Source organism: Sitophilus oryzae, unplaced genomic scaffold (assembly GCF_002938485.1).
Source record: "Sitophilus oryzae breed Bouriz unplaced genomic scaffold, Soryzae_2.0 scaffold_738_pilon_pilon, whole genome shotgun sequence".
In the NCBI taxonomy this organism is placed as follows: Eukaryota; Metazoa; Arthropoda; class Insecta; order Coleoptera; family Curculionidae; genus Sitophilus; species Sitophilus oryzae.
In genome coordinates, this window is record NW_022147349.1 from 1,937,824 (window position 1) to 2,082,002 (window position 144,179).

The following is a 144,179-nucleotide window of genomic DNA, read 5'->3' on the forward strand; positions in this document are numbered from 1 at the left end:
ATCCATCTCGACAGTTCTTTCTTTTTGCATCGTGTATTATTCAGTTCTTTGATTTAGTGAAATTCGAGGTGAATTCGGTCGTTTGTCGATATTGAATGGGCTTAAAAATGACTGAAACTAACAAAACTGGTTGAGTTTGACTTAGTTTTCTCTTATACTCATAGTTCTAGCCTTGTTTTAGCAGAAATTCTATCCTAACCTCAACTAATGTCGAAAAACGACGAACGACTCAGGGTCTCACATTGAAAAATTTGTGACAAAGTTATAGGTGAAAATTTGTTAAAAAGCGCTTGTTCTTTATCCCTAAACCCATTTTCGTGTTTGATCTATTCAAACAGAAATCCTATTTTTGTGTTTAAATTGTGAGTTTCTGGAATGTGTGGTGTTAGAAATTATACCTGTATCCTGTGTGCTGACTTTGATGTAAACAGTTGCTGCTAGACATAAACTGCTAGACTCCCTCCATAAAGGGTAGTATAATCTGGTATAATACCATACGATCGAAAAAACGGCGTCAGAGGTGGCTTGGAAATGAAGATTGCTGTTATTTTGTATATAAAATTATATGGGGAATGTCATGGATCGTATAATTTTCAAGCCAATTGAACGCCGTTTTTTTTTTCGATGGTACAGTATAAATTGAAACTCTTAACTCATACAAATAAACTTCTAAATTTTGACGTAAAATTCATTTACATAATATGTAGGTATATTTTAGAGCTGTTAATAAAAATATCCAATGAATAACGTCAAAATGTGGCTAAATAAAACTAAATCGCGAACGTTTTTACTATAAACTAAGGATGAAGTAAGTATTGTCAAATAACAGTCCTCATATAATGTCCTAAAAATATTCTATAATGCTTCCAACATCATCCTTGTATTATCCTAGAAATATCCCAAATAATCGTAAATAAAAGGCTTGCCTAGGGATGTCTTGAAGATGACTTTTTTTGTCCCATCTGGATATCCCATAAATATCCTCCTCTGGTTTTTGGATATCCCTAAGATATTTACTATATCCTTGGTGGATATCCTCAAGATATCTATAGGATTGTGTTGTGTTATATGGGTAGTAATTAAAACGCTAATTGGTAATACAAAAAAAATAATATTAACATTTAAAAAAAGGTACTTAAATTGAATTCTGGTTGTCTTGATTTGAGGGTAATTATATTGATTTAAGTCATTTTACTGACTTAACTTGCAGATCATCATGATATAAGTCAAAAATATAGACTTAAGTCATAAAAACGACTTAAATAACGTTAACGTTATATTGATTTAAGTCTTTACAAAAATTACTTGCGACTTGAAATAAAATTACTTATAAGTCAAAGGCAAATCATTTGAACTTTATGTTGAATTTGACTTAAGACTTAAATCATTTTGATTTTAAAAATGACTTAAGACTTTTTAAAACTGACTTATTGCAGTTCTGGTCCCTTATAGCACAGAATATCTATAGGTTCCTTTTGGAGATTAGTTTGGCATATGTGATCTAACTTTTTGCGTTTTTTGAACTTATAGCAAAATGTGGATAAAAATGATCTCTTTGCATATAGAATGATATAAACGGCCTTTGTATTCTTCTAAACTCATTTTAATATTTCACATGTAATAAAATTATATTTGGTAATTAGTAGGTGATTAGTGTAATAAATTTTACTATTCGTTTAGTATTTTAATCTTGGTTCGTTGTGCTCAACTAGATTCAAATAGAAAAATAAAATAAAACACAATGACTAAAGAATACAAGGTCCAATAGCACCCGTGACCAAATTGTTACCATTTGTCTGCAAACAGTGAATTTATAATTCTGTTTTATTATTTCACAAATATTTTTTTTTCGAACGGTTACAAAAGTTAATTTAGTACTTACTGTTCCGGTTATTATACTTATTTAGTTGTGAATAAGTTTTATTTATATTTCTGATAATTTTTTCGCCTACGCCTATGGTGGACGCTACTTCTTTAGGTGATATAAGGGTGATATCATGCCAACTAACTATAAAAAAACGTATTAAAACGTTCACAAAAGGTACAAAACTAGTAAGTAAGGAAGTTGCATATAGTTTGTATAACAAGCCAGGGAAGATTTCAAATAGATGACATCCAAAAATGACAGAAAACACAATTTGTCTGTGAATTAAAATGACACGCAATTTTCACTGTCATGGATCCTGGGGTTGGACAGATTTTATATTATAATTATCAAAATCATTGAATGAAGGTAAAGGAGACTATAGCGTACATTTGTCGCAAATGGCTCAGCGGCTGATGCCGGCTTATTATACCGTGCTGGCAACTCTTACTTTTAGGTCGATATTTACATGTGTGGAAGTAAATCGCATAGGGATCTTATTAAGTGGGAGTGAGAGAAATGCGACGGTGTGCTGTTGCGGCGTTGCCACATTTCTCCGGTACGCCTTTCCCTATCAAGTAAAGTAAAATCACGATCGCAAACCACTTATTTTTAAAAGACTTTCGAATAGATAACTAGATAAAATCATTGGATATGTTTCTGAACATCTAAAATGGAATTATAAGGATATCGTTAGGGTGTCTATAACGATGTTTTTTTTTTATAACGAGGAAACGTGTCAGTAATCGCGATAATTTAAAAACACTTTTTACACATAACACGCGATAACTCAACGCAAACTTTTTTTTATTTTGAAGTTTTCGGATCTTTTACAAGATATACATACGTATTAATATTGTTGCGGACCGGTGTGGACTCGACCTAACCTAACTATATGGCCCGCCCTCGGATGACCTTAACATCGCATTAAAGCCCAAGTAGCATTTTCACGACTTGCGACCACATGTTTACTAAACACAACGTTGGATTAGTTACAAAAAATAGTTAGCTCCCTACCTTGGGTATTAAAATAAATTTAAACGTTTTTATAACGTTGTGCCGACGTTGGACTAGTACTACAGCAAAGTAGAAGCTTCTGCGACGTCGAATAAACGTTGTCTTGTAACCTTTTTTGCTTAAGTGATCTTTAGGTGATTCGAACAACGTAGTTACAACGTTGGACAATATAGAGTTTTCCGACGTCAGGTTCAGGACCTATTCCAACGTTATGCAAACGTCGTCTGTTTTACTAATTCCAACGTTGTTTAGATTTCCTTATTCTTACGTTGGTAGGACGTCGAGTCACTACTTTTTTGCAACTGTATTGAACCATAACCTTAAATCTTAAATTTTCACTTCATTGTTCTGTTCAGTCAGACAGTTCAGTGCTGTTTTTGTTTTTATAAAAAAAAAACTTAATTAAAATGGGACATAAGAAAGGTACATATAAAACTAAATTTAAATATAAATTTAAATTTATTTTTAAATATACATCGACATATATTACCGATAGTTTATCCACTCCCTCGTTTATTTAGATTATAGAGGGCGGCACAAGCTAGACTCTAGGATGACTATTAGCACAGACTAACCTAAACAGATGCGACAAACAATGCAAATGTGAAAATTACATTTTGGCGAATGCGCCAGGCAAATTTTTCCGTTAGATTTGTCATATAGGCGAATTTTACAGCGGACCAGCAAAGTAACCTCCATTCGTTTACTAAGAAGCCACGCCTCCTTTGTGTAGAAAATAGAGAGGGAATTTTGTAGTTCGGAATCAAATAGAGATGATTTTAATTTCATTAGTTTTTTTTCAATTTTTGATACATTCACAATCTATACCTACTAATATATATAAAATTCTTAACCACTCAACGTAAGAAGCTCAATTTTGGCATACAGGTTGATTCTAGGGTGTAGAGGTTCGATAAGAAGACATTTTTCGAAATTCCAGTTCCAAGGGGGTGAAACCATCCCTCAAATATTACAATATTTTTTATTTAAAAAACGGTCAAGTTTCCGAAAAAACGCTTAAACACGTATATTTTATTTTGTTTTTTTTACATAATTTAAGATTTTTTAAAAATGTATACAGAGTGATTCGAAAAATCTGGTCATTGATTAATCACGATCCTGCTTAAAGCGCTTGACGTAAAAAGCTGATTTTTGGAAAACGGATTGACTTTAGGGTGTAGAGGTTCGATAAGAAGGATTTTCGAAACTCGAATTCTAAAGGGTGAAACCACCCCTCAAATATTAGAATATTTTTTATTTAAAAACCGATAAGTTTTTCGGAAAAACTCTTAAAAACGTATATTTTGTTTTGTTATTTTACATATTTTAAGATTTTTTAAAAATTTATACAGGGTGTTTCATAAGATATGACCACTGAGTAATCACGATTCTGCTTAAACTGCTTGACGTTTAAAGCTGATTTTTGGTACACGGATTTACTGTGGGGTGCAGAGATTCGATAAGGAGGGGTTTCTCGATTCCAAGAGGGTGAAAATGCCCCTCAAATATTACAATATTTGATATTTAAAAAACGGTTAGTCTTTCGAGAAAACGCTTGGACACGCATAATTTATTTTGTTTTTTACATATTTTGATTTTTTTTAAAAAATCATACAGGGTGTTCCAAAAAGTTGGGTAATTGATTAACTACGATTCTGCTTAAACTGCTTGACGTAAAAAAATTATTTTTGGCAAACAGATTTTTCGAAAGTCAAATTCCAACGAGATGAAACTACCTGTCAAATATTACCAAGTTATATAATAATATCGCCATATTGTTTTTTTCTGAGGCTCAGGACATAAATGTGAGAACATTTTATCCAGTTTGTATGTTAATGGAAATTCTTGCTTTGCTTTATCATCACCATTACAAATGATTAATTCGACGCAAACGAAGTCGCGGGTACACGCTAGTAATTAATAATAACTAAAAGATATTAATACATTTTAAAAAAGGTTTTTTACTATTAGGTATTTTTATGTATTTCTTATTTTATATTATATAATTTCTAACTATATAATTATTAGAAAGTGACTCCGCTGCCGGCGCCGGTTCCCTTAATGGTTGCCGGCTCCGGTTCCATTGACGGCTGAAAGAATGGCGGAAAGTAACGCCTAGCTATAGCCAATTTTGCAAGAGCAGCTGTGGCTCCGTTACTGAGACTGAGGCCATGACTTCGTGAACGAGAGGTCCGTGGTTCAAATCTCACGCCAAACTAGAATTCTTTTATTTTTTTACTGCTGTTTTTATTTTTAAAAAAAGCTGTAATATTTAATAGCAATCAAAATACGGATTGCGTTGGTTTCACTCTTTTTGGTGAGGTTAGATTGATTATTTGGTGGAGTTAGTTGCGTTGGTTAAGTTGGTTATTTGGTGTTGATTGCATTGGATAGGTTAGCTATTTGGTGGGGTTGGTTTGGTTTTTATTAATTTACATTTGTTTAGCGTTGGTTAGTCTCTGACGTTAACATTTTTATTTTCGGAGCCGGCATCTATGCTCCCGAATTGTGGAAGCCGGCGCCGGCAGCGGAGTTACTTCCTATACATATACTTCCGATTACAGGGTGGTCTGGGTCACAATTTCTTTCTTCTTAGTCTAAATACATTTGCAATATAAGAGATAAAAATTTGTTGACACACCCGACCTCCGTTTTCCGTTTATTATAGGCGCTCTGTGCTCTCAGCTCCATTGGAACGAACTATAATTATTATAATTATCCCCTAAATTTCATCTCCCAAAAAAGGGAAAAAGTCGGTACAAACATTCCGTAAAAATTGGTTGTGGGAGTTTAATATTTTGACAAAGGTAAATTCATCCCCTAAAGAGGTGAAATTAGTGGTGGAAATTTATATAAAAATTTGTAAAAATCTCGTCCGAAGAATATACAATAATTTTGTTATTAATAATTTCAAAAGGTTTCTTAAGTAACGCAATGACTATATGAGAGGCGACTATGAAAATTCATCCCCGAAGAGGGTAAAATTAGGGCTGAACAATTATAAAGCAAAACATAAAATAAAAACCTGTTCATTCAAAACATTACACAATAAAGGTTTCTCTAGGGATTCAATAAAAAATCCGTCCCTTAAAATAAGGGAAAAATGATTGTAAATATTCGTTAATATTTGGTATAGAAGTATGATATTTCGGTGTGGCATACTTACGAAGCGTTTTCTCGAAACTCATTTCCTAAAGGGGTAAAATTAAGGGCAAAATTTTATGAAAATTCGTTACTACTATGTGGTTTAGAAGTACATAATATTTATGAATTAAAATTTGGCCAAATATGCTTAAGTATAATTGGGAAGCAATAGTATAGAGTAGAAGAAACGATTTTTGAAAATTCCTCATCTCGGGGTTGATATAGGGGTGAAAGTTGGCATGAAAATTTATTACTACCTGGCATAGAAGTATAATATTTTTACAAATTTTATGTAGTTAATAAGTCGATTATTTGATCGAACTGTATGTCTATTTAAATTCGCTTTTTTCGTATTAGAAAATCTAGGTATTTTCGGAAAAAAACACCCACAGTTTTTGATATAATTTAGGCCTAGAAAATCTAAAAAATGTATCTTCTTCAGTTTTTAGTGAAATGTTTTCTCATCCATTGAAAGCACATTTTTTTAAAAGTATTTTAAATAAAATCACAACAAGAAACTTAAACTGAATAGCTGAATTAACTAAAACAATACTAAGAACACCGTGAACTAACTAAATGTAAACCAACAAAACCCAACAGAAAACTAAAATCGGAAACAGCTAATAATAATGATGTATATATATGTAATATCCATGTGAAACAACAGAAGAAACTGACTTAAAAATCCTCTGAAAACCTTCAATAGTATAGGAGTTGGCAAACATTGAGGTGAACGATATTTATCAAAATTTTCACCTACATGGTCTAATTATACATGGTATAGACAAATTAAAATCGACCGTCTCCCGTTTCAAAGTGGCAGCTTTAACTAGGGGGATGCAGTTAAAAAAGGGTGGTTTTAAGATTTGGTGAACAATATTGATCAAAACTCATATTCACTCACCTAAAGAAACAACTTAAGAATGTGCCGAAATCACGTGAGCAGACGATTTATTTGACAGCTTAACCCTGGCAGACGCCTGTCAAAGTGGCATATTTTACGGTAAAGTGAACGACAATTATTACACATTAATTTTGGTGGATGTATTCCCCTATTAGTAGGTTAACTGAAAACCATATGGCAGACGAAATATTTGACAGCGTTCCTGTGGCAGAGGCTGTCAAAGTGACAAGCTCACTCTTAGTAAACAATATTTATAATCGTTTAAATTGGTAAAATAACATAAAGTACAAGGGTATTTTTTAAATTAGAAGAAAGCAGACGACCTATGTGACAGCTTAACTTTGGCAGACGCTTGTCAAAGTGACATATTTTACGATAAAGTGAACGAAAAGTTTTACACATTAATTTTGGTGTGTGTATTCCCTTATTAGTACGTTAACTAAAAACCATATGGCAGACGAAATATTTGACAGCGTTTCTGTGGCAGACGCTGTCAAAGTGACAAGTTCACTTTTGTTGATAAAAAATTAAAACTACTCAAACTGGTGAACTAAATATTAAACAACTTTGGTAAATGACATTTAAACATTTTTATTGAAAAACTGGTTAGGTTTGGTGTAAAATAAAAGTAAAAGTAAAATAAATAATTATTCTTTAACTAACATAAAACAGGATTTTTAAACCTTAATAAAATCAGTCTCTCGTTTGTATTCATTAACAAAACCTAAGAATATTTCAACAAACCTAAAACTATTATTAAAAAAATATATAAAAAGAATATATTCTATAAATACGAATCTAGTTCCCCAAGTATTGTAAAAAAGCACATTTCTTAAAACTATAAAATACTTAGGATTTTAAAATATCACAAAATCAGTCTCCCATTTTTATTATTTTACAAATAAGTAACCTAAATAAAAGAGAGAACTTCAACAAATCAACAATCCAGCATCATTCTAAAAAAACATTCCTTAAAACTATAAAACAGGACTTTAAAATATTGCAAGTCAGCCTCCCATTTTTATTCTTTCGCAAATAACCTTTCGTAACCTAAATAAGAGGGAGGGAACTTTAACAAATCTTAACGTATTTATCTAAACAAAAAAATATATCCCCTATAAATGAATCTAGTTCAAACATCGTTTCCAAAAAAATATTTCTTAAAACCTTAAAGCAGGATATGTAGTTATATCGAAGACTAATAAGTTCCCAAAAACTTGTTGCAAAATTTCAAAATACAAAATATGTCGTTATTTATACCTTTAAGAAATCACCCATAGATAAATGAAACAAGTTTAGATTGGAAAGTGCCCATAAGGACAATGTAAACACTGTTTGGCGCTATTCTTGCAACGGTCGCGACCCAAAACTTTTGAAAATTTCGGAGCGGTTCGGCTTTTTCCGGAATTATATCGCCCAAATATTGCTTATTCAAATTTATTATTATTTTCGTTTAATTTTATAAATAAAAGACAGTGTATTGCATACAAGAAACTTTATTTTATATAAGGACGCATGTATGAAATACCTATGAAACATTGGAAACCGACGTTATGCCACGATCCAGGATGGTTTTTGCAGTTCACAGTTCACAGCACAGCTTTTAAGTTTTTAATGCCACTTTTCACAATTATCACCGGTTGGAGTAAATAAAACTTGAATTAAACTCACAAGATAGTAATTATTACTTTGAAAATGGACGCTATAAACACTTTTCGGAATTTCTTTAATGAGAGCGGTTTAGATTTTGAAAGATTATTATGAATTTTGAAAATTCTGACTTTGACAAGAGAAAATTATTTCTGTTTTTGTTTGCCGTTGTTCTTAGCGACCGCTATAGCAGCGCCAGATCGCGTATAACGGTCGCGACCCAAAATAATTTCGCGACCTAAAATTTTTAAGGGCTTTCCAATCTAAACTTGTTGCATTTATCTATGAAATCACCCTCCTCGTCACTTGATTCAATCAAAATTGCGTCGGCGTCCCCGTCGTCGTCACTTTCGTTAGTTAAATCAGATTTATGTAAAATATCACCAAGTTGAACGGGCGTTTGATGCCCTTCAAACCACAATATATCGCATTTATTTTCCTTCAATATCCAACCATTATTTAGTCGATCGTAAAATTTTGTAGTAGCTTTGGTTGCATTCGTCCAAATTGCAGCAATTTGGTTGGTCCTTCGAATTTTTTGCAATAAAACTGATTTGCAGGGGGGAAAGTTTTGAGCATTAAAATGTTACTTTAATAAAACTAGATTTTTTTCTGATATGCATCCATAAGTTTTAATAAAATATTCCATTCTGGCCTTATCTATATCCTTTAAATTTGGTTTTCAGTATAATTTGCAAACATAGCCAGAGTATCTAGTGTTTCTTGAGGGATGTCTTTAAATGGCTTTAACTCCAATGACGCAAAAGCAGCTTGAGTTTGATTGCTATATATTTTTTAATATTGCAAAAGGTTTCTTTTTTCCTTTGTCATAAAATGAGGCTTCGTAATCACAACCACTAAATGCATGGAATGCTGGTAGTGCTTGGCTAAGAGTTGATCCTAAAGAGCCCTGTATCTTTGTAAGATTCATATATCTTAACGAATTATTCGAAATTTGACCAGTTTCCATCCAAACAAGCTTATTTTCTTTTTTAAATTGGTCAACATGCGCTAATGCAATAACTGCAATATCTGTATATATCTGAAGTTCGTATAACTATATTTTTGCAAACAGTTTTTGTTATATGAAACAACATTTTAGTATTGGCCTCTTCATGCTCACAATAGTATTCTTGTGCTATTTCCTTAATAACATGTTCGTTTTTCTGATAAAATTTATAGCAATGATGATTATCAATTGTTACATATATAAGGATAATATGTAACTATATTATATAGATTTATCATTAATTATAGGGTAATAACAGTTATTTTTTCCCACTCTTCAACAAGATATGTCACAAGCGCTCCTTTGAAGTTATCCTGCCTAAAAGATGCTAAGAAATTAGAAGGCCGTTTTTGGTTAGGTCCATTGATAACAAAGTTTTCTTCTCGAAAAACTGAGGTAGCTCTTCGGTCCCGTTCCGAGAAGGTGTTACGATTTTATCAAAAACCTCGTCAAAAACTAAATGCAGCTCATTTCCTTGTAAAGCACACAATTTAGCTAAAATAAATCTAGCTAGAGCCTGAAATGTTGTACCTGAAATGTTGTAAGAGGTTCCTTGAGGAGATGTAAAAAAAAGAATCCGTCAACAATAATTGAACCAATCAAAGGCGGATCTTCGGGATTCGTATCAAAGCTTTCTATAATGTGTAATAGATTTGCTTTATTTGTCTGGCGTCAAACGGTAACTAAGAACCAGCTCAAGATCGATTTTATTATCAATTGAAAACAATAACATCCTGCTAAATAAGTCTCTTTCCAGTTTTAATTCACAAATGGAATTTTTTTACGAAGCGTATATTTTACCCCTTCGTTTGCGAAGGTTTTGATTTGAATTTTTTTGATCGGCTTCTCAAATCTCGTGATGTCGATGGCACATTCTTCTATAAATTTACAGCGAGAATTATTTCCATTTTCTAAAATATTTTACAAAAACTCTTCAGTCTTTATGTCAGCAGCTTTTCCGGTTGCAATGTTAAAGATATGGTCGCTATCAAATTTTTAAAACAACCATTCATAAATTCTCTCTTAAAGTTGGGATATTTATTTTCGAATTTCAGAAGATTGTCGTGAAACTTTATTGTCCACCTAGAATAATAAGGCTGATTAAATACAAAGAAAATAGATGATATTTTAAATAAAATCGATCTATATGGCTCAAAATCAGAAGTCCTAATGCTCCTGGAAAAGTCAAAAAAATTCTGTTTGAGATGCATATAGGTATACCAAAATTGCGCTGCTTTTCCATATTTACCATTTAATGTTTCTCCACAGTATTTATTGTATTGTTCTAAAAGATATTCCAGTTGTGGTGAGAAATCTTCACGGTTATTTATTGTTTTCTGAATGTCGTCAAGTTGATCAATAATTTCATCAGATATAATATTGTCTCTAAATCATGGTTGGATACTGAATGAAAATAAATTCGATAATTGTGGTTTGAAGGGCATCAAACGCCCGTTCAACTTGGTGATATTTTACATAAATCTGATTTAACTAACGAAAGTGACGACGACGGGGACGCCGACGCAATTTTGATTGAATCAAGTGACGAGGAGGGTGATTTCTTAAAGGTATAAATAACGACATATTTTGTATTTTGAAATTTTGCAACAAGTTTTTGGGAACTTATTAGTCTTTGATATAACTACATATCCTGCTTTAAGGTTTTAAGAAATATTTTTTTGGAAACGATATTTCAACTAGATTCATTTGTAGGGGATATATTTTTTTGTTTAGATAAATACGTTAAGATTTGTTATAGTTCCCTCCCTCTTATTTAGGTTACGAAAGGTTATTTGTGAAAGAATAAAAATGGGAGGCTTACTTGCAATATTTTAAAATCCTGTTTTATAGTTTTAAGAAATGTTTTTTTAGAATGATGCTGGATTGTTGATTTGTTGAAGTTCTCTCTTTTATTTAGGTTACTTATTTGTAAAATAATAAAAATGGGAGACTGATTTTGTGATGTTTTAAAATCCTAAGTATTTTATAGTTTTAAGAAATGTGCTTTTTTACAATACTTGGGGAACTAGATTCGCATTTATAGAATATATTCTTTGTTATATATTTTTTTAATAATAATTTTAGGTTTGTTGAAGTATTCTTAGGTTTTTTTAATGAATACAAACGAGAGACTGATTTTATTAAGGTTTAAAAATCCTGTTTTATGTTAGTTAAAGAATAATTATTTATTTTACTTTTACTTTTATTTTACACCAAACCTAACCAATTTTTCAATAAAAATGTTTAAATGTCATTTACCAAAGTTGTTTAATATTTAGTTCACCAATTTGAGTAGTTTTAATTTTTTATCAACAAAAGTGAACTTGTCACTTTGACAGCGTCTGCCACAGAAACGCTGTCAAATATTTCGTCTGCCATATGGTTTTTAGTTAACGTACTAATAAGGGAATACACCTTTGGAATACACACACCAAAATTAATTTGTAATACTTTTGGTTCACTTTAGCGTAAAATATGTCACTTTGACAAGCGTCTGCCAAAGTTAAGCTGTCACATAGGTCGTCTGCTTTCTTAAATTAAAAAAATACCCTTGTACTTTATGCTATTTTACCAATTTAAACGATTATAAATATTGTTTACTAAGAGTGAGCTTGTCACTTTGACAGCGTCTGCCACAGAAACGCTGTCAAATATTTCGTCTGCCATATGGTTTTCAGTTAACCTACTAATAGGGGAATACATCCACCAAAATTAATGTGTAATAATTGTCGTTCACTTTACCGTAAAATATGCCACTTTGACAGGCGTCTGCCAGGGTTAAGCTGTCAAATAAATCGTCTGCTCACGTGATTTCGGCACATTCTAAAGTTGTTTCTTTAAGTGAGTGAATATGAGTTTTGATCAATATTGTTCACCAAATCTTAAAACCACCCTTTTTTAACTGCATCCCCCTAGTTAAAGCTGCCACTTTGAAACGGCAGACGGTCGATTTTAATTTCTCTATACCATGTATAATTAGACCATGTAGGTGAAAATTTTGATAAATATCGTTCACCTCAATGTTTGCCAGCTCCTATACTACAATATTCCCATCTTAGATTCCCATATCCTTTTTCTAGGACACTGTTGCCAATTCTACTTACCAATTTGTATAAACTATATCGGTATATGCAAACAATATGCCGTGTCTGTATCATAAAAGTACCTATTTGCTATATAAAAGATCAGCTGCTAAATTTTAAATCAATTTAAAATATCAAATAAAATGATAGTAGTGCATAAAACTATTAACAAGCAGGATATAAAAATAATTAAAGATAATTTAAGCTGGCTAATAGTAGATAGACTTTAGATTAATATTTGAAATTAACAGCTGGAAGTATAGCTAAATACAAACGGCAAGCTGACAACAAAGATCCTATTCTTTAAGAATTGTATATTTCTGATATTTTATATCATTTTTAATTTTAAAGAAATCGTAATTTTCTTTATACATATGTATTGATCTTAACCCATTGTTAAAATTTGTAAATTTCTCATACTTTACAAATAAATATTAGCTGATATTTCCTAACATTATGTAATAGTTATTTATTATTATCCAGGAGAAAGCGCTAATACAATTACATATAACATTTAATTCTCACATAAAAAAAGTTCAAGCTGGCAATCTCGCTTTGACTTTATAATCGTGCGGCGGCTACGACGGCCAGACGAGACGGCGCGGTGTATCAAAGGCAAGGTTAAAGGCGAGAAAGAACGAAAGAAATGGAAGCTTAGGGAAGGGGCGAGTGCGGGAACGATTTGAAGTCACCACGGCTCTTTGTTTGGCCGAATATTTTGCCTTCATCGACGGTATCGCCGCCCTGTCGTCGCACTTCCGAACATAGGTCTTTTTGAACACAAAATTTCCCATAAGGTGTCGCATCTGTTTAAGTTAGTTTGTGCTATTAGGCAATCTTGCGAGTAGTATACTACCTGTTAAGGCCGAACTGCGACTTTATTAGTCCAGTATGCGACTACTCGAACTACTCCATCTTAATCTCCAAAACAACAAAGTGAAAGCCGCCATGTTGTTAAATAAGAAAATGTTTCGTTCCTAAAATAGCAATTCCTGCTTTTTGAATACATTAACTTGAAATATTTGACCCTAAAAAACACGCGGAAACAATTTTTTCGACTGCGAATAAATTATTCTCATTTTACTAAAAAAAACTTCAAATTTTTTTTTAAAACTTCTTTAATTTTAAGGCCCATTAGTATTTTTCAAAGTAGAAACAATACATTTATCAATAAAGTTGTTTGCGTTTAACTTTTTTGCCTTGGGTAACGAGTTACAGAGTCGGTTAAAGTGTTTCAATAATTATGATCTTCAAACATCCTCCACATTTAAATACTTTTGTTTTGTTTTCCTTCACTGCCATCTGACATATGTCTCTAACTAAATCATAAAAATAGTATTTTTACTATAATTATCCCGGATAAAACGCGATTTAGACGCCATATTAGTTTTGTATTTCTGTGAATTAGGATTTTAAACAACGTTGCAGTTTGTACTAAATTAGGCTTCTAGCCAACGTCGGTATCCAACGTCGTTTCGACCCAAAAATTATTCTCCAAACTAGTGCAGACTAGGGTTGGCACGAGGTTGTGCCGACGTTGCGTCCCGACGTTTGGTCGCGTGACACAACGTTGTCCCGACGTCCAAATGATGCTTGGGAGAATAGACACCGTAATGATTCATTCGAAGATTCGAGAAGCATCGAGTTCTACTGGAATGGAGTAGTACAGTAGTACATACGAGAACAATTGAAACCTTCTCTATGCACCTAACGATCTATGGACTATTCTAGTAAACATTAACTGTAGGTATAAAAGCCGGCGGCTGTGGCCTAGAGAGGGCAGTTATAAATAGACAAGTACAGTTGACGCGCTAAAACTCAAAATAAATTCTTAGTTATAAATCGTTTGTAAATAGTTCTAAGTCTTTTATCGTTATTGTTTTTATTAATTAGTGTTAAATAAATAGTGTTTAAATAAATTGTGACTTTCTATCCACACGGAACCGACGAAAAACGTAACAATATGTAAGTAGATGTTTAAATAAGAAAAATTCGATATGCTTGTTTTTCCAATTCAAAAATTAAAAAAAAACATCCATTTTCTTTTAGTGTATAGCAATTAACTTTCTTATTTATAAAGATTTTCACATACTGTCTGCCAAGAAAATATAGCAGAAATATTAAGAAAGTTTTAAGAAAGCAGAAATATTAAGAAAAAAAAACTACAATCAATTATTTCTAATGGAGTTCGAGATATCGATTTTTGAATTCAAAGTTCTAATAGCGCGACCACTGCCGAACACTTATTTTTACCAAAAATGCAAGTGTTTCTAACTTGAACTTAAAAATTTACAAGCTATAGAGAAAATTACAACGACGCGACCCGTTAATAAATAAACAAATAAAGTATCACGGGACGTAATTAAACGTGAAGCTGAACGCACGACGTACACCCTTCCCTATAATTTTAAATACTGATTGGGTCGATAAGAGGTCGACCGGTTGCCACATTGCTAACAGACGTGGACCGCGACGAATCTGCGGTCCACGTCTGCAGGGGCGGTTCGTAGCACTGGAAGATGGTGAGGCACATTAGAAGAGAATTTTTATTAGTATTGTTACGTTTTTTTTCGTCGGTTCCGTGTGGATAGAAAGTCACAATTTATTTAAACACAATTTATTTAACACTAATTAACAAAAACAATAATAATTAAAAGACTTAAAGAACTATTTATAACTTATTTACAATTTATCTAATTATTTATCTAACAGAAATTTATTTTGAATTAGCGCGGCGATTGTAACTGTACGCGTCGATCGGTTATTTATCTCTATCTCCTTCAGGTTTCGGGCATCGGCTTATATACGAGAGAAACAGACAGTCCAGACATATCTCGAAAATTCTTAGCGGCGTTCTTCGAACGTCGGTGGGCGTATGAGTCATAGCCGAGTGGCCAAGCCTAAGGCCGAGTTCACACGGTACGGGTCCGCAACAGTATGTATATAGGGTGGCCATTAATACGAGGAAGTTCTATATAAAAAAAAGTACATATCCTAAAAAAATATTTTCTTTAAAATTGCAATCGCATTACCATTTTTCTGTACAGAATTGGGTTCAGCATAAAATTCAGCATACATCACACTATTGATTTATTTGAAGCACTATATACCTATGCGGGATTTCCATGATAATTCATATTTGAAAAATTTCACCTTTTAAAAAGTGGTAAAAACCTGGAGTGAATTTAACTTATTGATATGTTATTGCTTAAGTACGTATAATATAGCTACATACCTCGCTATCGGATAAAAGAAGAAATCCGAGAAAAATTCACATTCACAGGGATTTTTTTACGGCGCGGCCAACATTGCAATATTATAATACTATATCTCAGTTTTTTTTAAATGCAATACACACTGTATATTATTTTTAGTATTTTAGATACCTACAGACCTTTAAAAGCGCACATTTTTGTATTTAAAATATTTCTAAATTTTTAGCAGTTGCGGAAATAGCCTTATGTAATATAATTCGCAGTATTATACCGTATGATCGAAAAAAAAACGGCGTCCAATTGGCTGGGAAATGAAGATCGATGATATTTCCCATATAAATTTACATATAAAATGACAGCGATCTTCATTTCATAGCCAACGCTGACGCCGTTTTTTCTCGATCATACGGTACCTATTACATAGGCCTATTGCAACAGTAAATTTGTATCAAAGCGACCTCAGGATATTTTCTCTTATATTTTACTCTGTATGGTAAAATTTTGTTTTTCTACCTATCCTATAAAAATAAAACAAAACGAAATCTGTAACAGGTCGCTTTACTTTTTGACTATACACAATTTATCTAGAAATGATTCGAAAAACTTTACCTGGGGAAGTCCTCTGATGATGCATGGTCCCTCTAAATCATCATATCAATCAACAATAAGTCACTGCCCACTTTTTAGGTATTTATTTTATATGTACAATAATCAGTAAAAAGAGTAATTAAACATGCAATTCACATTAAAAAACGTAGACAAAACAGTGTAATAACCTGCAGAATTAATTAAAACTCTGATTCAAACTAAGCCAAATTCCCAAATAATGCAATTTTGCATTTTCAGCCTGTCGCCTAAAATCTCTCGGGCTGATCGGGAAGTGATACATATTTTTAAAGAACGGCTTTTAAGGTTCAAATTTACATTTGAGGCCCGCCTCAATACGGTCTTTTTACGCGCTACTACACCATACATTTTATCTCTCTTCAACTAAAGGTTTTGCCTATGCTTTTTCTTTTCATTCTACAGAGTTAAGATTCCAGTGAACGCTGTCGCTCCGTCAGTGCGATATACCACAATACGAGAGGCAAACCTCTGCACATATACCTCTTAAAGAACAAATGAGATGGATATACATCGTCGAGTTTGTCGCATATGGGATAGGAAGCGCGTTTAAAGGAATACCATCGACGTAATTTATTGTAGAATGACGGTTAAAAAATACAATTATTATTAATGCAAATAGGAAAAAAATATATAAAATTGTGATTAAAGATGTATCGATTAATAAGTGTAATTTTTCAAATGTATTGGTGAGGCACTGCCTCATCTGCCTCATAGGACAAGCCGCCCCTGCACGTCTGTTAGCAATGTGCATAGTTTCTCTATTTATTTCACACGTTTGGCAACGTGTTTACTGTTTTCTCTTTGTTCAGTACATTATAAACGCATTATACTCTTCTTACGGAAATCTCGACCTAAAACTAACCTTTGCCTTTAGTATAAAATCCTTCTTCCTTTTTAAAACATATTCTTTTCAGAAATAAAACACATCTATACATCAAATTCTGTAAGTATACTTAAATTACTGTAACTAAATGGAGTAATACTACATTAAATTAAAAATATATTAACTAACTATACATTTGTAATCAAATTGTTTAAATGCTGTTATAAAAAATCCAACCTCGCGCTCTGGCGACACTAAATTAACGTTCTTCTAATATCACAGTTTCTTGAGGACACAGCTTTAACTCTTTGAGTGTTTCGTTCTCGTCTAGGACAGTCAACTAAAAATTTGAATGCAACAAATGAGAAAATTACGATTCGGTACTAAAATGCAAAATAAACTTACATCTCTTCGAGGCCAGCTTGAGATAACTTTGAATTCTTCTTTTGGATATCCTTGTACAACTAAAAAGTCTAGCAAAACCTGTAATAAAAGTTGGACAAGTTTATTATAATTGCAGTAAATACAAGGTGTTTCACGCCCATGGCATGTTAGACGTTTATGGAGAACTGGTGACAGGATTTTTTTGAAAATCTGTATTTTTTCATAAAGGCATCTGCTCCAACTGTCTAAATTATTTTCAGCATTACAGTGTTGCCGCTTCATACTAAAAGTGGTAGCAGTTTTGTTATATGAAATGGAACACCCGGTATATTATTATGTATTTCGAAACTACTTCTATATCTCATCTTATCATACTTCTACATCCATCTGTCTAAATTATTTTCACCATTACAATGTTGCCGTTTCATACTAAAAGTGGTAGCATCTTTGTTATTTTAAATGGAACACCCGGTATATTGTTATGTTTTTCGAAACTACTTCTATATCTCAAAATTGTTCTATTATACTAACCTATACCAATCTCTGATAGTTTTCGAGATAAAAAATAAAACATGTCTAAGACCGTACTCACGAAGCCGAAGCGTATCGAATTCTACTTCTTACGTAAATAGTAGTAAGTCCACGAACGGGCCTTTGGCGGTTGACGCGGAGTTAATATGATTCATACTGTTATTTACATACGAAGGTAGACTGAAGGGAGATTCATTTGAACTTCGAGACGCTTCCGCTTCGAAAGCCAAACGACCCGTGTGCAGACAAAAATTGACAAAAACATGATCTTGAATAAGCAGATAAGCATAGGTTAAATCATAAATTTGGCATATTGAAAACTAAAATTTGGTTTATAGATTAAGAAATGTTGACATATTCGATCTGTTGAAATCAACCATATATTTATTAACTATTATAATAGAAATATTAATTAATATTACTAATGTTAGATAATATATACCGGCTGCGTCTCAAAAGCTCACCCCTATAACTTTTTTATTTTTTCAGATAACAAAACGAGATTTGGTATGTTATTTTCATGACATAAATTAGGATTGATTGACATATTCAATTGTTTTTGGTTACTTGCTGTTTTACCAGAAGTGACTACAACTTTTTATTTTTAAATGACACCCTCGATATTTTTTTACTTTAATCGACAGAAAATGACACTCTGAATAGAATGACATAATATCATATGTCAAATTTTGATATTTTCGCATATGATTTATCTGAAATTGCAACGGCGCCGGCGGTTCATAACGACAATCTGACTCAAAATGCCAAGTGTGTGGTACCAAATTATTCGTAAAAAATGCTTTTTCCAAATATGCTAATGAGCCACCCTTCTTCCATTTGAAAAAATTGAGATCTGATTAAAAATACGATTTGGGCATCTTCTAACTGGCCAGGAGAAGACAAGAAAAACATTAGACGATCAAATTTATTTTTCCAAAGCTCCTTGATTAAAAATTAGCATTTTTCACACATTCAGTCATGGCACTCTAGATTGAAATTTAAAATACAATTAGTTTTTAAGCGAAAATGTCAAAAGTTGACCTATGATATGTCATTCTATTCAGAGTGTCATTTGCTATTGAATAAAGTAAAAATATATCGAGGGTGCCATTTAAAATTCAAAAGTTTAGTCATTTCCGGTGAAAGAGGAAGTGACCAAAAACAATTGAATACGTCAATCAATCCTAATTTATGTCATATTATACTAATATACCAAATTTCGTCTTTTTATCTGAAAAAATAAAAAAGTTATATGGGTGAGCCACTTTTGAGACGCACACGGTATATGAAATCCACTGATTGGATATCAAACAGGGAGGTCAGAAAAATAATTATTAGCTTTTTCGTTTTCCTGTTATTACCGATTCTGAACCGTCCTAGAACTCTGCAGCGCATGCGCAAATGAAATAATGTCTTCATATTTCCTTCTGCGTATACGCATCACAGTTCTAGGACGATTCAGAATCGGTAATAACAGGAAAACGAAAAAAGTTTACATTCCATTGTTTTAGAATCGTTCAAATTATTTGTATTTTAAATTCAAGCCTATGTATATTATTTAAAAAATCAAAACTCAAATGAAATTGCTTTAGAACGATATATCATGTTCCTATACCTAAACCTTCTGGTTTCTTCAGTAAAGCCCTTTAAAAGATAATAATTCTATTATAATTGTTTCGTTTAAAGAGAATCGTTACCATGACAAATATTCAGACTTTATAAGTATCAATTAGAGTTTACCTGCTAAATTTCTAAAATTGTCATGGTAACGAAATTCTGGAAATGAAACTATAATAGAATTATTAATTTTTAAATAGCTCTACTTAAGAAACCGGAAGGTTTAGGTATAGGAACGTGATCTATGGTTGAAAAGCAATTTAATTAGTCTTTTGATTTTTTGAATATTATACATAGGGTTGAATTTAAACTAACAAAGATTTGAGAAACTTTGTAACAAACGGAAATAAATAATATTTTTTGCTCTCTCTGTGTATCCAATCGGTTTATATAGACAGATCGAATATATCGACTTTCGTTAACTTATTACCCAAATTTAAACTTTAAAAATATTTAATTCACGATTTTACCAATGCTTATTCACTATCATGTTTTTGTCAATTTTACACGTTTTATTTTTTATCTTAAAAACTATTAGAGATAGGTATAGGTTAGTGTAATAGAAAACTTTTGAGATACGAAAGTAGAGTTTCCAAAAATGTCTAAGGTGCCATCGCCGTGAATCACCCTATACAGGGTGGATCTTAAAGAAGTGCAAATATTTTCAGGGGTGGTATATTTCGATCCCAGGAACACGTTTATTAAGTTTTTTTGCAAAAAAAAAGATGTTGAAAAAATCGTGCTTTTTGTTTTAAATTTCCCTGTTTATATTTGAAAACTTTTTTAACTGCCTGTTCACAGCAAATTTTTCCACGGTCTAATTTCTTATAATCTCTGATATTACCATGGTTAAGGCCATGGAAAATGGTTACCATGGAAAATGCAAAAATTGCAAATAAAAATTGCTGAAAAAGGGTGGAAAATTCAGAAAAGGTGTGAACAAAATACCCTGTATTATAAAGTGCAGAAATACTAGTTGTGCCATTATGATTAATTTATCTATTTCAGTATGTACATAATAAATAACTGTAGAATAAAACACACCCCTTTAATCGGTTTTAAGTTTAATTATAACTGTATGTATAGCATACATTATTACATCTCTACTTAATACCTGTGTTAACGAACACATAAAACGGCCGTTTTGAGTATAATAAATTGTTTTTGCTCGATTTTACGTTTCTTACCTTGTCAGCACAAGCCAATATCTATCCAATGTTTATTTTTCGAGAGTTCGCGTCGATTAAAATAATGTGGTTGGAATTCAAAATTTCCTACTTCCTACCTATACAATACATCTCCTTGTAGTATTGTGTGTACTCCACACGCAATGTATTATTATTTATATTATTTATTATTTTTATTAAATGGTAATTAGTCAAATAAAAAAATAATGAGTTTAACAAAATTAAAAACGATTTTTATTTTATTTTAAAATTAAAATAGATTTGATATTGTTTTGTTATTCTATCAAGTGATCACTGTCAAGTAAGTGTCAGTTTTGACGTAATATGTTAGGTTAGGTTAGGTTAGATATCTTATTAGAGAAGGACAATCTTATTAGAGATTGATGGTTTCAGTATTATAAAAACTACATTTCAACAGCATGTAACAATATAAAAAATATAAGGTATAAGTATAAACAAACCTGTATCAAGCCACGTTATTTTATTTATACGTTTTCAAACCATAAAGGGTTATTGACAGGAATTTTTAGCCGACCATACCAACAGGTATGGTAGGCTATTAAGATCGGCAAAAAAAAATATTTTTTAATTTAACTCAAAATGAGTTATTTGGGTCATAAATGACCTAAATACAAAATATTTTCATGGTGTCTGTCTGTCCGTCTGTAACACGATAACGCAAAAACCGCTAAACCGATTTTAGCCAAATTTGGCACAAAAATATTGTGGCACCCGAGAATCTGGCCGTTAGTTTTTGGTGGGGGTGGGAGGTTGGTAAGGGGGTATGGGAGACCCTGACGGTTTTAAATTTAAGATTAGGAGTAATATTTGCAACAACGTTTGAAATACATCAAAATCAAAGTTGCAGTTTTTGAGATAAAAAAAATTGGAAATATTCCTTTACTTTGAAACTAAAAGAACTGCCTACCAACTTTTTATTAACATATTTTAATATGGGCGGCTATACGTGCCTCCCGGCGCCAATTTTTTAATATAATAAATTCGGCCCGGCTCGGCCCTACCGCCTATAGCGTCTGTTCGTGAATGTCTTGAAATTGTTGTGTTTACTAGTTTCAAAGTATTTTTAAGTTGATACAATTCATTTTTATTTATAGTTTAAAGAAAAAAATCGCTTTAACGAAGATTGCCTTCCCAAGTTGACAAATCAGTCAAGAGTCAAGTCTCTAAAACAATTAGTCAACAAAAGCAAACTTTTACCCCATATACCGACATAAGAAAGGTACAATAATTTTGAAGAAGGCGATTTCACAAAGATAGATTTTGTTAGTAAATGCGTACCTTTCGTGAGTGTTTAAGGAAATGAGAAAATATTGGGGTTTTCCATGTTCTGAAATGTGTATAGATAAGGCAGGACCTGCACGTTAAGAATATAATAAATAATAACTTAATAGCTTATATCCTATTCAATCAGAGGTAATAAGCTTTTATTTATTGTGTAGGATAACAGTGCTACTGGCGAACACCATTAAACAAGAAACGCGCCTTTACAATAAATTTTTTTTGAAATTTTCAGTCAATATCGGTAGTAGATTAAAATTAGAGAAACAAATTAAAGAAAAAATCCGGTGGCTCTCAAAACTTTCTCAATTTTTTTTTAATTTGAAACTTAAATAACTAGGTTATTTTGGACTAACTTAACAAAAACTATAAAGAGAAAATATGTTTCTTTTATAGAGATCTACCAGCCCTAAAAATATTTGCACTTATTTAAGACTCACCCTGTATAAAAATAAAAAATCGTAAGGAAGTACACATCTAGCGAATTGTAGAATAACAATCTAATTTGAATTAAAATGACATGTAATAACCATCATGATATACCTTATGATCGAATAAAAACAGCGTCAGCGATGGCTATGAAGTGAAGATCGCTGTCATTTTATATGTAAATTTATATGGAAAATGTCATCGATCGTCATTTTCCAGCCAACTGGAAGCCTTTTTTTCGATCATACGGTACATTCACATAGTATGCCGACATTTGATTTTATTCAATTGGAACAGGGGCTTTGATAAGCCAAAATATATTATAATAAATGCTCTCACTTTTAGTGGACTTTCTGCCGAGAACCGCCTTTCTATGTTGAGGCCTTTGGGCAATCTGAACCTGATCTTGGTTTGCTCGCCGAGTCCGGCAGAGGGCTCCGAAGGCAGCCGGGCCTCCACCTCTTTCCTGTACGCCTCCTTTTTCGCCGCCGTTTCCGCCTTCTCGTTCTCGATCTTCTTTCTCGCCTCCTGTTCTTCTTTTTCTTGTCGCTGTTTCGCTTCCTCTTTCGCTCTGGAATTAGAAAACTTCCTTGTACAAAAAATGTATCGATATAATCATGAAATTTTATGAAAAAAAATGATACAGTAGACAGAGCTGCAAGCTCACAGAAAACTTAAGTCTTTTTTTGATTTAAATCACTTTAATGACTGAAGTCATTTGATTTTAAGTCATTTTTCGAAAGCTGACTTAAGAGTCTATTACGCTGTGCTGTTCGGGTCGCTCTCGGGTGTCGGGTAAAGCGGGTGTGTGGCCAAAGGAAATACAGATGCAAAAAAAACGCAACGGAAAAATGTTTGGTCAAATTTTAAGTGTTAATATTTTTGTTATTTTTAGCCCTATTTTCATGAATTTTAAGCAACCTGTACATAATTATATCAACTTTAATTTGTAAACTTTGTTTTTTATAAACTTTAGTATTTGGCATATTATACAAGGTTAATCGAGGAGTTGTTTTTTACCTTAATTTAAAACACCCTGTGCAATAATTTCGTGTGTAAATGTTCTTAAAATATAATTTTACGGCCAGAGCCAAGTCTCCTGAGCATTTTACTTTTTGGATCATGTCAATATATAGCTTGGTTAATTTTTAAGAGCGAAATGAACTTGACACCAACAAGTTGCAATTTTTTCAATTATCATTTCAGTATGACAAGCCGGCTTTGGTGATTATTGTGAACTATATACTACTATGAACTGCCCATCATGTTTGACGTTTGGGACATGTTTGGCAGGAGGGTTAGAGCGGGGCAGGAAAGTGAAATAGCAAAAGCGGTTCCACCGTTTCCACGGAAATTTCAAATAAAATAGTTCCAGCCTCAGGCGCTAGGTGGTAGTGCAATTAATTTTTAGGTTAAGAAGTTACTACTAGTTATTGCTAGATGGCGTTCAATCAGATTTTTTTGTAGTTTCCATAGTTCCCAACAGCCATTGTCATACTATTGTCAAATTCTCAAAAAATATTGTCGTTGTCATAGCGCCAATCATAATATTATCAAAAATGATTAACACAAAACATCCCCCTTTAGAATTTCGTCTGTCAAAAACTCAAAAAATTTCAATTAATGCCTGTATATATTTTTAATATATTTTTTAAATTTACATTTTTTTAATTGAAAAGTAATATATTACATTTAAATGGAATATATTACATAACAATTATGCCAATTACAGGATTAAAAGCTTGTTTTCTAACATTTTTTAAATAAAACGAATTATAAAATTTCAATATATGTATATTTGTCGTAGGTATGGAAAAAGTAAAATATAAAATGGACAAACGCTTACTTACATTGCAATAAAACTTCCACTTTTAGTTTTGCAATCCAAACGCAATATTTCTATTTCACAAATAAAAAGATCCGACAACACTAAAATCACTGAAACTTCCGCGGCTGACAACGAAAACTGAAAAATATAACGGCACTTTTGTTTTGGACCTGCATATCAACATTACGCTGTACTATTATGTGTTTGTTGTTGAAATAATATAAAATGTCCAATTATAACTTGTAAATTTTAATATTTTAACATGATTTTAACTACTTTTGACAATAACTAACTTTTTATCAAGATGACATTTTAGACGGCAACTGACATATATGTCATAATATTTGAATCTTAAATATGTATGTAATATAATTTAAATTACTATAATGCAACTTTATACTAAGAAAACATTTTACATTCACAAAATACAACAAAGTCTAATAATATAGTTTAAAAACAATGAATATTGAATTAAAATTGAAAAAGTTAAGCGCGACACCTTGTGTCAAAATTAGATGATTAAATTTTCGCAATTTTTACACCATTTGATGACCGGTGGCGCCTCTAGTGTTTGTTCGGGTGGTTGGTCTTTTACTCCCGCTTGTGGCCATTAAAGAAAAAGTTCTAAAGGGGGATGTTTTGTGATGATTATCAAAACGTTTTTCAAACTATAATTTATGTGTTTGTTATATGTGTTTTTATTAGACAATTCCTTTTGTTTGTGGCCCTAAAAATATAATGTAAGTCTTTTATTTTTGCCATCATTTAAGTACCTATTTATATTTACTCCATTTACAAAACTTTAGGCGTATTACGTTGGTCTTGTTTTATTATAATAAACGATGTTTAAATATTTGACTTATAAATAAAAACTTTAAATAATAAATAATATTTACACATGTTTATTTTAATTTTATTTAATAATTGTATAAATTATACTGTTAAATCTTATTTCTTACACATCACAACGATACTTGTTATTAGTATTGTTGAATTTGTGTAAAAATAAGATTTAATAATCAAATTTAATTATTTTAGAGTAAAATTCAATAAATACGCTCATTTAAAAAGCCCGCGCTTCGATCAATTTAAAACAAGCCCTACTCAATAGATGGCGCCACTTCTGTAGGACCATTTTTCAGTATGGCAGAATGATGGCAGAGTCCATTCTTTTTCTAGCTAGGTATATTCCTTGGGTTAGAGGTCGCGTAGCGGTACCAGCTTCATTAACTCTTTTTGTTAATTCATTCCACCGATAATTATAAAAAAATATATATTTTTACTTACCTATCCGCTTCTAAACTTTCGCGATAAGCTTGATCCTGTTCCCACTTGACCAATTCTCGTTCAGCCCTTTCTGCTTCCTCTTTTATTTCGACACTCTGATGTTCGCTGAACACTTCCACACATTCGATGAGCGTAGAAAGCAGTTCATTTACTCCAACATTACCTACAAATATAAAAAAATATATATACTGTGGTTATGTCTGAGAACTGTTTTTAACTTTTTAGCTCACTGCAGTTTGGCGAATTGAATACTTATTAAAATAAAAAGAATTTAATAACAATTACTGCAAATTTGGGTTTTATGGTTGTAAATATTATAATCCTGTTTGGTGTTTATATAGGTACTGCTTCACTTCATAGCCATCGCTGACGCCGTTTTTTTCGATCATATTGTATGTATACTGAGTACAAGCACAGATTATACAGATTATAATCTTTGTTTTTTCTTTATTGTTTTTCGTGGTTCCAATTTTCGGAATCGGGCACTAGATAGGTGACTAGTTTGCGCACATGGCACGCCCACTTATGGCCTCTAAAATTGTACACAGCGCCTGACCGGCACAGTTATTAGAGAGATATCGGAAAACCGAATAGCGTCATCCAGTATTTACGCGTACCTTATCATGGTTACGATATGCGCGAGTCAATTTTTAACGCAACACCCGCTAATAACGTTACCGCCTGACGTAATATGCGGATCAATTACACCAAGCGCTCTTTCTAAATAACCTCTGATAACGTTTAAAAATTGCTTAAATGGGCATGTGCGGGTATTTGACAACCGGTGCCGGCCGGCGAGATCTTTTATTTTAGATAAAAAAAAATCGTGGGTGTTCTAATGTTTACAAAAAAACCCATGTTGCACTCCATTATGATTATTGTTAGTTCCCAGTAGTTAATATGCAGATAAAAAAAATCGTGGGTGTTTGGAAAGGCTTGAACTTTTATTTTAGGTTATGTTTGAATTGTTTTGAATTATTGCTTTAGTTTTATTAGGTAATTTGATATTTAAGTAGCTGGGATTAGTTTTAATTAAATAAATATGGTCCAAAATATGGATTCCACCTCTTCCAATACTAAAGAACCTATAAAGAGTGTTAGGTTTACAGCAGATGACGACTTAACCCTTCAAAGAGAATTTGTTGCTTGTTACCCTAAACCCACTGGCAGACGTTGAACAATAAAGCACTGGAAATAAGCACTTTAGCCCTTTAGTTTTAAAATACCTAGTAAACACAACAATTTCAAAGTTTTAAATTCAAAGTTAGGTTAAGTTTAAATAGCGGACGCGACGCGATCAGAATTCTTTCCGATCCGATAACTATAAATGAAGAGAGTTAATACCACCTCACGTAAAGGAAATAACACCTGGCCTTATTAACGTCCATGCACGCTATTCGGTTTAGCGATATCTCTCTATTACGCTGTTTATTGTTACTTTACACGAGTTTATTTTTGCGCACAGGAAATTTGACTCGTTTGCACATCGTCATAAAAAACAATTTTCGTACCACAAATTAGGGACAAGATTTTTATCTGTATACTTATAGGATACCTAATCTGAGGTACAAGGCTATTAAAAGATAAGGTTGTCTCGTAACTTTTGGACCAATAGCGAAGCGGAATATCATCCATGTGACTAAAGTGACTATATTCAGTGGCGACAATAGGTCTGTTCCCAGAAGAATCCCTGACTAGTCAGCACGTTTCTCATTGGTTAAAATGCGTAGAAACCTGATTGTTAGTCAGGTTTCTATGCATTTCAACCAATAAGAACCGCGCTGACTAGTCAGAGATTCTTCTGGGAACAGGGCCAATAGAGGGTATAATTTTTAATTGGTCAGTTTTGTCACGTAACTTTTTCCGCCATGTTGTTGCAAATCTTTTGTTGTTTACGTTGAGTTATTGTGGCAATTTTGGATTTTATGTTGATTTTGATAAGTTTTTAGTGGACTTGAAGACCTTTTTGTCGTAATATAGTGCTTCAGTTAGTGATTTCTGTAAGAAGTTTAGTGTATGAACTTGAAAATATCGTTTAGTGTCTAATTTTTAGTGTTATTATTAGTGGTAAGTCATTTGCTATTTTATAGTAAGGTTAACATGTTACTATTAATATGTAAATATTTTTTTATTCTCTTTTCTAATTTATTCAAAATAAAAACAAGTCTGTATATCTAGTTGCGTGTATATAATTACTTAACATATGTATCTACATACATATATAAAATGCTAATGTTTATCTGTGTCGTCTCTATTGAAGTAACGACTTGCTCTAGAAAGATAGCTAATTGGCTCTTCTAAAAACTGTCGTCCCGGATCATTTAATTAAAAAAAATAAGTATTTTTCCTGATGTCGTGGCGGATGTGCCAGGCTTCAACTAGTTAAAAATATATATTTAAAAATGTCATAATACTCTTGTTTATTTGTTAACAGATTGTTTTGGTCAAAATATGCCTGGTTGTGCTGCAGTTAATTGTAGTAATTCAGCAAAGAAAGGATTCTTAATGAAAAGATTCCCTAGGGACCCTTTGAGAAGAAAGAAATGGCTTCTTCGAACAAAAAGAGACAATTGGATTCCTACGGATTATTCTTATTTATGTGAGGCAATAATATAAGGACAAGTATAATTTCCATTTCTTGTATTTATTTGACCCATGTATTTATTTGACCCATGTATTTATTTGAGATTTGTTTATTCAATACAAAAAAGCAAGAGGTAAACCGTTGACGAATTTCTGTACCCTAATGCCAAAGTAATGCCAAAAAATACGACAGTAATGCCAAATAATTTCGTACTAATATCAATAATACCACGAAAATGCCAAAAATGCCAACATCTTGTACACCAAAATACACCAGCGGTTTACCCCTCGTAAAAAAATATATATTGATTGTGTGGTTATTCTAACAGGTACTAAAGATTTTGGTTTTGAAAATTTTAGGTCCATTTTTTAGGTCCATCTGCAATTCCTACGATTTTCTCATTTTCTAAGCCGCAGAAAAGCAGAAAACCATCAAAGCCAAGGAAATCAATATTACCCGAAGAAAAAAATGTTTTGATTACACGTAAGTGCAAAAAAATTCTCAGTTTTTATTGATAGTATTTTCCTTTGTCTGTTTTACACGTTTCCTACTGTTATACTAGTATCAATCTATATGCAAATGGAAATGAAAACAATAATCAATAAATGAAAAGAACAAAAGGCAGTTGTAAATAATTAATTAAAGTTTTTTCCATTTATAATATACAGGGTGACGCACCTCATTCGCCTCGGTTGATTATACGAAAACGAAAAGATGTAGAAACATAAAGTTTTATGGGTATATGTAGAGAGACAATGTGCATAATTTAAAATTATTTTCAAATGTACAGGGTGTGTCAGAACTAAGATCCATACCAAAGTTATATTTTTTTTCTTATGGGACACCCGGTATTTTATTTCATTTTTTGATTGTTGGGCATAAAATAAGGCATTTATTATAAGGGTTTAATATGTTTAAATGCTTTGGTTTTTGAGATATTTAAAGGTATTTAATTATGCATGCTATAATAAAAAAATGTCAACACCCTGTACATTACTTTTTAAAGTTAATTCTTGTGGTGACTTTGAAACCAGAGAAATAAACTTTACTAAAAAAATGTATTGGTTCCTTAAATGTATACCGGGGTATCAAAAATTGCTGGTCTATTTTAAATATGTATTTTACATAAAAACTTCATTATTTTAAATGCAATACTATGTATTTTTACTTATTAGTTATTTTTACTTGTTCTAGGTGAAAATATCACCAATACTAACAACAGAAAAAAGTCAAACACAACATGTTCAGATAGCTCTTCCATTGCCCCCATTGCTGAAACAACAAAGTTATGTACTGGTGAGTTAAAAGAAAAGCTCATTTTCTATGAAAATTTATTTATGAAAGAAAGAAAAAAAAGTATTAAAATATAATTTGAATTGTATTATTTGTATTGTGTATTTTTTGTTGTTTGTATTTTTTTTGTGATTTTGTTGTTTGTGAGTGCTTTGTCGATGAAGCTGTTTTGGCTTTTTGCACAATAAAGCGTTGTTTGTTTGTTTGTATAGAAGACTATTGACAAATAGTAAAAAGAGGCAAACACTCTTGATTAAAGCAGTAAAACAGCCATGTATGAGTCAGATTTTTAACAAAGATCAGCTTTTGGCTTTAAAGAAAAAAGAAACAAAGAAAACAACAAAATTTATGAAGTGGTCAAATGAAACGGTGACAAAATCACTCAAATTAAAGTTTAGTAGTGGAAACAATGGATATAACGAGCTACTAAAACAAGGAATGCCTTTACCGTCCATTCGTACCTTGCAGAGAAAATTACAAAATCTTAAATTTGATAGTGGTAGCTTAACTGAGGTTTTTGAATTTTTAAAGATTAAAGTTCAAAATTTTGTGCCGCATGAGAAAGAATGCGTATTAGTAATGGATGAGATGGCCATAACACCAGGAAATACATATGATACTTCCCTTAACAAATATTTTGGCGAGGTGACTTTACCAACCATACAGGAACTGCAACACACGTTCTTGTGTTTATGCTAGGGGGAGTATCATCTCGCTGGAAACAAATAGTTACCTACTACTTCACTGCGGATTCTGTCAATGGCACTGTATTTAAAGATATAATCAACAGTATATTTCAACAAGCCGAAGAGCTAAAATTAAACATTCTAAGCATTACATCTGACATGGGTTCCTGTAATCAAACACTTTGGAAAGTATATGGTATAATGGCAGGCAGACGCTCTAGACTTAATTGCAAAACTGTGCACCCCATAAAACCTGGATATATATATGTCTTTGCAGATGTTCCTCACCTGTTTAATAACATAAAATCAATGTTAATGAATAACAAAATTATTATACTTCCCAATGATGTTGTAAAAAAGTATTGTTTACCAAGCAATGGAGTATTGTCAAGTCACATATATGACGTGCTTAAACATCAAGAGCAACACATGTTTAAATTAGCACCAAAGTTGTCAGAGGAGGATTTACTTCCAACACATTTTTCACAGATGAAAGTATCTACTTCTACTAATGTAATCAGTCATAGTGTAAGTAGTGCTTTAAAGTTTCTTGCAGAAGAACTTGACAAACCTCAGTATTTGACAACTGCTTGGTTCCTAGACCAAGTCGAAAAATGGTTTTACCTGATGACATCTCGAAATCCTGCAAGTGCTTTAAGCAAGCACAATATTGAAATTTACAACGACTCAATAAATTTTCTAAAGAACTTTATAGACCTTTTTGAAAAAATACAGGTTGGATACAAGAAGATTTGGAAGCCTTCGCAAACAGGAGTGCTAATTTCCACCACTTCAATGTTGGAGTGCAGGAATTTTTACTAGAAGAAAAAAAATATCATTTTATATTGACTAGTCGGTTTTCTCAAGATTGTCTAGAAAATTTATTCTGTGTACTGAGAAGCAAACAGGTCGTTCCTAATGCGGCTCAGGTTAAAAATAATCTGAAATTAATTTGTGTATCACAATATTTAAAAAACGCAGATAGCAGTAGTTATGATGAAGATGACAGATATTTTATTGGCGGATTTTTAAATACGATAAATACTACAAAACATACGTATGAGCCAGTGGACCTTCCCAAGGATTTTCAAAACACTTTTAATCTGAACAATAGCGAAATAAATTCCTTATATAATATATGCGGATATATACTTAAAAGTATAATTAAAACTTCTAAGAGTTGTGCAAATGTATGAATGCTGCTGGTTCCAAACAGCCAATCTACAAAAAATTTAGCAAATTTAGCTTAATCAAAAGATTCAAAGAAAATGGTCTGTTTTTTTGCAGTGAAATTTTATTTTATTTTTTTGTTGAGATGGAAAGTATTTTTCAAAAATATTTCTCAATTGTCTCTACTCAGAATGTAGATTTAAAAGATTTTTTTCTTAAAAAAATGAGTCATTTAGAGATTGATTTGCCGAACTGCCATAATTTAAAAAATAAAATAATCAGTAGATTTGTGATATTTAGACTTAAAATTAGTTCAAAAAAAAAAAGAAATCAATCGTTAAAAAACATGCCAGTAAATCCATAGCTGGGCAACTTTTATAGTAATTTTTATATATAATACATATATTTTTCGTGTATTTATGTATTAATCTGTTTATTGGAAAAAATAAAATGTGTAGCCTATAAATTGTTGTAAATATTTTGTAAGTGTTTTTTTTATGAACCTGTCCTCTTTTTATCTACTTAAATGGGTGGATAGGAGATGTGGAAACACCCTATACCTTTTTATGTACTTAAGAAACATTTAAAGTAACATTTCAATTCTAGAAAGACAGTTTTTTATGTAAATGTTCCCGAAAGTCCATTTAAAACATTTCTTCCAAGTAACGGTTTAGCAGCAACATGGCGGATGGGAGGAGCTTATTTTCAATTGTTGCCACTGTCTTGTATACAGTCACTGTACATGTGACGTAGACAGAACGTATAAAATCATAGATAAAAAGAATAAAATACAGAATGCAACGGACAAAGAGAGATAAATGGGCAATGTAATAAAGAAAAAAAAATCAAACAACTAAAAACTATGGACGCCATACACCATATACACAGTGAATATCGATTCAGAAATGCACCGTCGGACTGTCGGCAGTTTTTATCCCTTTATCTATGGGCGGTAGCATCCCTGTGACGTAGTAGATGACGTTTCCGATAATGGCGGATCGAGTTATGAGACAACCCTATCTTTTAATAACCTTGTCTTGAGTATATCTTTTAGGGTTGCCAGGCGTCCGAAATTTAAGGGAAAGTTACGGATTTAGATAAGTTGTCTTCTTCGTTTTAGGTCGCCGTCTCCCTTCGAAGGTTGGTGATCCAACTGGCTATGATGGTGCGTGAAACCGCACCTCTGAAAATTTCAATCGATGTTCTTTCGAAGCAACCACCATTTTATTAGCAAATAAATTTCGTTAATTTAATCTGAATTAAAATTATCCACACCAAACCCCACGAAAAACGTGACAATTTTAATGTATAAAATACAAAAGTTTCATCAATAAATGTTTCTACACTTACCGTTGATGACGTTAAATATCTCTGTGGCCGATCTGATCTTCATTATAAGCACCATGGCGGGCAATCTGTCTACCGGAATGTTCCTGAGACTGAGTGGCGCGGTAAGGCCAAGACAATTAGCCAGCGCCGTGTGGAACTTTTGTCTGTTGCTCTCGAAGGTGATATCCCAGCCCCAGAGCACGAAGTTCTTCTCTAGGATCTGCATGATACTCTCGAAACCGAGCAACTGCGTGCAGAACACATTGGTTAACACGCTCGCGTCATGGTGTAGGTAGAGGGCCAAAATTTTACGCTGAAAATGACAGGTGATTTTTTTTATAAATATTATACAGGGTGTCCCAGAAATAAGTGCAAGTATTTTAACTGGTAGTATATTTCAACCCCAGAAACACACCTATGAGGTTTTTTTTCGCGAAAGAAAATTCGAAATTTTTTGAAACATTTTTTGGACTAAATCACAAAATCACATTTGCAATTACAATTCGCAACTGGGAGTTGCGATCGCAGTTCCCACCACTGCGATTTTAGATCGCACCGCGGCATCTCGGCATCGACAAAATCACATTCGCAATTACAATTCGCAACTGAAGTAATATTTGTCTAGCAACTGAACCACAGTTCGTGCCCCGTCGTTCTTATGAAGCGTTGGAAAATATGTTTATATGTAGTATACAGGTTATACAGGGTCCGGCAATAGTGCGTCGGGCATCTGTAGCTCCTAGAATAAAAAACTTGAGAATTTTGTTTAAGTGCAAACCTGAAGTATGTACCAAGATGTATTTCAGGAAAATATTTTAACTTCTATAGGGTGGCTCAAAAAACTGTGAGTGTACCTGGATGATTTTTTTTAAATGAAACACCCTGCATATTATTGCATTTTTGGCTTCCTTTCAGATCACTTTACATAACCCTAAGATATGAATAAATATATTTCGATAGTTTCAGAGATATTAAAAAATAAATCAAAAATATATATTTTTCAGCGCTTCTTAAAAAAATTATTAAAAATACAAGAACCTGTTCTGAAATCAAAACTATATGAGGTATTTACTATAGATGGTCTGTTCTTACTTTGCTATAAATATGGTAATCGTAAATCATATAGGATGTTCAATATTCAACGCCAAACTTTCTAAAATATAAAATAATTTTTCTTGGTTTTTTTAAATGGAACACCCTGTATATTATTTTTTTATTAAATGGAGAGTTTAAAGATGAACATTTTTTGTATTTAGAGTATTTCAAAATGTTTAACTGTTTCGCAGATACACGTAGTATTATTTCATATGGCGCTTTCAATGGTAAAATACGAGAGAAAAATCATTGGGTGGCTTTGATAAAAATTTACTGTGGAAAATGCCATATGAAATATAAAACCGCAAATATCTGCGAAACCGTTAAAAATTTTGAAATACTCTAAATACAAAAAATGTTCATTTTTTAATTCTCCATCTATTAAAAAAATAATATACAGGGTGTTCTATTTAAAAAAACGAAGAAGAATTATTTTATATTTTAGAAAGTTTGGCGTAGAATTTTGAACATCCTGTATAATTTAAGATTTTCATATTTATAGCAAAGTAAGTACAGACCATCTAAAGTTTTGATTTCAGAACAGTTCTTGTATTTCTAATATTTTTTTATAAGAAGGGCTGAAAAATATATATTTTTGATTTATTTTTTAATATCTCTGAAACTATCGAAATGTATTTATTCATATCTTAGGGCTATGTAAAGTGATCTGAAAGGAAGCCAAAAATGCAATAATATACAGGGTGTTCCGTTTAAAAAAAATCATCCAGGTCCACTCACACTTTTTTGAGCCACCCTATAGAATTTAAAATATTTTCCTGAAATACATCCTGGTACATACTTTAGATTTGCACTTAAACAAAATTGTCAAGTTTTTTATTCTAGGGGCTACAGATGCCCGACGCACTATTGCCGGACCCTGTATACAGGTTGTTAATTTGTTTATTACTAGCGGCGAGAGCTTTATGGTTGAAGTATGGCAACCTCGGCCCGCTCGTTGAGAGACGACGCGACGGGACGAGTCGGCAGCTTAGCTTAGTACTCATTTGGAACTGAATGGGTAGGAGCAGTGTTACCATTCGGTTTCCCAATAAACAACCGTCCAGTTAACAATCTGTGTATAATTTATTAGTTAGTTAATTTTTTATAATTATATATTATTTTTTATATAATAATATTTTAATATAGTATTAGATTTATAATGGGTTTATTATATGGATTGAAAATGTTAAAAAATTCTTGTTTTTGGTTATGATTAATAATAGTTGCTCTCAGGTATAATTCAGATTGTTTCGATTTAAGTAAAACGATTGTTGACAGTTAAATAAAGCGATTGTTGAGTTTTTTATAATTTATTTTGTATAAAGTGTATGTATCTATGTTATTTTGTCTATTATAGAGTAGATGAATTACTAGCAACATTTGAATTTAATTAAAAAAATATTCATAAGAACAGTTTTTTAGATTCAAATTATAAAAATTATCTATTTTTATCCTTTATCAACTAGAAGACATACTGTATAATCGAAAAAAAACGGCGTCTAGTTGGCTTGGAAATGAACATCAATGACATTACCTAAATAATTTTACATATAAAATGACAGCGATCATTTCATAGCCATCGCTGACGGCGTTTTTATTCGATCATACGGTAGATTATGGTAAGGAACATCTGTTAACATTGGACACTTTCAGCCATTTTTTTATTTACTATATTTTGTTATATATTTTATATTACCTATCCCCCCTATCCCAGGTTAGTCACAGCGATTTATAAATCACAATCGCAGTTTTGCTCATCTTTAGTATATACCACGAGAGTTTTCCTTATTTTACTTATTTATACTCTATATCCGGAGAGCGAATTCAGCAAAACTAGGCTATGAAAATGAGGGTAAAATGGAATAAAAACGTGTTCTTCTTTTTCAAATTTTTGGGCAAATAAACAAAAATTTGACGTTTATCCCTAGATCATATATATAGAAATACATTTTTAAGATATTTGTATATAAATTATATATGATCTAGAGATTTATCATGTGACGAGCAGATTTTATTCAAATATTAAATTAATTTTTAATAGCATTATGGGTATAATAGTTAATATCTTTTATGTAAATATTTTGTAACAATGAATAATTTTGAGTGTAACATTGATTTTTGATTTGGTGCTGGTTGATTTATGATGTTTTCATAATGTTTTCCGTCAAAAGAAATTAATATTTTTGAATTAGTTTTCAGCGGAGGGCTTTAGTAAACAATTCGAACCTTAGTAACTGTTTTCTTTTTGCCAAAAACGTAGATATTTTTTTATGTTAGAAGTTAGAACTTAATTGGGCATTGGGCATCAAAATAAACATGTGAATATCTTGACTTGATGTTTGTTGTCTACTTTAAGTGGTACTGAATTTATTAAAATAAACGTTGTTTTCTACATCTCTGTTTTATTTTTTCTTTCAATAACGTGAAGAGTTTGGTTTGAATACTGGTCCTATACCAGTGTAATAACAAAGACATCTAAATTTTAGCCGAACACACGCCGACCATTTTATAATCTGATTTGGTCGATTTATGATAGAATTGCAGGAATTATATCACCTTCAAAAAATCAGCTAAGAAGTATTTAAAATATTAAGACAAAACCTTAAAGGGAAAAATAAAAGGCAAAACTGATTTTTAAAAGAATTTAATATATTCGAAAAAAAAAATTTTAACGCCACATGATGTAACACCCTGTATTTTATATAAAATCATTTTAACCATAGATAATTTATAAATAAAAACGAACTATTTATTTATATGGTAAGATTATTGTCTTGTTTATTAACCACTCTTGGTAGAGTGGTTAATAGTTTAACCACTCTACCAAATCACTGATGAAATCAATAATAAAATAAACTATAGAAACAAACACTGTTTAGTATACTAAAAAGTAGGTAAAGATCAGTTATAAAAAAGCATTAGAAATTTATACAGTATCCTTTAAGGCACGCTCACGTTTTTCTACAGAAATAAGTTTTCAATTTCAATTCAACACATTCACTATCACAATAACTACACTCAACTATACCAACTGGTTAAGCTCCGCATTATGAATATTTTTCACCCGGTCCTATTTTCAAAGTGAGGTAATGTAATTTTGATCCTGATTTATAAACAATATTATTTCAATGAAAGTTTTGCTTTTAATTTTCCTGTCATGCTGGTAATTGCTTTGGATTTGTATTAACATTTTCAGGGTTAGAGTTCAGTATAGTTTGATGTTGAAACCCTTTCTAACACAATCTCAGCTTCAGGTTTACATACTATTCATACGCTGTAGATTTGACCTTAAAGAATCACTAAATATAGAAAAACTATGGGGAAAAAGTGTTTATCATAAGCCTTACCTTTGCTTTGATAAGGATATGGCCTGCAACTTTGAGGCTTCCATAATCACTAACAAAATTTTGCTTTAAAATATTTGAACACACGCCTCTTATTTCCTTTTAATTTCTGGAAATTTGTAAGAATTCATGGTGAACACTACTAATAATTTCCGTGTTTCTTATATCTTTGAAAACTTTACTGGGTAGTCTGGGCTAGCATTTAAAATAAATAACAAAACTAAGGGCTTCTATTTTCTATGTTATTCACAAGTTAAATTTTTGGTTTGTACCGATCCCGCATTTCTAGGCTTTCAGGTTCTAATTTTGCAGGATAATTAAATTAAAGTATTTTAAGTTTATATATTCACCAAAAACAAATGGCGTTGACTTTTGTTTACAATTTAAAATACAAATAGCGAGGGGAGGAGCGAGATTTGATAACTTGTCCAATCGGGACCATTCGGTTTACCGTTCGCTTTCGTTCGGGTTTTCGATAACTTGGGCTTTCGAGAGTTTATGGTTCTCCCATGAAAATTACACTGTCATTGAAATAAATATAATTTTCAAATACCTAAACCCTGTATGAAAAAATGTACTACGCTACAGAAATGACTTACATCTTTGGCAGGTTTATTACAAGCCTCTTTGAGGGCATCCTCGAGAGTTCCTTGGAAGAATGGCGGGTGTATTGGACCGTAACGACCGGTAAACCTCTCGTTGAAGGTGATCGTGCCGATCAGCTCGTCCTCCACATTTTCCGGTACTGAAATAGAGGGTTGAAAACGTGTTGAAAATAAAAACATGTATATTTCAGGCGTCTAAAAGCAAAATCCGACAAGTCACACCTTTTTGAAAATTGAGTTCTATATACCATTTTATTCGTTATCCAAAGAGCTATCAAATTTCATAATATTTTCTTGCAAATATCGACATTATCTCTAAGATATTTAGTTTGGAAAATCTGGTTTAAATGCAAAAAGCGACAAGTCCTATCAGGACTTAAATTCAACACCTATATGTACCCCGTCAGCCAATAGTAATGAGTTAGTCATGTGACAATGTGACCTGATTAACTAAGTGAAGAAGTTTTGTTCTGTTGAAAATTTAGATTTTGATGTTTAATCTTACTTAAAAGCTAGGTGTATTATTATTCCATGCTTACTATTGTTTATTTTCAAATAAAATTTCAATAAAATATCACAATCCATTTTATTTTGATTACATTCATCAACGTTTTTAGTCAAAAACCGACATGTCACAGCTCTTTACATGCAAAACCCGTTTTGTCCAAATTAAAATCCCAATTTACAAGAAAACTCCCTGAAGAGATTTTTATGCACGATATTTTCAAGAAATAGAATTATTATTAGATTATTATTATTCTTATTCTCTTAGATTTATTATTCTTTACAATATTCATAATATTTTAAAGCATTTTTTGTGTTTTCTGTAAAATTTATTTCAATGGACTTGTCGGGTTTTGCATTAAGACGCCTGATTTGTGATGAACAACTTATGTTTTAAGTTGTTTCGAACATGTTTTTCCCAACAAAAAAAAGTGTTTTAAATAAATTAAACTTCTAAAAATCGACATTAGTTTATGGCCTTTATTTAAATTTATAACTGGTTATTTTTATTTAATTTACCTACAATAAAGTGAATAAGTAAGTATTTATTATTTTATCAAGAGAAATGAAGCAGTATCTGCTGGCGGAAGGAATGGATATGTTACTAGTGATTTTATTTTGTAAGGACAATTGCTTGTTGGCCTGAAGGGTTTATGCTCAAAGATATCCAAATAGGAATTTTTTGACAAGCGTTCATTTAAAAAACTAATTTTCCTATTTCGCAGAGCTGATACTGTGGTATATGAAAAACCTATTAGGCAGAAACCTGTCGTTGGAAGTGAAGAAAATGAAATTTCCTTAATTGGTTCTTTTATAGAAAATCCAATATCTACAAGTCATCGTAACATAAATAAAAAAAACTATTTTAGTTTTCTTGATAAAATAACAAATGCTTACTTATTAAACTATTGTAGGTAAATTAAGTAAATGTAAACTGTTATAAATTTAAATAAAGTCCATAAACTAATGTCGATGAATAGCTACTAACTGTCACTAGCAAATTGCCATGGCGCCACCAGCCATCTAGACTGCCATTTTATTGAAAAATCGCTTTTTGGAAATAGGAAACCCTGCCTAATATAGTTTTAAAGAGCATTTAAATCTGCTTCGACTTATTTAAAAAAATACATAGTGTTGTATTTGAAATAACGATATTATAAGTTTTTGTGCAAAATAAATATTTAAAATGGACCAGCAATTTTTGATAACCATGGACAAAAAGTAATGTACAGGACGTTCACAAGCTTTTTTATTATAGCATGCAGATTTAATTATCTTTCAATATCTCAAAAACCAAAGCATTTAAACATATGAAACCCTTATAATAAATGCCTTATTTTATGCCCAAGAATCCAAAAATGAAATAAAATACAGTGTGTGTGTGTGTTCCATAAGAAAAAATATAATTTTGGTATGGATCTTAGTTCTGCCAGACGTTTGGTATGGATCTTAGTTCAGGCAGATTGCCCCTCTACATATACCCACAAAAAAAATTGTTTCTACATCTTTCCGTTTTCGCATAATCAACCGAGCCGAATGAGGTGTGCCACTGTACAGGGTGAGTTTTAAATAAGTGCGAAAATTTTAACGGGTAGTATATTTCAACCACAGAAATACGATTATGAGGTTTTTTTGCGATTTTTTTTTGAAAATTTTAAATTTAAAAAAAAATGTTGGAATTTTTTTTTATTTCTAGTTCAAAAACGTAATTTCTTGATAATATAGCAACATAGGTAGTAAGAGTAAATTTACAAGAAAGAAAACCCAGAAAAGATCCAGTGGTTCTCAAAATTTAAGGAAAGTCTATTTTTTTGAAAATTTTCAAAGTAACATAGCTCGGTTATTTTGGATTTATTTATTTGAAAAACGGCAAAGAGAAAATATGTTTCTTTATCGAGATCTAACAACCCTGAAAATATTTGCACTTATTTAAGACTCACCCTGTATATACTATTTATATATACCGTTTTGGTCATCGAAACTGTGCGGTATGGATTTTACCGTGTAAGACAGTGATGTAGACAGCTTAATGGAGAATGAAATGTATTAAAAAGAGATACAAATACATTCCTTCTATGCGGTATTGCCGGATTTTGCATCAAAATTTCAAAGCGCACAAGTAGGCGTTTAGGAAAAATGTTGCATCTATGGTTGGAACTTTATTTTTACTATTAGTTAAAATATATATAAAATTTGGTTTAAATTCTTCTTACATCCCATATGCACGCCTATGTTGTATTTACGATTTACGACCCCTACTTTTCACTTACCCTACTTGAATTTTAACTAATTAAACAAGTTATTGCCGTTTAAAGCTAGTAATTATTTAAAATAAAATTTTAGACAATCTATGTAAGGTAGTATAATTTTTATTATTGCAACACAATAACTGATCAATAAATAAACTTCAGTAAATATTTAGTATTAAAAACTTTGATTCCCTTGCAGAAATGAACCTTTCAAATTTTGACTGTAATTTCACAAAATTGAAAATATTTCAAAAACGGTAAGATTAAAGTGCGGTATACCTTAATCAAATTTACCTTTGTTTTAATCATAGAAACTAAAAATGTAATAATATACAGGGTGTTCCATTTAAAAAAAGACAACTTTGATATTTTTTATTTATTTGGGACATACTGTATCTTGTAAAAATATTTTTAAATTGTAGCTCTAATAGTCCTTCAACGAACCCAAAACTTACAATTTGTAAAAATCTAATTGTTTAGATACAATACTCCGTGTCGTATGTGATGAACAACCCTGTATATCAAAATCATTTCAAGGGCCAGGTGGGAATACCATTATCGATGACGTATTGTTTTAAAGGCAAAAGAAAACAATTTAGATGAGAATCTAAACTTGAACTATAGTATATCCAATATTTGTGACAGTGACACTTGTGCCTTGCGTATATCATTTTAAATGACAGGTAAATTGTATTTTCTGATAATTTTTGGATATTATCTGTCGGAATCGTTGGACAAACTATACCATTGTACAACTAGATTATACAACGAAATGATTACGCACCTATTTCATCAGAAATTTCACCATGAAAACATAATTTTTAGGAAGCTATGAATTGCTAGATAAACTCAAGTTAGGGCACGAAACACGTTTTTTGACGATATGTGGCATGTTACTGCTTTTCGGTGATGCCACCGCCGTGATTTCGTTTCAGGAAAAAGTTTAGATCTGTTGTTCTACATATGACAATATACAAAAAACAAGTATACAATGCAGATAAATTCAAGATGAAAAATAAGATCTATATTAAAAGATTGAAGGAACGATTAACTGTTTATACTGTGCTGCAAACCAGCGAGAAATCAGCTTTCTATGGGAACCTAGTATTTGTCTATAATTTAGATTAATAAATGTTATTTTGACAATTTTCGAGTTGATTTCATTTTCTAAAGAAACAAATTTAAGTAGCTCCAGTAATCCGGACACCTCGATAATCCGGGCGTATGCCGGAACGATATCTGTCCGGACTAGTTATAGTGTACCATATTTAAGATTTTTTTATTTTTTTTTGTAATTTATATTTTTAGGAGCATGTTTAACAATATTATTTTTGAATTGTCTAATAAATGGAGTGCATCTGTTAGTATCTGTTAACAAAAATAAATTGCCTTTACGGCAGTTAATTGAATTCTAATGCAATTTCCTATAACAATAATTTGTCATCTTCAAATACTTCTGCGTCTAGTAAACTTTTTGAGTCAACTCTATTATGATCTAGACTTTTAGCATAATCTACTTACTGAGGGGCTCCTGCTTTTTGGTTGGGTTGTCATTGTCAACGAAATAGTCGTCGTCCACGTTGAAACTCTCTGATGCATCTTCGAATTCGTCATCGTCGCTGTCAATCTGAACGATCTGCGGCATGGACCGTTTCTCGCGCTGAACTTGAGGGTTTTTTCTTACTGTCACCTCGTGTTCTGGATAACTGAAAGAACATTTTTTTAAAGACACTATATTTTAGAGATGGGTTGTTATTTAACTATCTGCTATTTCATAACAGTGATTTAGAAATAACATAACGCCTACCGTTGCTACTTCTAAAAAATAATACATATAATATAACGACACGTCCACCGCTCGTAATATGAAGTCGGCGCTCGGCATCGCCACGAAATTTTTTGTGGCTTGAAGCAGCCCCAAAAAATAACTAGTATGAAAAATCGCAGGTATTTTGACAATTATCCATAACGGGCGGCTGTCGGGATATAGAGAGACTGGGGAAGCAGCAGCGCCGCACGCAGTTGCATCGGTCGATGGTTCATGTTGGTTGCTCGCAAAAGGTTGAAAAACAACGTATGTTATTTTATATACGTAATTTTTTAACCTAGCGAGGATAACGTGCGGCGGTTAAGATAAGTGGAGTCTCGAAATAACAGCTCTTTCCCTTGTATCGGTCGATCAAGGTGTATGGTGGTGTTAAGCTCGAAACAGGTTCAAAAAATAATGTATATAAAATAAGCAGTTATTGGTAATGATAACGTTATATTTGCCGTACAATAGCGAATGATACCTTTTTCCGGGCGGGTTTGATATGGGTTCACAATAACTGGGTCAAGCAACTGACATTTTTTTCTTATAGTTTTATATTATTTTTCTTATAGTTTTATATTATTTTTCTTATAGTTTTATATTATTTTTCTTATAGTTTTATATTATTTTTCTTATAGTTTTATATAGTTTTAAGATTTTATAACGCTCTAATTCTTGGATACTGTATTAAATGCGTTTATTTTAATAATTATTAGAAAAATAATAGATTTATAAATAAAAATTCAATTATTTAATTTTTAATATGTATATTTGCAAAAAAATCAATAAAAGGTATTCTACGTTTTCTAAAACATTTCGACAGTCTGAATTTATTTCAATAGTTGGAAAGTAATTTTATTTTATCAGATTTCTGAGTATTTTTTTGGCATCAATAATGCATGGTAAATAAAAATAATTTTTATTAAGAACTGAATTAAAGAAAATTGTCTTGATTAAGCTTTTATCATTAGAATCGTTCTGAGCAAGTATATTTTATTACTTTGCTTTCTGCAAACTTATTTTTATATATTTATTTATATTATAAAGTTTTTGTTTTGTAAGTTTCAGTAATACTTAAAGTATGTCTACTGGATCTGTGTATATGAAAGGAATGCAGACAAAAAACATTTAAATAAACAGCAATATATTTTATAAATCGCTACCTGAATAGAAGCGGGAGAGCACACGTGGACTTGACGACTACGTCATCGCAAAACACTTCGCCCACTCATTTCATCGACTACTTAAGTTGAGGGTTGGAACCTTTGGTGTTACACAGCAAAATAAAAACACTAAATCACCACAATACACCAAAACACTTTTACTTTTACACTGGACGCGCGTTTCGCTAACCATGTTAGCATCATCAGCAGATGATTATAAACTCTCTAGTTTATAATCATCTCTCTAAGTTTATTTAATCATCTGCTGATGATGCTAACATGGTTAGCGAAACGCGCGTCCAGTGTAAAAGTAAAAGTGTTTTGGTGTATTGTGGTGATTTAGTGTTTTTATTTTGCTATCGACTACTTGCAAATTTGTCGAATTTTTATTGATGGGACGCATCGTCTAATAAACATCTAGTCTAGAGAATATCGTTTCCCCCCTTACGGATGCCCCTTAGCTACAGAACGAATAGATGTACTGTAGTTATTTTTATTAATATTTTTAAATGTGTATGTCCAACTCTTCAAATAATTCAATTTATCAGTAATAACGATATCAAGAAATTGTGAATGGTCATTAGAAATTTAGCGATTAAATGAATTAGAAATAAGAAAAGTATTAAGTTCTTATAAGTACTTAAATAAATGAAGACGGTCCAGAATGTAGAATGTTTAGGAGGAGAGTTAATCACCGCGACCTTACAGATCTATTATGTGTTCCCCTTTCTTCAGTTATAATGATTTATAATGAAAAAGAAAGTCTATAATATAAAGAAAGTTATAAGTTATAATGTAGTAATTAAAAAAAAGAAAGTTATAATGAGTTGTAACTTATAACTCATCCTACAGTTTCAGGGCTTTGACAAAAGCCAGTATCTGAGACGGCTCCACAGAAGCCAGCTCTCCATCTTCAACATCAGCCATACAAAAGTTTATGGCACAAACGGTTGTCGTTTCGACGCACTGAGTGATTAGGTGTTCTGGTGTTTCCCCACAGAACCTGCATACCCTGTTGTTTCTCAGGTTCAATCTACTGAGGTGTTTGTTGAGGAGACAGTGTCCTGTTAGAAACCCCGTGACAATCTGGAGATTGTTCTTACTTAAATCAAGGAAAATCTTTGATTTTTCTCGGTTGAAAGTTCTGTGGAACCTTTTTGAGTGTTGAGGATTCCCATTCAAGGCAATCTATATAAGCTATTTTTTTATATTAATACTGTTGATATTTTTTAATACTTTTTTTCTTAATTATTAATAATATAATAACCATATTCTAAAGATTAAAACAGAGTTTGATTTGTTTATAACTTTTATATTTAAGGACATCATTTTTTATTATTAAGAAAATGTGTATGCTCTTTTAAATATTTAACGTTAAAGTAAAAAAATAACAAAAACTTGTTACTTTAAGCTGTTATATATAAATAACAGTAACAGTTTCAACTGTTATTTTAAAATAACGATTTTGCCCATCACTAGTATCTACCTATTTCTAAAATGTCTTACTTGATTCCTGACAATGCCAGCATTGTATTGTCATCTATATTCGGAGGCCATCCACTCCAAATCTGATGTCTAGCTGGTATGTTTGTTAAGGTATAAACATCTGACTTCACCTGTAGAATAGTTTTAATGCCCTGATATTTTAAGTCATACGTTTTATTTTCGTATTTCACATGAAGAGTATAAGTGCCATTCAGTTTCTCAGTAACAGCATTCCTAAAATATACCATACAAAAAAATTTTACTTAGAATTACTCATATTTTAAAAGAGATTACTACCGTATGATCGAGAAAAAACGGCGTCAGCGTTGGCTATGAAATGAAGATCGCTATCATTTTATATGTAAATTTATATGGGAAATGTCATCGATCGTCATTTCCCAGCCAACTGGACGCCATTTTTTTCGATCATACGGTATATATATGCACTGAAGTTACTTACTCTTCTTCTGGTGTTACACCATCAGATAATGATTTAACAGTTAATACTAGATCATTTTCCTGTGGCAACATCAGTTTAGTGAATGGTGTTTTCTCATAGTTTGGCATTCTAGCCCAACTTGATAATGTCTGTCTGCATGGTGCTACATTCACTTCATTATAGAGTCTTTGTTTTAGATCATCTAAAATTTCATTAATATTAATTCAATTGATTTATATAAATCAAAACAAACTTACTTAAATTTGCACTATCGGGTAGCCTAATTTTTATAACCCTATCACAATATTTAATATTGAAAGTTAACATTTTGGGACCGGTAGATGCAGAACCGGATGCACACTGCTTAGAAGTTGAAGCAGTTGGAAAAAAGCTGTCTTTTGATGAAGATGAAAAGTCTCTTTTTTTAGCTGGAGGAATACTTATGTTATTACCCACATCCATGACACTAGTAGCTTTTTCAATTGGCATAGGTTTGGGCACTACAGTTGGTATATCTTGGTCATTTTCTACTATCATTACATCTGGATCATTTCGAACATGAAACGCTTGCGTATCTGGAGGCATAACTCTACTTACTGCTCTCTGAAAATATTATTTATGTTTGACTTTATATCAACAAAAAAATTATATTTAGGAAACCTACCAATAAATCCCAGTTGGTTTCTTCTAAATGGAATATTGCTTCTTCTACATCCTCAAGTCCCGTGCAAGCCTACAAAAATACGAATAAAAATAAACACAGGAAAATCTACTGTATACACTTGAAACAGAAATACTGTTTGTCATTGTAGCAGCATAGATTTTGATATTGCAAAAATGTGAATAAAAAGTTACCAAAGTGATGATAAAAACCAGTAGTAACTCACTTGAAAATCTGCCAAAATCTCTTCTCTATTTTCCGACATGGTTAATCTTATGTGTGAAACTAAAGTTATAAAAATATAAACTTAACTGTAACCTGCACTAAACCTTTGCAGTAGTCCAATTGTCAAGAAACGACCCATTGAATATAAAGGAAATGCGCGCGTCCTTTGTCATATTTTTTGGTGTTCGAGATTATGCAACTAGTAATATCATCTATATTTAAAACCAGGGACGGTGTGTCTGCGGCAATTACTACGTTCCTGCGGAACACACATGTAAAAAATTGTAACAAAGAATGTTTGTTCATTTGTTTATTTTGTGTAAAAATTTCAATGGAAGCACAAACAATACAAAATACGGTAAAGGTGTGGATCCGGTGGCTGACCTTGAACCCATATTTGCTGCATTTGATCATCGATGCTACGCAAGCGCACATCGTCAATGTTGCCAAATTGCAGTTTATTTTCGAATTATTTTTAGTTAAAAACAAATGTTTACAAAATCTATAATTAATTTTATAATTTCAGATTTATCTTGATATCAAAAATTAAGGTAAGAAGGATAATGAAGATTGTGAAATGAAAGTATTATGAATATATAAAATTGTAATATTAATAACATTTATTTATATATTTACATTAGAATTTAGAATTAAAAATTATCATTTACGGATTTTTTCTTAATGGTTTTAAACTTATTAGAATTATTTTATTTCTTTCAAGTTATTTCATTTCTAGTTATTTACAGGCAACAATAGTTTTGATTATATGTATTGATGTATTGAAGTAGTGCCATGACGAGTCTTATAGAACAATACACGTCAATGGGAGATAGAGGTAACATTTTACCTATAATGTTACTAATATACATAAATACTACATAATTTCTTAAAAATATCAAGTTAGTGGATTAATAGCAATTTTAGACATATATTTTATTGAAGAGTGTGTTGATAAGACTAAAATAAGCTTTATGTTTTATCTTTTTCTCTTTAGAAGGGAGATGGTTTGTGTCGTAGAATACATTACAGTATTTAATATCGTGTACTTTGATATTCTTTTCTTAATTTACTGTAATTTCTTGTTTCCTATAATGCCAAATCTTGACAATATGGTGAAGGTTGAGTTTTGATCTGATATTAGTTTTATACCTGGGTTTATACAAGACCAAATTAAGACTTAGTTTGTGATTAATATTAAGATCTTTCTTATAATATTTGTTATGTCTTAATCTTAATACTATATTATGCTTTGTCTGGAAAATAAATATTGAAATATCTTAATTTTGCATATCCTATTCCATCCTTCCTTATTTATTTCCATCCATGTGATTTTCTTAGCATATATGATTTATAAACTATATTTTTCCTAATGGAAGGATGGAATAGGATATGCAAAATTAAGATATTTTAACATTTATTTTCCAGACAAAGCATAATATAGTATTAAGATTAAGACATAACAAATATTATAAGAAAGATATTTATATAAATCACAAACTAAGTAAGTCTTAATTTGGTCTTGTATAAACACAGGTATAAAACTATCAAGATCAAAACTCTACCTTCACCATATTGTCAAGATTTGGCATTATAGGAAACAAGAAATTACAGTAGATTAAGAAAAGAATATCAAAGTACACGATATTAAATACTGTAATGTATTCTACGACACAAACCATCTCCCTTCTAAAGAGAAAAAGATAAAACATAAAGCTTATTTTAGTCTTATCACCACACTCTTCAATAAAATATATGTCTAAAATTGCTATTAATCCACTAACTTGACATTTTTAAGAAATTTTGATACAAACATTATAATCAAAGTATATTATATTAGTAACATTATTGGTAAAATCACAGTAAAATATCATGGTACAAAGAATACAAGGTATGATATTGCGCAGGTTGGTCGCTACGTCACAGGTGATAACTGGCGCTATTGGTCAGCACTCTCCGCGCGCCAGTTCAAATCGTCAAGATATTGTTATAAACCTGTTTTTTTGTTTATATACCGTCATTGAATTATCGCTAAGCAAGTTACTGTGGAGCAGTGCGTAAGGAGTCGGGCTAGGAAGCGAGAGACCTGAGTTCGAATCTCGGCCGGGACATAACTTTTTATTTATTTTTTAAATACTGTTGTATTCTATAGTTTATTTTTGTAGTATAAAAAAAAGAACTATTTATTCTGTTATTTTTTAATCTCCGGTATTAATATAAATTGATTGTTGGTACAACACCTCATTTAATATAAAATAATATTCTACTTTTTGAAATGTATCGGGCACTAATTGTACCTAAAAGTAATATATTTTTAGTGATATACCATATTGTAAACTATTTAATATTTCAGTCACTTAAAAAGTTAATTTGCATTGAATAATTGCCTACCATTAAAGGAAATTTGAGCTATATAATCCTTGATGGTCATATTCTGGGTATGCAAATACTTCCTCTAAATTTTGGGTTTCGTTCAACCGATTTATTCTCAAAACCTGAAACATCTACATATAAAAAGAAGCACAGGTCACTAATTATAATAGACTTCACCCTTGGAATTACTTCTATCACAATTACAATACATTCATCTGCATTGGCATTTTCTACTTTTCGATGGGAAACTTCAACATCCCAACATTTTTTAAATGATGTAACAATTCCTCTTGTGGTTACTTTTCCATAGATAATCCTCATCTCTGTCCTCATGTGAATTCAGAGGCAATGAACATGAAAATTATTTACCATAAACATCGCAAACTAAAAACCTAATAAACAATTTTATACCAAATATAGATATAAATTTAGTATTCTTACCTATTATTATCGTCCAAATCCATGTTAATAGATAATTATTTTTAAATATATTTTTGGAACTGAAAAATAAACAATTCTTAACCATAACCCATAGATAAATGAAACAAGTTTAGATTGGAAAGTGCCCATAAGGACAATGTAAACACTATTTGGCGCTATTCTTGCGACGGTCGCGACCCAAAACTTTTGAAAATTTCGGAGCGGTTCGGCTTTTTCCGGAATTATATCGCCAAATATTGTTTATTCCAATTTATTATTATTTTCGTTTAATTTTATAAATAAAATACAGTGTGTTGCATACAAGAAACTTTATTTTATATAAGGACATGTATGAAATACCTATGAAACATTGGAAACCGACGTTATGCCACGATCCACGATGGTTTTTGCAGTTCACCGTTCACAGCACAGCTTTTTAAGTTTTTAATGCCACTTTTTCACAATTATCACCGGTTGGAGTAAATAAAACTTGAATTAAACTCACAAGATAGCAATACTTACTTTGAAAATGGATGCTATAAACACTTTTCGGGATTTCTTTAATGAGAGCGGTTTAGATTTTGAAAGATTATTATGATTTTTGAAGATTCTGACTTTGACAAGAGAAAATTATTTCTGTTTTTGTTTGCCGTTGTTCTTAGCGACCGCTATAGCAGCGCCAGATCGCGTATAACGGTCGCGACCCAAAATAATTTCGCGATCCAAAATTTATACTGGCTTTCCAATCTAAACTTGTTGCATTTATCTATGCCATAACCCCAAAAAATGCAGATCTCCTGTCAACTTTCTTTATTTTTTATTTATTCATTATTTTCCTAGTGACGTCACAGGTGGTATGCGCGAACATGGCGCGAACTGAACGAAATTGGAGCCGCTATCGATCATACCTTGTATTCTTTGTATAGTCTATAAAATGTAGAGGTGGGTTGTGAAATCGCAATCCGCTACTTTGTCACAGCTCCACCAACGTCGCAGTATGTGACTGCTCCAGTTCCAAGAAAATCGCAGTGACATTTCGGAGCAGTTTACAAGTTTAGGACATCTGCGCTCGTGAGTAGCAATAGGAGCAATAGCAGGCAATAGTGTAAATTCTGAAAATGCTCCTAGCCCCGTCGCCCGGTCAGACTGTTCCAGTCACAGTCGTCGCAGGTCGCAGTCGACTGGAGCATAGTATATTGAGTATATTCTGTGTACTGGAGCTGTTGGGAGTTTGGGAACGGGAAACGTAGCAGCGTTCGCTTTTTCTTTCATGAATCTAAATAAGATATTTATGTATTATATATTAATCACAAACAGATGTTTTTGACAAAGGTAATTTTTAACTTGTTAGTATGTTTATTTGTTAGTTAATTTTGTATCTGTGTTTTGTTGTATATCCTAAATCTTTTATTTGATCTTATACATTCATATAAGTTTTATTATTTATATCTATTTTTAAGGTCTGATGATGGCTAAATAGCCGAAACCGGTCACTAATAAAGATTTTTTTGACAGTTTCGACTTTGAATTGAATATAACATTAAGTTTTTACCATGGGCCACCACTCTGTGAAAATGAACAGACTCTTTAAGATATTTATAGCAAAGTGCTTGGTACTTAGAAACACTCAAATTCTTCTGAATAGACTAAAAAAATATAGCAACATCTATCAAACTAAGACATCAGTATAGTACCGTACAGCCGCGATTTTAAGAGCTCTAGGGGCCCGTAGTTCGGAAAAGTTCGAATCTTGTTCGCAAGGGCCCGGGAGGCTTGGGGCCCGTCGGTGACTTACCCCGATTGCACAGACGTTAAAATCGCCACTACTGATCGAAATAAAAAACGGCGTCCAGTTGGCTTGGAAATGACAATCGATAACATTCCCCATAAATTTTACATATAAAATGCCAGCAATCTTCATTTCATAGCTATCGCTGACGCCGTTTTTTCGATCATACGATATAAATAAATAAAAACTAGACGATGATGTTGCCTATCATAATCACACCTATAGTCCTGTACTTTTTTAGTAAATGCAACGAACGGTGCCGAACACCGAGTGCGATTTTTCGGAGCAATTAACCTATAAAACTACATTTTTAATTTATAGGTTAATTGCTCCGAAAAATCGCTGCTACTTGTCGCAGTGCTTTTATTGGAGCAGTCGCAGAGCGTAGCAGCTCCACAAAAATCGCAGACTGGCCCACCTCTAATAAAATGAATAACTTTGAATTTTGACCGTTATTTTTTACCAACATGGCAAATATAAAATCCCTCTATCAAAAAAGTTACTGATATTCATTAAATCGAGTGCCTGGACTTTGGCCTGAACGAATCAGATAGGTAACTCTTTTTACTTTCGTGAAATAGAAAAGGAAAATAATAAAACAAGTGACAATTTTTCCTCTTCGCGCAAAAATCAACACGAAATGACATAATTGTCAAAAGTAAAATGTCATTAGCTTTTGACATTTCTAAATATCGACCAATGGCGTCTATAATAGAACAGCCTCGGAGCGAGATTTATGACGTCACGCTAGTTAGATACTACGGATTAATAAATATGTTGTAGAATACATGGAAAACATAATTATTCCTCGTATTTTTGGTTTGTATTTTAAAAATGATATAGTTTACATGAAATATACATAATACACAGTTAATAAATACAATATATATACCTATTTATAGTAATAAATAACTTTGGCAAATAAACTATGAACCATACAAATGCAGCAAATGTTTTACGATATACAAATAATGAATAGATACATAAGATAATGGGTAAAATGTAAAATATACTTTAAATTTGGGGGTTTGAAAATCGATCTAATTTAACAAAAAACATTCAATATCTACTAATAGTGCTGTATTAATTTACATTCACAAAATTTTTATGCATATTTTGCAAGTATCAATGTTCGAAAAATTATATTTGCAAACAATACAATATCATAGAAAAAAAGGCGTCAGCGATGGCTATGAAATAAAAATCGCTGTCATTTTATATGTAAAACTGTTCTAAAATTTTTGATTTTCTTGGGATTTAGGTTCGGGAAAAACGCTGATTAAGTTTTCATTTGGTTTTTCATTTTTTGTTTAAAAAAAACGTTTCGGCTAACATTATAGCCTTCATCAGTGTTGTGTCATATGAAAAAAATAGTGTCGAATATAATCCAAAAATCCTTATAATATAATATAAGGATGCCGAAATTGGACTTAATGGGTTTTTCATGTTAAAGACCGTGAAAAACTGGACATAGTGGTGTGTTTAATCCAATTCAACCAAAAATGTGACTTAGTGGATTTTCGCTGTACGCCTACGATATATATTTATTTATTCTAACTAGCGTGACGTCATAAATCTCGTTCCGAGGCTGTTCTATTAGTGACGGCATTGCGTCAGCATGGCAGCAAGTTGCTAACCTAATAAAATTAACACTAGAAAAGCCCGCGGGAACTGTCAAATTCAAAGTTATTCGTTTCACAGACTATACCATGGTAAAATATTACCTCTATCTTGCCTCTATCTCCCATTGACGTGTATTGTTCTAGAAGACTTCGTCATGGTAGTACTTCAATACATCAATACATATAATCAAAACTATTGTTGCCTGTAAATAACTAGAAATTAAATAACTTGAAAGAAATAAAATAATTCTAATAAGTTTAAAACCATAAAGAAAATATCCGTAAATGATAATTTTTAATTCTAAATTCTAATGTAAATATATAAATAAATGTTATTATTATTACAATTTTATATATTCAATTTTATATATCATTCGTTAATTTTGGATATCAAGATAAATCTGCAATTATAAAATTAATTATAGAATTTGTATTATTATTGATTAACAGTCAAAAAAAAAATTTCAACTGCAAATAATTCGAAAATAAACTGCAACTTGGCAACATCGACGATGTGCGCTTGCGTAGTATCGATGATCAAATGCAGCAAATATGGGCTTCAAGGTCAGCCACCGGATCCACACTTTTACCTAAAACTAGGTATTTTAGATGTAAAAATCTAGTTTTTACAAAGGTCTTTTATTTGCCTTTTCCTGTTTTTTATTACTTTGTGGGACCCTCGGCTGTACCCAGAGAAATAGAAGGGATAGAGAATGAGCGTCAACATGCGCAAAAGGTCTAATCAAGTTGGGCGCCATATTCCAGGTCTTCGTGTCATTTTGTATATAGGTGGTAATCTATAAGTAATCAAATATCAATTTGCTGTTTTCAACCATACGGGGGGCAATTTAAATTTAGTGAAATTCTATCATTTATTATGGTTAGTTAACATTAATATGATTTATTTAATTATCAGTTTCAAAACTGCGTACAATATTGGTATATAATACACTAAATATACGAATATTCGGACAAAAGACGCTACGGACAGATGACCTTTTCGTCGTTAAACACTAGAAATAATATTAAATAAGTACTTACAATATTTCATGTTTACTTGTACTGAATTACGCGTTTCAATTTAAAATTTTTGCAAATTTGGTAAAAATTGTTCTAAACAACTTTTTGTTCAAGTTGTATATTCATAAAAAACATTTGGTTCATAATTATTTTTGATGATTACCTACCTTATATTTTTAATATAAACCTAGAAAAAATATGTTTTTGTTTTATTTTTTTATTCGTCCCTTCAAATTGTGTTACAAAAACTGTTACATAACATGTCCTCTAACAAATATTTTCATAATACATAAACATCATTGATTTTATTAAGGGTATTATTATTAGTATTTATCCTGGTTTTTGTCGACAATAAAAACTCAATCTTGTAATAGAACATCCATTTTATATTTCGTAAAATTATTTTGATACAAATTCAATTTGTCAAAATTCAAGTCATTAATATATTGATAAACAACCCAAATTATTCCTAAATATTTTATTATAAAAAAACTGTTACCGGTAAGTTTGTAAAACACATTATGGTTTGTCGTAATACTAGAAAAAATCATTTATTTTTTGCACAAAAGAAGCTTGTCGATCCTTATTTGTCCATAACAAAATTCTGTATGTACAACATACATATACCTAATTTATTATTAAGAAAATTAGATTATATGATCTCAGAATTTTAAGAAATTTTTTTTTAAGATAAAATAGTTTCTTTTCAAGTTTCAAAAACTGTTACATAACATGTCCTGTAACAAATATTTTCATAATACATAAACATCATTGATTTTATTAAGGGTATTATTATTAGTATTTATCCTGGTTTTTGTCGACAATAAAAACTCAATCTTGTAATAGAACATCAATTTTATATTTCGTAAAATTATTTTGATACAAATTCAATGTGTCAAAATTCAAGTCATTAATATATTGATAAACAACCCAAATTATTCCTAAATATTTTATTATAAAAAAAAACTGTTACCGGTAAGTTTGTAAAACACATTATGGTTTGTCGTAATACTAGAAAAAATCATTTATTTTTTTGCACAAAAAGAAGCTTGTCGATCCTTATTTGTCCATAACAAAATTCTGTATGTACAACATACATATACCTAATTTATTATTAAGAAAATTAGATTATATGATCTCAGAATTTTAAGAAATTTTTTTAAGATAAAATAGTTTCTTCTCAACTGTAATATTGTCAACTTTGGCCTGTATTTTATCTATTTAAAAACATGGGATTGACAATCGCCTTACTAAAATACATACTGGAAGGTACCGATTAAGTTTCATTGCATCAAATACCTTTGCTATAAATCCTGGCTCACAATTTAAGGCCATTGCAAAATGCTTTCGAACTTCATCATAGATTTTACAAGAATAAAAGTGTAATATTGAAACAAAGTAACATTGTAAGCTTCATGACTAATAGTTTCATTTTAACACTCTTTAAATATCATCTCGTTAACAATTATGAATATAATATGATTTTTCTCAGTGATTTGTGGCACAGATACAAATTAATATATGCCCCATAACAGTTTTTAAATAAGAAACTTCTGCCTACAGATTTAATTTTCTTATTGGCATAATACCCTTTCTTCCTATATAAATCTTGCCATTTTTTCAGTCCAATGTTCCTTGTTTTTACAGTTGTAGGAATACTAAAAATGTTGACTATAGAACTTGATACTATGTTTGAAAAAACCTTCATACCTGTAACTGTGCATAACTCTAATTAACTGAATTCTCCTCCTCTTGACACTCTGAACACTGCTGCTGCTAATGTTAGAAATATTTAGCACAAAACTACAACTACCTACAACAAACTTTACAATAAAAATGTTAAATTTTCGCTGTTCGATTAAAATACCCTATCTTATGTTTTCTTTTCCTCCAAATAATCTTCTTGTCAAGTAAGGACCAATCTTATTTGACATATTTCTGGTACACTTGAACTTGTGCTTTCATGGACACTATAAGAGTGCACTGTTTTACAGAAGCACGAACATTGATTCCAAGTACCTATCTTCTTCCTCCACACGTAATAAAAACATCCTCCTTAAATGGCCATATCATACACTTATTTTGACCATTCCCAATTACAATCACGACTTTTACAAATCGCCTTTAGGAAAACTAAAAATAAACAGTTTTGGATCATCTGTAAACACGATTATGTTGTATAAACTTACACATGAAAACTAATCATTTTTCCCGGCGTATTAGCTTTCTTAGAATGACTATGACAATATACAACAAGCCTTTTTGAATTAGTGTTTAGAATAATTGAGATAATAATAAATTTTAACTAGATAACAACACAAACGAAAAAAAAAAACAAAACAAACAGATGTCAATTAAAGAGGGGAAGTGACAGCGAGACCTGGAAGATGTCTGCCATCTTGCCGTCGACAAAAATTTGGATGCGCACTCGTCGAAGCTCATTCTCCCACTTCCATATCTCTGGCTGTACCCCTAGTGTAAGAAATAATTATTCAATGGGTGAGAATAGAATTATTCTATGGCGAGATGTGTCCACGTGACAGAGCAAGTGACAGTGGTGACAGATGACAGATTGCATTATTTGGTTATATTTGTTGATTGTTGACAAATTGTTGATAACTTTATAAAATTAATCTGTAAATAATAACTTTGTTGATTCATTCCATAGAGTCAATCATCCATTAATTTTTGTTTTTATATGTAATGTTTTATAATTCAATTACCCTAACCATATCTCCAAGAATTCTTACTAATTTAGTAAGTTTTATTTATCAAAAACGTATATGTGTTATATCTATTTAATCCTAAAATCATTCTTTTTAGGCCCTCTTCCTCTTGGTTTTGGTTGCCTGGTTTTCTGTAGTTAGTTTAAACAAATATCTTAAATATAATAACAAGAAAAGCTAAGGAAACATGCCATTTACAGCTGACTCGGTAGCAGTTCAGCAGGTACAAGAAAGACTAGAGTCTCTTTACAGCCTTATTCATGACATTGAAAAGAAAAGGGCTCAATGTGAGCAAGGTCTTAATACTTTACAAAGAAATAGCATTGAGGATAAGGGCCCAAATACACAGGTATCTACTTTGACTTTACTTTAATTATGGGATGGATGTTATTTTTTCCTTTGTTTATTTAACAGAAGTCCAGAAGCCTTATTAAGAATGTTATGGCTCAAACTGATGCTGAAAGAGAAGTTATCCAGAAAGCATTACAAAAGATTTATGAGATTCGGAATATTATAAATGAAAGGCGAATTCAGGTAAGTTCCAGGGTTTCTTTACAACTAAATGTTTATATTTTTATAATTTTTTAGGCTCGTACTTCAGCTGCTAAGAAAGAATCTATTCGCAGAGGAACTTGGATGAAAATGCTGTTAAGTTCTGCACAGACACTTCCACTTTTTATTGGAAAAGTAGGGGAAAAAGCCCCACCACTTTGTGGAGCAGTGCCTGCTGAGAGAAATTATATTGCAAAAGTATTTTTTATTTCATTTCATATAATGCACGGAGTATGCATTATTAATATTCTTCTTAGGTGGGCGATACAGTAGTTGCTTTTGCAAAACTAGTAGAGAAAGAGAACTGGATTTTGGCTGAAGTGGTTAGTTACAATCCTAACACAGCCAAGTATGAGGTAGATGATATTTTACGAGAGCAGAACCAAAAAGGGAGGCATACCTTGAGTAAAAGCAGAGTGATCCCACTTCCTCTTATGAGAGCCAATCCAGAAATTAATCCTGAAGCACTTTTTCCTCAAGGCAAATTAGGTATTTTATTTCATAATGTATAGGTACATTTTTTATAAATATGCAGGAAATGTTATTGGAACATTATTAAGTGTTCATTTCCAATGTAAAGCATGATTTAAAATCATTTTTATCTATGTATACCAAGAAATTTCAATTCTAAAATGAGCATCATACCATAATTTCTTGTTTTTGAAATTGGCTATTTTTCATTTATCTATGAGCCAAACTTAATTTTTTTCTCTATAAACCGTTTTTGAAAAGGATTGATAATATTGGAATTTTTTATTTACCATATGTATGTTCAAAAACCTTTGTAGGGGTAGAGGTGAAATCAATACACATGATAAAGGAATAGAGATTGAAAAGTCTGTACATTTTACTGACTCGGTAGCAAAATATTTTATATTATATTTTGATTTTACTTACCTTGTTATGAGCTTTCTAAAAATAGAACATACTAGACTATATATGTAAACTTCTTTTCATAAATAAGGTAAAAAATCATTATTTAACTTTTTAACATAGGCGGCCAGTTTCAATTTGGTAATTCAAAACAATCAAATCATTTATTCAACGTAAAATTTTGGTTATTGGCTATTTCACGCTAGTTTTTGTGTGTAAAATTATTGCTCAATGCATTAAAAATATCAATAATTGAGCGTCTGAATTGCACAACGACCTTAGCGCGTGGCGGCGGGCAGCCCAGTAGGCAAGCGACACAGAGACGCGTTGCTGCGCGCCGATTTAACAAAATAAACAATTTTAAAACTGCCGTCATTTCGTTAATAATTATCGTATAGTGCTGATTTTTGCATAGCAATACACATGAGTCTTTAGCGCTTCCGACAAGCCTAAATAACTGGAACTGGATTATTATTTATATTTTCGCTTTGTTTACATTGCCCGAGCATATTATAACTTTGAGATAAAAATCTCTGTTCTAAAATTTAAAACTGACAGATATGAATACTATAATTTAATTACTTATACATTTAGTTACAACATATTCAAAATTTAGGTCTATCGGTTTATGCTTAGAGATGGGGACATTCCGGGAATCTTATTTTGAGGGAATGTTCCTGGGAACGTTCCCCAAATCGGGATAGTGATGGGAATGGAAAAAAAATTTAATGTTATGAAAAATTGGAAACTTTCCGGGAAGGTTCCCGGAAATATTCCCCAAAACAGAAAAGTGATAAAGTTAACTTTCAAAATCTATTTAATAACAACACAATAATATATAAATAACAAGAGAAGTAACACAAGTCGATAAAAGAAGCAAATTTAGGTTATGTTTATAACCTCAATTTCAGTTCTTCAATTTAGTTTTACGGCCACAGCTCCAGGACTATCCGGCCGGGTGATAGAATATGGATAGAATATCTATCCTTTTTTCTTCTTCAATCTAAGACAAGAGAAGCTCGTAAAAGCGTCCGACTCAAAGTCGTTTCTCTTGAATATTTGTATAGTTTTTCAATTTAACAAAAAAATTCTTATATCAATCCGAAAGCTTCTCCCACGCTGGTAGCGTCCGGCTACATAGGGCCTGGTTACCCCCCTGACAACGTGAAAAAAGGTTGTCTTTAAAAATATTATCAATCTGACCTTCTCTTCTCCCACGCTGGTAGCATCCGGCTACATAGGGCCTGGTTACCCCCGTGACAACGTGAAAAAAGATTTTCTTTAAATGTATTTCACAAAAATATGTATCTGAATGAGACACGAACTCAATTTAACACTTTTGCACCAAAAAATAATAGACTTTTATAAAACGATTGCAATTGTATCTTCAGAATAACAACTTGGACTCCCGAACAATCAGCCATCAGACATCATACGATGCTGCCTCGACGACAGACCGAACGGAAGTCGTTTATAACCTAGTTTCTCTTCTTCTTTTAATTTGTGGCGTGACCTGTTCACAACTTTTCCAATGTTTTGATTACTTTCCCTAAATTTAAGAAAAGTTCCCGAAAAGTGGGGAATGTTCCGAGGAATATTACAACTCGCATCAAAATACAACTTTCCCGAATTTCAGTCACTTTCCCGACCTTAGAGGAACGTTCCCTGAGGCACGTTCCGACCTGAACATCACTATTTATGCTAGCAGTAATAACGAGTATAAATAAAAAAATGGTCAGTATATATAACGCTCGCCGTATTTAGCGCACGTTCAGCTTTAGTTTTAGTTTTAGCGCTGTTTTTACAGAAAATAAATTCTGAACTTTGATCAAATGACAAGAACATTATCATTGCCGACATCTCCTGGTTATAATGTAGTTCTTTTTTCAAAATATTGCATTGTTTTAGCTTAAAAAAAAACTTGAATTATGCGGCTTTTTTTTGCGACAGCTACTGGCGCTGCGTTAATAAAGAGATGCTATGTACGTTAAGAAAGGTCGAAAGCATAGTAGAAATCCGGATAAATGGAAGAATTAAAAAAACGCACAAATACTACTGGTAGTAAACAAGCTGTGGCAAAAATTTTCTGCAACCTAACCTAACCTAACTATAACCAGGAGATATCGGCAATGATAATGTTCTTGTCATTTGATCAAAGGTCAGAATTTATTTTCTGTAAAAAAAAAAACACTAAAACTAAAACCAAAGCTGAACGTGCGCTAAAAACGGCGAGCGTTGTACCTGTGGTTGTACTGACCATTTTTTTATTTATACTCGTTATTACTGCTAGAATAAACCGATAGACCTAAATTTTGAATATGTTGTAACTAAATGTATATGTAATTAAATTATAGTATTCATATTTGTCAGTTTTAAAATTTATAACAGATATTTTTATCCCAAAGTTATAATATGCTCGGGCAATGTAAACAAATCGAAAATATAAAACGTAATCCAGTTATTTAGGCTTGGCGGAAGCGCTAAAAACTCATAAGTATTCCTATGTAAATATCAGCACGATATGATAATTATTAATTATTATTAACGAAATGACGGCAGTTTTAAAATTATTTATTTTGTTAAATCGGCACTCAGCAACGCGTCGCGTCGCTGTCTCGCTTGCCCACTGGGCTGCCCGCGGCCACGCGCTAAGGTCGTTGTGCAAGTAATCCGGACGCTCAATTGTGATTGGTAACATTTTCGGTGCAGTTTATTAAAACACGACGGAAAGCAAAATTATCTGCTTAAATTAAATAAATAAAATAAGGACAGATGAATTTTCGAAAATTTTCAGCCAGTAGGATTGCTGGAAATTGATATAAGGTTATTACGACGATACGCCGCGCCGTTGCGCTTTTTCTAGGATGGTGTGGATGGTGATGCACCCTTAATGAGTTTGTGTTCTCCGTTTTTTTCTAAAGCCTGTAATTTTTTTATATGACACAAAACAAACATATGTTTTTTTAATGGAAACCATAGTTGACCATGACTTCATAAAAAGCGAAATGTTTTAAGCTTTTCAGCGATGCTATAACATATTTTTTTTCGGAAAATTACTGAGTTATAGCCAATTAATAGCTTTCTTGACTAATTTCACTTAGTAGGTATGGTATTCTTATTCTGTTAAGATTAATAACTTATAAAAAGACAGAATATTTTATTAAACGGTTCTTTACAATTTCCATTACACAAACTAAAACTTAAAAAAATAATATCACTACATACATTTTAAGTTATTTTAAAAAATGTTCAAAAAATCCGCCATTGTTTTGAGTACATAAATGCACCTTTTTAAAACTGAATTACCTACTTGCTTTTCTCACAGAACGACCGGTCGACTTTATTAAACTTCCGTACCGCCTCTTCCAGTGCCTCTCTTAATTCATAAGTTCTTTTGTAAAACTTGTTAACCATACCGCATAAAAAAATTAAAATTGATAGGTCAGGTGATCGAGGAGGGCCATGCAATTGGTCCACCTCTTCCTATCCATAAGTTTGCATAATTATGATATAAATAATTTTTAACATTTCTTTCATTATGACATAATGAAAGTCACTCTATTGATGCGCGAGCCTCTAAATTTAACTTTTCTAACATGCATATTTACAATTTTTGTTTATTTTAACTTACAAAATTTGCATGTGACAGTTTGACATTTTTGAGAGCAATGACGATCGAACTTGTTTCTATGGCTACCTAAGTAAATTGTTTAAAAATGATACAAATTGGCTATAACTCGGTAAGTTTTCAAAAAAAATATATTACAGCTATATATCGCTGAAAAGCTTAAAAATGGCGCTTTTTATGAAGTCATGGCCAACTATGGTTTCCATTTAAAAAAAAAACATATGTTTGTGTCATATGTCAAAAATGGCAGGCTTTAGAAAAAAACGGAGAACACAATCTCATTAAGGATGTGATTATCTACAACTTTTCTAAAATAGTCGAAATTTGTTTTTTTTAATATCTAGTAAGCCATGAACTTTTTCAAAAATCTGAAAGGCGCATTTTTATGGCCCTAGAAAACTACAATTCTTTCCATATTTAACCGACTCTCTATCTCCAGTAGTTTCCGAGATACCTATTGAGAACATCGTAGAAAACTCACCCTGTATATGGTTTTGTGGGAATACCCCAAATAATTCGCCTTTAGGTATTTTAGTGCACTACTGTGGTCCACTAACGGTCCACTACAAGCAAGGTTCCATTATAAGCGAGTACATCTTGTCAGTGCCTTAGCTACATCTTCGCTTACAAACGCGGTCGCTGAGGGACCCTTTGAAATTGACTGCTTCGTGATTGTTCAAAGAGATTATAGAGAGTTTGAATGAAATGATTCGTTTATTATATGGCTGAAAGTTGCGGGGGAGCCAGAAATTTCTAGTTACGTTTGTAAAATATTTGGATAAGATGCAGTGGATTTTGTCAGAGCATTTTGCATGTGTTTTTCTGGGACTTCGACGAGTTTCCACTATAAGCGAGATCGTTATAGATGGATTAACTGCATTAATTATAGTAACAAGAGGGAAGGGGGTAAAATCGCAGAATATCGCGGTCATCAGTTACTTGTTTGCTGTATTTAATTTCATCTTTGCATAAAAAGATTTAGGAAGGAGCATATCAAAAAACTTAAGTCGAGCGGGATGTGGACCAAAAATGGCCGACTTAAATTCCGGTTTATCAGTGCCGTACCAATTTTATTCAAAGCCTAAAAATATGATGTAGGATAGACTCAATAATTTGTTGTTTTATTTTACGTTGTTTGTTGTTGTTTTATTTTACGTTGTTGGTAGTTATTAAAATTGTTATAAAAATATATAATTCTAATAAACATAGAACTTTATTAGAACCTTCTACCGAAGCAGGCAATTCAAAGTAACGTATTTAAATTCTTTAACATCTAATCATAGCATCTAATATTTTGCAAGTAGTAAATGAAAGCAAAAATGCAAGAAAAAATATACATACATAGTAGAGATGAGCAAAAAATCACAGACTGCGATTCAATCGCAACGATTTTAAAATCACAATCGCAGATAGCGATTGGCTCTCATAGGAAACTGCGATTACGATTTCTGCTATTTCCGAGTTTTAATTTAGGCAACCAGTATTACTATAGCTGCGATTGTGATTGTGTAAACTGGGACCGTGATTTCTATCTGCGATCTGCGAATTTTTAGGAGTTGCGATTTGCAATATTGTTGCGAATGTAATTTTGTGATCTATTAAAGCATTTTATAGTAAACTGCGATTGATTTTTTTGTCTGATATTATTTATTTTGAGAAGGTATTACTTTTCTAGGGCCACGATCATAATATACCGGGTGTTTCTCAAGAGTGGTTCGCCCCTATAACTTTTTTATTGTCCCTCACAAAAAAACGAGATTTGGTATGTTAATATATGACATAAATTAGGATTCATTGACGCATTCAATTACTTTGGGCACTTCCTGTTTCACCGGAAATTACTACTAATAACTTTTGATTTTTAAATGGCACCCTCGGTATTTTTTTGAACATTTTTCGATAGAAAATGACACTCTGAATAGAATGACATATTATTTGTCAACTTTTAACATTTTCACTTAAAAAAATCGTATTTTAAATGTCAGTCAAGAATATCATGGCTGTGTTAAAAACACTAATTTTTAATCAAGGTGCCTTGGAAAAATAGATTTGATCATCTATTGTTTTTCGTGTCATGTTCTGGTCAGTTAAAAAATGCCCAAATCTTATTTTTAATCATATCACAATTTTTCAAATAGAACGTGTGTGGCTCATTGGCATATTTAGAAAAAAAACATTTTTTTACGAATAATTTGGTTTGGTGAATATTAATATCGCAATCGCAGGTTATAGTCGCTTCGATTTAAAAATCACAACCAAGTTTTAATTGCGATTGGCGATTCGCAGTTTTGCCCATCTCTAATACATAGTAATCTCAAAAGAATTTTCCGATGCACATGATCAACTTGTGTGAGTGACCAGCGATGGCGACAGCGCTGCCAGATTGTGATGGATTTATGAGATTAATCTTAATTTAAAAGTGACAAACAATATATTTATTATAGCATTTTTTAAAGATTTTTACGTTTTATTTTTAATTTAATAACTAATATTTTAGTAAGTAATTGATTTTTTTGTTTTGTAGCTTATTTTACTTATCACATATTGGCAAAAAATAGTCCATTATGAAGATTATTCTAAGCTTTATTATGGGTTATTTATTAATTTATTCATGTACATCTTACAACGCCCTAAGTGGTAATAACAAGTAAGACGGTGACTATTAATGCACAAACTAATAATCACAGAATTTAACAAAAACTAACGTAGAAATAACTTTGAAAGTGGTGTAATGTGGTGTCTGCAGTCAAAATAGTAACCAGGGAAGCTACAAGCTCTCTGCTTCGACTGTTTAAATGCTTTGTCATATTTTCAACACACAATTCCAAGAAATGCAATACTAAAATTCGAAAATTTATTTCTTAAAAGAACTGTTTGTGCTTGAAAGTACAATTTTTAAAAAAGACTATGAAAATAGGTAAAAAACGAGAATTATTCACAAAGATTCAACAACACGATATTATACAAAATAATGACTAACATTCGGATAATTGTCAAATAATAAACGACAACCTTGTTGAAAACGGATGTAATTAATATAGCGATAATAAAATTCGGTTTAAACTAATTTTTGCAGCTTTAATCTAAATAAAATATCTGTTACAATCATTTGCTCTATAAAGTAAAATGAAGAGCTGCTCGGTATATTAGTGTCAATATCGATATGATTGATGACATGCATCGGAAAGTGTTTTGCAATTACAATAATTAGTTAATTCTAAAGCTTCATTCAGAACCTCGCAATTAGAGGAATAAATTAGCGGTTTCAATTAGCGTAGAAGTTTGTTCATTTAATTCAAATATAAGCATTCAGAACGTTAAAATTAGTGGGAGATATTTTCAATTTTAGTAGAAAGAGTTATCAAACTTTTAACTTTTCCACTTTTTCCACTAACTATACTTCAAAATTTGCGATAAATGTAATTTTGGCCTTTGATTACACAGCCACACAAAAAAACTGGTGTATTTTTCGACACTGAGCACGAATCTGCTATCAGAATTACGCCATCACATCTTAATTTTTTTCTATTCTCAAAAACTTGCTGAAAATCCGTAAAAACTCAGGAAAATGTAGTAGGAAAAAATAAAAACAATTTTTTTTATGTGTAACACTAACCTAATGTAAATTTCCAAACCAAATCAAGTTCTTACATTTGTACCAACTCTGTTAACATTTTGCTGATATTTATTTATTCTTTCAGCTCTTAATTAAATCTATTACCTTTTTTAAAAGATACAAATTTTTAAAATAAAACTTTCATAATGATATAAATTGTACAATAAAAAGTATGGAACTGATACGGAACGGAAGCTTACGTATAGCGTCAATATAATAAAAAATACGGAACGGATATTGAATCGATATGGAATGGAAATGGAAGGTATAGTGAGAATCAACCTTTATATTCCTCCTTAATCTTTTTATTCAAAATATTTTATAGAAACATTTTGTTTGCACATATGTATGAATACTATGAATACGCTCGAATTTTATATATCAATTTACTTTTAATTATTTGTTGATAATATAACATATAATTTTTTGTTGTAACACCAAACGGTGTCGGTTTAAATTGCATTTATTTTGTAGTGTTGGCACTGTTTCCTCAGACTACCTGTTTCTATCAAGCGATCGTCAACAAGCCTCCAGCTACTCACACTGATGGATACGAAGTATTATTTGAAGATCCCAGTTATCCAGAGGGCTACAGTCCGCCGTGTACGGTGGCCCAGCGTTACATAGTAGCTTGCAAGCATAAAATGAAGGTCAGCGCTAGTGCGGCGAGCACTTCACAAGCCGGCAGTAGCGACAGCGAATCGTAACAAGACTTATTTTTCGTTGAAATATCGGGAATTCAATTGAAAAACGACGTCAAGGTAGGCGTAGACATAATACCTGGGTAATTATTGAAAAAAACTGGAAATCGTCCGATTTTCACCAAAATTGGTATCCACCCTATTTTGAGGTCGAATATTACGAATCTGAATTTTTTCCTGGCGGTCTCTTACCGTTTTTCAGAAAAACGGAAAATAAGTTCAACATTAAATTTTTCTTTATTTCAGCCCTATAAAGTAATAATTTCACTATATATTTTCATTATATTATAGTTTATCTAAAAACGAATTCATTGAGGATAGAAAAATGTCCAAAATTTTACTGAAAAACACTTTTCTTAACAAAATAACAAAAAAATTGAGACCAGATGGAAGTTTGACATTTCATATATCCTTCTTTCTCTCTCCTATGCAATGAGAGAGACAAATGTTGAAATAGATTTTCATTTTTCTGAAAAACGGTAAGAGACCGCCAGAAAAACAAGTTTAGATTCGTAATCTACGACTTCAAAATACGGTTTATACCAATTTATGTGCAAATCGGACGATTTCCAGTTTTTCCAATAATTACCAAGACTTTAATATTAAATAAATTTTGTAGATCATCAAAATTGACGTCGAAAGCCGAAATTAAATCTTATTTTCTTATAATTTTAATAGCAAATTAGATATACAAAATTACTTTAAATACTCTTTTAAGTTTAAACTTATTTTACTGGTAATTTAGATTTAAAAATTCAACAGTTTACTGTGTGGAATGTCATGTACCGAATATATTTTTGTGTTTAATGTAAAGAAATTGTCTTTTATTTCCATTTGCCATTAGAAAATCTTGTAATTATGAACACCCGGTATTTTATTTCATTTTTGGATTCTTGGACACAAAATAAGGCATTTACTATACGGATTAAATATATGCTTATAAGCTTTATTTTTATTTACCCTAATATAGTTTGAATGAGCATTAGAATCTGCTTTGATTTATTTTAAAAAATATAGGGTGTTGCATTTGAAATAACGAAGTTTTTATGTAAAATAAATATTTAAAATAGATTAGTAATTTTTGGTACCTCTGTATAAATTTAAGGAAGCAATAAAATTTTTCAGTAAAACGTTTAGTTTTTTCAGCAAAGTTTCTTTCTATACCTTTATTTTTTTTAGTTTTTTTACCTTTAAACTCACCACAAGAATTAAGTTTGAAAAGTAATGTACAGGGTGTTGATAATCTATTCTATTGGAGCATGCATACTATATCTTTAGATATCCCAAAAACCAAAGTTTTTACATATTTAACCCTTATAATAAATGCCTTTTTTTGGGCCCAAGAATCCAAAAATTAAATAAAATACCGGGTGTTCCATAAGAAAACATATAACTTTGGTATGGATCTTAGTTCTAAAACGCCCTGTACAATTTATAATTTTAAATTGTGCACATTGCCTCCCCACATATACCCATAAAATATTTTGGTTCTACATCTTTCAGTTTACGTATAATCAACCGAGGCGAATGAGGTGCGCCACCCTGTGTATCGCTGAATGATACAAATTATTTTAAAATGTTTTTGTTTTATCCCCAAAGTACGCAACTTTAAAAAACAATAATACATTTTGAGAAAATAACGGATAAGTTTGTTCCAACATAGCAGAGACCCATTCTTGGTACAGTAACGCTTATGCTCAGTAGAGAAAATGCGTTCCATCACGCTATTAGCTAAACAGCGCCGATATTGTTATTATCTGACAAACGAATCTAAAACAGCGGAAAGAATTCGGGCAAAAAAAGTCGATGTTGTCACGTTTAATTCTAGTAGAGCAAACTTGCTTGATATTACCTATAAATTGAATATATTTTAGTTCATTTCAGCATACATAATTATATATATGTTAATCTGTTGACGTAGTTCTTATTGTAATAATGTATATTTATCTAATTAACTGATTTTGTTCATTCTGCCTATTATAAAAGGTAAAGTATTTCCTTAAGATAACGTCCGCTTAGGGTAAGCTGGCAACGCTGACAAAATTCATCATGGCATCCCGGATTCAACCAGTCTGATTGGTCGAGATTCTCGCACGTCTTGTTGCCATTACCCCCAACTTTATGCCCCTCTCTAGGAATAGTAGAAACAGTCACTACTATTGAAAAATCCAGTGGCTGTGTTATTGTATTGTGTTTTATATCTTTAACTTGATTTGTGTTTATTGTAATTAGTACACACGTTTTAACAAATATTACTATATTTGGTAAATGACTAAACAAAATGCAGGTACATTTAAAGTAAAATAATATTATAAACTTTACTGGAAAATATTATAAAAATTCCTGATATATTTTTATGAAACCCCGCACGCTTGTGGATATTTTATGAATGAAATCGGTCATGATTTTAGAAAATTGCGATCCCCTTGTCGTTGCCCCGTTGTTTCAGATCCGTTTGTCAGACTGTACTATCTTCTTTTTTTTAGTACAATAAAGATGTTTCATTATTATTATCGAGAAAATCCTTTAGCAAACGATAACTTTTGCGTTCCGACCAGGCTTGGTGCATTTCAGTTGATTTCAACAAATTCTGACCGCAGCGCACTCTGCGGCAGAAATCAGAAATTATCAATAAACAGTTCACGCCGCGGTCATGTCGATCGCATAAAAATAATAATGAAATCGGGGTTTTGTCGTAATATTTAAGTATTTTAGATTTTTTCCTAGTGAAGTTATTGAGACTATAAAACACTCAGGTACGAGGTTTGTGTGATGTAACGCTGTTTCGAGTAGTAAAAAATAAGTGAAAAAGAATTCGAACTAGGCGGGCTGTTGTGTTGTGACAATTTCAAATGTTAATAAAATTGCCCAAAAAAATGTTAACGCGTAAAGGATAGCGTAATTAGGGCGTTGTTGGGTGCAATAACATTCAATAACTCAAAATTTTCTCGGATATTCAACTCTCCCGAAACAACATTTTATAGCTTCATAATTTCTTACACCGATTTGATCATTAGTCAATAGCAAAAATGGATTCAAGCAGTTCGACGAAACAAGTGAGTAAACAAAGTGCTCGTTACATAATCAAAAAATTAAATAAATAAACTCTGAGAAGATGAAAAATTTGCAATATTAATGGTATACTTTTTTAATAAACTAGTGATTAAATGTTTTATGAACATCTTCTAAAATTATAATTATGTACCCTTAAAAAATGGCGTTATAGCCGAAATAGCTCCCACTTATGCCCCACTAGCAAAACCGGTGATAAAATTACGCTCGCTACCGTAGTTGAACTCATCTAAAAAATTTTTAACTGGAATAATAAATTATAATGCAAGTTAGATCTGAAGATATCAAAATATTTACCTTTTTGTTTTTTTGTTTAGAATTTCCACAAATTATACTTTCTAACACTTTTAGAATAATTATATACTAATTTTTTCGTTTACTCGCCATTTAAACCCGTGTATTTGTATGTGTTCGTTATTTACGATATTCTCGGGCGGTGGCAACACCGGCGGAGAATGCACCAAGCCTATAGGGAACGGTTATTTCGATACCAGCCTAAAAGCAAGTTAAAAAAAATATATATAAAATATTTTTTATATTTTTGTACTAAATACTAAATATTATGAGTGACGAAGAGCACAATGATTGAGTATGTGGATACAACTGGAGATGATGATTTGAAACATTTGTTAAATAAAGCAAATATGATTTCGGCTTAATTAATTAGAAAATAGATCAATTCAATAATCCTTATAAATACAATACAATACAAAATCGAAATTTATATGAAAAATATATCTAACACATATCTGACCCATATCTAACTATATCTAACCCATGTCAATAATTAAAAATTTGGTTTTGAATTTGATTCTAAAATCAGATCAAAAGCCGTTCCAAGTTCCAACCCCCATTTAATTTTGGTATAGTAACAAAACTGTCCCAAGTCGATACACGTGTACAAATCTGTTGCCGGTGATCATCCAAATTACCGTTCTAGAACGGAACAAATTTCTGTTTTTTCTTCCAACACAGAAATTTGTACCTAATAAATAAAAAAGTAACCTTATAAATATAAAAAGTACCAAAATACAAACATCTTTATCGGAAGTATTTTTATAACTGCCATTAAAGAGCAAGACTTGGATTTAAATAAACAACAACCGACCAATTTAATACTATTTAATATTCCGACAGTTCACTTTCGTACGTATCCTCATCCTCAATCCGTGACCTGACAAATAACTGATTTACAAGAAAAAATAGTATTATTGTTATTATTATTAAAGTAAATTATTATTATGTGATATAAATAGAAAAAAAAAACAAAATCAAATCAAAAGATAGGTAGATATCTTAAAATAAAGTAAATAAAAAAATAGGTGGTACCCTAATAATAATAATACTGAAAAAAACATTTAGTAGGTATATCGGAAGTATTTTTTATACTTTCCCGATAATCTCTGAATTCTATTTAAATAAACAATAAACTATATATAGTTTGTTATACTGATAGATTTGTAGGGATGTCAAAATAGGTCGATATATCAAAATATCGATATATACAGGGTGTCCCAGAAATAAGTGCAAGTATTTTAAGGGGTGGTAGATATCGATAAACGAAACATATTTTCTCTTTATCGTTTTTCAAATAAGTCCAAAATAACGGCACAGTTGAAAGAATATAAATATATCAGTTGGCCCACTCTTCGCCCGTATCAAAATTCTTCCCGCCGCTCCCCGCCTGTCTTGTAGACTTGGGTCAGTCTACATCCGTTGCTCGACGTGTACACAGCGTTCCAAGTTTATTTTAGTTTTGTTTTCGGTCCGACGCATAGGGTGAACCAAAAATAGCGCTTTAGTTGTTTTGTTCGAATTGTGATTAAAATATCTACTAGAAATATTTGTGCAGTGGATGGTTGTGAAAGTAGAATGACAGACAATATATCGTTCTTTAGGTGCCCAAAAGATGAAAGAAGGTATACATATGTTTATATAGTATAGGATATTAAGTATATAATAATTAAAGTATTAGACATATTAAGTATATTATAATTATGGAAACCCAACTATGAATAAATTGTTTTAAAAATATACATATAAATTAAGAAAATATTTTACTCCAAATATGCACAAAATATTTATTTTTAACAATTAGTTTATTATTTTAGTAGATATTTTAGAGTAGTAGTAGATACTTTACTATTATGTTTGGATTTTCCAGTATTTACCGGTTGGCAAAGTGCATATTAAATTATCTTTTAAGATATTTGCATTTTTTTAAATAACATGTTTTGCTTTTTAGATGTTTGTATTTAACTTTAACTACCTATCTGGAAAGTCCAAATTTTATCGTCAGGTAATAAAAATATAATTTTGAGATTTTCATAATAATTATTAATAATAATTCCCCTATTGACAATTCCATATTCCAAAGAATTAGGATAGAAATATCTAATATTTTAATATTAATGTATTCACCATAATATGTATAAGTAGAGTCTGATAAAGAAAATAACTTGAAGGGGTGGAGCCTGGAAAAGTGCCTTAGGATTTATAGGATCCCATATATGAAAAAAATTATTTTTTACTAAAATTTTGAGATCCACTGGATCTTTTCTGGATTTTCTTTCTTGTAAATTTAATTTAATACCTATGTTGCCATATTATCAAGAAATTTTGTTTTTTTAACTAAAAACTAAAAAACATTCCAAAAAATTTTTCGCGAAAAAAACCTCATATAAAGGCGTGTTTCTGGGGTTGAACATACCAGTTAAAATACTTGCACTTATTTCTGGGACACCTTGTATATATTTTTAAAAAATCCTGATGAAAAAGTTATTTTTTCTAAAATTTCACTATGTTGAGGTTGATTCTTACTATACGTTCCGTTTCCACTCCATATCCGTTCCGTATTTTTTATTGTATTGACGCTATACTTAAGTTTCCGTTCCGTATCAGTTCCATACTTTTTATTGTACAATAATTAATATCATTACGAAAATTTTATTTTAAAAATTTGTATCTTTTGAAAAAGGTGATAGATTTAATTAAGAGGTGAAAGAATAAATAAATATCAGCAAAATGTTAACAGAGTTTTAGTCCGTCCGCCAAAGAAATGTATGGCAGGAAAGGATATGGAACGGAAGGGAAACGGAACGGATACTGTGCATTGTCCTATTCATTTACGTGATATAATATTTTATGTAAACGGAAGGGAGCTGATATGGAAGGTATAGGTGAAAATCAACCCTTAAGAGTTCAAATGGAAACTATCCTGTCACTGCCGTTTTACAAGTTAAACAAATTTGACGAAGTAACAAAAAACGCTTAAGAAATCCAGGGAAAGAAATAAAAAACGCCATTCGATTTATTTTACCCACACACCGAATGATATATTGGTGCACTTTATACGGGCTGAGTTTTAAATACTTTGCGCTAGGAACAGGAACAAGCCTATAAAGATTTTTTCGAGAAATAAAATTGAAAAGGTTAAATTTTTTTAAAAAAAAAAAAATTTTTAAAACTTTCGGTTAAAAAATATAATGTCTTGATAATATCCTTGTTTATACAGGGTCCGGCAATAGTGCGTCGGGCATCTGTAACTCCTAGAATAAAAAACTTGAGAATTTTGTTTAAGTGCAAACCTAAAGTATGTACCAGGATGTATTCCAGGAAAATATTCTTCTATAGGGTGGCTCAAGAAATGTGAGTGGACCTGGGTAATTTTTTTAAAATGGAACACCCTGTATATTATTGCATTTTTGGCTTCCTTTCAGATCACTTTACATAACCCTAAGATATGAATAAATATATTTCGATAGTTTCACAGATATTAAAAAGTAAATCAAAAATATATATTTTTTAGCCCTTCTTAAAAAAATTATTAAAAATACAAGAACTGTTCTGAAATCACAAGTATTTTAGGTATTTACTTTAGATGGTCTGAACTTACTTTGCTATAAATATGAAAATCGTAAATTATACAGGATGTTCAAAATTCTACATTAAACTTTCTAAAATATAAAATAATTTTTCTTGGTTTTTTTAAATGGAACACCCTGTATATTATTTTTTCAATAGACGGAGAATTAAAAAATGAATATTTTTTGTATTTAGAGTATTTCAAAATTTTTAACGGTTTCGCAGATATTTGCGGTTTTATATTTCATATGGCATTTTCCACAGTAAATTTTTATCAAAGCCACCTTTTGATTTTTCTCTCGTATTTTATAATGAGAGCGCCATATGAAATAATACTGCGTGTAATTGCGAAACCGTTAAAAATTTTGAAATACTCTATATACAAAAAATGTTCATTTTTTAACTCTCCATCTAATAAAAAAATAATATACAGGGTATTCCATTTAAAAAAACAAAGAAAAAATATTTTATATTTTAGAAAGTTTCGCGTAGAATATTGAACATCCTGTATGATTTACGATTACCATATTTACAGCAAAGTAAGAACAAATCATCTAAAGTGAATACCTAATATAGTTTTGATTTCAGAACAGTGCTTGTATTTTTAATAATTTTTTTAAGAAGGGCTAAAAAATTTATATTTTTGATTTATTTTTTAATATCTCTGAAACTATCGAAATATATTTATTCATATCTCAGGGTTATGTAAAATGATGTGAAAGGAAGCCAAAAATGCAGTAATATACAGGGTGTTCCATTTAAAATAAATCACCCAGGTCCACCCACACTCTTTTGCGCCACCCTATAGAAGTTAAAATATTTTCCAGAAATACATCCTGGTACATACTTTAGGTTTGCACTTAAACAAAATTCTGAAGTTTTTTATTCTAGGAGCTACAGATGCCCGACGCACTATTGCCGGATCCTGTATATTCTTAGTAATATGGAATCATAGGTAGTAGATTAAATTTAGGGAATGAAAACAAAATAAATCTAGAGGTTCTGAAAATTAACAATCTTTTTGTTTTCATTTTCAAATTAAAGTAAAATAACTGTTATTATGGACTTATTTGAAAAACGGTTAGGAGAAAATATGTTTCTTTTATCGAGATCTACCAGCCCTGAAAATATGTGCACTTATTTAAGACTCACCCTCTATAACTAAATAACTTTGTACGCAAACATGAGATATAAAAAAATCATATAAAAATATTTTAAAAAAGTAATCACCTGATTCTTTCTGCGGGTATTCATTTACACCTTGTTTATCGATATTTTTTTACAATGGACATCCCTAGCGATTTGATCCTATTTAATATTCCGACAGTTCCATATTCGTATACATATCCACAACATCCTCAATCCCTGACCTAATAACGAACCAATCTACAAAAAAGCAGCGTTTATTTTCCGCAAATTTCCACCTGGAGGACGCCTTGCGCCGGTAATGCTCAAGTACTACACACTCGCACACACCGGCAGTACCGTGGAGTGGGCATCGACCTGACGCGCACTCCACCTATAAAATGCGGCGCACCACCGGCCCCGACTTTCAGTACGACTTAGCTAGGTCATCCAACGACGTGTTGTGGCAGTAGCAGAACCAAAACACCACGTACGACCTAATTTATCAACCCAAAAACGAACATCCAAAATCGTTTTTTCTCATTGCTCATCGCGACCGAGACTGAAAACACCTGATAAAATCCTAAAAGACGTGATATTTTTTGTGATACTAGTTTAAGTTATTAAGTTACAATTATGCCGGCCCCAGTTCAAGAATTAACCCCAACAGCGGAACAAGAAGACCAACTGGGAGACCTGATACCTCCGGCAAAAGTACTGGATCCTAGAGACTCAATATCTTCCATTGACAGCGACGTTAGTCTCTCCTATGATCGAAAATCAAGCCTCACCGATACTCAGATCACTGAAAACGAAGATGAGGGTGCTCACATGGGTGACCTATCAGACAGCGCCTCCGATACCGGATCTGCAGGTGGAGGAAAAGACTCAGGTTGCGAGGTAACTCCCGAAGTCACCGAACCTCCTTTTACACCTCCCAGTGACGAATTAGCTGATAAAATAGTCCAGCAAGTCGAATTCTATTTTTCTGACGCTAACATCACGAAAGACGCGTTTTTACTGAAGCACGTGAAGAGGAACAAGGAAGGGTACGTTTCTCTTAAGCTTATTTCTAGCTTCAAACGCGTCAAACATCTTACAAAAGACTGGAGAGTTGTAGCTCACGCTTTATCTCGTTCAAAAAAACTGGAAATAAACGATGCTGGTACCAAATTGAGACGACTGGAACCTCTGCCTAAATACGACGAAACCACTCCATCCAGAACCGTTGTGGCTGTTCACATGCCGATCGATAAACCAACCATAGAAAATGTGGCAGAATTATTCAGAAACTGTGGGGAAATAGCACTGATTCGTATTCTTAGGCCTGGGAATCCCATTCCAGCCGATGTGAGGCAGTTTATCAACAAAAATCCTTCTCTGGCTGGTGTGGTTTGTGCCTTGGTGGAGTTTGTTGCTTCGGAATCTGCCAGGAACGCACTTCAACTCCAGACTTCTCTTGGAGAGCCTATGAAGGTTTACGAGCTAAACAACGTACCTCATCCGGAAAGAAAGAAGAAGAACATCAAGAAGATAGCTAATAATAACAATAATAACAACCATAAGGGATTTAGCTCGGAGTCTGACTATATTTCTTCGTGTCAAAGCGGTTCGGAGGCAGAAGACATCAGAAAGTTCGATCCTAGAGGTGAGAATTACTTTTAAAAAATCTTATAACGTTCTCATTAAAAAAAATAATATCTTATCTCTATCGAGTGGTTTTTAAAATTGATAACTTTTTAACTGTATTATGTATTCTAAAGCACGACGACACTAAAATTGTTCGCAAAATTTAGGCGAAGTTTAACTAAAGGAACACAATAATAGCCATCTTGTTTATAATAAACTACACTATTTTGAGAGAGAGAGAGAGAGAGAGGGATATTGGTATTGGTATAGGTAAACCGGGTGTTTCTCAAAAGTGGCTCACCCCTATAACTTTTTTATTTTTTCAGATAAAAAAGCGAAATTGGGTATGTTAGTATATGACATAAATTAGGTTTGATCGACCTATTCAATCGTTTTCTGTCACTTCCTGTTTCACCGGAAATGACTACAACTTTTGGTTTTTAAATGGCGCCCTCGGTATTTCTTTTAGTTGATTCGATAGAAAATGACATTCTGAATAGAATGGCGTATCATATGTCAACTTTTGATATTTTTTTGGACATGGCTATAAATATAACGACAATTTTACTGGATATATCAAGTATGTGGTACCAAATTATTTGTTAAAAAAATCTTTTTCCATATGCTAATGAGCCACCATCGTTCCATTTGATTTTTTTTTAAATCAAAAGTTGTAGTAATTTCCGGTGACACAGGAAGTGGCCGAAAACAATTGAATACGTCAATCTATCCCGATTTATGTACGAAACTAAATCTCGTCCCAAACCTCGTTTATTTATCTGAAAAAATAAATAAGTTACAGGAATGAGCCACTTTTGAGAAACACCCGGTATAGAGATTGGATCAAAATTAAATACCGTATTTTTCTCCATTATTTTAAATGGAATATTTTGTATCCGTCATTAATGAACACAGCTTTTATTAACATACATTTTTAGGTGGGTTTAATTTATTATTTTAATAATAAAAAAATTGATATGGTTAGGTTAGTTTTATGGCAAATTCTCTTAGTAAAAATTATAATATTTTTTGTAAAAAATACATATTTAGTTTGAAAATAAGTACACGAAATCACTATGTATATTAAAAATTTAAATTTTTAATATTTGTGTTCTCATTGTATACATTTTTTCTAAATAAAATTGAAAAAAATATCTAAAACAGGAAACTTGCTATAGAGCTAGTTTGATAGAGTGAATCATCCTGTATATTTTTAGAGGTACTTAACACTGAATAGTTTAAACTCATCCCTAAGACTGTGCTTAAGATATCGATAATTAATTAAAATTATTATTTTCGCAAAATAAAACACATATACTTATTTTTTATACTTATTTATTATACAAAAAAGAAACATATACAGCATTATTCTCAATTCGGATATTTTTATTAGTTAAGATAAATTAATTATTAAACATAATATAAAAAATACCAGATTTAATCACTTTTTCAGTGATTGAATACATATTATTACACATCCCCTTACAGCTACAAGTTATTTTTTGATTGTGAGCTCAATTTCTAGTCCGTTCAACTTTATAACATAAAAAGATTTATACCATAAATATATTATTAATTTTAAATTGTATAACTTTAATGTAGCTTCTAAAAATTTAACTATTTTTAAATTTTTATAATATAATACGATAACTGTATGGGCTGCTAGGAAGTCAAATAGCTATCTAAATTTATTTAAATTAAAACATATTTATTTAGCATTTTTAAACGTTGGTAACCTTACTTACCGCAAGTTTGCAGGGTTATTAATCTCATTATATTTATGAATTAATGTGTATTTGTTCAGAGATAACATATTTGCGTCAGAGACATGATGAATATTTAGGTACTCGAAAACATCATTTTTGATTCAATCCTTTTATTTCAATTTTTTTTCAAGAAAAATAATATTTATAATTTAGTTTTCTTGTTATAATTTAGAATTATGTTCTACCAAACTCTACATTGAATATTGTACCATTTTATTAAAGTAAATGTTAGGAGCTCTAGTATTGATTTGGAATGTTGGGGGGAAGTGAGTTTAAAAATTATATGTAATACACACATTTGATGAGAAGTGTACACTTAATAAACTTACGCACGTATATCTCTATGACTTACTTGTTAACCCGTACGAGGGTAGTTACAGGGATGAATATGTGTGAAGGAAGGAATTTCATTATATATAGTTATTAAATTTTTCAATTACGTATACTGATTTTGTAAGGAAAGTGTAAAGTATGGGTCAAATTGGACGCTTTTAAAGGGAAACCCCTTTTCTATAGAAGATAGACGAAAATTAATATTGGTGTCAGGAGCTCAATTTTTATCAAAAACATGATTTTTACCAACGCATCATGTTTTTGATAAAAATTAATAAACCTAACCTAACCGCACATCGATCTGTTACCGTTTCGGAGTTACGGGGTGTTTTTCAAAAATGTGCATTTTTAACAAATCTCTGTAACTTTTTTGCTATGGAAAATTTTGTATTTATTATATGAAAACATTTCTAAAGCACCTTTTTACGTAGACTTTAATGGTTTAATCAACAGAAAAAATGATTTTTTTATTTGGGATACCCTGTATATTTTAATTAACTGAAAATAACTTAAAATTGCCTTTCCACAAATATAGCACGCTTGATATTTTGTTATAGTCCCCGCCGAAATACAGAATGTTTAAAGGTTCGCCACTTTTAACTAGTAGGCTTTGGACCCTTTATTATCTGCCCCTAATGAAACTCGAAAACATATTTTTCCAGCAAGAATAGGCACCTTCTCAGAACGCTGAAGTTATTAGCAAATTTTTGCAGCCATTTTCGAGAATAATTGAATAGCTAACCAAAATCCCAGCCGTTGGCCGTCGAGGCCGCCGGACTTAGTGCCTATGGATTTTTATGTTTGCGGAAGAATAAAGGTTCTTATTTATTAAATTGCCCGTATAATCTAGACAAGAATTAGAAGTACTTAGCGGTTATGCGAGGGTATCTTTAACCCCCCACTGAGTTTATGAATTCCGCGAGAAATGTTCAAAAACGGTCCTGTCTGTCCATAACAGAAGACGGTCGGTCAACATGTCGAACACCTGTAGGAAAATATCATGTCTTGGTTTGGCTATTAATTTTTATTGTTATTAGATATAGTTTAAACGTGTTGATGTTGTTAAATAAAGTTTAAATTGTTATAAAATTCTGCATCTGTCATTGCAAATATTATTTTCGTTTTAATTGCTGCTCACAGCTAGAATTTTTTTGCATTACAACCGGCGCCGTTCAAAGCCTACTTATTACAAAGTGGGCGAATTTTTAAAAGTATATCTTGAAGAGGAATCGAGCAAAATATCAAGTATGCTATATTTTTGGAAAGGTTATTTTAAATTCTTTTCAATGAATTAAAAATATACAGGGTATTTCGTAGAAAAAAAATAATTTTTTTGTTGTTAATTCTTAAACTATTAATTTAAAAAATTATACTTAAACAATTAAATTCTACGTAAAAAGGTGCTTTGGAAATGTTTTCATAAAAAAAAAACAACATTTTCCCTAGTGTTAAAAATGCACATTTTTGAAAAACACCCCGTAACTCCGAAACGGTTAGGTACGGTTTAATAACGGTAACAGATACCGATGTGCAGTTTTTACCATCATGTTTTTGATAAAAATTGAGCTACAGACACCGATATTAGTTTTCCTCCATCTCCTATAGAAAAGGATGTTTCCCTTTAAAAGCGTTCGATTTGGCCCACCCTGTACAACTTTAAATTTGGGCTTATTAAAAGCGAATTATATGGGGTGAGTAAGTTTCATGAATCGACGAATAAATGTGTCAAAAAAACTCATAATGACCAGTAAGAGAAAAAATTAAGTGATTGGCATGGTAAAGGCGAAATAAAATAATATTAAAGAAAAATGAATGAACGTATTTTAAACTGATACTAGAAATAATATTGTTTCAATTGGAAGATTAGTTAATAAATCAGTAGTAATTTGTTGTTAACAAAGCGTAAAATTATTCAAAACGATTAAAACCTGTTAATAGTTTATTGCAAAGATACTCTTACATATACTTAGTTCTTGCAGTGCGTTCACCTTTCTTATTCAAGTGGAACATTCTAGAGGACATTACTCTTGAAAATAATAATAATTCTCTAAATTAGCGATGTATTATTTGAACTATTTAACCGTATTACTCGAGGTAAATAAGTCGTTCGTGATTGTGAAGAGAAATGTTTCGATATTAATAATTGTACTGGGCTCACTCGACGATGTAACTGATGCTTGGACATCATTAAACAGCTGTTAAAAGAAAGCTATCTTTATAATTAACATTTTAATAACTCTTTAAATTTACGAACCTGCTGAAAAAATTTTAGAGTACTTGTAACGAAAAACATATATAAAGAAAAGAAACATCTGATAAAAATATCTAAAGTTAGTATTGTTTCCTTATCTAAAGAAGACCAACCGCGTCTTCAATGACATGACTGCTTTCTGATGACCTTTTGTTTACGATTTTCGGTTTTGATTATTTTAATTAAATTTTATTTTATTTAATTTTGATAATTATTATTAACTTTGATATTTTTATTTATTATTATTCTAACTCTACGGGGTGCATCTCAAAAGTAGGCTCACCCCTGTAACTTTTTTATTTTTTCATATAAAAAATTGGACTGTGGTATGTTAGTATATGACATACAGGGTGGTCCGAACTGTATTTCGGAAACTTGGGCAGCATATTCTGCAGATAAAAATAAGTAAAAAAGTTCGTATAAATGTATGTCCTAAAATGCTTAGTTTCGGAGATACAGGGTGTAGAAGTTTCATTTTTATTTCGATTTTTTCCAAATAATTTATGAAGTAACGTCAATGTTTCGATGAAAATTGGTGTTTGGAAGTTTTGTGACACGAGAAATTTGATTTTGATGTCATAATGACTCCTATTTGTAGGGGGCGTGGCCTACATGTGTTTTAACTGTTTTGAAGAGTAATAACTTTTCGTCCGTACCTGTATAAAACTACTGAATGAAAAAATATACATTTCCATGACTTTCTACGTAAAATATATCTCTTGGTAAAAATCGCTACGAGCAACCGTTCTCAAGATATTTAGAATGGAAATAGTCAATACATGTCATTATTGACAAAAATAAGCACGTGTTGAGTATAGCTATTTGACTGAAATAATAAATTTTTATTTTTTAAATTAATCATAATTTTTTCTGCGAAAAAATGATGATTAATTTAAAAAATAAAAATTTATTGATGAACTTTTGGCACAAAAAGATTTCAAATTTATGATTTCAGTTTAATAACTATTTAGTCAACATGTTTAATTATGTCAGTGATGACAGGCATTGATAATTTCGATTCCAAATATCTCTAGAACCATTACTCTTGGCGATGTAAAAAAAATCGAAAATGTATATTTTTTTACTCAGTAGTTTTATATAGGTATGGATGAAAAGTTATTACGCTTCAAACCAGTTAAAAAATATGTAGGTGGCGCCCTCTACAAGTAAGAGTCATATGGACAAGAAAATCGAATTTCTCATGTCAAATAACTACCAGACACCAATTTTCATCCAAATATTGACGTTACTTCATAAATTATTTGGAAAAAATCGAAATAAAAATGAAACTTCTACACCCTGTATCTCCGAAACTAAGCATTTTAGGACATACATTTATACGAACATTTTTACTTATTTTTATCTGCAGAATATGCTGCCGAAGTTTCCGGAATACAGTTTGGACCACCCTGTATATTAGGATTGATTGACGTATTCTATTATTTTCATTGACTTCCTGTTTCACCGAAAATGACGACACATTTTGATTTTTAAATGGCACCCTCGGTATATTACTACCTTATTCGATAGAACTCTGAATAGAATGACATATCATATGTCAACTTTGATATTTTCGAATATAGTTTATTTGAAATTGCCACATGCTATTCATAACGACAATTTGACTCGAAATATGAAGTGTGTGGTACCAATTTATTCGTAAAAAAATGTTTTTTCGAAATATGCCAATGAGTCACTGTCGCGTCATTCCATTTGAAAAAAATAAGATATGATTAGGGTAAGAACAGACGCGGCGGCTTTTCGTCGACGCGACGCGGCGCTGAACACTGAGGCGGATGGTAAGTCTAGCGGGACAAAACATCAGTAGCGATGTTTGAGATTTAAATAAAAACTAAGAACGTGGCAAATGGTCTGATATATAGTAACCATAGAGTTAAATTCATTTATTTATTAACAACTGAATTTATTAATAAATAAATAAATACAAGATTGTTGTCTAGAATGACCATCCAACGCACTGTGTTCCGCGAGTTGTGCCGCCTGCGTAGGCTCTTCAATGAGATTTCAATGGTACAAAACACACGGACACGGACGGAGCGGCGCGGCGGCGGCCGCCGAGCGTATACACGCGGCTAGGAACAAAGTGCCGACGCCGCCGCAGCTTATAGCCGCCTCGTGTGTCCTCACCCTTAAAAAAATGATTTGAGCATATTTTAACCGGCCATAACAAGACACTAAAACATTAGATGATCAAATCTATTTTCCAAGGCTCCTTGATTAAAAAATAGTGTTTTTAACACAGCCGTGGCACTCTAGATTGAAATTTAAAATACAATTTTGTTTTAAGCGAAAATGTCAAAAGTTGTCTATATTCTATATGTCTTTCTATTTAGAGTGTCATTTTCTAGTGAATAAAGTAAAAAAATACAGGGGGTGCTATTTAAAAATCAAAAGTTGTAGTCGTTTCCGGTGAAACAGGAAGCAGCCAAAAAGAATTGAATACGTCAATTAATCCTAATTTATGTCATATACTATGATACCAGATCTTGTTTTTGTATCTGAAAAAAAAATAAAAAAGTTATAGGGGTGAGCCACTTTTGATACGCACTATAATAATACTACCATTTTTTTTTCGGGACACTGTGTTAAGCGCAGTCTAGACGCAACGACTTAAGCTCCGCGCGCACTGCATCGGATCGGGCCGGCGAGAAACGGCGAAGGCGATGACTCGACTATCGTAGATAGGTAGAGGTAGGAATCTGGCCTCTACAGGCCGAAATGTTTTAGTGGACGCCGGCGCCGTCTATATGTACGATGGTCGCAGTCGCTTTTGCTGGTCGGTCCGATCCGATGCAGTTGCCGCGGAGCCTTATCGTACGATTTGCAGATAAAACGTATAAACCAAGTTATGTTGTTATTCCAACGACTTTTTGTTCTGTCATATCATGGGGGAAATGTGGTTAGTTTTTGCAATTTGTTTAAATAATGATAAAGGCAAGCTAAACGTCTTAACTAGAGATAATGTTCAAGACGGTCCAGAACACGGTTACTAAAATGGTCAAAATGTTAACTATGTCTTCCGAGTTTGCGCAGTAAAATTTGTTTAAACTTGCTGTCCACACATAACGTTGTATCTACAAGGTTTTTTCGAAGCAAGCAAATCGTACGATAAGGCTTCGCCTCTACCGCGCTTAACAAGGTGTTTACTGGCAAAGATTGATTAAACGTCTGGCCTTTTCTTTAGTTGCGGCCAGTCTGTACTTAGCGCCACGTGGGTTACATTGTATATGTACCGTACGATCGAAAAACAACTTCAGATTTAATTTAAAAACGACGATCGATGACAGGTAAAATTATATGATGAATTTTATCGATCGTCATTTTCACAAGCTAACTATGACTCTGTTTTTTTTATTTAAGGTACAATGTAACAGAAATAACATTGCGAGCTCTTGTTTTACCTTTACGACGAAAATTATTAGCTAATAAATGTAACTACGGTACAGATAAAATACTCAAACAAGGCTCATCAGTACCATTCAATCGTAGGTCTGGAACTATGCGGTACTGCAAAAGCAATTAGAAAAATCGGTATAAAACAATGTAGGTGGTCGGGGTGGTTTATAAATATTTATACTCTTATTAAAAAAAAAAAATTAAAACATTAATAATATCAAAGTAAAACCCCTGAAGGCGGGTAAGGGGACAAATAACTCACAATCTTTAAGATGTTTATTTAAATTTAAATGCTTCCAAAAAAGCAGGGGGGCGACATGTTTGTCGGGTCTTAAACAATTCCCATCATCAGGCCCAGAAAGACAAACGTCAACCTAGGAAGTACCACCACTCGGAAGAAATGAACTTAATTAAACTTCCTAGGTTGACGTTTGTCTTTCTGGGCCTGATAATGGGAATTGTTTAAGTCCCGACAAACATGTCGCCCCCCTGCTTTTTTTGAAGAATTTAAATTAAAAAAAACATCTTAAGATTGTGAGTTATTTATCCCCTTACCCGCCTTCAGAGGTTTTACTTTGATAATATGTACTCACACTGGGTTAGAGAACGTTTATCATTAATAATAATTTTAATAAAAAAATTAAAAATCTTTGGCAGGTGTAACACTTCATAGTAGAACACTTGCCAAAATTTATGCCAGGCCTAATAAGTAAATACCGGAAAACTCTATAAACTATAATCCGACCTACTAACAGGGCATCGCGCATTGCTAGCCCAATGTGCGTTTAAACCTAATGTTATTTACAGAACACTTTTGCAAATTCTCAATATAAGAAACTCTCAATAGAAAGATAGAACACCGCAGAAAAGTATAAAACAGGACATACTCTATGTCAGTGGGATAGCCTGGCAAATGTGCGATCCTATTTGATAAGTCATCAAGCAATGAACTATATGGAAGGTTTTGTTTTCAAATTATCAAGCTTTTTGAAAATAATACGACTCGAGAATATAATATAAAGATAATAAAAGAACTATAACCGATCTGTAAAGCAGCGAATAGGCTAATAGTGCAGTGGAATATGCTAATAGCCACTTATACAATCAATCTGAAACTTTTGGTATATTAATAATAATTACTTCATTAGTATTTTAGTACTTTGTTTTATCCCTCTTGCTATATAGAAATTACTATATAGACATTTTGTAGATTAACAGTGAGCAGTACTTGTTTGCCTGTTCGAGTATATTTTAGCGTTTAACCCCCTCCCCTAAAAATTATTAGACTGAAAAATTTCTTAGACCGACTGTTTTTTTATAAATGTTATTTTATTTCAGGAAAAATGCGTAGAGGATCCTCAGCTCATTTCCCATCGCGATTCATTGAACCGGCCGCCTGGCTTCAAAGACGCCTCTCAGCTTCTTCCACCGAAGCGAACTTTCTCTACATGCCCCGCAGGTTATCCTACAGTTCCAGAGATTCCAGTGATTCTAGCTTGTTTTTGCCGCGCAGGATGAGCGCTTGTAGCGCCTCTAGCGGTGACAGTTTCAACAGACGAATGTCATCTGTCAGCCAAACCTCCGAATCGTCGGGCGCCAATAGAAGCAGGAGCAATAGCGCTGCTTTCCAGAACTTTGAGAACGTTGTTAGGATGCCCAAAGGGCCAGATGGTAGCAGGGGGTTCAGGCAGAGACCTTCCTTACCGACCGTGGTGCAGTAGATGAATGGTTAGGTTTTTGTTGATTTTTATTTATGTTTCTGGTTTATTTATTATCATTATGTTCGCCTTCCGAGCCTTAAAGTTACTTTTTGCCATAACTCAAAATAGCAAAAAATAGTAGAAAGATACGCTTTTCTAATAACTGAATTTGCTGAAATAACATCATCTGGCATTAAGCACTAACAGTAAAGTGTCAAAAAGCTGAGCCTTTCAAATACCGTCATTATTTTCAAATAAAGTAAAGTCAGTTTTGGATTGGCATCAATACATCATATGCATTATATTTCGATACGTGCAATGCATCGTATCGATATTATCGATACGAAATATTAAGCATCGAACATGAAACTATCGATATTCTCGATCCTATTTTGCGAAATTTCGTGCATTCCTAAGGGACGCTTTTATAAGTTTTAATCGCTAAAAACTCAGAGATAATAAACTCTTCAGTAATAAAATTCAGTTATAGATTAGTATATTATAATAGATAGACAAGTACCATTTGAATTCCTAAAATTTATTCGGAATTAAAAAAATACTCTATTAAAAATACTACTAATTAGAAAATTTGGTATTAAAAAAATGGTACGTCAAGCTCTTAACAATTGTTATTTTTAAAAACCTGTGTCACATTTTAAATAAAATTAGGAACACAGAATAACTTGCTATGAATCATCGACTGCTTATCTGACAAGTACAACCTCTTTTTAATTCGCTACCGATTTTGATAGTACCTTGAACGCAAACTTGCTTGATTTATTCATCTGGATCTTTCATTGAAAATTAACATTTCTGTTTTTTTTTCGGACTGTAACACTTACAAGCCAAGACCACGCGAAGAGAAAGTTCCATTTAAACCATAAAATCGACATTATAGATGTAATTAAAAACCTGTCTGATTCTATCACTAAACTAAGTTATAACAAAGTTTTCAGAATGTCTAATTAAATTAGAATAATAAATTTCATGATATTCAACAAACACTTTTGAGATCGCGTTAATTTGGAACGTTGGTATGTACTTACATTATAATATAATTTTGCGTAAAATTTTTTTACCTTATTGGCCGATGTGTATACTTGATTTTAAAATTTTTGATCATACTGTATATTTTTTATAACAATAGAAATATGCAATATTCAAACTTATATTCATACATGTTCATCTAATTAACACAGTTTTTTAAATAACTATAAGCTTTATGAACATTTCGTTTATTTAATGGTTTTGTTCGTACAGCTTTCTTTACTGACAAGCGATGAAATTACTGAAAAAGCCTTAGTAACGCTACTTTGCACTTTCACTATTAGACAATTTACATAATTATTTTTTACAGATAGTGAAGTAAAGCGTATAGGCCTACCAAAATATATTAAACTTAAAAATGGAACAATGAAATCATTCAATTTAAAATATCCTCTAATAGTAATAATATTTTTTATCTATTTTGAAATATATTTATAATACAGGGGTGGTCCGAACTATATTCCGGAAACTTCGGCAGCATATTCTGCAGATAAAAATAAGTATAAAAGTTTGTATAAATATATGCCTTAAAATGTTTTTTTTTATCAAGAGACTTTTTTTGCGTAAAAAATGTTTATCGTTAGTTTTATACAGGTCCGGACGAAAAGTTATTACTCATCAAACCGGTTAAAAAATATGTAGGTGGCGCCCTCTATAATTAGGAGACATATTTACATCAAAATCAGATTTCTCATATCAAAAAACTCCTAGACACCAATTTTTATCCAAATATTGACATTACTTACATTACTTTATTACTAATTATTTCGAAAAAAATCGAAATAAAATGAAACTTCTACACCCTGTATCTCCGAAACTAAGCATTTTAGGACATTCATTTATACGAGCTTTTTTACTTATTTTTTTTCTGCAGAATGTGTTACAGTTATTAATACAGAACATAACTACAATATGCGTTTTTGCAAGTGCCGCTAAGTTTTAACCGCACCAGAACCAACTATATGGTTCATTTGCCGGTAAAAACGGGCTCTTTTCAGAAAATTCTGCCAAAAGAAGACTATTACTTCGTAGAAGTGGGTATAGGTAATCAGATCAGACTGATCTGATGAAAACGAAACGATTTAGGAATACTCCGTTCTATTTGGACAGATCTGCGAGAAATAATAAATAACGGTTTTTCAGTTTTATCATTCATTTGCGAATAATGGAAGCTCGGATTTACTGGGAAATATACTAGATACTCATGTTTACAGATATATTTAAATTATTTTTCTTGTTCTTCAAAAACTTATTTAAATTTGTTGCACTGTAATTGGGTAAATCTTCCATAATTTCCTGGATCAAGGTGTCATTGAAATGGTGTAAAAAATCGGGGGGTTATAATACTCCTAAAAATAGTAAAAAAAGTTCCTATAAGTATAGGGCGGAAAATGCATATTAAGGGAGTTAGGGGCACTGAAAGGGTGAATTTAAAAAACGGTTGTTTTGAAATTGTAGCTTGCTTAAAAAACGAGAAAAAATTTCGAAAAAAATTCTCTGCCATAAATTTTGACCGTAAATCAAATGGTGATACTGAAAAATTATTTGGAAAAGCGGAAAGGGTAGTTTTTGCAAGGGTAGGGGGTTGTTTTGTGAATAACTTTTTTGAGGTTATTTTTTTTGCAACGTGGGTTCATTTTTTGAAAACTACATACTTTTTCCTACAAAAAAGGCACTCGTTTTGCACATCGCTCAGAGTGATGGTTTTCGAGAAAATTGAAGGCAGAGAGTTTGCTCTGATGGGTTGCTAACTCAACATAAACTTATGGAAGTTATGGCGGTTCAAAAGTAACCAAGTAGTTATTAAATAATTAATTGGAAAATCAAAATTTCATGATTTTTAAAACATCTTATTGCTTTAAAAACGAAATAATTTTTGCAACCCACGTTGCAAAAAGAATAACCTCAAAGAAGTTATTCACGAAACAACCCCCTACCCTTGCAAAAACTACCCTTTCCGCTTTTTCAAATAATTTTTCAGTATCATCATTTGATTTAGGGTAAAAATTTATGGCAGAGTATATTTTTTCGAAATTTTTTCTCGTTTTTTAAGCCTACAAATTCAAAACAACCGTTTTTTAAATTCACCCTTTCAGTGATTTTTTTTTTAAATTCACCCCTTCTTCTCCCCAAACCAAACTCCCTTAATATGCATTTTCCGCCTTATACTTATAGGAACTTTTTTTACTATTTTTAGGAGTACTATCACCCCCTTTTTTACACCATTTCAATGACACCCTGTATACTGGGATGAATCGAGTTGCTTTTTACGTGAAGTCAACCATAAATCGGGTTTTCTTATAAACCCTTTACTTTTATCTGTGACTGTAATTACATAAATGTCGCGATCTCGCAAATTGCTGAAATAGAGCACTTTTTTTAACAAATAATTTTTTCCCAAACCTTATATAAGTTTGAGAAACACTGCTCTAGTGTATATTTCGATAAAAAAGCAGTATTTCTTACGTATATCCTGCCGTCGTTTTGAATATGCTGTATCTTTTTTATATATTTTTAATTTAAGAATCAAACGTATACGACAATAATATTGCATATACCGAGTACTGGAACACCCGGTATTATAGTAAACTAAGTAATTTCTACTGCTTTTAGCTCATTGGTAATCGTTACGGGTACGATTCCGTTACCGTTGGTCTAGATTTTGCCGTAAGCCACTCGGATTTGACTTTCTCCCAAGTTCAAGAATACCACCAGCCAGTTTAAAACGTTATAATAATAAAATAAAACCGTGGAATTTTCTCTTCCAATAACATAGGTTTCTTTAATTTTTAATTTTTGCTAATTTTACTGGCAAATTACATTATTTCACTAAAACACTAAAAATCTATACTTATCTGTCAGTGTTAACCTGAGAATATAATATAGGCTGTGGAAACTGGCCTTAAGATTTTTTTTATTTTTGAAGAGCCGCAATAAGTTATTTCTAAATACAAAATGTATTGTAGTTATCATAAACATTCATAGTTTTGTTAATTTTCCAAAAGTTTTTGGATTAACTTGTCATTTTTTTACTTTCTTTTAAAATTTTCCCCCGAATTTATGTTCAAGGATATAACTAATAATACAAAAATAATACATATTACTTTAATAATAATTATTACATATTATACAAATATATCTACTTTTCATTTTAACAACAACTTTTATTCTATATAGTCTGTATCCAACTGCCTTACTATCTTAAAAATGGTTGTATTCTTTCAAGATGACTTCATTTTGAAATAGAGGTTTTTAAAAATAGTCAAGTTTAAAAAGCATCAAGTATAATTTTAAGTTCTACATTAACCGAAATAAGTATCGATTAATTTATTTGGAAGAATTTATTTTGTAATGTAATTATTCAATGATAAATAATATTGAATAGGTACATCGTGGAGATTGGAATATATAAGCCAGTTTGCGTCTTGGGTACTGCTAGGAACTTTCTATTAAACCGTTTGGCATTGTTGCCTCCGAAAGAAAGTACATAAATCGAGCGTTAAATAAAAAAAATAGTTGTTACTATCACGTGTGCTATCACCTTTTCTTTGCTATATTATAGCGTGGTGCACTATTTTATAAAGTTACCCTAAAATTATTTTAAGAAATTTACGTGACCAAATCAATTTTTTTTGCGTGAAGCTCTGATTTTTATACGGTTTTTCTCGTGTTACTAATTTTACATTAAAATTACTTCATACTTTCTTAAATAATGCTGTTTTGTTTTAAAAACAGGTATACTTCATCTTGTTTACTATATTTAATTATTATTAAGCACGTAGAATTAAGTAAATATACCACTTAATTTTATTTTTAAAAATTTAAACTTTGCTCGTGATAAAATTTGTTTTCGACAAATTTATTATCTGATAAAATTCGATGTTTGTATAAGTTTTAAGTAGTTATCCCTGCCTTAAAATTCTTAGTTGGGATTTTTCTTTAAAATGTATATAGTTGTATTTATTTTAATTATTTATTTTTTCTTTAGAAATATAGTTGTTTTGATGAAAATATTTTGTTTTATTTCGCTCATTTTTTATCCTTTCTATTAATTTATGAGATATTTGTAATTTGTATCAAATTCCCTTTATAATGATACTATACGATCGAAAAAAAAACGGCGTCAAAGACGACTGGAGAATGACAATCGATGATGATACTGGCGAGGTCAAGATCTTGATGGCATACTTGGCCCGTACTCTTCTTTATTTTTTTTTAATGACGCTTACTGCCAGTTGGCCTTAAGAAAGTTGTATTTTATTCTTATATTGAGTAAAAAGGATTTTTTAATGGTGTAGTTTAATTCGAAAAAAATATTTTTTTGTAAATAGATTTGTGTGTCTTTAAACTTTCTATCTATTTTTAATCTTCTATAATTAGTGGTATTTTTAAGTCTTATTCCAATTTTTATGCCAATTTTTAGTAGATGACGTCTACTTGCTAAAATTATCATCGATTCCCCACCCATCTGTGACACCGTTTTTTTTCAATCATACGTTATATTAATAGTTAAAGTTTGTTTTGAATAATGCTCCAAAATCATTATGTTTCTAACCAGTTCAGTATGAATATTTGGCAATAATACTTACTTGAAAAATATGTTAAAATAATTCATTATAATTCAAAATTTTTATTATAATTCAAAAATTTTGTTATAATAATTCAAACATTTTATTATAATTCAAAAACTTTATAAATCAAAAATTTTATTATTCAATTGTTAATTTGTTTGATATTACAAATACGAGCAGGAACAGTTTTAAGGAAATTTAACAAATATTTTGAATATTATCTTCAAGCACTTTGTTTTTCCCTTTTAATATAAATATGTAAAATTGTTTTTCAGGTACCTACTTGACGATATTTTGCAACTTAAGTGTTTTTTAAACGTATAGAATAAGGAAAAATATAACTTAAAAATAAGCTAATATTAAATAATATTTAGACCATACTTATACTTATTTAAAGATTTCCATCTATCTGTAAAAATACTTTAGTTTCGATGCTAGGATTGCCAGATTGTTATAGCGTTGATTGAAGTTGATGGAAGAAAATCAACGGTTATGCTGAGTTGATGCTCACTTCGACAGTTCTGCACCATCTCTCAGCAATTCGCAGTCCTCTTGTTCACACAGGGTGCTTTCACGTTTCTCCCGAGCGATCATGGCTATGTCATCTGCATACTCTATGCTGTGTATTCCTGCTAGAGTTAATTCGTTTAGTAGTTCATCCACTACCAAGCTCCACAATAGGGTGAAGGTTACTTCACATTGTACTGTTCCTTGCGTTGTTTGAACAACTACAGTTTTGGTACCCATCTCAACCTCCGCTATCCGTGCTGAGAGCATTTCCCAAAACCAGCGAATTATCATTCCATTTACCCCTCTTGTTTTAGAGATCGCTTGACCTCCTTGTGAGATATATTATCAAACGCCCCCGCAATGTCAAAAAAGGCACAAATCGCTGTTTCTTTGCTATCCAGGCTTGCCTGTATTAGCCCGTTCAATTTGTACAGAGCAGTTTCTGTGGATCTGCCCGCTCTGTATGCATGCTGACTTTCATGCAGTGGTTTAATCTTTAGATGATTTTATCCAATATGTTTGTCCATTACTTTCTCTGTCGCTTTTAGTATGAACAATGTGAGACTAATAGGCCTAAATGATTTAGGGTTATTAGCCCAGTCAGTTTTGCCTATTTTGCGTATGATATATCTGCTTCTTGTTATGTTTAATAGATGGTGAGTAGTTATTTCCTGACCCTTCTTTAGAAGGGCAGGGAAAATCCCATCTGCTCCTGCTGCTTTATAAGACTGAAAGGTGTCAATAGCCCAATTCAGTTTTTGTTCTGTTATTAATAGCTTGGCCATCTTCCCTGCAAGGATTGTGGGGTTCGGTCGGGGCTAGTTGATTATTATTAGATATGCTACATGGAAAGTGTGTATGGAGTAGGAGGTCAGCCTGTCCATCTACTAAAGTATATAGGCGGTATCCAAGAAACCCCATTTATAGCGAAATAAGTCCCATAACTCCACCAACAAGCTGATTTCATTGCGATTGCTCCTCTAAATTATTTTTTATATTATTTATTTTGGTGTAGTGCATATTGTTAAGATTCACACCTTCGTTGTTATATGAAAAGTGACCTGAACAACATAAACTTAATACAAACCACAAAAAATAAAAATGCTGAACGGGTAAATGACATTAGTATGAAACTAAGCCGTTTTCTAAGCAGATAGAGAGATATCTATCGAGCCGATATGCTCTGGCAGTATAGGTTCGCTTCCATAAATTTTCTAGGCTCACTGTAGTTAGAACTGTGGGAGAACTTTCACATTACAGCTTTTTGATCTTATATAAAAAATGTGATATAAACATAATATTGACTTATTCTGATATTATCACACGTATTTTCTATATTCCATGTAAAAACACTTGTACAATGTACTTCAAAACACTAGCATGTGTTCTCGTATGACATAATTCTAAAAAATATATGAAGTATTTTTACCAACACTTGAAAAATTTCTATTAGATCATTGCTAAATATTGATTAGGCATTTAATTGGAAACAAAATACGAAGATTTTTTCAAAATGTTAATCCAAAATAAGATTTCTAGTTTATACATGTGGACAATAATTAATTATTCCGATACCTATACCGGGTGCGTCTCAAAAGTGGCTCACCCCTATAACTTTTTATTTTTTCAGATAAAAAAGCGAAATTTGGTACGATAGTATATGATATAAATTAGTATTGATTGACGTATTCAATTGTTTTCGGTCACTACCTGTTTCAACGGAAATGACTACAATTTTTAATTTTTAAATGGCACCCTCGGTATTTTTTTACTTGATTTGAATAGAAAATGCAATTCTATTCAGAATGTCATGTTTTTTTTAGATTTTTTTGACATGACTATAAATATAACGACAATTTGACCTGAAATATAATTTTTTTTATTTTTTCAGATAAAAAAACGAGATTTGGTATATTAGTACATATGCGTCATAAATTACTATTGATTGGTGTATTCAATTGTTTTCGGTCACTTCCTGTTTCACCGCAAATGACTACAACTTTTGATTTTTAAATGACACCCTCCGTATTTTTGTACTTTATTTGATAGAAAATGACTCAAAAAGATGAATAGAATGACATATCATAATATGCCAACTTTTGACATTTTTGCATATGGTTTATTTGAAATTGTAACATGCGATTCATAACGACAATTTGACTCGAAATACCAAGTGTGTGGTACCAAATTATTCGTAAAAAATGCTTTTTCCAAATATGCTAATGAGCCACCCTCGTTTTAATTGAAAAATTGAAATATGAGTACAAATGCGATTTGGGCATCTTTTAACCGGCCAGAACAAGACACTAAAAAAATAGTGTTTTTAACATAGCCATGGTACTCTAGATTGAAATTCGATGTTTTTATAAGCGAATATGTAAAAAGTTGGCATATGATATTTAGAGTGTCAATTTCTATCGAATAAAGTAAACAATACCGAGGCGAGGGTGCCATTTAAAAATCAAAACTAACATACCAAATCTCGTTTCTATCTGAAAAAATATAAAAGGTATAGAGAGGGCCACTTTTGAGACCCACCCCGTATACCGGGTGGCCTATTGGTTCGAGGAAATCCAATATCGTCGTTGTTGACGAAGATATTATTTTTTTATATAAATGCAGTTTATACAACAAAATACTTTTACGATACGGTTTATAAAGGTGTATCCTTTATAAACCATGCAACATCTACAATAAGTATAAAACTTTTTTCATATATTTGTATATTGCCCAATATCATCGTTGTTGATGATATTGGGCGACACTGTATGTTTTGTACCTTTCTGTGGTGTAGTTTTTTTTAGTTTTCGTTCTTACATAGATTTTATTAATACGCTTGACTGATATCAACCATTTACAGTATTTTACACAAAAATAGAAAGTATTTTAATCCAATTAAAGCGTGTGAACAAAAAAAAGTTTTTTAAGTCAATTTAAATCACGAGAATTTTCCTCATTTCGACATTTGCTATAGTATATCTATAGATATATAGTATATCTGCGATATACAATAGTATCTATAGTATATCGCAGAGGTGTATATTATGTCTATGAAGACACTAGGGTGTAGTATGTTTTATGTAATGGGGTGGGGGTGAATATTTTCATTTTTAAGATTATTAAGTATCAGAGCTGCAACAAGTCAGTTTTCAAAACACTTAAGTCTTAAGTCATTTCTAAAATCAAAATGATTTAAGTCTTAAGTCAAATTCAACATAAAATAATTAAGGTCGTAAGTCTTTGACTTAAATAATTTTATTTCAAACATGTCATTTCTGACATTTTTGTAAAAACTTAAATCAATATAACGTTATTTAAGTCATTTTCATGACTTAAGTCCATATTTTTGACTTAAATCGTGATGATCTGCAAGTTAAGCCAGTAAAATGTCTTAAATCAATATAATTACACTCAAGTCAAGACAACCAGAATTCAATTTAAGTACCTTTTTTTTAACTTCCCCTAGGAGATGCAAGATCTTGTCGTTGGTGGGGAAGCTCCTGGTCAGGTGCTGAGGGGAATCACCTCTAGCACTTTAGCTTGGTCTAAGAAGCATCTCACTCATTGTCTTGTCTCTGGCTGTAGTGTCGTGGCCAGGGAATTGCACCAAGACATATAAACAGGCACCTTCTACTGCCTGTGGTCAAGTCTCGCGGGTAGAGGGTGTGGGGGGGTCATGGCTTAACCGCCCGGACCAAGAGGAGACAACCTCACCAAAAAACCTAAATCCTACGATGGTGGGATTTAGGGATGCGTGGGTAGATAGAGACTATCCTCTACTGGTCTCAACCTTGAGGCACCAGAGGGCACCCCATTGTATTTACCTCTTATTTCTACATGCGGGGCTCTGTAGAAGTGGACTGACTAACCCTAGCTACTCGTGGGAACACTATGAGATCAAGTAATCATAAAAACACCACCGGTGAAGCTGTGGGGAAACCCCCTAGTAACACTGGGAACATTATGAACGAAAGTTCCAAGGGACCAATCCCAAAAGGAACTACAGGAGAGGCGGCTGACACTTGCGCTTGGCCAGCCTCCACAAGTGGTACACAAGCTACCACCTCTTCTAGTAAGGGTCGGGAGTCCACCTCTAGACCCAACAAGCGACACTAGCTACCATTCCGTCTACCCGGCTTGGGTCAACCAGGCGGGTTAGACGATCCGCTGAGAGTAGGTCTTAGCGGAGCACAAGCACGGAGATACCTCCGACTGCTCCACGAAGAACTTGCTCCGGAGGAAGCAAAAGCCAAAACTCTCCTTGAAAAAGGAACCAAGAAACAACTTGGCGCATCTCCACCAAAGGGGAAGAGAGGGAGCGAAAACCTCCCTTTGCTCCGACAAGGAGAGAAAAAATCCAGGATGGAAAGCCGTCCCACACCGAGAGGCAAGCAGGGACGTATCACTAGCTATGCCGCTATTGCTGGATAAGTGAAAATTGCGGTGCTGCCAAAGGAATATCCGGAGGTTGTACTGACTACCGACCAGCAAACGGCTCTAGAAGAGGCGATACTGGACGAAGTAGTAGCGAGCGGATTGCGACGCAACGATCCACAAAGTGTGGGTCATCGGCGGATTGGTTGGTGGAAACGGCACCTAAGCTTAAAAATTGGCAGGGGCCGGGACTGGTTGCAATGAGGGGAGAAAACATCCCTAAAGGGACAACCATCACGGTCTTTCTGCCAAGAAGCAAGGGGAAAGATACCACCTACCTGCTAGACCTTATCCAGGCTCAGAACGAGAATGTGAGTACATCGAGCTGGCGAGTCCTCGGAATTGACCTCAAATCCGAGGAGGCAATAGAGAAAGAGGGATATAACCCCTATTATAGATTCGGGACGGTACCGGTATCAGGTCCAAGAAAAGAAGAAGCTAAAGAGGGGGAGAAAATGGAGACAAATTCCGGAGACAAGCTCCTCAACTGTGAAGGACACGGATGGCGAAACTCCAACCGTGAAAGGGTGTATATCCTCGGAGGAGGTTGATGACCACTCCTCGGAGGAGGAACATCTGTTGTCAGGGGGGGATGGGAAATACCCTGTCCTCCCTACAACAGGGGGATTCTTACATACCCCAGAAACCTGATGCATGGGATATCTCAAATAAACCTGCACCATGCAAAAGGGTCTTTCGCCACAATCACAAGATTCTTTGAGAAAAACCAACATGTAATGGTACTAGACCAGGAACCCTGGGTGTATCAGGAACAAATTAAACGGTTGTCTGGAAAAAAAAAATCAAGTTTAATATATGATAACAGGCAGGAATTTCCCCGAGCCTGTATTCTTATAAGAAACAACATTAACTACACATGTGTTTTAGAATTTACAACCCGAAATCTTGTTCCAATCATGGTTCAACTTAATATCGAGGATTGTAGCAAAAATATCGTGATTGCCTCTGCATACTTTCCGGGTGATGGGCAGACACCGCCTCCGGAAGTAGAGGAGCTCGCGCGATTCTGCAGCCAACGGCGACTACCTCTGCTATTGGGATGTGACTCCAATACGCACAATGAGGTATGGGGAAGCACTAATACTAACACTAGAGGTGAGTGTTTACTAGAATTCCTCTTAGCATACAATCTTGAAGTTTTCAATATAGGGAACACCCCCACGTTTGTGACAAAACGCGGGCGGAAGTATTAGATTTAACAATCGGGAGTGCTAGTGTAACTAGTTACATGAAAGATTGGAGGGTCTCAACGGAACCTTCCCTATCAGATCACAGAATCATCGAGTTCAAATTAGGAGGAATCATATTCCAAACTGAAATTCGAAGGGGAATCCAAGAAAAACCGATTGGGAACTATACCACACCAATCTCGTAGACAACCTGGACCAAATAGATGCAGGTAGGGCTAGGAACCACCTGTATCTAGAATGGTACGTAAAGGAAGTCAGTGGTGCAATATTGGATGCATATGAATCTAGTTGCCCCACAAGTAAGGGCATACAAAAAAGTAACAAGAAGCCCTGGTGGAACAAAAAGGTGGTCAATCTTAGATCGGAGGTCCGACGACTCTTCAACAGAGCCAAACCCAACGGCGAATGGCAGCTCTACGCCGAGAAATTAACTGAGTATAATAAGGAGATTAGAAGGGCAAAGCGGTCTGACTTCAGATACTTTTGCGAAAACATCACTTCGACTACTTATGCAGCTAGGCTACACAAAGCTATGGCCAAGAGTGGACCCATCCCCAACATGGAACTTAAGAAACCTGACGGAAGCTACACGGAAGGAGATGAAGAGAGGGAGCTAACCTCCTACTTCATACACACTTTCCAGGTAGCATATCTATTGATACGCAAGCTAGTAATAACAGAACAAAAACTGAAATGCGCTCTTGACACCTTTCAGCCTTATAAAACAGCAGGTATAGATGGGATAGCTGCCAACTTCATATATTAAACATTACAAGAAGCAGCTTAGCGATGGGATATATACCAACCATCTGGAGAAAAGCGAAAGTCATCTTCATACCCAAAATAGGCAAAACTGACTGGGCTAACCCCAAATCATTTAGGCCTATTAGTCTAATATCGTTCATATTAAAAACGATGGAGAAAGTAGTGGACAACCATATTAGAGTAAATCATCTACAGGTTAAACCACTGCACGATAGTCAGCATGCATACAGATCCACAGAAACTGCTCTGTATCAGTTAACTGAGCTAATACAGGCAAGCCTGGATAGCAAAGAAACAGCACTTTGTGCCTTCTTGGACATTGCAGTGGCGTTTGACAATATACCTCACAAGGTGGTCAAGCGATCTCTTGAAACAAGAGGGGTGAACAGTACGATAATTCGCTGGTTTTGGAAAATGCTCTCAACACGAACAGCAGAGGCTGAGATAGGTACCAAAACTGTAGTTGTTAAAACAACGCAAGGAACTCCACAAGGTGGAGTGACCTCCCCCCTACTGTGGAGCTTGGTAGTGGATGAACTACTGGAAGAATTAACTCTAGCGGGAATACACTGCATAGGGTACGCAGATGACATAGTCATCATTGCACAGGGGAAACATGAAGGCACCCTGTGTGATATTATCCAAAGAGGATTCCGCATCGCTGAGAGATGGTGCAGGACTGTCGGGCTGAGTATTAACTCAGATAAAACCGCAGTAGTGCCATTCACCAGAAAGCGAAGTTTGAAAAACTTGAAAAGAATCCATCTAGATGGAAAGGAAATACTGCCATCACAGGAAGTGAAATATCTGGGAATAACCCTGGATAGTAAACTTCTCTGGAACAGGCATATTAAGAACATTACCAGCAAAGCCACAAAGGCTCTCATGATATGCAGAAGACTGGCGGGAAATAGGTGGGGCTGCGCCCCTAACATTTTGCGCTGGATGTATACCATGATAGTAAGACCCATGATTACTTATGGAGCAGTTGCTTGGTATACAAAACTAGAGCAACGTACAGCAAGGCAAACCCTGTGCAAAGTACAGAGACTGGCATGTATCTGCATCACAGGTGCCATGAGAACATGTCCAACAGCAGCAATGGAGGTCATTCTAGACCTAACACCACTGCATATTGTCGTCGGTAGTTATGCCAATGCGACAATGATTAGAATGGTCATTGACGGAAACAGTACTGGGAGAATTTTCAGGTCAGGGGCTTGGAACACCCTCAAAAAGAAAATTCCACTTCTCCAACTCCCAGTGGATGACATACCAAGAATTTACAACTTTGAGAAACACCTCACTGTAGTATTGAGTAATAAAAAGGATTGGAAGAAAGAAACGCTTACTCAGCATATAAAAGACCATACCATCACGTGGTATACTGATGCTTCCAAAACCAAAGCAGGGACAGGGATAGGAGTATTTGGGCCGAAAACTGAATACTCCGAACCAATGGGCACCTACCCCAGTATCCTTCAGGCAGAAATTTGCGCTATCGAAAGATGCGTACAATTTATCTTAGATAGGAACTATCGAAAACAGGAAATTGCCATCCTATCCGATAGTCAAGCAGCACTTAACGCGATCAATACTCAGTAACCATCAATTCGAAGTTGGTCAAAGAATGCCTAGAGAAGCTCAACAAATTAGGCAAAGAAAATCCTCAAAAAAAAAGAGAGAGTCCTTAAAGAGTCCTCCTACTCTGGGTGCCTGCTCACCAAGGAATAGAAGGCAATGAAAAAGCAAATGATCTAGCTAGAAGAGGAGCGAACACTCCACTAAATGGACCAGAACCGTTCTGTTTTCCAAACGGGAACCAACTGAAAGCGGAACTGAAGAATCTGGAAGACTCCATCCGTAACTTGGAATGGGTGTCCTCCAACGGTCTAAGACACTCGAAAAAGTTCCTCAGAACTTATGACCGAGAAAAATCAAAGGTTTTCCTTGATTTAAGTAAAAACAATCTTCGGATTGTCACGGGGTTTATAACAGGACACTGTCTCCTCAACGAACACCTCAGTAGGCTGAAACTGAGAAACAACAGCGAATGCAGATTTTGTGGGGAAAATGGGAAAACACCAGAACACCTTATCACTGAGTGGGCCGAGACGACGACCATTCGTGCCATGAACCTTGGTATGTCTGATGTCGAGGATGGAGAGCTGGCCTCTGTGGAGCCGTCTCAGATACTGACTGTTGTTAAAGCCCTGAGACTGTATGATGAGTTATAACTCGTTATAACTCAAGAAAGGGGTACACATAATAAGGTCGCGGTGATTAACTCCCCTCCTAAACATTCTACATTCATTCATTCTACCTTTTTTTAAATGTTAATATTAATTTTCTTGTATTACCAATTAGCGTTTTTCTTCGAAGTATCATAATTTTTATTTATTATAGGTACAGATGAGACTAAAACCACATAAAATAAAACGATTAATTTTATCTACTACAGTTTAGATGTCATCGAATATATGTCTATTAAAGAGGGGTGATGTGTTTTGATCACTATTACTAGAAAAAATAACGTGTTATTTGCTAGTGGTATTGAATGAACATTTTTATTCTGCTGCTTGGTTGCCGAAAAGGAATGCTGCTGTTCAGTGGCGGATACAGGACTTTATTTTAAGGGGGGGGGGCAAATAAAAAGTAATGTAGAATATGCTTTTTAGGGGGCCATTTTTACCCTAAAAGTCTATTATTTAACCAAATTTATAGATTTTAGTGGGGGCCGGGCCCCATGGGCTCCCTTCTCTATCCGCCCCCCTGTTGCTGTTAAAAATATACCTATCATAAAAATATGTAAAAATCTGACTTAAGCCTTTTATAAAAATACTTAAATCTTTTTAATGACTTAAGTCTTTTTTAAGACTTTTAAATGACTTAAGTCATTAAAATGATTTAAATAAAAAAAAGACTTAAGTTTTCTGTGAGGTTGCAGCTCTGTTAAGTATTTATTATTTAATGTCACCGAAGGAGTCGAAAAATGCAACATTTTCAAATGCGCCCTGTATTTCAGAAACCAAGAGACCTAGGGCAAATCGATGTGTAGCATCTTTAGTTTCATAAAAAGTAGCAAGCTTAGTAGCTTGTAGTAGTTTGCTAACAAAATTTCGTGATGCAACATTGAAAAAAAATGCAAAAAACGTAAATAAATACAATTTTTGTGGTTTGGTTTACCCTTGTAGTACCTAACCAACTCCAAAAAATGTGATTTTTTCAGATATACCTAATACTTCTATATGAAATAAAAGTAGACAAAATTTCCTACAAATTCAGTTCTTTATATTTTTTCCTCAGACAATATGATTAGGCTTTAGCACTGGTTCAGGATTATATTAGCGTATTATGAGTTATCGATTCAAAACCGATTTTTTTCTCTGAAGACCGGATGTATACAAATTTCCTAAATTTGCTGTTATAATATTACATTCATAGAGCACTTAAATTTATAATGTTTACAGTCCTCCTGTCCTCCTGCATTAACAATTGCGTTGGCAGATTTTCTTGCATTTGCATGAATGTACAGGGTGGTCGGAATTGGTCTGTTTTAACAGAGAAAACCTATTTCCTGACTAGATAGAGCAAAACCGACATAGTCATGGGCTCGATTTCTGAGACATGTTTAATGGCATAAACTGCCTGTTGATATTTTCACTGCCAAATGAGATACGGGGTCTTTTTAAATTTTTTACCATTTTTGAAAATTGCCCATAACTTTTTTATTTCGCGGAATAATGAAATTCTGTAAAGACGTTCTTAAGGCACTTTTTTAAGCACAATCCAGTGGCGTAGTGAGTTTTTTTCTATGCTTGCTCTTTTTGTCAGAAATAACAATAAATATAATTTTGTAAATAGAAATCATAGTTGGCTATGAACTTAAAAAAATGCTGGCGTTTATCCATTTCAAACGATATAAAGTTATGGGTACCTATTTCTAAGAATGAGAGAAATATTAGGTTTTTCATCTTTGTATCGAAGTGTGTCTTGATTTTGTGTTGACCTAGTTGTCTAATTATTTTTTATCGCAATTTAATATTCTTTATTATTATTTATCTGCATAATTAAAGACTTTTGAAAAAGTAAATTAACATTTTATATTAGTTTTACTACAGTGGCGGATACAGAGGGGGGGCTCATGGGACCCGGGCCCCTCCTAAAATCTGGAAATTGTGTAAAATATTAGGTTTTTGGGTAAAAATGGTACCCTAAAAAGCATATTCTACATTGCTTTTTATTTTGCCCCCCCCCCCTAAAATAAATTTCTGTATCCGCCCCTGTTTAGTTCTGTATCCGCCCCTGAAATCCATACAATAAACAAAGAACAAAGCTAAAAAAAGTATTTTTTGAGTGACGAATATTGTTTTCTAAAAAAACTCATCTAAGATGTTCAAACTGAGCACCTCCTCGTTATAAACATCTTTTGCGCACAGTTACAGCGATTTATTAGGCGAACTGGTGTAATAAGTCCAAAAGCTTGCCTAGTAGGCTTCTGCAATTCTTCTCTAGTCCAATGGTTCTTCTCTTATTACTACAATGACCTCTTCCACACTAGACGAAATGTAAAACCATTTAACGATATGCACCTTCTCTTCGGTCGTATAAATAGCCATTTTTGAAACACTTAACGTACATACCGAAACAGCTAGGCGAAAAGAATGATGCAAAAATAGTTTGGATCTCAGGTGATCTATTTCCTTTCCCCACCCTCTCATCTACATAAAGGTGCGTATTCACTATCCGAACGAACGAATGCTACTATCCAACGAGCGAACGTCCAGTCTTGTTCGCGCGGTTCTATAATTTTCATTCGTTTGCGAACGTCTCTGATATACCGACTGGAAATGGATGATGGAGCGAACCGAATGGCTGATATACCGACTGGAAACGGATGATGGAGCGAACCAATGCGTTCTCCCACCATGCTTATGCTTTACCTTGCCCACACCCGTAAATACCGGCAACACTGTATCGGTCGCACCGGCCCCTCGCCGGCCCCTTTTGATGCTGTTTCTCTGTCTGTCAACCGGTCATTTATATTATTCTCTGTCTTACACGTTAAAATCCTATACACAGTAATCAAATGACCAGGTCGGTATGTTGAACACCTGTAGTATCTCATGTCTTGGTTTGCTATTCATTTTTATTCTTATTAGATATAGTTTAAATATGTTGATGATGTTAAATATAGTTTAAATTATATACGTGTTTAAGCGTTTTTTTTCGGAAACTTGACCGTTTTTTAAATAAAAAATATTGTAATATTTGAGAGGTGGTTTCACCCCCTTGGAACTGGAATTTCGAAAAATCCCTTCATATCGAACCTTTACACCCTAGAATCAACCTGTATGCCAAAATTGAGCTTCTTACGTTGAGTGGTTTGAGCAGGATCGTAATAAATCAGTGAGTCAGTCACTTAAGGATTTTATAATATTAGTATAGATTTTCATTCCCCAGCCGTCTTTGACGCCGTTTTTTTTTCGACCGTATTGTATATACTTCTTCTATCGAGTTATTTTGTTTTTAAAGCTGTTCTCAGCAAGCAAAAACGCTACGAACTTTTTTCGAAACCACTGGGTCACCCCTTGCAAATGCCGACTGAACTTTTAACGCATACACACAGCGGCACAGAGTATTGAAAAATCGGAGCAGACCAAACAAGAGCAAAACAGAACCTTCGATGTTAATTACCGAGTTGCGTACTCGAAAAAGTTCCCTGCTTCGCCAGCTGGAAACCCTTTGGTTCTCCGTTGGAAAATGCAGCCTGTAGTAAAAGGACCTGCTTTCAGGTTTTCTCCCCCCGTTTCTAGTCGTTTGGCTTTTCACGGAAACTTTATTCAAAGGAAAATAAACGGTATAAATTAAAACGGCAGTTGGAAAAAGGGTTTTTAGACGTTTCCGGAGTTTTGTAGTTAGATTTAGGGAAAAAGTGTGAAATTCGGCAATAGCGCTGATTTTCATTCGCAACAACTAAACTTTTGACTGTGTTCTACTTTTATCATTGCGGTGTGAACAATTTGTCTCAAGTTTGTCTTGTCAGAAGTCTCCATTTTTTGTGACAATTTTGTCTTGTTTTTGTCTCAAAATGGTGTTTACTTTTTGTCGCCCTGGTCTGGACCCGACATAAGAAGCATCTCATTGTCTTGTCCCTGGCTGTAGTGTCGCGGCCAGAGAATCACACCAAGTCAGATAGTGATGCCGGACGTGGTTATCCTGTCCGTCATTCCAGGCACCCTCTACTGTCTGGTCATGTCTCACTTGTAGAGGGTGTAGGGGGGTATTGGTTTTACCGCCCGGACCAATAAAAAACAACCTCACCAAAAACCTAAATCCTAAGATGGCGGGACCATGTCAAAGGGATGCGTGGCTAGATAGAAGACTAGCCTTTACTGGTCTCAACCTTGGGGCACCAGGGGGCAGTGTATTTACTCCTTACTTTTACATGCGGGGCTCTATAGAAGTGGACCGATTATCCCGAGCGACTCGTGGGAACACTATGAGATCTACACCGCCGGTGAAGCTGTGGGGAAGCCCCCTAGCGTCACTGGGAACATTACCAATGAAAGTTCCAAGGGACCAAATCCAAAGGAAACTACAAGAGGGGCGGCTGATACTTGCTTGAGATCATCCTCCATAAGTAGCACACAAGCTACCACCTTTTCCAGAACGGGTCGGGAGCCTGCCTCTAGACCCAATAAGCGGCGCAGGCTACCGTTTTGTCTACCCGGCCTGGGTCAACCAGGCTGGCTGGACGATCCTCTGAGAGTAGATCTTAGCGGAGCAGAAGCACGGAGATACCTTCGGCTGCTCTATGAAGGACTTACTTCAGAGGAAGCAAAAGCGAGGGCACACCTCCGAAAGGGAAAAAAGAAACCAAGAAACAACCTGACTCATCTCCATCAAAGGGTAAGAGAGGGAGCGAGAACCTCTCACCTCTTCTCCGGCAGGGAGAGAAAAAAGCCAGAACGGAAAGCCGTCCAACACCGGGAGGCAAACAGGGGCGTATCACCAGCTTTGCCTCTATTGCTGGACAAGTGAAAATGGCGGTGCTGCCAAAGGATTTCCCAGAGGTTGCTCTGACCACCGACCAGCAAACTTCTCTAGAAGAGGCTATACTGGACGAAGTAGTGGCGATCGAATCGCAACACAACGATCTACAAAATGTGGATCAGCTGAGTTTTACGGGGATACACTTTCGTGTGGTCATGATCCTCATAGATTGTGTATCTCAAGAATCGGCGAATTGGTTGGTGGGAAATCGCACCTTAGCTTAAAAAGCCTTATCCAGGGTCAGAACTTCAATGTAAGTACATCGAGTTGGCGAGTCATCAACTCGAGGGAGGAAGGTCATGGTCAAGTCCTTACAATAGGAATTGACCTCAAATCCAAAGAGGCAATAGAGAAAGAGGGACATATCCTATTATAGATACGGGACAACACTGGTATCAGGTCTAAGGAGAGAGTTAAAGAGGTGGAGAAAATGGAGATAGATCCTCCAGCCTACACCTCACGGGTACCTCAGCCGGAGGCAAGCTCCTCGACTGTGAAGGGCACGGAGGGCCAAACTCCAACTGTGGAAGGGTGTGTACCCTCGGAGGAAAAGCATCTGTTGACAGAGGAGGATGGGAAATACCCTGTCCCCTCTACAACAGAGGTATGATGGGTTATAGACTGTGTGATGACTCAAGGAAGGGGGGCACAATAGATCTTTAAGGTCGCAGTGTAGTAAGAGTAACCCCCCTCCCTCTCACTCATTCTACATCCTACTACCACTCGTTTGGATTACTTGTTTGCACATTATATGCGGTTTGGTTGGATAGCCCCTCCTGCACTTGAAAGAACTCTTAGTGATCGTGCAGTGAAGCAGTATTATGTGTTATTTTTATAAGACGGAAATATTTATTGCCTGTACCTCAAAATGGTCCAGTGCAGTCTGATTTCTATATAGCTGTCTACTATATCCGTAGATCCATTAGAAATAAGTTTTTGACTTCTGCAGTATCGTCCTAGTTTGCTTGGGGACATTTAAAGACATCAATGACGGATTCACGTCATTATATTTATGTAAAACTTTATGAAATTTAAATTTCCCCTTTTAATCATTTCCGAAGTTGTGTGTTGTGTCACACTTATTTATTGCGTGAAGGATTAATATAATTTAAGGATTACATATAGTATTAGAACATACGTTATCCAGTTTGAATGTGGTAGACAATGATTCGGTATTAAAACTAAAAGAGTTTCGGACTTCCGTTGTCTTTATTTATTTTGCTTACACAACGTTTCGGTCAGGAGTATCACTGATAAATGTCAAGTGTGCGTCACTGACAAGTGTTAACTGATAGTCAATGATACTTCTGACCGAAACGTTGTGTAAGCAAAATAAATAAAGACAATGGAAGTCCAAAACTCTTTTAGATTTTATATTAGAACATAGTTTTGTCGGCTGTAAGAGAAGGTATCATAGTGTTTGAGATACCTGTCCTTTTTCTGGTTTTAGAAAGAAGGCATTCTTTATACAAGACTACATAGGCAAATCAAAATTACCAAAAGATAAATATCCCCCCTTATTGTTAAGTACTTATTTAATGAGGCCAAGGTGTACTTCTCGCAATAAGGGCATCGGCATTCTCCTCAGTTTGATGTGATACAATTTTTGTCTTTTCTGTAAAATAGTAGGCACTATGGAATCAGTGAATACTATTGCAGCAGATTGCTTTCTTTGCATAATTGTCGATCTTTTATGCCCTTGGTGCTTCCACAATCTTCTCAGAGTAGCCATCAAAAATGATAAGAGAGAAAGAAAATAGGAACTAAGCTCGAACCGCAAAAATGTATTACCTGATTGTTTTACTATGGGAATTCGTTGGAAGTTGGCAAAGTGTGGTTGGATTGTAATATAGTTCTGTTTTATATCTGTACAGAGTTGTTCATTATTGCAAGAAGTGAACTTCATTTAAATTTCATAGTTCATGAATTATCGCCCATTTAAGGTCGATTCTCACTATACCTTCCGTTTCCCTTCCATATCCATTTTATATCCGTTCCGCATTTGGTATGGACGCTATACGTAAGCTTCCGTTCCGTATCAGTTCCATACTTTTTATAGTATAATTTATATGATTACGAAAGTTTTATTTTAAAAATTTGTATCTTTTGAAAAAGGCAATAGATTTAATTAAGAGGTGGAAGAATAAATAAATATCAGCAAAATTTTAACAGAGCTGGTACAAATTAAGAAATTGACAACGCTGTTTCCGATACGCTTCAGTCCGTCCGCCAAAAAAATGTATGGAAGGAAAGGATATATATGTATGAACGGAAGGGAAACGGAACGGATAGTGTGCATTGTCCTATTCATTTACATGATACAATATTTTATGTAAACGGAAGGGAGTTGATATGGAAGGTATAGTGAGAATCAACCTTAATGCGCTCTACACTTTTCTCGTTTAACAACTGACAGTGGATTCTTTCATCTGCAACTATACCTGCACTTGTATTTACACATATACTTTAAATTTAAGATAAATTTGATTTTTTTATTATTGGAAGGTATATATTGTTGAAATCAATGTATATAACATTTAACTAAAAAATAACACATACTAGACTTTAATAATAAATTAAGAGTATTGGCGTACAAAAAGTAGATACCTATTTCCTATTTGCGTGACAACCAAAAGATGCTACTATTCAAAGCATGAGTTTTACAGAGAAAAAACTTAAATAACAAAAATTATATTTACTTTAATTTTGAATAGAAAGATTATTTACGGAAAGTTGGCATTTTTAAAGTTATAAACAAAAAACTGCAAAAAATCCAAATTTTTCTACTTTTTTGTATTTTTCTTTCCATGTTCAGTCACAAATTTTTGTTAGCAAACATCAGATTCGAATTCAGCACCCCAAAAAACATAATAAACTGTAGAAATCAGAACTACCCCAAAACTTTGCCCCCAAAAGCTTTTTTGAGTACAAGGTGACCAGACTATAGGACTTTTTTGATGATATGAATCCGTCACAGAGGTATATACATTTTTCTGTACAATTAAAGTTTGTCTATATAAATTATGATGATATGAGAATTGTATCTATGTATATTTATATTTATTTTTAGACTTTCAGAATTTCTTTCAAAATTATGATAATAGGACACTTACTACAAGCATGTTCTGCGTTCTTATGATCATTACTTATTAAATTATTTAAATTGCTGTTTCCTATTATACCTTGTTATAATTACTTTACTTAATTATATTTATTACTAGGAAAGCGTTTTAGACCATACCTCTTGATTTTTCTCTGCCCGATTCATTGAACGTTTCGAATGCTAATGCCATAAAATTGTCAATCTTATATCTATTAAGTTGCGATGACGTCAGAAAGTATATAAAATATACAAGAGTAGTTGTAGAATTATAGAGATAATAGAAATATTAAGTATACTAAAAAATATAATGTATATTTTTACACTTGTATGACAGAAATCAGGAGAGTTTTTGAAATTCAATATCGTTATAGAGTTGGATTTAATATTAACTTCAACATAAACAAGCAATTTATGTTTTTATAAATAAAAACCATAGTTAGTCTTCATAAAAGTCTTCATAAAAAGCGTAATTTTTAAAGCTTTCCAGCGATATAAATTATTACTATGTTTTAGGCTATAACTTATAGCCAATTTTTACCTTTTTTTACTTATTTCCTTATTTGAATATAAATAATTTTTAACATTTCTTTCATTATGAGGGGGAGCGTCATAATGAAAGTCATGTTGAAACCACTCTACTGATGCGCGAGTCTCCAAATTTAAATTTTATAACATGTCCTGAAAGCCGTTCTCTATAAAAAGCGTAAGTAACGTTTACCGGTCAACGTGTCCTCGAAAATGTATGGTCCAAGAAGAGTTGAACCAATAATCCCACACACTTTTTTTTATTTGAAAAATTCATATTTGCAGTTTAGATGTGTTTCGATAAAATATTTTTGTTTGTATGTGACAGTTTGACATATCTGAGAGCAACGACGATTGATCTTCTTTCCATTGTTAACTAAGTGAAATTATTTGAAAAAGATAAGAATTGGCTATAACTCAGTAATTTTTCGAAAAAAACAACATTAAGCCTAGAAAATTGCGATTTTGATGAAGTCATGGCCAAGATCGGTGCTGGCCACAATTTATTTGAACAAACCGAATTGTAATCAATGAATCAATTCTCAAGATTATTTGAACGAGCGAGCCGTAGAAACGAACGAGTCGCATTGTGATCCGATTCAATTCTTACGACTCTTTTACGACTCGTTCGATCAAATTTTAGGGATCGGTGCTGGCCATGATTCAATTGAACGATCCGAATTGTAATCAATGAATGAATTCTGAAGATTCTTTGAACGGGCGAGCCGTAGAAACGAACGAGTTGCATTGTGATCGGATTCAATTCTTACGACTCGTTCGTCCAAATTTTATGGATCGGTGCTGGCCACGATTCAATTGAATGAACCGAATTGTAATCAATGAATCAATTCTCAAGATTATTTGAACGAACGAGCCGTAGAAACGAACGACTCGCATTGTGATCGGATTCAATTCTTACGACTTGTTCGGTCAAATTTTAGTGGTCGGTGCTGGCCACGATTCAATTGAACAAACCGAATTGTAATCAATGAATCAATTCTGAAGATTCTTTGAACGGGCGAGCCGTAGAAACGAACGAGTCGCATTGTGATCGGATTCAATTCTTACGACTCTTTCGTTCAAATTTTATGGATCGGTGCTGGCCATGATTCAATTGAGCGAACCGAATTGTAATCAATTAAATTCTGAAGGTTCTTTGAACCGGCGAGCCGTAGAAACGAACGGGTAGAATTATGATCGGATTCAATTTTTACGACTCTTTCGTTCAAATTTTATGGATCGGTGCTGGCCATGATTCAATTGAGCGAACCGAATTGTAATCAATTAAATTCTGAAGATTCTTTGAACCGGCGAGCCGTAGAAACGAACGGGTAGAATTATGATCGGATTCAATTTTTACGACTCTTTTACGACTCGTTTGTTCAAATTTTATGGATCGGTGCTGGCCATGATTCAATTGAACGAACCGAATTGTTATCAATGAAATTCTGAACATTCTTTGAGCGGACGAGCCGTAGAAACGAACGAGTCGCACTGTGATCCGATTCAATTTTTACGACTCTTTTTCACGACTCGTTCGTTCAAATTTTAAGAATAGGCGCTGACCACGATTCAGTTGAACGAACCGAATTGTAGTCAATGAATCAATTCTAAACATTCTTTGAACAAGCGAACCGTAGAAACGAACGAGTCGCATTGTGATCGGATTCAATTCTTACGACTTTTTTTACCACTTGTTCGGTCAAATTTTAGGGATCGGTGCTGGCCACGATTCAATTGAACAAACCGAATTGTAATCAAGGAACCAATTCTGAAGATTCTTTGAATGGGCGAGCCGTAGAAACAAACGAGTCGTATTGTGATCGGATTCAATTCTTACGACTCTTTTGTTCAAATTTTATGGATCGGTGCTGGTCATGATTCAATTGAGCGAACCGAATTGTAATCAATTAAATTCTGAAGATTCTTTGAACGGGCGAGCCGTAGAAACGAACGGGTAGAATTATGATCGGATTCAATTTTACGACTCTTTTACGACTCGTTCGTTCAAATTTTATGGATCGGTGCTGGCCATTATTCAATTGAACGAACCGAATTGTAATCAATGAAATTCTGAAGATTCTTTGAACGGACGAGCCGTAGAAACGAACGAGTCGCATTGTGATCGGATTCAAATTTTATAAGACTCGTAAGATTCTTTGAACGAGCGGGCCGTAGAAACGAACCAGTCGCATTGTGATCCGATTTAATTCTTACGACTCTTTTTCACGACTCGTTCGTTCAAATTTTAGGAATCGACGCTGGCCACGATTCAATTGAACGAACCGAATTGTAATCAATGAATCAATTCTCAACATTCTTTGAACGAGCCAGCCGTAGAAACGAATGAGTCGCATTGTGATCCGACTCTTTTACGACTCGTTCGTTCAAATTTTAGGGATCGGTGCTGGCCATGATTCAATTGAAGGATCAGAATTGTAATGAATGAATGAATTTTGAAGATTCTTTGAATGAACGAGCCGTAGAAACGAACGAGTCGCATTGTGATCGGATTCAGTTCTTAAGACTCTTTTTTACGACTCGTTCGTTCAAATTTTATTGATCCATGCTGGCCACGATTCAATTGAACGAACCGAATTGTAATCAATGAATCAATTCTCAACATTCTTTGAACGAGCCAGCCGTAGAAACGAATGAGTCGCATTGTGATCCGATTCAATTCTTACGACTCTTTTACGACTCGTTCGTTCAAATTTTAGGGATCGGTGCTGGCCATGATTCAATTGAAGGATCAGAATTGTAATGAATGAATGAATTTTGAAGATTCTTTGAATGAACGAGCCGTAGAAACGAACGAGTCGCATTGTGATCGGATTCAATTCTTAGGGCTCTTTCTTACGACTCGTTCGTTCAAATTTTATTGATCCATGCTGGCCACGATTCAATTGAACGAACCGAATTTTAATCAATGAATCAATTCTGAAGATTCTTTGAACGAACGAGCCGTAGAAACGAACGAGTCGCATTGTGATCGGATTCAGTTCTTAAGACTCTTTTTTACGACTCGTTCGTTCAAATTTTATTGATCCATGCTGGCCACGATTCAATTGAACGAATCAATTCTCAATATTCTCTTAACGAACGAGCCGTAGGAACGAACGAGTCGCATTGTGATCGGATTCAATTCTCAGGGCTCTTTTTTACGACTTGTTCGTTCAAATTGTATGGATCCATGCTAGCCACGATTCAGTTGAACGAACCGAATTGTAATCAATGAATCAGTTCTGAAGATTCTTTGAACGAACGAGCCGTAGAAACGAACGAGTCGCATTGTGATCCGATTCAATTCTTACGACTCGTTTGACTAAATTTTATGGATTGATTCATGCTGGCCACGATTCAATTGAACGAACCGTATTCTAAGCGGTGAACAGAATCTCACGATTCATTTTTAATATTCGTTTAATCTTTGCCCACCTCTACTATCATATCGTTATAACCAGAGGTTATAACTATTTGTTTGAAGTCTTTACAGTTCCCTCGTAATATCGAACATTTGTTATTTATAGAATTAGTATTGTAACAGAAGTTTTAAATATAGAAATATTAAATAAATATCGGTGTATAGTCACTAGAGTCCTTATCTGCGGATCGGGGTCAGGTAGAACGTTAAATTAATTAATTTATGACTAATTGTGTTTTACCATGGCGATTACTAGCGCGCGCTTGTGTGTGTGTACTTAAGCCATACTTTTCTGCCTTCGTACAATCTATAAATTAATAAAATAATGATTTATCGTGTTTACAACAAGGAAAATTTGTAGAAATCGCTTAAACGTTTTGCGATATTGGCAAACTGATTGACGGAACTTGTCGATTTCAACGTATCTAGGTACATATAACGTACATATTTGAAATAAATAGAATAGGAAAACAAAATGATTTATTTAACCTAATGTTTACTTTTTTACAGGTATTTATTCAACATTGAATTTAAGCACCTTTTATTTAATTTTTTCCTTTTAAGTTGTTCGTTTCAATTTAGATATTTTTTTAAAGTCTTGTTTATAAAAATGGATCACCCTATAAGTAAAGATAAAAATCAATGAATGTACATCCAATTTGTTATTAATTCCCATTTTTCATGGTTCAAAATATAACGTTCCTATTTCATCATATCGCAATAAACTAAATTCATTTTATTTCGCTGACATTTCACACCTTACGATGATTCATTCAGCAGAATTTTGGCAATAACAGACGAACCTATCCTTCGTGACCCAATTACCTTTTTTTATTAATATTATTATTTTTGTCTTGAAGAACCATCCTCCTCAAACCATTCTTTAATTGTTTTTCGTAATTTTTCTTCGAATAATTTCAGAATAACAAACACATTTTATGACAAAGGTTTAAAGGCGTGACGATGCTTAAACTTTATTTAATTTATGCTGTGACAAGCGAAGGTAACGAAATTTGAAATAAAACAGACGTGGTAAAGATGTATTTTTTGATAAAAATCAGAATTTAGTAGCAGAGAAATAAGAGGCGAGAAAAGTTTTAAAATATTAAGGTGCGTCCAGACCTGAGGAGACGAGAGCGAGACGAGTGCGAGACATTCCAAATATGCTAAGTAAGGATGGGTCTACAACCCACGGAGCCTCGTTGCTATCCGTCCCCTGTCGGTTTTGCGATGGCCGATCAACGAAAGCTCACGCCATAGTCTGGACGTGTTTTTGGTAGGCCCTAGCTCGACTGCGAGATATTAGCTCTAATACATGAATTTCGACTATTTAAAATTGAATAATCTCAAATTTTTAAATAGTACACCGTATATATTATCATTTTGTCTGATAGAATTTACAAATTTTGCGTCACTGATAATTTTTACCGTACTGAAATCAACATTTCTTTACAAAAATTGAATTACTATAAAATCTATTAATTTTAGATAATATTATATGCAAAAAAAGTTACCGAATTGTACAGGGTGGTCGAAATTGGTTTGTTTTATCAGAGAAAACCTATTTCCTGACTAGATAAAGCAAAACCGACATAGATGTCATGGGCTCGATTTCTGAGACACGTTTAGTGGCACAAACCGCCTGTTGATATTTTCACTGCCAACTGAGATACGGAGTCTTTTTGAATTTTTTACCATTTTGAAAATTGCCCATAACTTTTTTATTTTGCGGAATAATAAAATTGTGTAAAAACGTTCTTAAGGCACTTTTTTAAGCACAATCCAGTGGCGTAGTCCTTTTTTTTCTATGCTTGCTTTTTTTGTCAGAAATAATAAAAAATCTATATTTTTAAATGGAAATCATAGTTGGCTATGAACTTAATAAAATGCTGGAGTTTAACCCTTTCCAACGATATAAAGTTATAGGTATCTATTTCTAAGAATGAGAGAAATATTAGTTTTTTTTTATCTTTGTATCGAAGTTGGCCTTGATGTTGTGTTGACCTAGTTGCCTAATTATTTTTTATCACAATTTAGTATTCTATATTATTATTTATCTGCATAATTAAAGACTTTTGAAAAGGTAAACTAACATTCTATATTAGTATTTGTAATTACAATTGAAATCGATAAAATAAACAAAGAACAAAACTAAAAAAACGTATTTTTGAATGACAAATATAGTTTTCTAAAAAATCATGTTCAAACTGAGCACCTCCTTGTTGAATACACAATAAACATCTTTTGCGCACAGAGTTACAGCGAGTTATTAGTCGAACTGGTGTAATAAGTCCAAAAGCTTGCTTAGTAGCCTTCTGCAATTCCCCTTCCCTTGTCCCAATAGTTCTTCCCTTATATATAAGCTCTTTTAATTTTCCCCATAAAAAAGTTGAAAGAAATTAAATCACAGGATCTAGTAGCAGTGGCGTAGCTAGGTAACCGAGGGCCATGGGACAAATTAAAAAATGGGGCCCCATTGCTATGTTAAACTGGTTTTATCAAATAAAAATATGAAATATACAAATACTTAAAAAATGCTAAGCTACTTAAGCTTTTTTTGTGCACTGCAGGGCAGGTAATAAAAATATTAAACAGTAACAACATAAATTACAATTTATACTTGGTGTAGGTTTGGCTAATAAAACGAAATAGAGAAGATTCAAGGGCTTATTATATAAAGGTCGGGCCTACCAACAATTATATTTACAATTTTTTCCTAGCTTTAGTTTTCGCAAAAGTATCAATGACTTCGTTTAAATCCAGGCTTGATGCGGTTTTGTTTTCAATTGCTATTAGCGATAAATGTCAAGTTTGGCCCATATTATTTCTTAAATAATTTTTTATTATTTTTAATTTACTAAATTACATTTCAGCTGCTGCAGAAGTGACAGGAATTGTAAAGAATAATAACATTGCTTCCGTTAGGTCGCATTCTAGCACTCCATATTTCCTTACAATAACGAAACGCACATATCACTATCCGTCAAATTGACAACACTGCCAACCTACAGAAAGAATTTAGGGGAATTCCCTAGGCATAACTTTTGAATTTCTCTCAACTGAGTTGTCATGATTAAAGTGGGGTTGCAACCTGTCATATTTATTTTGAAAATGGGAGAAATTTCCAAAAGTTCAGTTCGATCGAGATTTCTGGTAAGGATTCGAGGGCCCCCTAAACTTGAGGGCCCCGGGGCACTGCCCCGCCTAGCCCCTAGGTAGCTAGGCCACTGTCTACCCAAGTAGCATTTGGACGTTATCTAACGTCAGGTATACGTCGCGTTCAATAAACCCGACGTCGGGTACCAACGTCGGTTCGACCGCCTGACGACCCTTATTGGCACCTAAATGGGGAATACAGATTCGGGTCGCCTCGACGTCGGTATCTGACCTAATAGGGAATGTAGTTCTATCAATTACCAACGTCATATTACGTTGGATTTTAGTCACTTAAAATTCGTTGCTAAGCACTTACGTTACGTTTGGTTTCATATTCGCTACCAAGAATACATAAAAACCTAACCAAACTACCTAATTACAAATGGATTCATAATCACTCCTCGAATATAACTATAATTGTCTATCTAATTTCATATTATAATAATTCTGAATCATTAATCCAGACATCAGTTTTGTCAACGGAAGTCACTTTTTTGATATATCTGATTAAAATACTCCGGAAAACAACGAGCGCCTTCAAAATTAGGTAGATTTATGAAATAAAAATATCTATAAAAAGTTACTCGCAAAATATTTTTTTAATTTTCTAGCTGGTTTAATCATAAAACTGTACTGTGGTTCCCCCCAAACTCAACCTTATCAATATTATTCTACTAGAAATCGAAATGTGAATATAAATTTTAAAAACAAAAAACGATTTTAAAATGGCTGACAATCGGATACGTGTTAAGAATGGCGGATGTCTGTGTCCGACTTAATATGAACTACCAATATACCAATTCCGACCGGGTCTCCAACATTAGTCGTCTCACACGACCGAAGTCATCAAACCGGACGACCGGCAATCGTATTATGACGTATATAATTCCAACGTATGCCACGTAACCTCACTTTGCGTATCAGTGATTTGTGGATTTGTGCAACTATATTTTAGTTTTTGTTTTCTCCTTAAAAAAATGGGCAGCCACTTTTTTAAGCCTAACCTTACATGTGGGAGGAGGATGGGGTCTGCTGGTTTCCTAAGCTAAAAAATGAAATTAAGATGCACCAGTGTAATGCAGCATCTCTTCCGGGTAAAAATCATTTATGAGTGGAGGCAAGACATCACTACTACTATTATTATTTTGCAAAAGCCTCGACCTCTTTCTGTAAAATATAGATGAATGTCTAAATGCCTTTTTAGTGTTTTTTTAGGCATAAGTTTGTTTACAAAAACTTTTTATTAGGTTATGTTCATGATGTTCATTAGGTCGCAAATGCTACTTAATGGGTTGTATTTACGGACGTAAATAGAGATACGTAAATTAGGTTATAAATATGAACATAAAATACAACAAAATATAATTGGACGTTATTTTAGGGATTATCAGTGAGACGTATCCTATTCGGACAACGGGTAGACGTCGGGCTAGTTCAAGTATATGTACGTCGTGCAAACCAACGTGGGAACGACGTTGGGACATTAATAAAAATGGTACGTTGTTATTTTGTACGTCGACAGATCGTTGGATTTACCGACTCGGATCCAACGACGTCGCTTTTAATAAGAAAGCGACGTCACAGGTCGTATCACCAACACCCGACCTAAATTTGCACAAGTCTGACGTCGCTTCAGGTCAGATTTAGTTCGAAGTCAGATAGATGCTACTTGGGTAGTAGGCCAAGATCTGGGGCCCCTTTTTCATGTGCAGATAAATAATAATATAGAATATTAAATTGTGATATTAGGCTACTAGTTCAACACAAAATCAAGGCCCGTTACAAAGATAAAAACGCATAATATTTCTCTCATTCTTAGAAATAAATACCCAAAACTTTATAACTTTAGAAAGGGTTTAACGCCAGCATTTTTTTAAGTCCACAGCCAACTATGATTTCCATTTAAAAAAACATATTTTTTATTATTTCTGACACAAAGAGCAAGTATAGAAAAATATGACTACGCCACTGGATTTTGCTTAAAAAATGCCTTAAGAATCTTTTTACAGAATTTTATTATTTTGCAGTAATACAAAAGTTATGGTCAATTTCCAAATGGTAAAAAATTCAAAAAAGTATCCCGTATCTCAGTTGGCAGTGAAAATATCAACAGGCGGTTTATGCCATTAAACCTGTCTCAGAAATCGAGCCCATAACATCTATGTGGGTTTTGCTCTATCTAGTCAGGAAATAGGGGTTTTCTGTTAAAACAGACAAAATTCGACTACCCTGTACGTAGAATTTAATAATAAAACAAAAATAGTGTATTCCTATTAAAAAAATGTATGTTATATCCCTGAAGTATCCTGTATACACTACAGTAATTTTACAATGTGCTTCTTAATCTTCCCTATAACTTTTCTATTTAACATTTTGTTCTAAAAAACATACTAAGTTTTTAACGTTTATTTTGTAAAAGACGTCGCGTCGTGTCTCGAAACAAATGAAGGACTAAAAGGGAAAACAACCAAAAGAGGAAAAATCGACGATGAATAAAATACGACGAACCAAATACTATGTTAAAGATATACATTTATTACTCTATCCGTTATTGTGTCCTATATCCGTCCATTTATTACTCTAATTTAATGTGTTTCTCTATGAACCAACTCGAATGTTAGAATGTTTATCAGAGCAATAAATAATAGGAAGAAAGTAGTCTCCTCTAAGAAACTAAAGAGTTCTCGAAGTAGTTACTTTAAGACATTTTAGAATTTAGAATAAGTGGGAGGGGGGTTAATCTCTGCGACTTTAGAGATCTATTGTGTCCCCCTTTCTTGAGTTATAACTCATCATACAGTCCCACGACTTCCGACCCAGGCCGGGTAGACGAAACGGTAGCTTGTGTCGCCTGTTGGGTTTAAAGGTAGGAGGTAGGCTCCCGACCCTTGGAGGAGGTGGTAACTTGTATGCCACTTGCGGAGGATGGTCTCACGCAAGTGTCAGCCACCTCTCCTGTAGTTCTCTTTGGGTTTGGCCCCTTGGAACTTTCATTGTTACTGTTCCCAGTGTTGCTAGGGGGTTTCCCCACAGCTTCACCGGTGATGTTTTTATTACTATTATTACCAGATCTCATAGTGTTCCCATGAGTCGCTAGGGACAGTCGGTTCACTTCTACAGAGCCCCGCATGTAGAAGTAAGGGGTAAAATACAATGGGGTGCCCCCCGGTGCCCCAAGGTTGAGGCTGTCCGTAGCCCCGCCCGGTATCGTTATATGTCTTGGTGCAATTCCCTGGCCACGACACTACAGTCAGGGACAAGACGATGAGTGCGATTCTTCTTAGACCAAGCCAAGTGCTAGGGGGGATACCCCCAGCACGTGACCAGGAGCTTCCCCACCTACGACAAGGTCTTGCATCTCCTAGGGGAAGTTAAGACATTTTAATTTTAAAGAGTTTTTCTTTATTCTTTTTGTTTCTTGCTTTTGTATTTTTTGGTGGTTAGGCAAATATGTTTAAGTAAAAAGCTTCTGATAAGTTGGTTTCCGTGTAGTCAAACCAACGGCCAAACCAAATGTCTCATTGTTGGAATTACATGTACATTTTCTTGGCAGTCGCCAGTATATATTCTTTATCTATGGCAGTCGCTGACAGTCATTCGCATCAGTCGACTATAATTATATGACATAGGCAGTCTTCTTCGCAGTCAATAGCCCCCATACATCAGAAGACACGTCCTGCGGACTCTCGTATTTTGGGCGGCGGACTTGGCCTGCCGATTAGATCTTTGCCCGATTAATATTCTCGTTTGGGAAAAAAATCAACGTTTTATAACAATTGTTATACCGGGTGTTGCATCGTCGAGCGGGACATAGGAAATCCCATGTAAATTTTAATGGGGTCAATTATTGGCTTCCCTAATTATTTTAGAGAATAATCCTATTTAGGTTTATTGAAGAGCACTAAAACCCACATTCAAAAGAATAACTTTAGATATTTTTGATTAGCCCGTTTACGAGTTATCGCCGATTTCTTTTTAAATATTTCTCCTTTCTTATGGCCCTGTATTTACTTATGAGCACCAGTCAAGGTAAAAGATAACTGTCAAATGAAGTTGTCATTTCAGAAATTTATCTATTTAGTGCTTTATTATTATTATTAAAAACTCATACCTACATCGAAAATATTAGCCATGAATTACACTACCGAAGAAAAAGTATTGATGATTAAATGGTATTATCAAGGAAATAGTTATCAAAAGGTGTCGGACATGTTTGCTGCTCTGTATCCGAATAGACCGATACCTGGAAAATCTACAATCGCAAGGAATATCCAGAGATTTGAGACCAAAGGTACCCTAATAAATAACTGCAGATGTGAAGCAAGGCAGGAACAAAGAGAAGATGCAAGAAATGATACCGACTTGGAAGTTTTATTGTGCGTGGAAGAGAACGATGGAAAGATCAGCACAAGGAAACTTGAGGATGAAATAGGAATAGATCACACTACAGCGTTTCGAATTTTGAAACGACATAAATACTATTCCTTCAAATATGAAAAGCACCAAGAGCTACGAGATGGGGACGAAATACGGCGGCAGGCGTTTTCTTTTGATATGATGGAAAGAGCAACACGGATAGGGAATTTTTAAAAAACATATGTTTCACTGACGAATGCACGTTTACTTTAAATAATGAACCCAATGTTCAAAATTATCGATATTGGAACAAAGAAAACCAACACAGGTTTGTCGAAACAAGGACGCAATATCCACAGAAAGTAAATGTTTGGGCAGGGATATTCGGACACAATATTATCGGGCCATTATTTCTTACGCGAAATTTCAATGCAGAATATTATTTGGAACTACTCGAAAATCATATTTTACCTGCTTTACATGATGCCGCTAGGGAAAATCAGGAAGTTTGGTACCAAATGGATGGCTGCCCGGCACATAGTAGCCTGGCTGTTCGGGAATATTTAGTAGACAATAGTTTTAACGGAAAAGTTATTGGCCTAAATCATACAGTAAATTGGCCAGCAAGGTCTCCTGATATTTCGCCAAATGATTTCTTTCTCTAGGGCCATTTAAAAAACAGGATATATACAAGGATAAAAAATACCCAAATCTAGACGAGTTAAAAAATGCTATTTCTACCGAATGCAATAGAATTTCAGTTTACCAACTAGCGAATGCAAGAAGATAATTTTATGATCGCCTGGGTTATTGTCTAGCAGTCGATGGAGGAATATTTGAATATCTTAAATCCTAAAGTTTTAACAATTTAATAGTACCTAAATTAATAAGTAATTGAATATTGTAATAATACTATAATTAACCTTGTAATTGATTACTTTATTTTACTTTAATTCATATTAATTTGTATTTATTAATACATCTTTAAGATTTCCGATGTAGGAATGAGTTTTCAATGATAATAAAGCACTAAATAGGTAAATTTCTGAAATGACAAATTCATTTGACAGTTATCTTTTACCTTGACTGGTGCTCATAAGTAAATACAGGGCCATAAGAAAGGAGAAATATTTAAAAAAAAATCGGCGATAACTCGTAAACGAGCTAATCAAAAATATCTAAAGTTATTCTTTGGAATGTAAATTTTAGTGCTCTTCAATAAACCTAAATAGAATTATTCTCTAAAATAATTAGGGAAGCCAATAATTGACCCCATTAAAATTTACATGGGATTTCCTATGTCCCGTCCGACGATGCAACACCCAGTATAGATATTTATCGAAATAAAAACAGCCACTTAGAAAGAAAGAGCGTCAAGTTTACCAACTTTATCCTTATTCGTCCTTTTAGACAAGTTTAATCCCACAGATCAAACCCGCGGAATTGGCCTGTGACAGGTCTACCGCAGATTTGGTCTAGCCCACAAATGCAAAGATTTTATCTGCAGGCAAACTCCGCAGGCTATCTGTTGTATGGGAGGTGTGCCCGGAGGTGCCGGCTCCCCTAGGTACTGCTGGGCACCCCCTCAGTGAAATCTTGAATTTTGACTGAACTATGATTCTTGGTTAAATATTAATTTTTATTTGTTTGTGATGTAGTAAAAATTGTTTTTCATGTTTATTTAGTATTATTTTTCTGTGTGTTAGTTTTTATTTTTTTACAAAGTTTGTAGGTATTTAAGTAATCCACGGGAACACGGATTGATATAACCTTGATATAACCAAGTCAAATTTATTGATAGAAAAATTTATGTAAACGTTTTATTCAAAAAATTATTTATTTTTAATGATATTATATTATATTTAATGACATTTTTTAAAATACAATATCCCTAGGCCCCCCTAGGTTCAACCCTAATGAATTGCTAGTTACGCTAATGTATGGGAAGCTATTGGTTTGGTAGTCGCTTGGCAGTACCTGCATGTACATTTCAGTGGCGGCTCGTCAGGGTAGGCAAGGTAGGCGGCGCCTTCCCTAAGATTTAGGCAGAATTTAAGCGATTTATTACATTACATTATTTATTATTAATGTTGCCAATACATAAAAATACTGTTAATACACGGAAGTGTGCTTTAATAATCAATATTATTTTAATATTTGTGGTCTTGTATATTCACATATTCACTACCGCTAGCGTACGCTGACCGTTGACTGTGCCGCTGCGTTAGAAAACAAAATAATTTTGACCGTTGGAGTGCCTTTGTTCGGCGATTTCTACATCGTCTACTATCAGAGTCGATGCACGACGTACGGCAGTCTTCTGTGTCTGTCTAACTCATCGTGCGGTAGCGACGCGACGTACGTCGGAGTTGTATCGTATTAAGGCGGAGCTTAGGCGAAATCTCCGGTCGCCTTCGCATGAAGTCGTGGAGGCTCGGTAGGCTGAGAACTTAAGGGGATATTCCCGATATTTCATAAGGAGATATATCACATTTCGTTAAGGGGATATTTCATATTATTCATTATACGTAGCATTTAAAACTTTTATATGAAAATTCAAAAAAAAAAAACGTTTAAAACAAATTGGAAACATTTCTGTCCGAGATTATTAAAAATGAGATAACCGGTTGTATTTCCTAACACGCCACAGAAATAAAAGAATCCGAAATAAAAAAAGCGCGTTATTTTATTCGATGCAAGAAGACGATACAACAGATATTACAGAAAAGTCTCTGTGCTATTTCATTTCGATATGTTAATAAAGGCGGCTAAGTCAAATATCTTTGCGAATTTTATTTTTATGAAATATTAGATAACATTGATGTTATACATTTAGAAATAAGGTTTGCAGATAAGTACTCGTATGTCAATTATTTTTATGTATCTCTTGCGGATCCGAAATTTAAAGAATCCTATAAAAATTTTCCAACGCATTTAACAAACTTCTTATATTGATACATTCTAACTACTTCCAACGCATTTAATAGTGATTTAACAAACAAAAAATATTATTGACCAACATAAATTAATGAATAAATTGCAGGTACATATTAATAATAGATATAATAATTTCGATTATAAATTAATTTAAGGAGAATAATCCTGGAAATATATTTCCAGAGGCTTTCAAATTGTTTGTTTTGTTTGTTACTACACGATTTACAAGTACTTGGGTTGAGAGACATTTTTCATGTTTGAAATGCATTAAAATTTATAGTAGAGATTCCATGAAAAATAAACGTTTATCGCCACTTGTCTTACTTTCAATCTAAAAAGATCTGTTCACAGCTCTTCAACAATCTGATGATTTTACTGATATAATAATAAATAACATTCTTTTATTAAGAGACCGACTCATCAATTTAATATATAAAACATAACTATTCTTTCTCTCAATAGTACCAATTTTTAAGTTTGCGTAAATAAATAAAAATAAAATGAAATTATATGATGTACTCCATAGTGACTCCATACTAATAGATAAAATAGATTAATAAAAACTATACTTGTACATTATTGGTCTGTTCTCAGAAGAATCCCTGAATAGTCAGCACGTTTCTCATTGGTTAAAATGCGTAGAAACCTGATTGTTAGTCTGGTTTCTACACATTTCAACCAATAAGAAACGCGCTGACTAGTCAGGGATTCTTCTGGGAACAGGGCCTATGTCAATCATTATGTCATTACGTTGAATGCTGTTATTTTTGCTTTAGTTTTGTCCTAAATATTTTTGAGCTATGTTTTTAACCCAGAGATAACATATATTTACAAACTGGGCTAGGGTATTATGTAAATTAGGGGGGGGGGGGCAAATAAAATTTTGTCGCCTACCCAGTCACACGGGTCACGAGCCGCCACTGGTACATTTTTTACCCAAGTCAGACACCCCTCGGCTCTCGGGTCAAACTGTATGACATTTTATAAAAAAAAATATTTCTTTTGGATTTCTGTTTCAGTCGCGAAATGCACAGGCTTTTTTCAAGAAATAAAAAATAAAACCTTCACAAAAGTATAGACGTTTGCTGCCAATTAATAACCTACAATTATCTCTCTAAAGTACTTTTCTAGTAAAACCTATTAAGTATAAAACTAATAATAACAATAAAATATAATCTCTTCGTTAATGTAAACGCAAATTGTCACACGGTGCAAGGCTAACAAGAAGAAAAATAAATCAACAGAAATGCTTGACATAAACTGAGGGAGCAATGTATAAAAATGGTTGACAATTTTTTGACGTCATCGATCTGTCACATCAAGGATCGACATAATTAAAATGTCAGTCACGCAATACGAGGAAACTGCAAAGCTATTAGAAAATTTTTCCCGTGTTATTTCGAATAAAATTTAATTGGTGCAAAGTGAGTGCTAATAGGGAAATAATAATTGGCATTTAATATTGTTTACATTTCGTCTAATAAGGTATATGTCTAATAAGGTACGATTATAAGATTATTTAACCTTTTAATCTTGATAGATTATTTAACAATTTAAAAAAATAAAACTTATTTATAAAGCTCAAGCTTATTTCGAATACAAGCGGAAGATTCGTGTCAGCTCTATAACTATAGACTGTCGAGAGGATACACATGACAGTTGTGTCCTTGTAATTCGCAAATAAATTTTAGTTTCTGTCAGTTTTTGGATGTCGTCTGTCGAAATCTTCCTTGGCTCGTTGGATAGACTATAACAATTATAATAGGATAGTGTGGTTCTCATAAACAAATGTCTCGGTATTGTCTTTAGCAGCATTTTTTTAAGTTTTTGTTTGCTCTATAATCGTTAATCCCGATTATACTTTTCTAAATTTCCATACTGTTTTAGAGATAAATATTAAAAATAAGAAAATATAGTTGTTTTTTGTCATTCTATGGTAATAAAGGGTAATATCATTTGTAGGTTTTTTTCTTTGATGTTTTGATAGATGGTTATTATTAATTTTTTAATTAATATCATATTTATTGTTGTTTTTATATGTTAAAGAAAACAAGATTTATTTAGTTTAATGCTGCGGAAAAGGTGATTGTAAATTTTGTGCTTCTGTAACATTTTAAAATAGAAAAATAATGACGTCCATCAAAATAAATAGTAACAATCTATCAAAGAATGAAAACGATATGAAATTTCCATAGAAACGCGTTTTAATTTCTAGGACTTAAATTATTTAGGAAGAAATTGAATTATACAGGGTCTTAAATAAGTGATCAAGTGAGAGTGTAAATAATGTCAAATATTCTCAAATATTTTCATGACTAGTATATCTCGATAAAAGAAACATATTTCCTCTTTACCATTTTTCAAATAAGTCCAAAATAACATACTTCGAAAATTTAAAAAAACTACCGGGTGCGTCTCAAAAGTGGCTCCCTATAACTTTTTTATTTTTTTAGTTAAAAAAACGAAATTTGATATGTTAGTATATGACATAAATTAGGATTGATTGACGTATTCAATTGTTTTCGGTCGCTTCCGGTTTCACCGGAAATTACTACAACTTTTGATTTTGAAATTTCTGGTATTTTTTTTTCTTTATTCGATAGAAAATGACACTCTGAATAGAATGACATATCGTATGTCAACTTTTGACATTTTCGCATATGGTTTATTTGAAATTATAACTTGCGGTTCGTAACGAAAATTTGACTCGAAATGCCAAGTGTGTGGTATCAAATTATTCGTAAAAAAATGATTTTTTCAAATATGCTAATGAGCCATTTGAAAAAATTGAGATTTGATTAAAAATACGATTTGAGCATTTTCTAACTGACCAGGACAAGATACTAAAAACATTAGACGGTCAAGTCTATTTTTCCAAGGCTCCTTGATGAAGAATTAGTGTTTTTAACATAGCCATGGCACTCTAGATTGAATTTTAAAATACAATTTTTTATTAAGCGAGAATGTCAAAAGTTGACATATGATATGTCATTCTATTCAGAATGTAATTTTCTATCGAATAAAGGAAAAAAATACCGAGGGTGCGATTTAAAAATCAAAAGTTGTAGTCATTTCCGGTGAAATAGGGAGTGACCAAAAACAATTGAATACGCCAATCAATCCTAATTTACGTCATATACTAACATACCAAATCTCGATTTTTTATCTGAAAAAATAAAAAAGTTATAGGGGGTGAGCCACTTTTGAGACGCATCCGGTATATTATTTTTGCTGTTCTGTATACTTACCGAGATATTTTACTTTGAATATTTTCTTTTCTGGGTTTTCTTTCTTGTAAATTTAATCTACTATAGTACCTACGTCTGCTGGATCTGTGTCTATGAAAGGAATACGGACAAAAAACATTTAAATAAGCAGCAATATATTTTATACGTTGACTTGACGAGTACGTCACCGCAAATCGTTCCGCCCACTCATTTTATTGGCTACTTGCAAAATTGTCGAATTTTTATTGATGGGACGCGTCGTCTAATTTTTTACGAAAAACATCCAGAGAATTTCGTTTCCCCTCTCACGGATACCCCGTAGCTACAGAACAGACAGACGTACTGTACCTATGTTGCTATATTATGAAGATATCTATTATGTTTTTTTAACTAGAAATTAAAAGAAATTACAAAAACTTCTACAAAAAACTCCAAATTTATTAAAAAATCGCGAATAACACCTCATAGATGTTGTTTCTGGGGTCGAAATATATTACCTCTACCTTCTTCTCTAAACCGGTATGGAAATATGTAAACGCGTAAACGATTAACCATTTTAGATCAAGCAAAAACTTTTATGAAGAATTATTTTTTTTTGAAAGCTAATAATAAAAAATTCACAGATTTTGCAACATGCGCAACCATCATAGGCGTATTGAAAATACCAGACACAAAAGTCGGCGGTGGTCAGCAATCACCTGTTTTTTACATTTTATATTAACTTATGACGTCATTTGGAAGAGCTCAATAGAAATATAAAAGAACTAAAGCTTGTTTGGAAAGCAATTTGACATTCGTGACGTCAGCACTCTGGCAGTCTAACGTATCGCTAATTGTCATTCGCAAATATATTCCAGATAGGTATAGTGAACAAATGAACCGTTCGCAACGTTAAATAATTTTGATATTTGACTTTTATCGTGATGGCTTTTATAAAAGTGAAGAATTTAGTAAGAAAAATATTAATGATGGAGATGAACGTGTACGGATTCATGAATGGTCACGATAACGGTCACTACACTATAGAAATGTGAGATATGTGTGTATACATATATATATATATATATATATATATATATATATATATATATATATATATATATATATATATATATATATATATATATATATATATATTATAGGAACTATATTTTAATTTGCCGCCGAAGTTTCCGAATACAGTTCGGACCACCCTATATATATATATATATATATATATATATATATATATATATATATAGAGTATATATAGAAAGAGTACGACCTCTACCTCATTTCGGCCTTCGAATGTCCTTGCCCTATTACATTTTCCTAACGCCGGCTAAACTATCGACGTGTTGACAGGCAGGTTATCGAACCCATGTTGGCTCGAGCATGTCGTTTTTTCGAAGATGGGTCCCATATAAACGCGGCCAGAAGTATTTTCAATACTAAAAGTGTAAGTCTCTTGTAAAAACAATCCAAGGAAATACTGTATATCTTTTGGACGTTTTAAACCATGGTATGTCGTATACTTTCTATACTATAGGGTTTAAAAAAAATAAAGATCAAGTGATTCGCACTAGATAATTGATTTGGTGTGTTGATGACACTAATTAAATCAAGTTTTATTTTTTTTTTAGTTTATTGAGGATATCATACAAAGAGGGTTCAAAAAGATAATCTACCCCGATAAAAAATAAACTTGTGGCAACCCTGGGTAACGATCTGTGTTATACGCGGCTAAGAAAATCACTAATAAACTTGATATTGGACCAACCTTGTGTGCTAGGAAGTAAATTTTCATGCATATCTTCATCGATAAGTTTGTAGTTTCTCAATCACGGTCTAGGTAAAACATCTAGCTCATTTGCCAGCTCAGAATTAGAATTTAACTACTAACTCATATTTTCATTGGAGAACACTGTCATATTTATTTCAAACCAATAATGAACGAGAATATTCATATAATTTAATAAAATTACTGTAAAGCAGTATAAATAATGAATTGTTTGTGATTGAACTGTAATTTCTGTATTAATAATCGGGCAAATGATGGAGATAAACAGTTGTGATTGATTAAAATTTTATTTTAAGATGAAACTTTTGTTAACAACATCAGAGACAACATCCTGACAGTTCGAATGCATAGATAAAGGAAATAAATTTAGATTGGAAAGCCCGTCAAAATATATAATAATTGTTTTGGGTCGCGACCGTTGTAAGCGATCTAGCGCTGCTATAGCGGTTGCTAAAAACAACCTCAAACAATAACAGAAATAATTTTCTCTTGTCAAAGTCAGAATCTCAAAGTAATTATTGCTATCTTGTAAGTTTAATTTTAATTCTACTTCATTGCCTGGAAACTTATATGGTGAAATTTTGATAAAATAATTGAGTACTCACTAAAAACACGGTATGTCGCTAGTGGTAGGAAAAATAATTTTTAGAGGTTACTAGTTTATTTGGTAGCCTGTAATATGCATATACAGGGTGTTTCCTAATTAATCTAAAAAATAAAAAATCGTTAGAAAACGGCTTAAGGCGGGCTCTTAATAAGTATATTTATTTTTTTCTCGGCAACCGTTTGATGAACAAGAAAAATTCAAAAGATCAATTTTGTTGAAAAAGGATGGCCAGTCAAGAAAAAATATTTTTTCTTTAAAAAAGCAGTAGTGTACCATTTATGTTAAGCAAAATATCGATTTTTTTTTAATTTTTAACACCCTGTAGATCAGAAAGGAAGTACTTTAGACCCAATGGTTATATAAAAATTGTTTTAAGAACACATGAGGAATCACACCACAATTTTTTAGACTAATTAGAAAACACCCTGTATATTGTCAACTTGACAATGATTGTTGATAAATCAAAAAATACCTTTTCTGTGAAAAAAGCCCGATTTTCGCAGGAAAAATTTTGGTTTTTATTGAATTTGGGCCTGCGTCTGCAAATACCGGTATGTTTTTTAAGATTCTATCTATCTAAATTTTAAATATCATAGTCAGGAATAGTTTTATTATTTATTAACTGTAAAAATGGTATACTTATAAGTTTTATCAAATATTGTGATTTACTTTCTACCTTGTAGTCAAAATTTATATTTAATAAACTGTAAAATATATATATATATATTCTTATGTTTTATTAAAGTTACTCTGATATACTAATATCTCAGTGTAACTTTAAAACTAAATCCTTTGAAATCAAATATAAACATAAAAAATATTTACAGCAGAAAAGGCGAAGGTGCTGAGTTAAACGTAGTCTCTACTAAGAACACGGAGGGGCGCTTTGACCCAAAATTTTACTATTAAGTTTCATATCTATCTTAATAGAAGATTATTTTCTAAGATTATTTTCTTTTATCTATGATGCACACATTTTTTTTTTAATTACGAGGTAAGATGATATTTATTCAAAATATTTTAGGTGGATTGTAAATTATTGATATTTTTTGGAACCAGAAAATTTTGGTGGGTAGCCTCAGACTACCTCCTTAAAGCCGCCTATGCCTATATCGTAATCGTATTATTGGTATATAGTAGTATAGTAGTATTTTTTTTCGCTATTTAAGATCTAGATTTTTTTTATTTAAAATTACGTTGTCTGGCAAATATTTTATATTTTTTTTCCAAGTGAAAATTTAAAAGTAATTGATTTCGTTGCGCTTTTCAATTAATTTGTTGGAACGTGCAATATCTAAAATGTCGTAATAGACTGGCTCTCTTATTACACTACTTGCTGGGGAAAGTCAAGAACAATGTCCTGCTGACAGGTCAAGCGTTAAAAACGTCCTCATCGGTTCATTTAACTATGTTGATATTGTTAAATGTCTGAAACAGTTGTCCTTCTAGAATTAACACCACAAAATGTCTGTTATTTATATAAAAACATCTAGTCAGTTCAAAATCTGCAAAAATATACTGTTGTTATTAGTAAACACTTTCTGAATAAAAGAAAGCTTTTTGTTTTGCAAATGGCTACTAGCATCTTGTTTTGTTCCGCTTTTAACAGGCTTTAATTTTTTTCCAGCGAATTATTCAGAAAAACATTATAGGATTTGTTTTTGTTTTAATAACAGGGCTTTCAGATATGTAGCGGAGCGTCCGCGCTGTTCGTCCGCGTATTTTTTTAAGATAGCCGTAGGACGAAATCATCCGGACGGAGCATACCATGTGAAATTGTTCACATAAACCTATAGTAGTTGCCCGAAGTCGCGGACGATCCGCACAATCTGCAAGCGCTGTTAGTATTACGAAAAAATAGCATATTTTGCTACTAAATGTCACGGTTACTGACAAAAGAATAAGGAAGGTTACATATCAACAAAATTATCGAGGGGGCCTTAATATGGTTCATTTAAAATCTTGGTTTATCAGTGGTGTTACTAATTTTATTTAGAACGTGTAAATATAAATTAGAGCAGATGACTCAATAATTTAATTGCTACTTGCTATAAATATAGCGTTTTATTTTGCCAATAGTGTTTTATTTTGCTACTTGCTATCTAATAAATGTTTTTAGTTATTAAAATTGTGAAAAAATATATTTATAATAAAAATAGATGTTTGTCTTTTTATTCAATATTTTGAATCCAATTTAAAAACTTTATTTGGTTATAACAGTATATACAGGGTATTTCAAAAAACATGTACCATCTTTTGTGGGGAGATTCCCCACGTAAAAATATAATTTATTTTTTGTATTAACATATGTCCGATTCTCCGTTGTTTTATGGCTACAGGGCGTTAAAGTCTTCTGCTTTTCGATTTATTATAATTTTCTTCCAAGTGCTTCTAGAGAGTCAAATGAAATTTTGAGGGTGAAAGTTACTATAAATGTTACATATTTTAGTGTTAAAAAGTGTCGACAGATTCACCAGTATCGTGCATATGCATGGGTTATCATTGGAATCTTTTTCTAAAAAGACATGTGCGCCCCTGACTTTTTTCTCTTCTTAGGGCTCGAACTCACTGACGACCAGGTCGCAACGACCTGGCCGTCGGCTGGCCGGATGTATTGCGTTTTTAGCTGCGGCCAGATGAACGACCAGTTTCAACAGAGTTGTCAAATCTAACGATTTTTTACGTTTTACCAATTAGAAAATATTGTTTCAGAAATGTTAAAATATCCGAGTTAACTAAAAAGCGAAGTTGCTATTCACAACAAACAAAAAGCATTGTGTACGCGCGACCGACAAAAAGGGAGATATTCTGTTTCTTTTTTCTACTGATATGGCGCCCTTATCGACTTTAGAAGTAAACATATTAGGATGATTAGGGCCATCGTAAAAAAAGATCGTCAGACACTGGCTCTAAATATAAGCAGTAGAAAGTTTAGCTTCCAGTTATTTCAATGTTTACAATACAACGAAGAATCTACAACAGTAATTACTTCTATTTTTATGAATGTTTAAGTTACTTTCTTAATTTTTTTTTCAAAATAATGTACCTAGTAGAAATATAGTCTAATGAACCCTGTGTGAAAAACGTTAAATTAAATATAATATTTAAAATACAGTTGTCCTCCTTGTACATGATTACAATACAACTAAAAAAACTAATTTAATAAAGTTATTAAAACACAATTATTTTTAACATCGAAGTTCAAAGGTATAATAACAGGTATCACACCAACCATAAATAGAGTAGGTATGTCATATAAAAATGTTTTGAGTTTTTACTAGAATCGACCCTTGATAAAAAAAGGGATTAGATTTAAGTTTACCTTTGATCCAGTCTGTATACTATTTCTTTGGATTTTCTGCACGTGTGCAAAAACTACACTAAAACACTATATCTTATAGAAAATAAAATATTGTGCCTTAAATTTGAGGGATTTCAACTGAAAAATTATTAATTTGGAAGAAAACCGGCAACAAGCGGCAGAAAATAATAATATTTCCGTGCAGTCTTCTGGTCGCAATGACCAACGGACGGCCAGGACGTTAGTGTGCGCTATATCATTTGATTTAATGGTTTTAGAGGTAGCTGCGGCCTGGCCGGTGCGACCTGGGGCCTGTAACACAAACCGTACAAGTCTTACAATTGTATGAATATATTTTACACTTGTAATTTTTTCATAACACAACTCATCTTGTAACTACAGCTGCGGCTCCAGTAATTCTACATGTGTAAGCATGTTCGGTAACACAAAATTCACACTTGTATAATTGTGTTACAGAATTTACTACAATTGTAGATAATGTTTTACCTATCTTCCAGCCTAGGTAAATGCAAAGTAATTCCCGTACCGTGAACGCGTACTTTTCATATTATATGGTCAAGTGCTTCAAAAAGTGACAATGAAGATAGAGCTAGAGAATATCGGTTTAATATAAGGAAAGCCTTTGCTTTTCTTAGTGACAAAGAATTCAACGAAAGGTTTCGTCTCAACTGATGCCAATTTCAAAATCTCTTTCTTGATATCGGATCAAGGCTTACAAATACTATAGTTCGATGGTATGGATTGACACTACCGCAGAAGATGTTAATTATCCTACACTGGTTGGGAAATGGAGGCCAGTACCATTGTGTTTGTGACATGCGCGGGGTATCAAAAATGACTGGTTGTAGAAGTGTACATGACACCGTAAGTGCTGTTAATGAGATTAAATTTGAAGAAATAGTGTCATGGCTCCAAAACATGTTTGATGTTTTAAAAAGATTCCACGTAATAGTCGGTTTTCCTGAAGCGTGTGGAGTAGTGGATGCAGTGGCGGATTCACGGGGATGGGGGATTCGGGGGCCGATAATACGATATTATTAATTTATTTTGTCGCAACCGACTCTGGGGAATGTAGTTTGCATTTTGAGTCTAGCCCCCTCCCCTTTCCGAATTCTGGATCCGCCCCTGAGTGTATGTGACACTTGTAAATATAGATACTCGCAGAATTAGTAAACCAGCCTATATAGACCGCCGTGGTAAACACTCAATTAACTGTATGGCTGCTGTATTTTATCTAAAATTCTATTATGATAGTGTCAATTGGCCCGGTAGTGTTTACGATGCAAAAATAGTTCTTTTTTTGCAGGATGGAAAATGGTTGGAGACCTCAACCCAATGCAGTTATTCTTGGTACATATGTAGCTACATATGTACAAAATTATTTAATTTCTACACTTGTAGCAATTTCCGTTGTGATACCAAATTAAGTAGGAGTTGTAGTTACAGGCACATTACTTGTAACTTGTAGAATTGTAACAATTGTATGTTACTGTTATAGGGCCCTGGTCGTCAGCGTTGTGTCAGTGTGTTCGAGCCCTTAGCAAACTTCTGTAGGCCGTTTAATGCCGGTTAAAAGTTGTATCCTGATATTATGTCGATTTAGATAGGATATGTTTACTTTATTTGTATCTGTAACTTTAAAACTATGCATTTCCGCATTATGTTTATAGGAACTTTTTTTCATATTTTTTGATGAACAATCAATGAGTATTTATTTAACACTTTGGCCAGTTAATGACATAAAATTTTTTTAAAGGTTGTTATTAGACTTGCTATATTAATTATTATTAAATAAATAATTTATTAATTTTATTTTTATTTTTATTTTATTAATTGTGATCAATAAAATTGCGTTTGTCTCATCGAGTAGATCGAAGTACACAAATATCAATAGACAACTTTTAATCGGCATTAAACGATGTTAACTTTGATAACAGTGGTGGACAGTTTTATATTTTGAAAAATATTCCAGTGATAACCAATATGATCGTCCCTAGTGAATATAGGCGTAACTACAGGAGGGCCCGGGGATGCCGGGCGCTCACGTTTTGCTGGGCACCTCCAGGAAAATCTTGAATTTTGACTCTTGACTAAATATTAATTCTTATTTACTTGTGATGTAGTAACAATTACTTTTTCTAGTTTTGTTTAGTTAATATTATTTTTTTATTCAAAAAATGTGTATTAGCTTTTATTTTTTAAAAGAATTGGTAGGTATTTAGGTAATTCACCGGAACACGGATTGATAACCAATCTATCAAATTTATTAATAGAGAAATTCCGAGGGGTGTCTCACTCGGGTAAAAAATGTACACGTACTGCCAAAATATCCTTCCACTGCCAATGACTACGAAGAAGACTACCTATGACTGCCATGTAATTATTATAGGCGACTGTCATAAGACTGCCGATGACTGCCAGCGACTGGCAAGAAAATGTACATGTAATTCCAATAGTGAGACACCCCTCGAGAAATTCATTAAACGTTTCATTCCTAAAATGTGTTTATTTTTAATGTTATTATTTTTCACTTTTTACAAAACAAAAGCCCTAGTCCCTCCTCCCCCTATGCCCACCTCGGGATGAATTGCTAGTTACGCTAATGCTGGTGAATCTGTCGACACTTTTTAGCATTAAAATATGTCGCACTTATAGTAACTTTTACGCTCAAAATTTCGTTCAAATCGCTAAAAGCACTTGAAAGAAAATTATAATAAATGGAAAATAATAAGACTAAAGCTTAATTTTCATGCATCCGTTATCCGACGAAACGTTGATACGATATTAATTTTATTGGTTGAATTTAAACACTTCGATTGGTTAGAAACGGTTAACCAATCGAAGGCTTTAAATTCAACCAATAGAATTAGTATCGTATCATTGTATCGTCGGACAACGGATGCATGAAAATCAAGCTTAATCCCCTGTTAGCTGCGAAACAAAACAAAATTAAACGTAAGTTGATATAAAAAATAAATCTTATTTTTACGTGAGGAATCTGAGAGATGGCACATGCTTTTTGAAACATCCTGTAAAACACTTATGTTCAATACTTTTTACCAATAATTTTCTGCTGTCAAGACACACTACGTTTTAATATAGAATTCCGATAATCTTGTATTATTTTCATCTATTAATATAGTTAATGTAAAAATACGAGGTATTAAGATATTAGACTTTACTTGGTATTTTTATCTTCAAACCTACAGGTTTTCTTTGTATTATAATAAAGATTAAACGTTTTATCAGGGGATTACACTTTTACCTTGGATATCTCTATTTTTATACTTTACTGTTTATATCTCGTGATGATTCTTGGTACAGTTACCTACATATTATATTAAATAATAAATAATAACAATAAAAAATATACCTTAGATTAACAGCAAACATTTTAAAAAGTGAAATAAAACAAAAATACAAAGTCGGACTGGGTCAGAAGGGCCCGGGAGGCATTGTGAGGAGGGGTGGCATTTTTTGCGTATTTTTTTGCCTTACATTTTGTTCAATTTTTCCCTATCGATTCGTTGATAGTTTTTGAAATTTAAGGGTAGTTTAAACTACACGTAATGCAATTCAAATGTAAATATGTATTTTTAATTAAAAAAAAACAGTGTGTGCACTATGTGTGCATATTTGTGTGAAACTTCTTACTAATAGCTAGTAAGCTATTAAAAGCTTACTAACTTACTGTGCATCTGTCCGTTCTGTAGCTACGGGGTATCCGTGAGAGGGGAAACGATATATGCTCTCGATGTTTTTCGTAAAAAATTAGACGACACGTCCCATCAATAAAATTTCGACAAATTTGCAAGTAGCAAATAAAGTGAGTGGGCGGAGCGATTTGCAGTGACGTACTCGTCAAGTCGACGTATAAAATATATTGCTGTTTATTTAAATATTTTTTGTCCGCATTCCTTTCATAGACACAGATCCAGCAGACGTACTGTACTAAGAGCTAGTAAGTAATTGAAAGATTTGAAGGACATGTTTGAAAAAATGACATCATAATATTTGATTATATGCTGTTTTAGTATAAATATTATTTTCAATTTATTTCCGTACATTTTCTCAATAACCTGCAGATTTTATGCAATTGCCCATAGCAAATGTCTAAAAGTGCGTTTACACCAGCTGCGCTGCTCTGCGGCGCGCCGCGCAAATGGTTTTTTTTAACATATACTTTTGTGCGCGCTAAAAAAAATACACTTCAAAAGTACATGTTAAAAAACGTCTTGCGCGGCGCGGCGCAGAGCGGCGCAGCCGGGGTGAACGCACCTTAATGTTTATTATGTTATTTGTTATGAACACAATTAAATTTACTTAATAGGAGAAAAAATTTTGAAAATTTTTTTAGAAGGAGCCCGTTGGCGTAGAGGTACAGCTCCCGTCTACCAATCTAAAGGTTGTTGATTCGAATCCTACAGCCGGCAGTTCATCAGCCGACTATTTTTAATAAAATAAAAATAGTTTCGTTACCTAGGTCGACTCACCCTTAAATGAATACTTGGGATTCACAATCGTGAAGTAACAATAGGCGGTTGAAGCGTAGTGCTAACCACATTACCTTCCTTGTATACCGAAAGGCTCTAGCATGGCAAAGCTGTATCTTGCTACACCCAAGACGTTAAACGCTATATACGGGAGCTATTATTATAAAAATGAACCTAACCAACAATTCGTATTTATAATGATTTACAGTAATTTTGTTAAATTATTCGAATATTCTGGTTGATTATTGGTTTGAAATAAATATGACAATGTTCTCCAATGAAAATGCGAGTTGCTTAACTCTAATAATTCTAATTCTGAGCTAGCAAATGAGCTAAATGCTTTACCTAGACCGTTATTCAGAAGCTACAAACCTAACGATGAAAATATGCATGAAAATTTGCTTCCTAGCACACAGCCAGAGGATATTGGTACTAGTACACATTATTATAATTATTTTCGTAGCTTTAAATCAAATGTTTTTTGGTGTTTGCGCGATTGTGCGATCCTTACCACTTTTTTCAAGCTAGACCGATTGTCAAGGCCGTGAAGTTGTAAGGCCGCGGCGCGACGTGTCACGGCCTTGAATTTTTACTCCCATCGCGCGTAAATATGGTTCACTTCAAAAAGTTTTGAGGGTAACTCAGAATATCATCGTCACTTTATAATGAACTATTTCTACTATTTAACTCCGAACGCCAGTCCCAAGCCTGGAGTCTCATCAGCAAGAGATGAGAAAGGAGGAGGGGGAGCAGTAACAACCTCGTTAAAAAACCAGAGTTCATCTGGCCCGGCTGATAGTACTCTGTAAGGGCTCCTGCCTAGGACTCAGGCAAAAAGGATCAATGGTTTGGAAGTTAGAAGGAAAGCACATCCGCTGAGAAATCTACAGAAAGAGCAGATGAATCCTCCAAAGGGAAAACTGATCCCAATAGTCTGGTAAGACAAGCAGTATAAGGGAAGAAAACCCTGAAAGAAAATTACCCGGTCCTCCTGGAAGGGGGTTGGATCGCAGGGCTAGCTACCCGGCATCCTTAAAAAACATCAACTGCTAAAAATCCTTGCAAACCGCCTCGGAACCCAAACGGATCAACTGGAAAACGACCACCGCAAAGAAATAGGACTATGAAAATTGGTATATGGAATACACAAAGTATCAGAGGAAAATTGGAAGAAGTAGTAAAAGAACTAAAAAAATTAAATATTGACATTGCGTCTTTGAGTGAAACAAAAAAGAAAGGACAAGGTATTGAACAGGTCGGAGATTATATCCATGTTTACAGCGGAGTACCAAAAGAAAAACGGGCCTGTAAAGGAATTTCATTGCTGATCCACTCGAAATATAAAAAGTTTATAACTAACTGGACACCTGTAAACGAAAGAATCCTTACGGCTAACTTGAACCTTCTTGGATATAAACTGACAATTATTGGAACATACGGACCCAACGAGGATGAAGAAGTAGCTCTAAAAGATCAATATATGGAATTACTAAATCAAACAATCATAGACATTGGAAGTACCAGAGAAATTGTGTTGATTGGAGATCTTAATGCCAGAGTAGGACGAAGACTTAACCATCATATAGTTGGTAGACATGGTGAAGAAACAGAGAATGAAAATGGACGACGCTTAATTAATCTATGCGAGCAACGCGAATTAAAGATCATGAACGGATACTTTGCGCACAGGGACATTCACAAGTTTACTTGGAGACAAGAAACAAGACACCTAAAATCAATTATTGACTACCTCATAGTGAAACAAAAAACTAATCTTAAAATTAATGATGTTAGAGCTTGCAGAGGTCCTGAGTGTGGAAGTGATCATTATTTAGTAAAAGGGGAGATAAGAATGCTATATGAGACAGAGAGAAAATATAAATGAAGCAACAAAAACTAGCTCGACCAATACAATTAAATATAATCTGAACAGTCTATACGATGAAAGCACTAAGAAATTATATCAACAAAGACTAGATCAAAAATTGAGAGATGATTTTGAAAATGAAACGACAGAAATGATATATGAACACATAAAATCGGCAATAAATGCAGCCGCTATGGAAGCATTGGGAGAACAAGCAGCATGCAACAACAACAAACATTTTTGGTGGAATAATAACTTAAGGAGCAGAAAAACCAAAAACAAAAATTGTACTTCAAATGGCTACAAACTAAACAAGATGCGGATTACTTACCTTATAAACACCAAAGAGCAAAATTTAAGAAGATAATTTTGGAAAAGAAGAATAACCAATGGGAAAAACGATGCCAAGAGTTAGAAAGCTACATAGGAGGAAGAAGAACATCAGAATCGTGGAAATTCATAAATTCCATTCGAAATAATAAGAAGACCAAGCTAAATCTTAATGTAATTGGGAAAGATAGCTGGAAGGAATATTTCGAAAAAATGTTAAATGAACACAGAGATGAATATAAATTACAACCAGAAGACCTACCATTCAATTTAGAAGGTGAAAAAATTAACATCGAATTAGATCAATTAAAAACGGCAATTACCCAACTTAAAAATAAAAGATCAGCCGGCCCAGGAGGAATCTCCAATGAATTAATAAAATGTGGCACACCAAAACTTCACAATATTATTAAAACACTCTTTGAAAATTGTATCAATGGTCAACAAATACCACAGGAATGGAACGAAGGATGGATAACTCCAATACATAAAAAAGACGCAATTAACATTATGTGGGAATTATAGAGGTATTTCTGTTAACTGTTCATTGTATAGACTCTATGGCAAAATACTTAGCACATTAATAACAAATGACTATGATATGTACCAGACAGAAGAGCAGTCGGGTTTCAGAGCCGGTCGCTCAACGGTAGATAATATTTTCTGCATAACACAACTGAGTGAGAAAGTGTTAGCTATAGGTGGAGAGATACACATGATTTTTGTAGACCTAACCAAAGCGTATGATTCTATCCCAATAAAACAACTTTTTCACGTACTCGACCGGTCACCAATAAATATTACCCTAATAAAAGCAATAAAGGAAATCTACAAGAACCCGCTAGCACGAGTTAAAATTGGAGCCGAACTCACAACATCATTTAATATAAGTAAGGGCCTTCGACAAGGATGTGGTCTATTTCCAATTTTATTCAATATTTATTTAGATGCAGCATTGTAACAATGGAAACGAAAATGTAGTGGAATGGGCATACCACTCGAAAATAAAACAATATATACCATTCACTACGCCGACGATCAAGTAATACTGGCCCGAGATGTAGATGACATTGAGTACATGTTTAGAAAATTAAATGAGGAGTAGGTATGATAGATGGGGTTTACAAATAAATTTTAAAAAGACAGAATATCTATGCGTGGGCAACAAAGGACAAGACCTAGAAATGGAAAACGGCAACAAAATAAAATCATGTACAGAATTCACATATTATCTAGGTACTAACATACATAATAATGGAAAAAGCGACAATACCATCAATAATAGAATCAACAAAGCCAGAAACATTACAGGGGCACTAAATTCTATTCTTTGGCAAAAAAATATAAATACCACAACAAAAACCCGCATATATTATATACTTTTAGCTATAGTTAAGAGCACACTTACTTATGGCGCTGAAGCATGGCAGATGAGCAAGTCCATGGAAGGAAAGCTTTTAGCAACTGAAATGGACTTCCTCAGAAGATCGGCAAGAAAATCAAAATTGGAAAAAGTGCGAAATGAAGAAATAAGAAGAATAACGAAGAAAGAGATAACCATCATAGAAGAAATCCAAAAAAAAACAATTAATCTGGTATGGGCATGTAAACAGAATGGGAGAAGAAAGGCTACCAAAGAATATAATGAAATGGATCCCAACTGGAAAAAAAAACGAGGAAGACCCCGAGAGACATGGTTAAAGGGGGGTAACAAAGGCAATGTCATTGCGCAATTTACAAGCCGATGACTGGATGGACAGAAGGCAATGGCGGCAAGGAACCGGAAGGCAGATCACGCTGTAGAACCGGACTTATATATATATATATATATATATATATATATATATATATATATATATATATATATATATATATATATATATATATATATATATATATATATATATATATATATATATAAATAATGAACTATTTTACATATAGGTCCTAAGACAGAGGGCCCGCAAAGGCTGGGGCCCGGCTTAATTTGAATTAATAATATTAATAAAGTATAGTAAATATAATATTAATAAAGTTATTGGAGGTTTCTTACTAAAATCATCAATTATACTATTTAATATAGCTCTTTATTGAATGTATATTACGGTTAAAGTCCGATGTCCGGTTAATGTTGTAACGTTTTTAGTTTGTTACATGTCTTTTTTATATATATGATATATGATGTCTGGCGTATCGTCACCCGATTCCGTATCGTTCAGGCCTGATATTTTATTTGAAACGCTTGGAGTAATTTTTAACGTTCTCTAGTCGACAATCCTGCTATCGTTTCACTGCTCTGTGGAGGCGCTGTCAACATCGCTCCAAGGTTTAACCTCACTTTTGGTTTTGGCCAGTTTGCGGCGTTTGCGGCACGGTCGCAAACCCGACTTTTAGAAATGGCAATTTAAATCTGGCTGCATAATTTGAATCAGCTGCCATTTCGAAGCTACAGGGTAGAGTTTTGGATGTCCCAACTTAACTTGGCGTTCCTTTGCTTTTTCCTCCAGAATGTGTATTGGAAGAAAGGATAATTGCCTTTGTTTATTATAGAGCCATCGGAAGTATTTCGAGGGTCCAAGGTACGGGTATTTTCCAAGTTACAGACATTATCCTATGGTTGGATGTCCAAGGTATGGACAGTATCTTATGGTTGGATGTCCAAGGTACGGACAGCATCCAAGGTACGGGCATTATCCAAGGTTCTAGTAGTGTTCCAAGGTACGGGTAGTGTTCCCATGTATAGTTTTCCTATGGGCAGGTGTCCGATGGACGAGTGTCCACTGTACGGATAGTTTATCCTATGTACAGAGTGCCACAGCGTGGATGTGGCGTAGGCCGCATGCTGCTTCGTTCCTGTTTTTAAGCCTAGTCAATAGTTACGGCTGTATTGGTTCATGGTGTCCTCATCCTGGCCCCTTTTGTTGCATTGGCCGAGAGACAGTACAGAGATACAAGTCCCACCTCACGCTGTTACTCTTTGAAGCAGGATTGCCTCAAGAACAATCAGCTAAGTGTAGATTTAAGTGCTGGTTTTACGTTTTATATTTACATTTTCAGTCTTAACATAATAACATACATCTTAAATAATCTCGTACAGACTTTACGTTTAGTGGTTAAATTTCTTATGTCAGATTAGTATTTAAAATATGATTTAGATCTTAGTTTCCTTGCGAACATTACGTCTTGTAATAGTATTACTTTCTATATATAAATAGCGTCATTTTGACAGATGAATAACCGAACCGATTCTAGAATCTACGGCTTGCAATATCTTAGATTTAATATCGTTTAAAATTTAACAAATTAAATAAAGTAATGCTATCTTTCATATATTTTCTATAACTTTACATGTATTGTATTTTATCATAGTCGTTTTCATAGAATATATTTAGTACTATTTTTAACATAACTTTCTTCCACATTATAACCCACTATAGTTGCTAGAATTCTACAATGTTATTTACCATCACAGAACATCATGAATAAATATAGTCATTAGTTTTAAGTAATATACAACTGTGTTTTCTTTCTCTGTACATGCCTGGCACCCAATATCTATTTTTTTTGTTTATTGTTGTTAGTTTTCGTTCCAGTGAAATACCTTATCCATGACTGCACTCCGATGAAAAGCTGCCATTCGCAGTGGTAGTTGTTTAAAAAACGCTATAATGTCGATATTAATAGGTAAATGTTTGGGTTAGGTTATGTTTTTGGTTGTTTTGTTTTGTGTTCTATTTCTCGATATTAACCGGGTAATGTCAACATTAATTGGGTATCGGACCTTAACCGTAACATATATACCGTATGATCGAAAAAAAACGGCGTCCAGTTGGCTGGGAAATGAACATCAATGACATTTCCCATATAAATTTACATTTAAAATCACAGCGATCTTCATTCCATAGCCATCGCTGACGCCGTTTTTTCTCGATCATACGGTATTATGTACCTATCGCATTTGTATGATTGATTATTATCAGACTAAACATGGCTTATCTTTTACTCAGATATAATATCCAAGTGTGTACGTTTCGACATCGAAATTTTATTAGTAGGAGTATAATATTTAGAGAAAAACTAAGTTAATTTAAGTTACATACAAGTAGTGAACTTTATTTGTGTGCAGGAAGGGTTTTTATAAGTGATGGAGAACTTTTATAGAATACCAAATATCGTTATCACTTCAGTATTTTCATTTTTGTTGCTGACAGTATTGTTGCAGATATATTGTGTCCGAAAATCAACTAAGAAGTATTTCAGAAAATTAGATGAAGGTACAAAAAATAATTTTTAGTATCTATTTCTAAGATATTGAAGATACAAAAACAAATATTTCGAGGATGTAGTTTATCAAAAAAATCGTGAATATACAGGGTAACTCAAATCCCACCATTCGGATATCGAAAACTATAGGAGATACGAGGTTAGTTAAATTAGATCAAAGTTGTGCGTTAATGTGCCGAATAATATGACGTTTAGAAGCATTTAAAATTTCGAGTAGTGCCAGAGATATTCGGGTATACGAAAATTGAAAATTTCGATTTTATTTTTTTCTGACGTTATTTGTTAAGGTATTTCAAAACCAAAAGTACATTTTCATTGTCCTGTTTTCCAGCTACACTATAGTGTTTTCAGATTGGTCATCCAATGATTCTTTTTTTTGATCCTTATCATTTACTAGAACTGAATTAGACGGAAGACCATTTAGAGAACTAACTGGAGTTCTCTAGACTGTCTGCCGTTTTAACTGAACGTCAGAACGTTATATGGGGCATATGAAGTGGAAATGTGGGCTATATTGCATTTACCTTTATATAAACAATCCAAACTGGTGTTATGACTATTGTCATGTAGAGGGAAATGGGTGCAGTAGGTGAAATGCGGTCTCTCTAACACACGCAAAATTGACCTGTTGACCTGCTGGTACTGAAAAGCTTGTAATGTCAATAAATAAAATCGTAAAATTAATCTGAAAAATTAAATCAAAAATATATATTTTGTTGTATTCCTGCCTAGATTAAATTAAATTGCAACATGCAATATTAATTTTAGTCAGGGTTTATCTGTATTAAGTTAAGCCACTCTTAAAAATTGTGAACACGGCCTTTCCCACTAAAAAGAGCTTTTAAAAGCATTTTGACCTTAAAGGCAATAATCCGCCCTAAAAGACTTTGACAAAGTCGATTATATAAAATTATATAGCCTTTGTTCAAAGAAGAACTATTTAATGATAGCAGACCGAACACTCCACCGAAAGCGGATGAAAACATGAACGAAAAAGGACCTGAAATTACCAAAGACGAAGTAATTCACGCAATAAAATCCCAAAAAGACGGAAAAGCAACTCAAACCAAACCAAACCAAATCAAAATATTTCTCAGAATAATTCACACCAGAATTTATAAAAGATGCGAATACCAACTAGACGAAACTCAATTTGGATTTCGCAGTGGCCTAGGTACTCGTGAGGCGTTATTCGGATTAAACGTTATCACTCAGCGTTGCAGAGACATGAATGTCAATGTAATCGCTTGTTTTATAGATTATAGAAAAGCCTTTGACTGGTTAACCATCAAAAACTTATAGAAGTCCTCAAAACAACCGGAATAGATAGAGAAGAAATTCGATTGATTACAAATCTCTACTGGCAGCAAAACGCAGTGGTTAAAATTGAAGGAACATCGTCAGAAGAAATCACGATTAAACGAGGTGTAAGACAGGGCTGTGTGCTGTCACCGCTCTTATTTAATATATATTCAGAGGCTATCTTCAAAGAAGCTCTAGAAGGAATCGAATGTGGAATTAAGATTAACGGGAAAGTGATCAATAATATCAGGTATGCCGACGATACAGTTGTGCTGGCCGAGAATGAACAAGATTTGCAGAGGCTAATGAATGAATTAGTTCGGCATAGTGAAAACTGCGGTCTCCTCATAAATACCACAAAAACGAAGGTTCTTGCATTCACCAAAACACCTGTGCAGATTCACCTGGATATCAACGGTGACCCAGTAGAGCAAGTGTCTTCATACAAGTATTTGGGGTGTATTGTAAATGATCAATGCGACCCGAAGAAAGAAATTAGAAGCCGCATAGAACAGGCTAGAAAAACATTTATAAATATGAGACAATTTTTCACAAGGTCAGATTTGAGTTTGGAGCTACGGGTACGCATGGTCAGATGCTACATTTTTTCAGTTCTCCTGTACGGGTGTGAGAGTTGGACTCTTGACATATCGTTAGAAAAAAAACTAGATGCCTTCGAAATGTATATTTACCGCCGTATATTAAGAATATCATGGGTCCAAAGAGTTTCAAATGTGGAGGTTCTTAATCGAATGAGAAAACAGAAAGAACTCATGCTTACCATCAAAGAAAGAAAAACACGCTACATAGGCCACATAATGAGGGGTAAAAAGTATGAACTTCTCAGATTAATAATTG

The 144,179-nt window shown here is 33.1% G+C and overlaps 4 protein-coding genes across 5 annotated transcripts; 3 read left to right on the forward strand and 1 right to left on the reverse strand.

The window, feature by feature from the left end:
• Window positions 1-17,443: 17,443 nt before the first annotated feature.
• LOC115888419 (FAS-associated factor 1-like) lies at window positions 17,444-46,699 on the reverse strand. The gene is made up of 12 exons (XM_030908156.1): window positions 46,542-46,699; window positions 46,319-46,387; window positions 45,912-46,257; window positions 45,676-45,856; window positions 45,237-45,449; window positions 42,279-42,463; window positions 37,999-38,144; window positions 32,982-33,273; window positions 25,899-26,061; window positions 23,123-23,354; window positions 17,742-17,819; window positions 17,444-17,676 (listed from the first exon to the last, which is right to left on the reverse strand). The coding sequence occupies exons 1-12, from the start codon at window positions 46,578-46,580 to the stop codon at window positions 17,596-17,598; spliced, it is 2,025 nt and encodes a 674-aa protein (XP_030764016.1). The 5' UTR covers window positions 46,581-46,699; the 3' UTR covers window positions 17,444-17,595.
• A 9,574-nt stretch (window positions 46,700-56,273) lies between these two features.
• On the forward strand, window positions 56,274-66,672 carry LOC115888428 (SAGA-associated factor 29). 2 transcript variants are annotated; one of them, XR_004051254.1, is made up of 7 exons: window positions 56,274-56,518; window positions 56,585-56,836; window positions 56,902-57,021; window positions 57,076-57,237; window positions 57,297-57,528; window positions 65,631-65,917; window positions 66,477-66,672. XR_004051254.1 is itself a non-coding variant. In XM_030908171.1 (6 exons), exons 2-6 carry the CDS (start codon window positions 56,675-56,677, stop codon window positions 65,861-65,863), a joined length of 909 nt encoding a protein of 302 aa, XP_030764031.1. In that variant the 5' UTR covers window positions 56,274-56,518; window positions 56,585-56,674; the 3' UTR covers window positions 65,864-66,664. The 2 variants fall into 2 exon arrangements, 1 of the variants encoding a protein (XP_030764031.1); XM_030908171.1 differs by having other exon boundaries at window positions 65,631-66,664.
• A 7,678-nt stretch (window positions 66,673-74,350) lies between these two features.
• LOC115888401 (la-related protein 6) lies at window positions 74,351-85,634 on the forward strand. The gene is made up of 2 exons (XM_030908125.1): window positions 74,351-75,566; window positions 84,653-85,634. The coding sequence occupies exons 1-2, from the start codon at window positions 74,555-74,557 to the stop codon at window positions 85,033-85,035; spliced, it is 1,395 nt and encodes a 464-aa protein (XP_030763985.1). The 5' UTR covers window positions 74,351-74,554; the 3' UTR covers window positions 85,036-85,634.
• Window positions 85,635-136,661: 51,027 nt separating this feature from the next.
• On the forward strand, window positions 136,662-137,423 carry LOC115888443 (craniofacial development protein 2-like). The gene has a single exon (XM_030908188.1). It carries the CDS (start codon window positions 136,662-136,664, stop codon window positions 137,421-137,423), a length of 762 nt encoding a protein of 253 aa, XP_030764048.1.
• The last annotated feature ends 6,756 nt before the right edge of the window (window positions 137,424-144,179 follow it).

Coding starts and splice junctions, on each gene's coding strand:
- LOC115888428 (XM_030908171.1), top strand. CDS start 56,675: ATGCCATTTACAGCTGACTCGGTAGCAGTTCAGCAGGTACAAGAAAGA. Junction 57,022..57,075: donor TAAATGAAAGGCGAATTCAG/GTAAGTTCCAGG, acceptor ATAATTTTTTAG/GCTCGTACTTCAGCTGCTAA. Junction 57,529..65,630: donor TTTTCCTCAAGGCAAATTAG/GTATTTTATTTC, acceptor TTTATTTTGTAG/TGTTGGCACTGTTTCCTCAG.
- LOC115888419 (XM_030908156.1), bottom strand. CDS start 46,580: ATGTCGGAAAATAGAGAAGAGATTTTGGCAGATTTTCAA. Junction 33,274..37,998: donor GTAATAAACCTGCCAAAGAT/GTAAGTCATTTC, acceptor TGTCATTTTCAG/CGTAAAATTTTGGCCCTCTA. Junction 26,062..32,981: donor GATATTTAACGTCATCAACG/GTAAGTGTAGAA, acceptor TTATATTTGTAG/GTAATGTTGGAGTAAATGAA.
- LOC115888443 (XM_030908188.1), top strand. CDS start 136,662: ATGAAAATTGGTATATGGAATACACAAAGTATCAGAGGAAAATTGGAA.
- LOC115888401 (XM_030908125.1), top strand. CDS start 74,555: ATGCCGGCCCCAGTTCAAGAATTAACCCCAACAGCGGAACAAGAAGAC. Junction 75,567..84,652: donor CAGAAAGTTCGATCCTAGAG/GTGAGAATTACT, acceptor ATTTTATTTCAG/GAAAAATGCGTAGAGGATCC.